This window comes from Taudactylus pleione, unplaced genomic scaffold, assembly GCF_031769625.1.
Source record: "Taudactylus pleione unplaced genomic scaffold, aTauple2 ptg000032l, whole genome shotgun sequence".
Lineage (NCBI taxonomy): Eukaryota > Metazoa > Chordata > Amphibia > Anura > Myobatrachidae > Taudactylus > Taudactylus pleione.
Genome location: NW_028284434.1, coordinates 8,431,876 through 8,576,054, shown reverse-complemented (window position 1 = coordinate 8,576,054; position 144,179 = coordinate 8,431,876). Strand labels below are relative to the sequence as shown.

At 44.4% G+C, this 144,179-nt stretch overlaps 4 protein-coding genes and 1 pseudogene across 9 annotated transcripts; 3 read left to right on the top strand and 2 right to left on the bottom strand.

The window, feature by feature from the left end:
* Positions 1-35,169: 35,169 nt before the first annotated feature.
* Positions 35,170-77,564, bottom strand: METTL9 (methyltransferase 9, His-X-His N1(pi)-histidine). Its single transcript, XM_088451851.1, has 5 exons — positions 77,151-77,564; positions 67,551-67,741; positions 58,299-58,508; positions 56,430-56,614; positions 35,170-35,848 (listed from the first exon to the last, which is right to left on the bottom strand). Exons 1-5 carry the CDS (start codon positions 77,307-77,309, stop codon positions 35,646-35,648), a joined length of 948 nt encoding a protein of 315 aa, XP_088307977.1. The 5' UTR covers positions 77,310-77,564; the 3' UTR covers positions 35,170-35,645.
* Positions 44,503-54,856, top strand: IGSF6 (immunoglobulin superfamily member 6). 2 transcript variants are annotated; one of them, XM_088451849.1, is made up of 6 exons: positions 44,503-44,574; positions 49,168-49,515; positions 50,107-50,210; positions 50,546-50,605; positions 51,257-51,337; positions 54,636-54,856. In XM_088451849.1, the coding sequence occupies exons 1-6, from the start codon at positions 44,514-44,516 to the stop codon at positions 54,675-54,677; spliced, it is 696 nt and encodes a 231-aa protein (XP_088307975.1). In that variant the 5' UTR covers positions 44,503-44,513; the 3' UTR covers positions 54,678-54,856. The 2 variants fall into 2 exon arrangements, with proteins under 2 accessions (XP_088307975.1, XP_088307976.1); XM_088451850.1 differs by lacking the exon at positions 51,257-51,337.
* Positions 77,565-84,610: 7,046 nt separating the features above from the next.
* Positions 84,611-116,780, bottom strand: LOC148538937 (solute carrier family 68 member 1-like). 4 transcript variants are annotated; one of them, XM_088451947.1, is made up of 7 exons: positions 116,535-116,780; positions 114,233-114,398; positions 111,391-112,119; positions 110,688-110,842; positions 92,021-92,104; positions 87,386-87,529; positions 84,611-86,140 (listed from the first exon to the last, which is right to left on the bottom strand). In XM_088451947.1, the coding sequence occupies exons 2-7, from the start codon at positions 114,383-114,385 to the stop codon at positions 86,011-86,013; spliced, it is 1,395 nt and encodes a 464-aa protein (XP_088308073.1). In that variant the 5' UTR covers positions 114,386-114,398; positions 116,535-116,780; the 3' UTR covers positions 84,611-86,010. The 4 variants fall into 4 exon arrangements, with proteins under 4 accessions (XP_088308073.1, XP_088308075.1, XP_088308072.1 ...); XM_088451949.1 differs by having other exon boundaries at positions 116,578-116,780; XM_088451946.1 differs by having other exon boundaries at positions 116,522-116,779.
* Positions 105,270-105,386, top strand: LOC148538938 (5S ribosomal RNA; annotated as a pseudogene).
* CDR2 (cerebellar degeneration related protein 2) lies at positions 116,761-141,282 on the top strand. 2 transcript variants are annotated; one of them, XM_088451950.1, is made up of 5 exons: positions 116,761-117,167; positions 130,418-130,530; positions 134,343-134,491; positions 135,875-136,039; positions 137,938-141,282. In XM_088451950.1, exons 1-5 carry the CDS (start codon positions 117,089-117,091, stop codon positions 138,791-138,793), a joined length of 1,362 nt encoding a protein of 453 aa, XP_088308076.1. In that variant the 5' UTR covers positions 116,761-117,088; the 3' UTR covers positions 138,794-141,282. The 2 variants fall into 2 exon arrangements, with proteins under 2 accessions (XP_088308076.1, XP_088308077.1); XM_088451951.1 differs by lacking the exon at positions 116,761-117,167 and adding an exon at positions 129,519-129,593.
* The last annotated feature ends 2,897 nt before the right edge of the window (positions 141,283-144,179 follow it).

The window sequence follows — 144,179 nt, the reverse complement described above, 5'->3', positions numbered from 1 at the left end:
TCTATTATATTACTATTTCTATTGTTGTCATGGTGTGGGCTGCGGAGGGGGGTTTCCAGGCAGACGGAAATCCCCCTGCATTTGCCTATGGCTGTAACATAACAAAATATGGAAAAATTGAGGCGCTGTGAATACTTTCCGGATGTAATGTACATTTCCATGACAATAGTCTTTACAACATCTATGAAAAAAAATATCATATTACACTTTTTTTTTTAATCGTTTTAATTTGCTACAGCAGATAGTGAAGACAGAGTGAGTGCCATTCAGAATAACTAATGAGTAATAAGTAATACAGAAATGTGAACTAACAAGCACATAATATATACCAGATAATTTAGTAAAAACACTTTAAATGACTATGGATGATACCAGGGCTGCCATCAGAAATTGTGGGGCCCAGGATTGACAAAATAGGCAGGGCCCCCAAATGGTCACTTTCTGTCAATCCCTGTGTAATGGGACTGCGTGCTTACTGTGACGATTCCCGATCGCAGTGGCAGGTTCGCACATGCGCATTGCAATGCATACACGTGCGCAGAATGCAAGCATCGGTCGGCTGCGTGCGAACGCAGCCTTGCGGACCAACCTGAATCAGGCCCAAAGCATTGTCCATACCATATGTATCAAATAACAGCTGGAAAATCTTTAGACTCCACTGAAAAATGTGCAGGGATCCATGTGATGAATAAGTAAATCAGCAAATAGATGTGATAGAGCAGATTCAGTCCTGATTGGAACATGAATGTTCAGCGCTATTTGAAGGTCTCCCACATATAGCTCCCATACAGTCTCTCACCCACAGTGAACGGCTCCCACAATTGACTACAATGGTGAGAACCACAAGGTTGCTAAAGGTTAGCTTTCGGCTCTCACCATTAAAGTCAATGGTGGAAGCCATTCATTGGCTGAGAGAGGCGGAGGCTCACTTCTCTCAGCCAATGAATACTCAGCCCCAGCATTTCTAATAGAAATGCAGTGGCTGTCCTGTGATTCAGGAAGTACTGTCCTTACAGGACAGTACAGATCGTGCTTCGGGCTCCTCGCTTTTTTTTTTTTCAGAAGACGTGGATGCCTACTTGGAGAAGAGCACCGGTCCAGGTATTGTAGGTGAGTATGTGTGAGTGTATGTGTGTAATAAACTTATACTGTCACAATGTGTGTGTGTCTTGTCTTTATTTTAACATTATTTTAACATTTCTTTACAGGTGAACTAGAGGTACCAGCGGGCCCCTAATGTTACACATGCTGGTACTTGTTGTTCTACAAGTACCAGCATGTGGGGAGGTTTGCTGGGACCCGTAGTTCTACTGTTAAAGACAATGTTTTCTCTTCTATTTTTACACACACTTTACACAATCAACCTGGCACCCACAGCCCACTGACCCTCTTTCCCAAAAAATCTTAACTGACCCTTGTCATGAAAGGTGTCCTAGTTTATTATGTAATGGACCTTTTGCGATCTGAGAGAGATTTCCAAGCTTTGTTTCTAAGTGGTGATTTTAGTAAAGCCTAAAACAGCTTTTCTCCCATGTTGGGGTAAATTTACTAAGATGGGAGTTCTATTTAAGAAGCGATGTTGCCCATAGCAACCAATCAGATTCTACTTCTCATTTAGCACCTTCTAGAAGATAATACCTGGAATCTGATTGTTTGCTATGGGCAACATCAATTCTTAATAGAACTCCCATCTTAGTAAATTTACCCCGTTAGGGGTATACTTATATATCTTTTGTTGAAAATGTAACGCTGTCTATGGATGGCTGTATGTGTATATTTTGCCGGCTGAACTGGTAAAGAACAGGGAAGAGACAGCTCTCTTCCTGCTTTTTCCCACAATGCAGCCATTTTTCCCTCATACCTGTTTTTATGTATGCACACTAGGCTTCAAATGTATGTTGCCATCTTTTGTATTTGTGATGGATGGCAAGAAGAGCCCACTGCAGGCTAGATGGCTCCTCGCTGGGAGTTGAACATTAAGTTCTCCTATCCTTAGAGAGAGAGACTTATGTATAGTTAGTGCCAGACAGGCCAGGATTTATTTTTATGTTTTTGTTTATCTTGTAGTTGTTAATTGGCTGCTGCAACAGAAGTGCTACCAGTAGACGGCACCCCTTTACCTGTCATATATATATCTATATACACAGACACACATATATATATAGATATAGATAGATAGATGAAGGGAGAGGAGTGCCTACTAGTGCCAAATGAGAACATAAGAGTAAACAGTGCTGGTCTTAAATTGTTGTTTCCAAGCCAGATCCTCGTAGTGGTCACACATGGACTTTACGGATGCAATGCATGAATAAAAAGACATAATATAAAACATAATGACTGTATACTGTTTAACCCCATATGGTTTATTGATAATTAGCTTAGGTATGATCGTGCAAACCTTTTTCAGGAACCACACTTGTGTCCCAAATACCAATTAGATACAGATAAATTCTTGTTTTCATAAGAAATGTATTATAAAAAATCCAAAAACAAGAAAATAGTAGGTAGCAAACGTACAAGAAAACAATTACAATGTGCTTATATGTCCATTGAGGAGTTCCAGTTAGGTAGGTTCTCCCAACACGTTTCATCTTGTTATTCAGACTTATTGCACTGCAAGGCTCCGTTTCTTTTCATTCTGTCCCGCCCCTACTCTGCATACACACACTGTGCCACACTGTGTGTACGCTGGTAAAGATGGCTCTGCCCCCTCTCTGTACCACCCACACCAGCTCATCTGCCCCTTCCCAAGCTCTGTCCCGCCCAGTGGCAAACGCAGGATTTCCAGAGGGTGGTTTCCAAATGCTTAATTTTAGAGCAAGTGTGGCCAGTCCATGAATAGGGCAGAATTAGTACTTAACCAGCTTTAATAAGCGTCATACAAAGTGTATTGTGTGTAATAATTCCAGCATATACAGGACCAGTGATCACAGTAAGCCCTTAGATGTTCTTAGATTAGGGATGTGCAGGCTCGTATAGGTTCGAGTTTGCACGTTGAGTTCGGATTTTTCCCTCCAAAAAAACGGAACTCAGAAAGAGGCAAAACGTCATCTTGCATAGACGAACATCATCATTCCTGGACAAAAGTCCAGGAATGATGATGTTCGCCCATGCAAGATGACGTTTTGCCTCTTTCTGAGTTCCGTTTTTTTGGAGAGAAAAATCCGAACTCAACGTGCAAACTCGAACCTATCCGAGCCTGCACATCCCTATCTTAGATGTGTCAATAAGCCATCCTGCCTGAGCTGAATGTATTTATTTTAGATGTGGGCACCATTCCAGACTATTGGAACAAGTCTGGGAGCCTGGAGCAGCAGCAGAAGAACCTAGCACTGCCCTGGACATATATGTACATATTGGGCTCTACAGCAATGCATCTCTGACTGACACATGTTAAAAGATCCACAGGTGGTGCTAATTATTTGATTTGTGATACTGAGAAGAACATGCAGCACTAATAACAATCTATTATATTACTATTTCTATTGTGGTCATGGTGTGGGCTGAGGAGGGGGGTTTCCAGGCAGACGGAAACCCCCCCTGCGTACGCCTATGGTCTTCCCTAACGCGGCTCCTTATTATTTTCTTTTTAAAAAAACCTGAGATTTTGAATTTACATGTAATTAAATATTAATTAGATGTAAATGATGACTGTTCAATTTGGTCATTATGCAGTCACCATGTCGACATGTTTAGAATGTCAATATTCAACCTGTCACCATTCAACAATATCAGTACTGACAGAATAAGAACATTGACAAAATGAATGTCGACATATGACTTTGGGGTTAGGCTGCAATTATTGTTTTGGTTTAGAATCCCATTTTCGACATTCTGACTGTCAACATTCACATTCTGGCAATGTAAACATTATGTTAGTGCCAACATTGTGAAGGACCACATTGTATACCACACCCATCAGTAATGGAGTGATGGTAATTACTCAGGAAACTGCATTGTGGATATTATTTGCAAAGGTTTGAACAAAACATTGAGAAGGATAAATTGCTTCTTGTATCTACTGACTATTCAAATTCACCTCCCCATGGTTTATCAGTGGTGGTGTGAAAATCACCCCTAGTTTTGTTTGTTTGCAACTAGACTCTCTTCCATTTATAATATTTTATCCAATTTTTGCTTATTTGCTTTGTGATGCTGCTGTTTATATGGAATGGAATTGAAATACCAACGACTGTTTAACCGCCGGTTCAAATCCCGACCGTGGAAGTCCCAGGAGGAGATCCCGACGAAGGAAAGTAAGTACAGTATCTTAACCCTCCCTTCTCCCCCCCTTAACAATAATCCTCCCTTGGTGGTGCCTAACCCTAAAATTCCCGGGGTGTTGCCTAACCTTGAGTCCCCCCAGGGGTTCCTAAACCTGACCCCCCCCCCCCTTCCCGTACCCTAAACCTAACCCTCCCGGGTGCATCCTGACCCTAACTTCCCCCCCTAACGTTAACCACCCCCTCCCCACCTCCTAATCCTAACCCTCTTGGGGTCCCCCCCAGGACGTGCCTAAACCTAACCGCTCCCCACCGGCCCTGCGGCTCATACTTGCCTGCCTCCGGTCTCTTACGATCGGGGTGCCGATTGTCGGGATTCCAACGCCGGTGTCCTGATACGTGAAGATATAGCGGTGTCTGCATTTTGCCTGGTGGCGGCATCTCATCCGCTGGGTTATCTACTGTACATCCCGTTTATATATTTTGTGGAAGTGTAATCTCCAGTGAACTCTGTTTCTGTCTCTGTAGTGAGACCACTGGGATTATTCGGAGATGTACGCTGATCACGTCGCTGCTGCATACATGGTAATACCATAGGAGGCGTCTGAAAAAGAAAGACGCCTCCTGCCAGCCTTGCAGATGATGGTCACAGCCATCGGCCATCTGAGTAGGCCTAAGCTTACGACCGCCGGATCTTCTCTGATGGGGCCAAGAAATTTGGAAGATGCAGACCCTGGCTTCATCACACCTACAAACGGAGCCATTGTCCGCCCCCGGAGGGGGCACTGTGTGCAATGGTGCAGAGTGGGTCCTGTGCATGCGCAGTCTTCCCAATATTGTAGTTGTAGGCAAACCATTTGGTTTGCATACAAGTATGAATCAGGCCCGATGTTCAGTTCTTAAACAGAATTGATCACTTGTTTACCATAAAAACTCCCCTTGCAGCAGCATACTGTAGTTTGGTTCAGTTTCCATTCACACTCAGTCATATAATCCCAGTGCACCATCTGCTGGCCAAGAGTGTTGTCAGCACCCTGTCTTTATCAATCCCTTTGGATTGTGAGGTTATATTTAGATACAGTACCTCACTCTGGGTTTAGTTACAATTAAAGAAAAGAAAAAAAGGTTTCATTACTTTTTTTTGTTGTTTTCCCAATCAAGCGAATTCAGTAATTAGAAAGGAGCATAAAGGGTTATGTGCTCTTCCCACAAAAGTTTCAACCATTTTAATAACTTCAGATCTTTCCATATGTGCTCTCGGCTTAAGCAGTTAATGGAGAAATGGTCCCTTACAATCTTGGTGTATGTATATACCGCACACCAAGTCAGTCACACATTCCACCCCCTCATTTTCACAGTCTCTCTTGGTGCCACTTTTATCCACTATGTGACCTGTCTCATGCCTCCTGCCTAATCCACACATTGTGCTCTCTACCACCATCTTTACAGAAACACCTTTCAGTATGGCAGCTGTTGTCACAAATGTCAGATCTGGGTCCTTGGGTTTGCATAGTAATGTCCTCATTAATCTATACTAAAATTATAAGCACCTTGTGTCTGTTTGTTCCAAGTTAGCGCAAAAACGACAGAACCAATATTGATGAAAACGACATCATTGTGTAGTGGAAACTCCTAGAAATAACCTGCACTTTGCTTCATCTCCATACATCAAGGTAAAACTGACAATAACAATAGAAAAATGTATTGACCTCATCATTGCAAGAGATAGGTGTGGCACCATGCACGTGGCTGTAAGGGGTGGGGGAAGAGGAGCATTGGGCCCGCATTCACTTGAATAATATAGGCTACATAGCAGTCTGTGCACAGGGCACACAGTGACATTGGTGTGAGTGGTGGGTGAATAGGATAGGCTACATAGTCTGTGCACAGGGCACACAGTGACATTGGTGTGAGTGGTGGGTAAATAGGATAGGCTACATAGCAGTCTGGGCACAGGGCACACAGGGACATTGGTGTGAGTGGTGGGTGAATAGGATAGGCTACATAGCAGTCTGGGCACAGGACACACAGTGACATTGGTGTGAGTGGTGGGTGAATAGAAGAGGTTACATAGCAGTCTGTGCACAGGGCACACAGTGACATTGGTGTGAGTGGTGGGTGAATAGGATAGGCTACATAGTCTGTGCACAGGGCACACAGTGACATTGGTGTGAGTGGTGGGTAAATAGGATAGGCTACATAGCAGTCTGGGCACAGGGCACACAGGGACATTGGTGTGAGTGGTGGGTGAATAGGATAGGCTACATAGCAGTCTGTGCACAGTGCACACAGTGACATTGGTGTGAGAGGTGGGTGAATAGGATAGGTTACATAGCAGTCTGTGCACAGGGCACACAGTGACAATGGTGTGAGAGGTGGGTGAATAGGAGAGGCTACATAGCTGTTTGTACACAGGGCACACAGTGACATTGCTGTGAGTGGTGGGTGCACAGGATAGGCTACATAGCAGTTTGTGCACAGGACACAGTGATATTGGTGTGAGTGGTGGGTAAATAGGATAGGCTACATAGCAGTCTGTGCACAGGGCACAGTGACATTGGTGTGAGTGGTGGGTGAACAGGATAGGCTACATAGCAGTCTGTGCACAGGGCACACAGTGACATTGGTGTGAGTGGTGGGTGAACAGGATAGGCTACATAGCAGTCTGTGCACAGGACACACAGTGACATTGCTGTGAGTGGTGGGTGAATAGGACAGGCTACAAAGCAGTATGTGCACAGAGCACACAGTGACATTGGTGTGAGTGGTGGGTGAATAGGATAGGCTACATAGCAGTCTGTGCACAGGGCACACAGTGACATTGGTGTGAGTGGTGAGTGAATAGGATAGGCTACATAGCAGTCTGTGCACAGGGCACACAGTGACATTGGTGTGAGTGGTGGGTGAAGGCGCTGCTGCCACCAGTCTGTATAAAGCTGCTGGTCACGTAAGACACTCCCACATCACGGCTCCTATGCAAAGCAATACAACTAGAACACTTCAAATAAAAAAATAATGTTGTCAGAAGCGATTTCATCGTGACTAAGCCGTGGGCAACAGCTAGTACAAAAATAATGACATAATGTATTTTTGTTTTATTTGCACTTAGTGCACTTAGCATCAGAAGAATAACAAAATACCCACAGTACCAACCACAGCACCGGACTTCACCTACACACTCCGGCAGCAGACTATACCAGACCCTACCATTGCAATTAATACCGATGAACAGGCTCCACATGGACTGCCAACATCACAGACTTCAGCATCAAGTCCATAAGTAACGGCAAAGCGTAACAATACAGTACCTACCACTCCAAAGCATACTTACCTACTTTTGAAAAAGCATTTCAGGGAGATTGTGAAAGCAGCACCTATGAGTGGTAAAGTGGGCGTGTACTGCTACATCTGAGAGGCGTGTCATAATACTGACTTACATCCACATGTAAATGAGCCCCAAAGCAGTCAGTAAGATCTTCCTGGTGATGAAAATACACTGATACTTTTCAGAAAATGCATTTAACCATAGGGATCATTGTGCCTTATAACCAATGCAGGGAAGTGATACTAATTATCCCATTTAAATGTATATATCTCTGATTTTTTATATATAACAGCTACATAATGGGGGTAAGGTGCAATCAGGGAGATTGGTAGACTCTTCAGGGAGACAGGGAGATTGCTGCTATTTCAGAGAGTCTCCCTGACAATCAGAGAGAGTTGGCAATTATGCTCCAAAGCCACACACAGTCAGCGTGTGAGGGTAACACCGGCAAATATGAGCTCTTTTGCAGGTAGTGGATTAGCTTTGTAAGCCATTGTGAGGGGCGGGTGCGGTGCAATGCCTGCTGCCGTGCAGGTGTACGTCTGTTACTTACCTTGCGTCGCACCCTCTCACCTTCAGGCCGTGTGTTGAGCAGACGGTCCTGGAACCTCCAAATAAAACACGGACACGATGACCTAGGGGGAAGGAGACGAGGTGAGTACCGTCCTTCCTCACGTCGACCGACGCGCCCTACCGAACCGGGGGATAAATTCAGGTTTTAAGTGAAGATCATCACTGGCACTTTTGGCCTCAGATCCCGAATTTTCACCTATCGGTACTCACGCACCAGGTGAAGATCCGTCCTTGCACCGGGTTGCAAGGTTCACCGTCCGCCCAGAAGGAAGGAGAGATAGATAGTGACAAACAAACAGGGAGAGACAGTACACACAGATATTCCTCACCGTGTCCACTCTTGCTCTTCGTCCGCTCACTCACCTACAGGTCCCTGTAAGGAGATACACAACACAGCTGTGCAGGGCCTAAACCTATGTCAAGCAACTACACATACTAAACGGCATCACCCTCAACCTACGGTGTGTGTAGTGCGACAGATATAACAACAACTAAACTTTTGCCCTGCACGGAACACCAATCACAGACCAAATATACAAGAGCAAAACACGGTACTGTCTCTTTAAATGTCTGCTACCTACCTAGAGCTGGCCAGCTCCTCTTCTCGGTGACTGGGGAAACCACTACCTCATGGGTGGAAGCCGTACAGCTCTCCACCACTGCTCACACCTCTAATCATCTATGCGGGGGCTACCTAATGGGCTCAGGGCCCTGGACCTAACGCCCAGGGTCTTACCAGCGGCTCAGGGCTTATGCCTGCCTACTGCAGGGTACTCAAGGGACTTGGGCCTACTGCCCAGAGTCCCGCTCTATTTTGCAGCTCAGGCCTAGTGGCCTGCCTATCGGTGGGCTCTGGTAGTGGCCTGGGCTTAATGTCCAGACCACTTTTATTGGGGCTCAGATATAGGGCCTAGTGCCCTCCTGTATGGGTACAGGCCTACGCCTGATTTATGGCCACGGGCCTGGTGCCCGCCTACTCGATCATTTAGTGGCCTGGGCCTAGTACCCAGGCAACTCACACCTTATTACGGGCCAATCCTTTTATGGGGCCTAATGCCCGCTACTGTCCCCCGGGCCTTGTGCCCGACTAATTGCCCACGGGCCTAGTGCCCGACAATGCTCCACGGGCATAGCACCCGACAATCCTGGCGGTCTAGGGAGGAGGGTATATGGTGGGCCTCACGGAGGGCCTACCTGCTACGTTGGAAGAGGCTGCGGGGGGGAACTTCGTGACGCTCTTTTACTTTCCTCCCCCGCAGTCCTCTCCGGTCCTCAGCCGCATTCTTCGGCCGCTGGCCCGTCCTGGCCAGCGGCGCCGCCTCTTCTTCCTTTCTTCCAGCCGGCGCCGCCTGTCTTCTTTCTTGACAGCGGCATCTTCTGGCCTCTTCCGCGGCCGCCGCCCCTGTTGCCGCGCCGATCTTCCGCTCTTCGGGAGGTCTTCTCTCCTCCCTCTCCGCCGCCGAACTGAACTTTCCCGCTCGGCGCCGTCTAATACAAGACGGCGTGAGTGGGCGGGGCTATGACGCGACGAGCCGCGATTGGCTCGTCGCGTCCGCCTCTGATTGGCTGCTGGCCCGCGAGCCAGGTTTGGCTCGTGGCCAGAGCCAAACGCCCGCCGCGCCCAACGCCTGACCGGCGCTGGGAGCAGGTACTCTCTCTCAGCACTGGCTACCCGCCGCTTCTTGGCTGCCGGGCGCCAAGCTCCGCTGAGCTTGCGCCCGGAGCCAAGCTTCTCCCGGCGCCAAAGTACCGCCGGCACTGGTGAAAGGGACCAGGCGGTCCCTTCACCAGGTGCCCACGGTATCTGTACCGACGCTAGGGACATTACTGTCCCAGCGCCGGCAACGGATGTGTCCCACAGAGGACACATCCCCTCTGCCTGCCCCTGCACCTCGGCTGATGCTGGGATCAAACACGTGATCCCAGCACAGCCTTCCACATTTCCCCCCCCTTTTTCCTTTGTAGTCCCTACAAAGTCTTCTTCCATCTCCATCGTCCGCGGGTCAGGGTATTCTATGGTCCCTCCAGCGAGGATCTGTTCAAGGGCCCAGCCGAGACCGACCATGACCCCACATTCCTTCTCCACTGGCTCCGGGCTCTCCATCTTCGTACCTCCTGACTTCACTCTGCGGATCCTCTGTGGGAGTGGCAACTCGGAAGTGCCACTCACGATGGGCCACCATGGGGAATTTTCTTCTAAGGGTGCCGCAGCCACCCACTCTTCTTCCAACTTGTCTGGGGCATCTTCACTGAATTCAGGGTGTGGCACTAACCACCACCCAATAGTCAATTCCTCCGGGGCATCCTCTTCCTCCCGGGTCTCCGCTGACATTTTCCATGAATCTGGACTCTTCTCCACAGACTCCTGCAGCAAGCGACACTTTCCTTCTTCAGCATACTCCATCTCTTCCGCTGACATCTCCGGGTATCCAGGTCTCGGACTCTCCCAGCATGGGGAGATCCTAGACTTCTTTGCCACTGGGTCTTCCCGCTCTTCCTTATAGCGCGGCATCTTCACCTCCCAGTCATCCACATCCGTCCTCTGCGGGCAAGGATTCTTCTTCACTGGGACCTCTTCGGGGCATAACAGTGCCACTGCATCTTCCCAGGGACACTCATGGGCCAAGTGTCCCTGCCGCCGACACTTCCAGCACGGGGGTGCTGTTGCCATCTTCATCACAAAGGGGTCTCTACCCTTCAGCTCCTGCTCAGGAACAATGGGCACCTGCGAACGTACTTCCAGCAGGCTCTTCTGCTCCACTTCCCTGGCTTCTGCTATCCACTTCTGGGCTCTGCCATCAAAGATCATCCGGTCTTCGTCCCACGGACAATCTCGAAGCTCATGCTCTGGATCTCCACAGCCTTCACACCGGAATTCTTCATCCTCCTGGTGCCACTCTTCATCACGTGGACAGCTATTATGCTCATGCCCGTAGGTTCCGCAGAGCATACACCAGAGTCTCTTCTTCACCGAGTTCTTCTGACCACATCTCTGGACCGCTTGCTGGGCCATCTGTGTGATCTCCAACGGGGACATTTCTTCCTCTTCTGTCGCCCTAAATTCACGCCAGGGACATTCGCTGGCATCATGTCCCAGCCGCTGACACGTCTTGCAGGGGGTCACAGCGGATTTCTTGCGCCCCTTCTCTCGGCGCTCTTCCTTGCCGCGCTGTACCGACCGCTGCACCATCTTCATGATGTCTTCTCCCGACACCGTAATCCAGTCTCTCTTGTCCTCATACGCCCGGGGATGGTTCCACTCCGGAGCTGTCCGTAGGGGGGTCCTCTTGCCAGTGGTCCACATCGTTTCCGTGATCCTGCCGACTACGCCAAATGTGAGGGGTGGGTGCGGTGCAATGCCTGCTGCCGTGCAGGTGTACGTCTGTTACTTACCTTGCGTCGCACCCTCTCACCTTCAAGCCGTGTGTTGAGCAGACGGTCCTGGAACCTCCAAATAAAACACGGACACGATGACCTAGGGGGAAGGAGACAAGGTGAGTACCGTCCTTCCTCACGTCGACCGACGCACCCTACCGAACCGGGGGATAAATTCAGGTTTTAAGTGAAGATCATCATTGGCACTTTTGGCCTCAGATCCCGAATTTTCACCTATCGGTACTCACGCACCAGGTGAAGATCCGTCCTTGCACCGGGTTGCAAGGTTCACCGTCCGCCCAGAAGGAAGGAGAGATAGATAGTGACAAACAGGGAGAGACAGTACACACAGATATTCCTCACCGTGTCCACTCTTGCTCTTCGTCCGCTCACTCGCCTACAGGTCCCTGTAAGGAGATACACAACACAGCCGTGCAGGGCCTAAACCTATGTCAAGCAACTACACATACTAAACGGCATCACCCTCAACCTACGGTGTGTGTAGTGCGACAGATATAACAACAACTAAACTTTTGCCCTGCACGGAACACCAATCACAGACCAAATATACAAGAGCAAAACACGGTACTGTCTCTTTAAATGTCTGCTACCTACCTAGAGCTGGCCAGCTCCTCTTCTCGGTGACTGGGGAAACCACTACCTCATGGGTGGAAGCCGTACAGCTCTCCACCACTGCTCACACCTCTAATCATCTATGCGGGGGCTACCTAATGGGCTCAGGGCCCTGGACCTAACGCCCAGGGTCTTACCAGCGGCTCAGGGCTTATGCCTGCCTACTGCAGGGTACTCAAGGGACTTGGGCCTACTGCCCAGAGTCCCGCTCTATTTTGCAGCTCAGGCCTAGTGGCCTGCCTAACGGTGGGCTCTGGTAGTGGCCTGGGCCTAATTGTCCAGACCACTTTTATTGGGGCTCAGATATAAGGCCTAGTGCCCTCCTGTATGGGTACAGGCCTACGCCTGATTTATGGCCACGGGCCTGGTGCCCGCCTACTCGATCATTTAGTGGCCTGGGCCTAGTACCCAGGCCACTCACACCTTATTACGGGCCAATCCTTTTATGGGGCCTAATGCCCGCTACTGTCCCCCGGGCCTTGTGCCCGACTAATTGCCCACGGGCCTAGTGCCCGACAATGCTCCACGGGCCTAGCGCCCGACAATCCTGGCGGTCTAGGGAGGGGGGTATATGGTGGGCCTCACGGAGGGCCTACCTGCTACGTTGGAAGAGGCTGCGGGGGGGAACTTCGTGACGCTCTTTTACTTTCCTCCCCCGCAGTCCTCTCCGGTCCTCAGCCGCATTCTTCGGCCACTGGCCCGTCCTGGCCAGCGGCGCCGCCTCTTCTTCCTTTCTTCCAGCCGGCGCCGCCTGTCTTCTTTCTTGACAGCGGCGTCTTCTGGCCTCTTCCGCGGCCGCCGCCCCTGTTGCCGCGCCGATCTTCCGCTCTTCGGGAGGTCTTCTCTCCTCCCTCTGCGCCGCCGAACTGAACTTTCCCGCTCGGCGCCGTCTAATACAAGACGGCGCGAGTGGGCGGGGCTATGATGCGGCGAGCCGCGATTGGCTCGTCGCGTCCGCCTCTGATTGGCTGCTGGCCCGCGAGCCAGGTTTGGCTCACGGCCAGAGCCAAACGCCCGCCGCGCCCAACGCCTGACCGGCGCTGGGAGCAGGTACTCTCTCCCAGCGCCGGCTACCCGCCGCTTCTTGGCTGCCGGGCGCCAAGCTCCGCTGAGCTTGCGCCTGGAGCCAAGCTTCTCCCGGCGCCAAAGTACCGCCGGCACTGGTGAAAGGGACCAGGCGGTCCCTTCACCAGGTGCCCGCGGTATCTGTACCGACGCTAGGGACATTACTGTCCCAGCGCCGGCAACGGATGTGTCCCACAGAGGACACATCCCCTCTGCCTGCCCCTGCACCTCGGCTGATGCTGGGATCAAACACGTGATCCCAGCACAGCCTTCCACACCATGGTTAAAGTTTTAAGTGTTTAACTTTAAATCAGTTTGTAGTGACTGTAACTGCCCTGTCCAAGACTGAGGATACAGTGTTGTTGTACAGAGAGTTGGACAGATCAGGGCAAGACAAGGAAGTAATATGAGAAAGGAGTGGTTCTAGTGATGTTTAAATTAGGGATGTGCGCGACCCCCGTGTTTTGGTTTTGGTCTTGTTTCTTTATCTCTTTCAAGGTTTTGGATCTGGATTTGGTTTTGCAAAACTGCCCTTGCGTGTTTTGGTTTTGGATCTGTATTTTTAGCATAAAATGATAAAAACAGCTAAAATCACATAATTTGGGCCTGTTTTTATTCCTACAGTATTATTAACCTTAATAAGAATAATTTTCAGGCATTTCCAGTCATTTTGAACCACCTCACAGCTTCTGGATGTTTCGTGTCACCTTTGCTGCGATAGCATTCACCTGGTTGGACTGCCTGAAATGCGGGGGTTGATACTCCTGAGCGCTTCCTGAATTTCTGGTTGATGACTTCCTCAAGCCAAGACTCCGTTGCTCTTCAGTTTGCTACTGACTGGGTAACTGGTATACCAACTTGGTTTTCTGAGCCTGCATAATGGGCTGAGAAAACCCATGGACGTTTTCTGTAAAGACTCTGTTTTATAAGGACCAGTAGTTCGACTTCGTGGTCCCCAGGCTGGATGATTGTCCTTGTATCTTTTCATTATACTTGCATTATTGGTTATTTTTGCTTGTTTATTTTATTAATCCTGTTTTGTTTATTTTTGCAGCGTGGATATATTTATTGGCCTCAAGGCTGGATGACCCTCCTTGACTAATTTATGTGCTCTTGCAACTTTAGGCTTTGAAATCTGCCTGAATGTTTTCATCTTATTTTATCCTGTAAATGTATCTTTTGTCCATTAGTACTTAATCACCCCCAGGGTTTGATCTTGCTCTTTTATTGCTTAGGTTTAGTATTTGGTTAGGTTATCTTGTTTATTATTTTTGGTAGTCTCCTGGTTGTCTTTTTGATCCTGGGCTGGATACACCATAGCCTAATGTTGCGTATCCACTACGTGACATTACTGAGCGACGATTGCATGATTACTACATCGTAATCGTGCAATCGCTCAGTAATCGGGCACAAATCGCGCTCCCGCTGGTCATTTCCGACAACAATCATCGCCCGAACATGCTGGTAAACCTGCCGATAACGGCAGATAGACCATGATTGATGTGACTACACTGAACGACTGGCACAGCACAGACTGTGAAATGACTGCACGATTACAATGTCGTAATCGTGCAATCGTTTCACAGTCTGTAAGTGGATACGCACCTTTAGGGTACATGCCCCCAAGTTATCTGTGTTGGGGGGGTGTTTATGGTAATAGAGTAGTTTGGGAAGGGTTTTTATTTTTAGGGGATCCATGTATACTGTAAGTTGGAGTATGGTCATACCGGGTGAGGGGTTAAGGGTAGGGGGGTTTGCTGGTCGATATCTTTTTGTATGTTTTGGAGATACAGGCCAGTGTATATTTTATTTTGTTAGTTATTCTATATTGATCGGATATTTGCTTATTACACACCAGCTCTCAACAGTCCGTTCACGTTGGAGCTGCTTGGCTTGATGTTAGTTCCTGGGGTAGTTGAATTTCTCTGATTATCTCTTTAATGATTGGTTTATCTCTATCACAATGTTGCCTGCTATTCTCCTGTTTTATGGTGTGCAGGCCTGGATGGCACCATCAGGTACCTACTACCAGGGCCGGCTCCAGGGGGAGCCACACCCTGTGCAGAACGGGACTTAGGCGCCCGTTACCTGGGTTTGGCGAAAATGGAGGTGTGACCTAATTACCATAGGCCACGCCCCGAAATGACATTATTTCGGGGCTTGCCCGTATGGCACACCTCCAATTAACGTCAGTAGGTGGGCTGCCCTCAGCCCTCTTTCTACATCCATTCCTCTTCTTCAAGGCCAGCACCACCGCACAGCTGCGGCGGCAGAGGTGCCCAACCTCCCGACTGCCCGCGGGACACACCGCCCCGCAGGTGGAACAGTGGGCAGTGACGAAAAACAGGACTGTCCCGCTGAAATTGGGAATGGTTGGGAGGGGTGCGCCATCTATAGGATGGCATCCCTGTTCGACCACACTGGTCAAACTTGCCTCGAGGCGGCCCTGCCTCCTACACTACTTTTGTATTGCCTGGGGTTTTCATATTTGATATCTGGCTGGTCTGCTCTGTTCTGACTGTTATCACTGAGTCGATTACTTTGTGTTTTATTCCCTGTCCTCCATGAACTCGCCTTAGGACCCCTGCGTTATGGTTTGACAGGTGTATCGGCCCAGTCAATGCCTTTATTCAACCTGCTACATTTATTATCCTTTTTTTTTTTGGTATTTACATGATTTGATTCTAAGTGTTCTGTGTTACTGACTCTGTTATTGTATATTGGTCATGTCCCCAGATATTTTGCTAACTATGGATGTAAATTTCAAAATAGATAAACACAATTGAGAAAAATAAATGTGGAAAGTATGTGATGATGTAGGTAATGTTGTATACATGTGTACACACTTGGCCGACCCGCTGATCTATCTAACTATTTGTAAGTGCATATACACTTACAAATCTTTTGGGCGATATATCTGCCAGCAGAGCTATTAGAATATGACTGCCCACTGGTGATGTCATACTGGTGACGTCATATTCAATTACTTCAGCTGCAGACATATTCAGCTGCAGACATATTGGACGGTCGGCGGGTCAGCCATACAGAGAGCCAGATGAAACGATATTCATACTAGATATATCACCATTCTGCTGTGCTCCAGGGCCTATCAGATGTGTCTGTGAGCAATGTCGTTCACAGACACATCTGGTGTGCACACCCGCCGATGTACTACAGATATATCGCCCGATATATATGTCAGTGTGTGCCCATCTTAAGATCATGAGTAGGCAAAATTAAAGGTGGGCCCGTCACAGTGGGTGGGAGATGTGTGGTCCACTGGGATAGACCAAGGGAAAAAGGAAAGAGGGAAGTTTTGAGGCAGTGGAAGTTATAGGGTTGTGAATAGGAACATTGAAATTATGTTATATAATAGTGCAGGAGTAGGCAACATTTTCTCCTCTGCTGCCATATTAAACATTATAAGCCAAAAAGGTTTCCAGATGCCACCACCATTATAACATTTACAAAAGTAATACATGAGCACTAAAAATGTTAATAGCATCCCTGTATCCCTCTCCTTCCTGTTTTGAAGCTAGTTTGTTCAGTTTAGGTTTATAATTTGTAGACTGTAGATCACAGATTCTCAAACTCGGTTCTCAGGGCCCCAAACAGTGCATGTTTTCTAGTTCTCCTCAGAGAATCACAAGTGAAATAGTTAGCTCCACCTGTGGATCTTTTGAAATGTGCCAGTGAGTAATGAATACACCTGTGCTCCTGCCAGGAGACCTGGAAAATGTGAGCTGTGTGGGGTCCTGAGGACTGAGTATGAGAACCTCTGCAGTAGATGAAGATATGTTTCAGAATTTTCTACTGTTATTTGACTGTGAGCAGAAGTTACGTAATACATGCCTACCCTCACGTAAGTCACGGGAGGCTCACGATTTTTCGGGAAACCCCCTACACCTCGAAAGGTTAGGCACTTCTCCCGCATTCTGCCCACTTCCTAGTGAAGTGGGCAGAATAAGGAGAATTTTCTTGCGGAATGGCGGGTTCGCAAGTAGGAAGCGTGACCTAAGGATGCAATTCTATGAGAATCGCGTCATTTGGCCCTGCCTCTTATTTAAATATGACGCTATCCATCTAGCCCTGCCCCCAACACCGCCCAGCTGCTTCTCCCGGGGAGGAAAAGGCAAATGTCAGCAAGTATGAGTTACTGTAGCTGGGTTCACTCACCAGAGGCCCAGGCTTCATTGGGTATGTAGGCCACACATGGGTTCTTCCATTTGGAGAGGAAATAGTGCCCTAAAAGTGTATTCTTCGTGAGGGAAGGAGGTGGAAGAGGAGGGTAGGAACACAGGTTTGCAGTCGGGAAGCCGGCTGACATAATCCCGACAGCCGGCTGTCATATCCCGGCAAGGGTCTAAAGACAGGCGTCGATATGCCGACACCTGTCATTAGACATATGCCTGATCGAAGGGATGCCGGGCGCCGAGTGCGGATAGCCGCAGGGGGGGGAGGTTTAGGGTTAGGCACCCCCCTGGGGTACTTAGGTTTAGGCAGCAGGGAAGGGGGGTTAGGTTTAGGCACTGGGGGGGAAGGTTAGGGTTAGGCACCCCTAAGGGAGGGTTAGGGATAGGGGGTAGAAATAGGTTAGTATATACTTACCTTTGACGATCGGGATTTCCTCCTCTGCCAGGATGCCCGCTGTTGGGATTCCAACCGCCGGCATGGGTCCGGCGGTAAATCATACCGATTCCCTAACACACCTTATAGGAGTCGGAACTGACTTTGAGGAGTACCACCTACCTAAACATTGTTGCGGACCTGATACAGCCTTTGACTGCAGTTTTATTCTCCAATGGAAGTTGCCTCATTCAGCAGGATAATGCGCACTGTCACAGTGCATGTATTGTTAAAGAAATGGTTTGAGGAACATGATAAAAAATTTAATGTGTTGTCCTGGTCTCCAAATTCACCAGAACCACAAAAGCTCCACCTCACAACGAACAGGAGTTAAAGGATCTGTTGGTAACGTCCAGGTGCCAGATACCATAGGATAGCTTCAGAGTCCATACCTCGGTGGGTCAATGCTGCTTTGCTGGCACATGGATGAGCAACATCATATTAGGCTAGTGGATAGAATGTTTTGACTCATTGTCTGTACAGGTACAAATAGTTGTTTTTTTAAGCTGTATGCTGCACAATCATACCCCGATCACTCCTCCACCCTTTAAGCCCAGCCTCACAGCTACAAAATTTTTGGACCAACTGTCAGGAGTCTCCCCTAACTTTCTATTTGTGGCCCACAGGCTTCTTCAATTTTGCCACTATAAATCCATTTAGTTGTTGCCTTTCCACCAATGTGTGCCTGTGTCTGTGCATTTTGAATAACTCCAACAGTCCTAATTTTCATGGGACAGTCCTAGATTTCAGTAGTACATATCAGAAATTGGTGTAACACAGCCAGCAGGGGATGCAGTTGATATGCAGGCGGACGGGATGCCAGCAGTCGAAATACTGGGGGGGTTAGGGTTAGGCACCCCTGGGGGGAGATTAGGCTTAGGCACCCCCCGGGAGGGTGAGGTTTACGGTACGGGAAGAGGGGGGGTTAGGGTTAGGCCCCACTAAGAGAGGGTTAGGGGGGGGAGAGGGGAAGGTTAGGCTACTTACCACATCTAATTGAGATCGTCACCATTCGGCCTTTCACTGTCGGTATTTGAACCAGCGGCTACTCAGCGGCTGGCATCTCATACCGATTTCGACAGCAGGAGTTTGTCTCCATTCCTCCAACTGGAAGAGTAAGGTACGTATTTGTATGAAATTCGAATAAATTCTCCAAGTATATAACACATCGTGCTGACTGTTATTTAAACTACATTCAAGTAATAAAAATGGTATGAATGTCCTGAAATAATTCTTGGGAGTGCAGCACAGTTCATTTTACCACTTGCGACTTGTCAGAGACGCACACTGAGCGGCTGCCAGGAGATAATCTTCTAGCAGCCGCCAATGGTAGAGGGATCTTCCGGCCCCTCTGCATCCTCCCCCAGTGTCTGAATCGGCAGCACAGCAGGACCCCTTACCCGGCAGCTTCCAGGGATATGTAAATAAAGCAGCCCTCAGCCTCCCAGTATATACCTGATGACTGCTGGGAGGAGCAGTGGCTGGAGAAATCGTCCATGGTCGTGATGGTCCGATCATCGATAGTCCGATTTATGTTATGTGTTTTTTTTACTAAAATTGTGTAGGATAAGTTATAAATAGATGTTCTTGACTTAATTTAATCATAAAGTAAACTCAGTTTCTGAGCAGTTTTTGGAAAATATTTGCCAGTTAAGTGGTTAAAGGCTTTACGAGTTCATCCACTTTTTACGAATAAATTGTAAATTTTGAGGAAGAAATTAAGTGAATTTAGGCACAAAATAATGAGCCCTTTATACATTTAGATTTTTTCATTATTTTATCAAAATCAAACAATATAAAAATAGTTTAAAGAGACCTGATCTAACCAAATTCCTCTATACTGACTTGCTGCAAATTATTGGAATAACTGAGGAACTTCCTGACTGTGCTATAGAAAGAACGCATAGATGAGGACCGCTCACCTTCAGCAAGGATCGCAACTCACTGCGATGATATGCTAATCAATTGTGATCGCTATGCCATCGCAGCACAACATAAGGACACCCACCTTACCATACACACATCCATAATGTTTATGGATGTGCAAGACTGTAAAACCATCGGTAACATTGAGTACCATCGGAGGCTCACGCACACTTGCACAAGGTCTGACCTTACTCAGGAATTGCTAACCTCAGTGCACACAGTGAAAGCCCAAGCTGCATGTGGCATCGCAATGGCTAATTTATGCACGCCCCTGCAACGGCGTTCAAGCGCACTGGCACATCTGAGTTTTGCCGACTACCCACATCCAAATGGTCACTTCCTGTCAATCACTCCGCGATGGGTCTTCGTAGTCACTGCAATCGCAGTCCCGATCGCAGTGGAGTCATTGCGCACTCTGATGCATGCGCAGAAAGCAACAATCGGCTGATTGCGTGCGTAATCACAGTTGCTATCCTTGCTGAATCAGGCCCTTTAAGCGGCCCCGCACTGTCATATTCTCTTGTCTCCATTCTACACAGCTTGCAAGATGGGACGCACAGAACTGCCGATGACTACTTTCTCCAGGATTATACGGCAGAGGTAACACGCGCCCGCAAGGAGACGACTACTGAGGAAATTCATTTTACTGTTCCCGGCTAGACTACAATCTTATCCCTGAAAAATTCTCAAAGATATTAACACTGTTGAAGATGCGGCTGATTTCTTGCATGAAGAGACGACGGGGAGCGCAGCTGCCTCCACCTAATGGTCGTTTACTGATCCTCAGATGCGAATGATTCTACTGTTCTATGTTGTAATTTGTTCTCCCATATATACTATGGTTTATTACATACATCCCTAATCAGTGAGTATGTCGGTAGAAATATTTTTTCTGCTAGTATTGTTTTTCTACTATCTGATGTTTTATTCTGCCTTTATAATATTTGACTCTTATTATATGAGTCAGAGTTTACCTACTTAGGGCCGTATTCAATTAGTTTCATACCCGCGGAAAAGTGTCACCTGCCCGACTTTTCACCGACATCGCATATTTCGGACGCGGAAACTTATTTTGTGCGTCCCCGCTATTCGCCGTATTCAATTCCAAACCACGCGAAAACGGCTAGCAGCGAATTCAGAACAGGCGGAAAGTGCTGTCAGAATTGGGAAACCAGCCTGAACCCCCAAAAAAGATGCACTAACATTGGGGATCAATGTAGATGTGTCTGAATAGCCCTAATAAAACTATTTGGGATACTTAAGTTGTTTCAATAGCTTCTTATTAGCGTCTTTGCACAAGTGGTGAAGAATGGCATTAAGCAGCATTTTTTGGTGAAAATAAGTAGTCCTGTAAAATTTGGGGTACTTGAAGATGGGTGCTAGTATATTTTAATGTTTCTAAAGTGAAGTTGTGAAAAGTGAAGTGAAAAACGCACCTGCAATCATAAAAACACCGGACCTATCCTTGCAGACCCCCAAGAAGTCTATTTCACTAGTTTTTATGCTTGTCCCCCCACTTTGTGCTCTTTTGCACCCAAAATGAAAGTACTTTTTTGGGTTGTTCTCAAATCTCCACCAGGATTTTTGGACACAGTTGTCCTTTGGGGGGCTGTCCCAAAGGTTCTGAGTGGTTTCTACACGTTTGTACCCAAAAATAAAAATGTTGCACTTCTTTTCTCCTGCTATTCTTAGGCAAAACTTTTTCGCCTATTACATTGCGTTGACTTTTCCGCGTAGGAGAAACCCCACCGGAATTGAATTTGGAGATAAGTTCCAACCATGCGAAAAGCCCGATCCGCTATACTTTTCCCCGGAAAATGGCTTTTCTCTTTTAATTGAATACGGCCCGTGGCCTAAGGACATTTTCTCTGCTATAATTAATTTTGCCTACAATCGTCTCATAGGGGATTTTAATCTTATTGCCTCGCAATTTATGGACCGACAATCCACCGCCTCTAACCCATATAGACAGTGTAGAATATGTATTGAATACATTTTGAAACATTTACATCTGGTTGACATTTGGCGTCTTCTTGACTCAATAGACAAACATTTTACATTCTTTTCAGCTTCACACTCCACATTCTCTAGGATAGATGACTTTTTACCCTATAATCTTTTAGCATCTAGAGTTCATTCCTCTGCCATTGAAACTCTAGGTCTCACAGAACACACCTTAATATGGATACAATTCCATTCTGTGGTCTCCACTGGCAATTGTAGATTATGGCGTTTCCCATCATTTTTCTCCAACAAATTCAAAGATATGTTACTGAACTGCTTGGAATGAATATGCCTATTCTAATTCATAACATCGTAATGATCCCTCTTTATACTAGTAGACTGCAAAAGCAGTGCTTAGGGCAGTGGTTCCCAAACTGTGCGCCGTGGCACCCTGGGGTGCCTCGGGACACTTGCAGGGGTGCCTCAGGTTGGTGTTCTAGCACCAAATCAAATTATTGATGGTCAATGTAATGTTAATATGTGGACAAACAGAAGCGCAAACCTGTCCCCATCACATAGCTGAGCCTAAAGATGACAGGAAAGCCCAAATTACTACATTTTTTTTCTGAATCTCTCAATTACAGACGTTTGGCTTAGGGGTGCTGTGAAAACATTGCTGATACTCTAGGGCACCATGATTCCAAAATGTTTGGAATCCACTGGCTCAGAGGGAAGATTCTGTCATTTGTTTCTAATCACAACACATACCAGATGATCCAATCAGTACAAGCTACTTTAACTCTGGCCTATCAAACTCTCTATAAGATAAGGTATGCGCTGGAATTTTTTCTTTTTTCCTGAAGTGTTGTTTAATGAAGTCAGGTGGTGGTTTAAATATTTCAGCTGCAACTTTTATAGATTTAGATTTTAAGTATAGCGCAGTCACAATTTTTTTATTTTTATTCTATCAAACTCTACTCCAAACACCCGCGACTAGGAACAAAACAACATTTGAAGAATGACAGAAAAAAGGTAGCAATCTCATCAACACGCGCTGGAGTACACATTACATTTCAGTAAGTAGCATTCAGGAAAGCCTTCCTCATAGGATAACACAGCGGTCTCCAAAACAAGCAAGAGAGGAGGTATATAGTGAAGCACAGTTTAATGTATAAACATCAGTAAAAGTGATGAACAAAACAATAATAAGGGTATCCTCAGGCGGCTAAAAGAAAACAATTACCAGATGGAGATAAGAACTGGCAACGGACAGTTCTTTAAAAGCAGCTGGTGTGAGCCCACCGTGTAGATCCCGGACGCTGCACGGATGTCTCTGCTGTGGATTCCTGGTAAAAGTCCTTCGGTGCCTCCTGGTAACCCCTGTACCAACGCGTTTTGACCTCCAAATCTGGGGTCTTTCTCAAGGTGTAGTTCAAAGTGCACTTATGGATATACGGTTATCAAAAGTGTACTGTTCCCAAAGTTGGCCTATCCCCTCTAGATGCTCCCACTCTTTTTATCTAAATCAGACAACAAAATGTACGTCAGCCTTTCAACGATTAATTTTGAACTGGAAAAAGGCCGGAATAGCATGAAGCAGATTACTTTACCCTAAAGACAAAGGAGGCTTGGAGCGTCCAGATATTCAAACTTATTCTTGAGCAGCATTCAGTGGTGTCTGAATTAATCTCCGACTGGTGTCTGAATCACTCATTTTACTAACCTCAGGCCTGAAGAGTCATTATTCGCTCCTTTCTCCCCTGCAGCTCTTTTGCACACACCTTGCTCCAAACTTCCTACAGAAATTACCCACAACACTTTATTTATGGAACCAAAAAGGGATTATGGCAGTTAGAAATGTATTTGACCCTGGAGGAATTCTTTACCCCTTCCAACAACTAAAGAAATTTACAATATTTCTAACTCCCAATTACTTTTCTTATACCTACACTTGCAACCATCCCCGGCTTCGCACAGGAGCAATTCATCTCGCCACAGCCCCCTGCATCTCATAACAAGCTATGCCAATGTTAACACAGCCCCTGCATCTCATAACAAGTTATGCCAATGTTAACACTGCCCCTGCATCTCATAACAAGCTATGCCAATGTTAACACTGCCCCTGCATCTCATAACAAGCTATGCCAATGTTAACACTGCCCCTGCATCTCATAACAAGCTATGCCAATGTTAACACAGCCCCTGCATCTCATAACAAGCTATGCCAATGTTAACACTGCCCCTGCATCTCATAACAAGCTATGCCAATGTTAACACAGCCCCTGCATCTCATAACAAGCTATGCCAATGTTAACACTGCCCCTGCATCTCATAACAAGCTATGCCAATGTTAACACTGCCCCTGCATCTCATAACAAGCTATGCCAATGTTAACACAGCCCCTGCATCTCATAACAAGCTATGCCAATGTTAACACAGCCCCTGCATCGCATAACAAGCTATGCCAATGTTAACACTGCCCCTGCATCTCATAACAAGCTATGCCAATGTTAACACAGCCCCTGCATCTCATAACAAGCTATGCCAATGTCAACACTGCCCCTGCATCTCATAACAAGCTATGCCAATGTTAACACAGCCCCTGCATCTCATAATAAGCTATGCCAATGTTAACACTGCCCCTGCATCTCATAACAAGCTATGCCAATGTTAACACAGCCCCCTGCATCTCATAACAAGCTATGCCAATGTTAACACAGCCCCTGCATCTCATAACAAGCTATGTCAATGTTAACACAGCCCCTGCATCTCATAACAAGCTATGCCAATGTTAACACAGCCCCTGCATCTCATAACAAGCTATGCCAATGTTAACACAGCCCCTGCATCTCATAACAAGCTATGCCAATGTTAACACTGCCCCTGCATCTCATAACAAGCTATGCCAATGTTAACACAGCCCCTGCATCTCATAACAAGCTATGCCAATGTTAACACTGCCCCTGCATCTCACCACAGCATACTATATTTTACCACAGCCCCTTGTATCTCACCACAGGCCCCTGCTTCTCACTCCTGCCACTGGTTCTTCCCACAGCCCTCTGCATCTCACCACAACAGCACTCCTGCCACCTGCATCTCACCAGTGTCACCACAACTTCCCCTGCTGCTGCTGCCCTGCAGCTGGCTTGGGCCCGGCCACTAGAATGTGCTGGGTAGGACAGGAGGATCATGGATGAGAGATTTGTATTGCAGATACCATAAGCATTATCAGCAGCATGTCCCCAGGGCTGGGGTACCTGTGCATATTTCCGCAGCCTCCATGCGCAACCCTCCCTGGCTGAAGAACATGGCAATGAGCAATGTCCTCTTTGCACAATTACCCTGTATTTCCTATTCTTCCTGTTGAGCTTCCTTGCCATGGAGCCCCTGTCTGAGAACAGCACTAACTTCCTGAGAGGGAACATCACGGTGGAGGGGGAGCACTTCACGGTGGAGGAGTGGTGGCCAGAGTCCGCCTGCAGGTTCAGCGTAGGGATGGACATTGAAATCCGATGGTTACTAACCATTGATGTTTTTGTCCTAATGGTAGTTTTACCATTTGATGGTGGTGGTCCCATGTATGTCACAATCAAATGATATCATTTGATTGTGTTCCGATGTTTTTTTTTAAATTCCCGATAGCTATGCCTCTCCTGGTTCCTTAATGGCTACTGTGTCTGCATCAGGGCATCTTCATGGGTTTGTTAGAGACAGTCTCTCACTCTGTTTGCCAGACGTGACCCTGCTCAGTCCCTGACTCCCTCCCCTCTCTAGGCTGCAGTTAAGTAACGGGGCACATTGCTAACTCTGATTGGGTCTCACTGTCTCAGAGAGCAGCCCTCACCTCTGCAGCAGTCAGTCACTCACACAACAGTTTTTTTATGTGACTTGCTTCAGTAAAATAGTCACTGCTTGGCTCCCTTTTGTCACACATGAATGGTTCACACACCTAAACCTTCCTCAACCAATGCTGTATAGGACATTTAACACCAAAAAAATCCGTATAGTGGTTTAAGAGATGACCCTGAACGAAAAGACAGACCCCCTAAAACAGGGACTTCTTTTTATAGAGAGATTTTATATATATATATATATATATATATATATATATAATCTATAGCAAGTTGCCCTCCGGCTTATATAGCTCATTGATAGATCTGTCCACTCCATCCCTTTTAAACTCACTTTTTATGTTAGTTTATACTTCGTTTTGGAGACTAAGATATTTATATAACGATTTGTTGCCCAACAATGTATTGGGCCTATGGAAACATATCTTTCAAGACTTTGACTTTTCTGGACTGCTTTATGAACGCGATTCCATCTGATATGAAATGGGTAAGCTAGGCTGGCTTCCCATCTGGTTTCCCTTTATCTTTTGACATGGTCAATAAAGGCAATAATTGCAATGTTATGGGACAGCCTTCACGAAATCTTAAATTCATGTGAAGTACTCAAAAGAAACCTCCACCCCAAGAGGATGAAGAGAAAAACAGTGCGTTATAATTGACAGACAGAAATAAAAGACAGTGTCAATACGGCAGCTAGCAGTCACATACAATGCATATATAATATATTTACAATCAACTCTAAATCAACTACACAAGCACAAAGGAATGGTAGGATAGAGCGCACTATATATCTTAACCAAGGGAGAGGTGTACAGAGAGACCAACCCAAACCCTCCTGAGACCAACAGCTACAGAGTGCACTTAGCATCTCATATACACGTGGAGGGTAGGCGGAGGAACCCAGATGCACGAAACCCTTCATAGGGATGTCAGGGGAGCGCCTACCTCCCATAAGCTGCGTTAACCAGCCGAGTACGCTGACCTTGTGGCAGCAGAAGCATCTGCTGCCGATCCCCCAGCATCAGACAATGCCCCCAGCTGGTGTAGTGAGGACACGGACAATCCTGGGCCATGACTGCTGTGGCTTCTGGTGCATCTCTGATACCAGAAACAAGGACAGCCACGCGCGATTCCCCATAAGCAAGGAATCGCCTTACCCGACATCTCCATGCATCCGGTTGCAGTCCAGGTCACAGCATTGCTGCTAGCAAACTCAGCCAAGACTCAACAAAATAACCAGCCCAGCTACTGGTGTTACAGCCCAACAAAGGTAGATGGAGTCGCAGTACATGCTTCTTAATTCAGACGCTTAGTACTGCCAACCCAAAACCTTACAAAATAAAATAAAACATAAAATAAAAGCTTAGGATTGCCTGAGCAGTCCCGTTACAAAGGTGTGTCTTGATCCTGCTGCACCAAACAAACAACTGAAGTGAAGTCCTATGGCTAGGGGCGGGGTGTATATGTAGGATGACCCGGGGCATCCTGGGAGCTGAAGCTTTAACTGTTTGGTGCCTGGTCTACCCAACCATAATATCGACATGATGACCCTGAAGAAGAAATAAATATTCCTTAGCAGGACATACATATCATAAGCCCAGGGAAGCCATATTATGCTGAACGAGCTGAGCAATTGCCCAAAAAGTCATGCATCTGCAAATTTCCTACATAATGTTTGACAATGTTCTAAAATAAAAATATTTTCATATAACATGGATAATTTTGTTAACCAGATTGTTGGATCTAGATTACCATTTCCTTGGGTAGCATTCCTCCTTGCAGATTTCACCTCGTGGTCACCAACATTCATTCCTTCTAATGTGTCACCCTTTCTTAAGGGGGGTATCCAGTAGGCTATTTTAGCAAGTGACTGCACGATAACATCGTTATCGTGCAATCGCTTGCAAATCGTGCATGAATCGGGCATGTTTTGGTCAGAAGCGACCAGGGATGCGTGTGCACGCCGGTCGCTTCAGACATCGCCCGTACATGCTGGTCAACCTGACGATCCCGTCAGGTTCAGCATGTGCGGGGATGATGGATGTGCCTAGACTGAACGAATGAACGTTCAGTATAGGCACATCACTAGATATACAAAAGAGAGCACGATTGCAATGTCGGAATCGTGATCTCGTATGTATATCTTTACAGTGCTGGTCACCCTAGCTAGGAAAAATATTTTACAGAGATGGCTCTCCAAAGCGACCCCGCCTTTGGAAATTATTAAATTAGAATTACTTAATGTACTCTATTATGATAGGTGTACAGCAAAGTACAACATTGAAAAAGGTAAGGCCAAATTTCTTAATAAATGGGAAACATATCTTGCTTATTTGCCCAGTGTTACTTCTGAACAGATTATGAAAGTGTTTGAAGATACCTCATGGTTTTTGTTGAGAAATGTTAGCTATATTTCATCAGTATTAGACCTCTCTGCAATCTTGAAGTATATTAAATTATACAACACTCTAAATGCGGCTACCAACCCCCCCCCTTCTCATCCCCAACACTTTCCTATTTTCTCTCAGGTTCCTTCTCAACTTTTTCTGAACAGAGCTTCTTATTTATAAATAAAATAGAATTCTTAAGAGATAACCGGAACACATGACTCATGAATGTTAATCTGAGTCTGCTGACTCAGTTGTTCTAACATTTACTACGATATACACTTGAATTATTTGCAACAGATTCTGTGTTCCAAAGGATGTTCTTTATCTATTTAACTCTTATTTATTCTGTCTCCTTATTAGCTATTGTATTCTACTTATTTTACTGTTTTGTTGCTAGAATTAATTATTTGGTTTGTGTAACCTTGAATTCAATAAAAAATAGTAAAAAATAAAAAATAAAAAATCTTAAACACTGCCCCCAAAGAAGTTACAAGGCAGCAAATTTTATTATTTCATAAGCGGATTGCTTGAGCGCTCAAGAAATAGATGTTTTCAATACTTTAAGTATGAAAACAGTAATATTTAGGGTGTGCCATGATCTAACCCTGCTGAAGTTTATTAATAAATCAAAATAAATCAGTACACGTGTTGGGAAGGCATCATTATGATAGCAGCACCCGACTGGATGTCTAACCTCTCTGAAGCTTATCTAAGCAGTCATGCCTGAATAATGGTAAAGGAGAAAGAATTCACAGCATTTGATTCGTGAGCAACAGATGGACGTGTGTATTTTAATACCTAGGAGGTGGCCAATCCCTTTAAATATAATTTAAAGACAATGTGCAATATATTACAGTGGGTTCTCCACTGCGTAATACCCTTTTCATAATCCAGTCCAGTACGTGCAGCAGCATGTAGGAGGGTTCATTCCATTGTCAATGACCTGGAGAAGGTTCTGAGAGATGGACTTATTCCAGCCATGGAGCACTCCAAAAGTGCTAAAGTATTTGCCCTTTAAAACAAGCACAGATACGAGGTAGCCCACTGACTCGGAGTGGATGAGGGAGCATGTTTAGTTTGTTATCACCAATCAGGAATATCTCAAGTCTCACTTAACCACAGAGTACTTCTTGTTTTTCTGCATGAAAAAAAGTCAATAAAAATTAGAGCTATGGTAAGAACTTACCCTTGTTATCGCTCTTTCTTCAAAGACCATAGGGTCCACAGGGTTGACCTTGGGGTATAGGTTGAGAACCAAAATCCAGGCACCACGCAGTTAAAGCTTCAAGCTCCCAGGATGCACTAGGTCCACTCTCCCTTTAACCCCGCCCCCAAGCCAGAGGCACCTTAGTTTGTAAGTAGCCAAAGGCCAGAGGAGGAAAAAAGAGAGAAGACTGGAACACTCAAGAACCATACTCAGAGAAGGAGACGGGAAACCGGTGACTAGTAACAGCCCATATGAAGCTAGGTGGACCCTATGATAACAAGGATAAGTTCTTACCATCTCTCTCATTTTCTTCTTCAGAGTCCATAGGGGGTCCACAGGGTTGACCTTGGGGATGTCCCAAAGCAGTCCTTATAAGGGTGGGGACGCTCCTGTGATGAGAGGAGAATCCGTTGCCCAAAGAAAGCATCCTGAGAGGCAAAAGAATTCAATGCATAGATCCTTAGAAAGGTGTGGACAGAAGACCACGTGGCCACCTCGCAAGGCAGAACAGCAGAGGCGCCACAGCGAGCTTCCCACGAGGGGCCCACAGCCCGAGTAGAAGAAGCATGAACAGAAACCGAAAGGCCTTCCTATGTGTAGGCCCCTGAGATAGACATATGAAGCCATGTAGCTAATGTCTGTGAGACTGCAAAGAAGGAGTCGGACTTCCTGAAGAAACTCGACCAGACTAAGAAAATCCATAGAGGCCGGACCACAGTCAATGAGGCCACCCTAGCCGAGTGGACTGGAGACTGAAATGTAGGTACAATAAGTTCCTGACTAATATAGACCTTAAAAAACACTGTAGGAAGAAACACAGGGCAAGTGCGACCCACAACCCTGTTTTATTTAAATATCCAGAAGAGGGAGCAACATGAGAACGCTCCCAATTCCGCCACTCTCCTGGCAGATGTAAACACCATAAGAAAGAGAGTCTAAGCTATAAACCACGTAAAGGCTATCAAAACTAGTGGTTCAAATGAAAGCCATAGGACGACACGAAGAGCCACAGCCTAATCCCAAGGAGCCCCTAGGGGGGATAAAGGGAGGTAGAATTCATAAAACACCTTGAAGGAGGGTATGTATACCCGAAAGTGGAGCAATTCCACATCCGAACCATACTGACAGTGCAGATACCCGCACTTTCAGGAAGGCCAGGTGGAGGGCGAGACCCAAGCCAGCTGGAAGGAATGCCAGAACTTCTGGAAATTCGAAACACCTGGAGGATCATAACTACAGGTACGATACCATAAGAATTATGTACGCCACATTCCATGGTAGAGCCCAGCAAAAGCTGGCATACATGCTGTAAACATCCCGATGAAGACAGAGCCAGAGAAGCCTTAGGACCACAGTAGGGATGCAGTCAAAGACAAACGATCCAAGTCCAAGGAAAGGCAAGGACCCGTAGACAACAGGTCCGGATATCAAAGCAACAGGAACGGAGTGTCGATGGGGAGACTCTGAAAATCCAAGTACCAGTGACATCTGGGGCAATCTGGAGCCACCAGCAGGAAAGTACCTCAATCTTGCTTGAAACTTCCGAGAAAGAAGGGAGACCGGAGGAAACAGGTATACAAAGTGGAAGTTCCCCTTTACTGACAACTCGTCACCGAAGGTAGCTTCAGTACCTCTAGTTCTGGATCCTAACACCGGCAGCATTTGATAGAGTCAGGAGGCCATGAGGACAACCTCTGGGAGGCTCCCGCTGGTCACTAGGAGTTGAAACCTCTCTTGGAGAAGAGACCAGTCCCCAGGATGCGTGTTGTGACGGCTGAGGAAGTCAGCTTCCTAATGGAGAACTCCTGGAATGAACACTGCAGAGAAGGACGGGAGGAGACCCTTGGACTATGTCAGAATGTGTGACATTCTCGCCATCGCTGCCATTATCGGACGTAACCTTTACAGGTGTACCGTGCAGTATGTGTTAGGCTAGACCAAGGGCCTAAGACAGCTTAACGTTTTAATAAATTCATTGGCAGGGCAGAATCGCCCGACTTCCAACTGCCCCGAAGGAGTGCGGACCGGTCACTGCACCCTAGAGACTGGCATCCGTTGTAAGGGTTACCCTAGACGAGATGGCCATAGCCACCAAGGTAGAAACAGACACATCTCCGGAGAGAGCATCATCAGCTGAACCATGATCCGATGGAGAAACCCGTTCCAACTGGAGAGGATTAGATTGTGCAAAGGCCTGGAATGGAACCGAGCATATTCCACCCTTTCGAAGGTAGACACCCTGGATTCTAGAACCCGCATTACAGAGAGTAATGACACTTGTCGATTGTGGAGACCTCCGCGCACTCTTAGATGAAGAGTGGAGATCTCGTCTGACATCAGAAGCATTCTCCAGTCAGAAGGATTCTACGATTTTGAGAGTCCAGCAGGGCTCCCAGATGAATCATACCCTGTGAGGGATAAAGGGAGGGCTTTTTCCCAATTGATTAACCATTTGTGCTTGTTAAGAAAAGCAATGGTTAACTTTGAAAATGGCTTCAAAGTACATTGGTGATCCTGCTAAGAGCAGGAGGCCGTCCAGATACTGGAGCAGTCGAATACGCTGAACAGGTGGGCTGTCATAAAATCCATAAACCTGGAAATCCCCTTGGGGCTGTGGACAATCTAAAGGGCAGAGCCCGAAAATTTTAAGTGTTGCTGTGGCATAGCAAACCTGAGCTAACACTGATGAGAGGGCTCTATAGGTACCCGTAGGTAGGCGTCAAATATTCAGCAATACTAGAAAGTCCCCAGGTTCCAAATCTTGAATGATGGAGCGTAGGGGTTTCCTCCTGAGCCCAGGCACCTTTAGAAACTGGTTCAGGGATTTGAGACAGAGGATAGGCCAATGAGGACCATTCGGCCACTGCACCAGAAAAAAAAAAAAAAAGTAGAACAACCTGTCCCTCGCCGAGATAGTGGGGCTGGCATAAATTGCTCTGCTTACCGCAAGGCCTGTATAGCTTTCTGGATTTGAAGGCCCTGTTCGGGTCTGAAGACGGGCCTATGTAACAAAACAGGTGAGGAGGCCGTCTGAGCCATGAGAGGACGTACCTGTGAGAGACTACAACTCCTACCCAAGCATCCGTGGTGACTTGACACCAGCACTGGGTGAACGAACAAAGACAGTATCTCACTTTGGAATCCCTCAGATGAAGACCTGTCCCGGTCAGGATGAAAGTTTACCCTTCAGTTTAGAAGCAGGGCGTCTGGATGCAGTGGCCTGCTCGGTACCGGGTATAATGGCCCCTGTGGAGGCCGACAGCCTAGGAAAAAAAACAGGCCTTTAGGCTGACCTTGAGGACAAAAAGAGTTAACAGATTTAGTCTGAGGCCTAGTATAGCTAAAGGCAGAAATCTAGCAGTTAGTGATACTGCCAATGTTGCTACGATCTTGTAAAGGTTATGACCAAACAAGATCTTCCCAATATATGGTATCTGCACCTCAGCTTTCCAAGAGCGCAGCCATAGGGTATGGTGGCGGATACAGTCGCAGCTGAAACCAGGAGAGTCAGGAGATTGGTATCCCAAGTAGTTACTCTCACATATGAAAACTGCATATTTCATGTGAGCGACAAAAAATAAATTTGATCCCAAGAAGTGTTGGAGGAAAAAAGCATTAGAAATGCATCAGCCCAGTATGCAAAGGCATTAGCCAACCATGCAATAGCCATGGTAGGACGGGCAACAGCCTCTAAAAAAAGAGTATATTGATTTCAGGGAAAGTTACCACCTACGGATCCGTAGAATCCATCCGGGCAGGAATGGGAAGCGTAGCAACGCTCGTAATCAGACGAGTAACATGAAAATCCACCCAAGGAGGTGATTCCCATTACTTGTGATGACCCTCAGGGAATGAGAAACATAAGGCCAAACGCTTTTGTAATACCTCTTATCTGGCGATAGCCAGACTCCCGCCATGAGAACCACCCGCTGGTCAGAGACGGGGAACACAGCCGAAGACACTCTAATGCCTAAACTGAGGGTTTTTGATTTAGGTGCAGGTTCGACATTCTCTACAACTAGAATGGACCTGACTGGCAGCACCAAAATAGGGATAATAACAATACATGATGTAGGCTGCCCCTTGAGTGAGAGGAAAGGAGCCCGATACACTATCCAGGTTACCATATGTTAGACGACAGAGGAAACTGGGAAGTAACCACAGGCCAATTTTTACGCCATTTCGTAGAAACGACATCCACCCAGAGCGGTAATCTTTGCAAGGGGAATGACAGACTGTTGTGGTAGCAGAGGGAATTTCATATACTGTGAAAAACCCCGATAGGGAGCAATAGTCTGTGTCACAGGAGTAAACCGTAATAAACTGCGAGATACCCCGAGACGAAAAGGCAGTATGTTGAAGTAACCCCAAGGGGGCCGCCTGGCGATCCGCAATGGAGGCCAGGAGCCTGAGAAACAAACCGCCCAAGGGGGTAGTGTAAGGGGCCCGGCACCAGATGGCGCTGCATACATAACCCTTTCTGAGTCAAATCCTCCGCACTAATACCTGCAGTCCATGACTTGCAGAATAGCATAAATAGGCGCAGTATCGTGCTCTATCTCCGGGTTAGAACCATCTGGCAAACCATCTTCACGGAAATATTAAGAAGCGCTATACTGGTCCTGACTGATGCCAAGATTAGCTGCAGGGACCCATTGTCAGCGTATGCAACACACAGATCCACCTAAAATATGGCAACGTGCAGCACGCAACAGTATGTGACAAACCTCACAAATATTGACCAGTATATATATATGTGAGGGCTCAGAACCACCCTAAGTACACAAGTATTAGGGAAGATGGGAAAGAAAAGGGATAGATATATACTGAGAGAAAAAGCAGACAGTCAGCACTAGCATAAGTCACAAACAATGCAGAAATATATATACATAAACATTACATATAATATACTGCAAATGACACTACATTCAACTGCCCAGATTTAGTGTCTGGGAAGGCTATAGCGCTGTGTACACTTACCCAAACGGTGAGGTACGCAGGGGGACTGGACCAACTGCTGTCCTTGGAGTTCCTTGCTGCACCATAGAAATAAAAGGGCTGCCTGGAGACCTCAGAGGAAGCGTGGCCCGCAGAAGAATACAGCTCAGGGACGCCAGACTATAGTAGTGAAAGGCGCGCTGAGCTGAGGGAAGGAGCCGCTACAACAGGGAAGGCTGCCTCCCCTGGCCGGCTATTAACCCCCGGGACGCCGTCTCCCTGCGCCGATCATTGAGTCCCTGGTGGTCTAGTGGACACGCGGGGTATGGGGGGGCCCGCCGCCACTGCCAGCGCCTCCGTTCTGTCCCCAGAAACATCGGACTGCATTTGAAATGCGCGGATCACCGCAAGCGGTGACCCGCGACCTTACCTGTTCCCCGTCGATCCGGCAGCAGTCCTAGGCGCCCGCAGAACCCGGCTAGTACCGACTCTGAGGTCCCGCGGAGATCCCCAGATCTGTACTGGCGTTTCAGCGCCGGAGCGGCAGCTTGGACGTCCTATGGATAGTCCGACGCTGCTGCTCCAAAGAGTCCAAAAGTAAATAAATAAAAAACCTTTAACTCATAAAATACAGCTTAGGGGCTGCTAATCAGTCCCCCTGCAATAACGGTGACCCGACTCCGGCCAGGCACCAACTTAAAACTAAGGTGCCTCTGGCTTGGGGGCGGAGTTATAGGGAGAGTGGATCCAGTGCATCCTGGGAGCTAAAAGCTTTAACTGCGTGGTACCCGGATTTTGGTTCCCAACCTATACCCCAAGGTCAACCCTGTGGACCCCCTATGGACTCTGAAGAAGAAATAAGCAATTCGTCAATGACGCATACACACCAATAGCATAGAGGTTGCATTCTTTCCATCACGGTAGCCCCAAACTGACAAGGTCATTGTTGATATTGTCTTTTATAGCTGGAGTCACTGCATTCGATATTCTTGCTCAGGTGCTTGTCTACTTACGGTTTAATGTCACAATTACATATTTATTTCAATTGACAGAATGTCAGACAGAATAGAGGACACATTGTATTATTTTGACCCTTTATTGACATGGTTAAAAAATTTGCTTTTTGGTGGCAAATAAAAACAGTTTGATGGAAGATTCTGACGTCTCCCAATGGTTTTGATGTTATACATTTTATTGCAAGAGTTGGTATTTTTTTATTAAACAAAGACAATTCTCGCACGGGACACTGTATAACAACGTTGTATTTATGCAGCAAACTGTAGTTCTGTCACATAAAAAATATGTCCACTTTTGCTGGAAAAAGGTAGCACAGTTGAGTTAATTAAAAAAGATTCCTATTGGAGATTCTGTATATATACAAACACGCACGCACACACACTCACATATATATATTTTTATATATATGTAATATAAACAAGATCCTGTAGGAAATACAATAAGATTTTGGCCTTGAAGGGTTATTTATTTACCTAGGGAAACTATTCTTCATATTTCTGGTCCAAGAGGAACGATGCTCATTTCATTTCCCATGCAAATTTGTTAAGACTACACCGGCCGCAGAACGAAGACAGCGTCATCCAAAACATAATAGTCATTGTACATGTCTCCTTCACATAAATAGGGGAGTCTGGTGAAGGCCTCCACAACAAACCCGGCGTCCTGGAAGACGGCAGCCAGGCTGTTCACCTGTTCCTCCCAAACGGTTCCGTTTACGTCCATAACTTCTGATGGCTTCTCCCACTTTCCTCCTGTAAGGGGGACAGGAAAGAAGAAAGTATGGTGAGAAGAATGAACACATGTTTTTGAAGGGCTGAAGATACAGTGAACACACTACTGAACGTTCATTAGGAAGCCCAGCTCAGAGGACATTGCACAGTTTTTATTACACTTATGCAAATATCTGTCAATGGAGCCAGTATCACAGTGTACTGCCTAAAGCATGAATGTTGATAATCCAGTCCATGTAAATGGGATCATTATCCGGCATGTTGGTAAATGCAGTCAGTAAACGACTATTGAGCTGGTCTCTGCTGTCATTTTCCAACCGCACTGACTCTGGTATTCGGTCCCATATAGCAACCTAAGTGTATGGTCAAATTGGAGAGTGATGCTGCCCAATTATCTGTGTAGCTACTGTAACAGATCGGTTGTATGCATAAACCTAGTTCATAATGCTATACTACTAGAGGGCTATTAAAAACTGTTTGGCAGCTAGACCACTCACAATGGGGAGTTTGCCTCAAAAATGTAATGAAAAGCTACATTTATATTTCATGAGACCCTTATACCTGTAATAAGAAAGGGGAAATAAAAAATGACCTCTTATTAAGAAATCTGAAACAATAATAATGTACGTCTACAACAGGCATGTCAAACATTTTATGCGGCCCGACTATGTGGGCCCAAATACAAATATCATGCGGTCAAATCCCCTGCCGGGATGGGAGCTCAGCTCCGTACGGGCAGTGTTTACTGCATTTAAAACTGGGAACGCTGGTCTCTGACGCTATCAGAGACTAAAGAAGCCTGTGATCGCTTCAGAGGCCAGCGTTCACAGTGATGCAGTTCGCGGGTGACGTTATGACATCACCCGCGATGAGAGGAGCCTGCACCTGCTAGATCTAGCTAGGTCCAGTCAGCGGTAGCGTCTACGCAGGAGCAGTGGCCAGCGTGAAGAGACGCAAGTACTGCAGTGTGGCCTTTTCTGCACTGGGAGGAGGCACAGCATTATGGGCATTACTTGGGGCACAAAATAAGGGGCACTGCATAATGGGCACTACTAGGGGCATTACTGGGGGCACTGCATAAGGGGCTCTATTACAGGGGGCATTGCATAAGGGGCTCTTATACAGGGAGCATTGCATAAGGGGCACAACTACAGTGGCATTGCATAAGGAGCTCTAATATAGGGGGCATTGCATAATGGGCTCTAATACAGGGGGCATTGCATAATGGGCACAACTACAGTGGCATTGCATAATGGGCTCTTATACAGGGAGCACTGCATAATGGGCACACCTACAGTGGCATTGCATAAGGAGCTCTAATACAGTGGCATTGCATAATGGGCTCTAATACAGGGGACTCTGCATTTGTTTTTATTACTAAGAAACCTTTCAAAATTGCATACAAGCCTTTTTTTTTTGTCCTTGCGGCCCACACACTGAGACCTCATACTCAGCCCGGTTGGTATTTTGAGTTTTACATGCCTGGTCTACAACAATGTTGATATGGAGAGAACATGAGAAAAACAAAATAAAAGAAACATGAGAAGTACAGATAGTAGTACTGCAGCTTATGTCTGTAACAGCAGCAAACATTCAATAAAGGGCCTGACGCAGAGATGGACAGTATTGCACGGCTGCACAAAAACGGCTGTGCAATACCGTCCTACAAAATATAAATGCAGCAGGTGGTGTCTGGAGGAAATAGATGCATCTGAGAGATGAGATTGTGCCTTGGATTACCATCTGTTCCGATGGTTGTGCCTTTTGGCCGGGCTGCATAAGCTGAAGATAACATCAGAATGGCCAGTGCCGGGGGTTATGAGCGGACGTTTCTGCCATTGCACACGCAGACACACGGCTGTACACCAGGGAGGGGGTTATGAGCGGACGATTCTGCCATTGCACACGCAGACACACGGCTGTACACCAGGGAGGGGGTTATGAGCGGACGTCTCTGCCATTGCACACGCAGACACACGGCTGTACACCAGGGAGGGGGTTATGAGCGGACGTCTCTGCCATTGCACACGCAGACACACGGCTGTACACCAGGGAGGGGGTTATGAGCGGACGTCTCTGCCATTGCACACGCAGACACACGGCTGTACACCAGGGAGGGGGTTATGAGCGGACGTCTCTGCCATTGCACACGCAGACACACGGCTGTACACCAGGGAGGGGGTTATGAGCGGACGTCTGTGCCATTGCACACGCAGACACACGGCTGTACACCAGGGAGGGGGTTATGAGCGGACGTCTGTGCCATTGCACACGCAGACACACGGCTGTACACCAGGGAGGGGGTTATGAGCGGACGTCTGTGCCATTGCACACGCAGACACACGGCTGTACACCAGGGAGGGGGTTATGAGCGGACGTCTGTGCCATTGCACACGCAGACACACGGCTGTACACCAGGGAGGGGGTTATGAGCGGACGTCTCTGCCATTGCACACGCAGACACACGGCTGTACACCAGGGAGGGGGTTATGAGCGGACGTCTGTGCCATTGCACACGCAGACACACGGCTGTACACCAGGGAGGGGGTTATGAGCGGACGTCTGTGCCATTGCACACGCAGACACACGGCTGTACACCAGGGAGGGGGTTATGAGCGGACGTCTGTGCCATTGCACACGCAGACACACGGCTGTACACCAGGGAGGGGGTTATGAGCGGACGTCTGTGCCATTGCACACGCAGACACACGGCTGTACACCAGGGAGGGGGTTATGAGCGGACGTCTGTGCCATTGCACACGCAGACACACGGCTGTACACCAGGGAGGGGGTTATGAGCGGACGTCTGTGCCATTGCACACGCAGACACACGGCTGTACACCAGGGAGGGGGTTATGAGCGGACGTCTGTGCCATTGCACACGCAGACACACGGCTGTACACCAGGGAGGGGGTTATGAGCGGACGTCTGTGCCATTGCACACGCAGACACACGGCTGTACACCAGGGAGGGGGTTATGAGCGGACGTCTCTGCCATTGCACACGCAGACACACGGCTGTACACCAGGGAGGGGGTTATGAGCGGACGTCTCTGCCATTGCACACGCAGACACACGGCTGTACACCAGGGAGGGGGTTATGAGCGGACGTCTCTGCCATTGCACACGCAGACACACGGCTGTACAACAGGGAGGGGGTTATGAGCGGACGTCTCTGCCATTGCACACGCAGACACACGGCTGTACACCAGGGAGGGGGTTATGAGCGGACGTCTCTGCCATTGCACACGCAGACACACGGCTGTACACCAGGGAGGGGGTTATGAGCGGACGTCTCTGCCATTGCACACGCAGACACACGGCTGTACACCAGGGAGGGGGTTATGAGCGGACGTCTCTGCCATTGCACACGCAGACACACGGCTGTACACCAGGGAGGGGGTTATGAGCGGACGTCTCTGCCATTGCACACGCAGACACACGGCTGTACACCAGGGAGGGGGTTATGAGCGGACGTCTCTGCCATTGCACACGCAGACACACGGCTGTACACCAGGGAGGGGGTTATGAGCGGACGTCTCTGCCATTGCACACGCAGACACACGGCTGTACACCAGGGAGGGGGTTATGAGCGGACGTCTCTGCCATTGCACACGCAGACACACGGCTGTACACCAGGGAGGGGGTCATGAGAGGACGTCTCTGCCATTGCACACGCAGACACACGGCTGTACACCAGGGAGGGGGTTATAGCGGACGTCTCTGCCATTGCACACGCAGACACACGGCTGTACACCAGGGAGGGGGTTATGAGAGGACGTCTGTGCCATTGCACACGCAGACACACGGCTGTACACCAGGGAGGGGGTTATGAGAGGACGTCTCTGCCATTGCACACGCAGACACACGGCTGTACACCAGGGAGGGGGTCATGAGAGGACGTCTCTGCCATTGCACAGGCAGACACACGGCTGTACACCAGGGAGGGGGTTATAGCGGACGTCTCTGCCATTGCACACGCAGACACACGGCTGTACACCAGGGAGGGGGTTATAGCGGACGTCTCTGCCATTGCACACGCAGACACACGGCTGTACACCAGGGAGGGGGTTATGAGAGGACGTCTGTGCCATTGCACACGCAGACACACGGCTGTACACCAGGGAGGGGGTTATGAGAGGACGTCTCTGCCATTGCACACGCAGACACACGGCTGTACACCAGGGAGGGGGTCATGAGAGGACGTCTCTGCCATTGCACAGGCAGACACACGGCTGTACACCAGGGAGGGGGTTATAGCGGACGTCTCTGCCATTGCACATGCAGACACACGGCTGTACACCAAGGGAGGGGGTTATAGCGGAATTTGCATAAAGTGACAAAAGCAATACAGACAAAAAGACATACACGGAGCCTGCAGCCTCCGATACACAATCAGGCCCATCACGTGGTTCCCCTGTATGTTACAATTGCACAAATTTTAAGCTGTGGTAAATTCTGCTATGCTGGTGACATTTTACATTTTCAGGGAACTTGCTTCATTTTGGAATGAGGAAGCAAATAAAGGGAAGTAGACAGACGCCTAACTCTTTATACAGGTAGTGGACAAAAGAAAAAAAACAGAAACATAAAAGTTACTTAATAGGGAGCTGTGCCACCAGCATTGAGTTTACCAATGTCTGGAATTGTGTAGGCGGAAGCAGCACTGCTCTTCCATAACCAAGTCACCTATCTGATGTATGGTTGATGGTGGTGGAAAAAGCCACCCGAGTGCTTCAGAATTCTTTAAATTGGTGCAACTCGGCCATAACGTGTTGACAGATGATTCAACTGACCAAACCACCTTCCATCAGTGCCTGGTAGCTCAATGCCTTTGCTCCTTAACACTACAATAATGCATTTACATGTTTTATGAGACCAGACTGAGGTCCTTCCCTGAGGAGTTTCCTTCAGGCAGTTTCTGATTACTTTAGCTGCTCATACCACAGACTGAAATTTGCAATTGATATCCAGTAAGAGGTTTGTGTCGCACTTTCAATTGACAAATGAGTGCACGGATATTACAATCCTGGAGTATGCACTTCCACCCACTATTATCCTGTGCTGAGGAGTTTTCATCTTGGAGCTGTATGCCGATATCACTTTATACACCGCTGCTCATGAAGAATGAACAAACAGAGCTGTCTTGGTCATTGCAGCCCCTGTCAAACACACTCCCTCTTTCACGTCACCCTTTAGCAGCCAAGCTAGGCACAAATAGTTTATGAAATATTTTTCAAAGCATAATCAGTGTAAGGGAGAACAGGGTGCTACAGAAAAATGTAAGATATAGATGCTCTTCCTTAGAGTTCAATGATACTGTGATAACAACATACTAAACAACCTGGGAAATCCAAAATAATGCGATATTTCCAACAGTCCTTCTTGCTCTCCAGCCTCGAAAGCGAGATCAGTAATTAGGATTTATAATCTGAACATTGCTTCAGAGCTGCTACAATGTGACAATAATAAGCAGATGCAATAGCTGAAGCATGAATGAATCAAGCACTGTGTTGGTAATGCACAGATTTCCAATGTTTTATCACTCCTATTCAATCAGAGCAGCACGGCAGGTAGTACAGGTGTGTCCGACGCGTTTCTGCAATGTCTTTTCAGTTTCATCAGAGCTCACTTGTACTAGCAAATCTCAATATCTTTATGATTCTACTGTTTTGTTTGAATAGAGTGATATGATCTGTGGACTGCTAATTACCAACATGGTAACAAAATTATTAATTGTAATAATTTCTAAGCAATATTCGGAGTTATAAGGTCTAATTACGGATATCATGCTAGCTAGAATTATAAGCAACCAGTGCAGCCCATACAACACCTGACTGGATATTATTTCCTTACTTTAGTGCATGAGCCACACCTGTGTAGAAGCCCTTGCTATCACGACCGAACTGGCCATCGGGCACTTCTGCCAAATGCCAGATAGGCCGATGGACTGGTCCGGACACCTGAAGGCCTGGCTGAGCAGCTTCGCTTACCAGTGCTCTGCCGGCATGTTGAGATGGGGGGAGTGCCCCTGTAATGTATAACCACCCCGCCTTCTATGTGCGCACCCACACAAACAAAGCCAATTCTTTCCCCAAGACCATCCCCGCTTGCTGTCTTTATAGAGAACTTTGTGTCCCTCACTTGGTGAACTGTATACATTGCAGATATTATTACACAATCATCTGCAAAATGGGGAATTGCCCCAACTGATTGCTGATGTAAGGGCCCCATAAGTTAGAGTTTGCTCTATCAGCATTTTGGGCTCTCTTACAAGCTGTTCAGTCATAGGACAGAAGCTAAAAGATGACCGATAGAGTAATTCATCCCAAAAAAAAATATCTATTAATGTTCATGTACAGTAGATGATTGTAGGAGTGAACACTACATTTTAACTCTATGCTTCATAGAGAATTACTTTTTTCATTAGGACGTCAAAAGAAATGTTATCAAAATTTCAATTAAAATGCTTATCAAAGCAATAGGTCTGAAATCTAGTGTTTTAGTACGCTAATGTTTTATGCTCAGATACAGGATCCTACCCCCCCTACTACTAACCTGTCAGAATAGATGAAATATTATTAGGTTTGGAATAGCACAGAAAGTGGAGACCTCAAAAATAAAATGAGGTTTCCCCCCCCTCCTACCACAAGCCCGCTATTCTCCACATGCCTGTTGGCGGTGGATGCGGGGTTAATGCGTAAATAATAGATAATATAGTTTGTTACAGGCAGACTACTAGTACCAGGAGCCAGCCCTGGCATGCCAGCACTTGGGGAAATATATTATATTTTTCTACTAGGCATTTACTTTGTGGCTATTAGTTCTTGATTAAAAAAAAACAAGAAAAAAAAACAAACACAAAACACACATTCTATAGGGTCGTATAGTTTATTAAGCTGCTATCCTGTCTGCTGCTGCTGTGATACTGTTTCTTTTTTTTTTGATTAAGTTGTTTTATTGAAGGAAAACCATACAAATATATATATATAAGTACAGAAAATTGTCAATATTTACAGTAGAAGACAATCGCAAAAAGTACAGTGAAGTAACATAACCAAGTTATCAACATTATGTACATTATAAATACCAACTAATACATACAGTACCAATTGAACAATTAAAGAATTGGCACATGAAATGTGTGACACGTTTCCTGTTCCAAATATATAGTACCAATGCGATGGGTACGGGATGCCAGCGCTCGGTATCCCAGCAGTCAAAATCCAGACGCCGGCATCCTGACAGGACTAGGATACAGACACTTGTTGGTAGGTATCCTAACCCTCTCTCCCCGATGCCTGAACCTAACCTCGCCCCTAGTGCCTAAACCTGACCTCCCCCTCCCGGCACCCTAAACCTAACCCTCCCTCCTAGTGTCTAACCCTCCAACCCCGCTACTTACCTTTGGGATGCCGGGATTCTGACAGGTATCAGGATTCCGGCGCCGCTATCCTGTGTCGGGATACCGAACGTAACCTGTACCAATTAGTCTATAAGACAATCGGGGTGGCGCCATCAAGTATTCCTAACTCATACCAGGTGGTTAAATGTAAGCCATCATGAATCCTTCTCTGCACAGAGAGAGAGACAAGGTTCCAATATAACTCTCCCAAGTTTTAAAAAAAATTAGCCCGCTCACTTTTTCTTTTCAAACATGGGGGTAGATTTATGAAGCAGTGAAAAGCGTGGAGAAGTGTGCCAGTGGAGAAGTTGCCTATAGCAACCAATCAGCTTCTTCCTATCATTTTATAGAATATACTTGATAAATTCCACATCGATAGCTGATTGGTTGCCATGGGAAACTTCTCCACTCTTTTCACTGTTTCGTACATCTACCCCATGAAGGATGGCTCTGACACACTATGGGGTATATTTACTAAAGTGCTGGTTTTAGAAGTGGAGATGTTGCCCATAGCAACCGATTGGCTTCTACTTAACTTTTATCTAGCACCTTCGAGAAGATAATAGCTAGAATCTGATTGGTGTCTATGGGCAACATTTCTTTCTAAAAACCCACATATGTTAGTAAATCTACCCTTATGTTACATAAATGTGTTATACTCTTTTAAACTGCCATGTGTTTGTGCTGCTGCGCTGTTGCTTAGGTTAGCCCGCCAGCTCACAGCACCTTTGGCCAATATTGGTGAAAACAATATTGTGAGCTGTGAGTGGTCAAAATTGACTGGAAATGATGAATGTTATTAATGTTAATATAATACTATATAACAAAAAGGGTTAAAATTACATGATTTTTTGCGATTTTTACAGTTTTTTTTTTTTTAAAGGAAATCCAAAACATTTGAGGGTGACTTTGTAAAAACAAAAAATAAATAAAAAACAGACGAAGATTTAGAACCAGGGTTCTGTGCATATCTCTAATTTCCATACCAGCTGGAGAGACACAGGTTGACTAAACCCATTATACAGTAAACATTGGATTTAAAAGGAAAGTAAAACATGCAGCAACGTGGAGAGGAACTGTAGATAATAAATACTTCTAAGGGTTCAGTGTCCACTTGTGACCTTCACAGCTACAGTTCAATGGTGGCTGTTAGGGCTACAAGGAAGTGGGATATCAAAACATAATAATGTCACCAGGAAGTGTCCTAATACCACGATAAGCTGCACCAAGTCTGTGAAACCAGCTGCTCTCAAGATTCAGTTCCCTATTAACTCAGCAAGACATGGAACCACCAGGCTTACGAGGATTTCTTCTCACTTCTATCCTCATACTTGCTAACTATGGTAAGTCATATACATTCTATAATTATTTCCAGAGCAGTATAGGCGACTTGCTGCCATTGCCAACTTATGACATTAGTGACAACTACAAGATGCCGACATTTTGAAGAAAGTCCTCTGTACAAAAATCAGCAACGTACATCACAGCTAATTTTTGCTTTACTTTCTCAATTGTACGATGTAGTATATTATTACGGGCAGCACAGATGGTATCATGGTTAGCTTTACTGCCTCACAGCACTGAGGTCGTGGGTTCGATTCCCACCACGGCCCTAACTGTGTGGAGTTTATATATTCTCCCTCTACTTGCATGGGTTTCCTCCATGTGCTTTGGCTTCCCCCCACACTCCAAAAATATACTGGTAGGTTAATTGGCTCCAAACAAAATTAACCCTCATGTGTACAGTGTGTGTGAGGCTTTGAGCATGTGATAGGGAATATAGATTGTAAGCTCCACTGGGGCAGGGACTGATGTGAATGTTATTCTCTGTAAAGCGATGCGGAATATGTGTGCGCTATATAAATAACTAGTAATAAATAAATTAATAAAATGATGCAAGTGAGGGTAGGTTAGATGCTGGATTAATAGTAGATTGAAATAAGGGTTGATGGAACTACTGTTTCATGTAATAAATATGGACGGGAACAGACATCTAGCCTAGGAAAGCAGAAAGCCAGTTGGCTTATCAGTGTACAATTGATGCTCTAATGGTGTAAAAGCTGCAGGACAGCCTCAGCACCTTTCTTTGCAGAATGTGGATTGGTTGGAGTTTAGCAAAGCAGAGTTATTTGCCAGCAGTCCGAGTGTACAGTATTATGCATTACTGTAACTATTCATGCACCTGCTGTAAAAAGATGCAGTGACCAGCAATGGAAAAGGTTACATTTATAGGAAGGTCAGCATGTCTAGTTTCAGGGAGATCAGTGGTTAGGTCTAGTGCTTACAAAAAGGACAGAAGTAAAACTGTGCACAGTGTGCAGTTACTTTAGGATCAGTAGGTAACTGATGTAGCGATACCGCTAGGCTGTTTTAGCGGGGTGCAGCACCCTGCCCGATTTTAAAAGGTGCCCTGCCCTTTAAGCGGCGCCCAATTAGAACAGGGTGTTCTGAGTCTTCCCTGCCTGCGGCCCAGTGTCCTGTGGGTGGGAAAAGTTGCGGTGACGATCACTGCATCTATGCACAGAGAGTAGAGCTTGGGGGGAAACTCAGCACCTCCATAAGTGTTAGGCACGCCCCCAAGTGTGACAAATTGGAGGCGTGACGCAAGGACAAGCCCCTTTTTCGCGCAGAGTCTCCCTGCTGACTCCCTCAGCGCCCTGCCCAAAGTCTAGCAGGAACACTAGGATGTAATTGATTCTATTAATATGGGTATCTGTGGTTGGGGGAACAGCTTTGGCATAGATGCAATAGGACGGTGTTGTCAGACTACTTCCTAGATCAGTGGTTCCCAAACGTGATTGAATCGCGGCGTCCTAAAGTATCAACATTTTATTCACAGCACCCTTAGGCTAAAAGTTTCTTATTGAGAAATTCAGCAAAGATGATCAAATGTAGTAAATTGTGCTTATATGTCAACCAGTTCTGTGGTGCTGGACAGGGTTGCGCTTCCTTTTGTCCACATACAGACGTGTCCTTGCTCATCTAGCCTCAAAACGCCATGCAGCGCGATATGTCTGACGTGACTAAGCCACCAGGTTCGGTGCAACTCTGCTAGTGTCAGGCGTCTTTTTTTTTTTTGTCAAAAATGCATCTAAAGTTGCAATGTGATGTGACTGGAACGCACCAGGAGACTGTGCCAATTACTTTGATATGCGACACTTGTATATCGGTGGACGGCTGAGTCTGTAAAAGGGACTTGGCCGCTGCATCGTAGTACTTTGTATGCCGATTCACAGACTCTGTCGAACACAGATATACAAGTGTTGCATATCAAATGAATCAGCACAGTCTCCTGGTGCGTCCTAGTTGCATCACATTGCGATTTAGGAAAAAAGAAAAAAAAAAAATGTTCAGCAAAAAAGACACCCGGCTCTAGAAGTCTCACAGGACCAGGCGCGCCGAGAGGGGCTGTTTGGCGCGACTGCAGCAAAGACAAGTGAGGAGACATCTGTATTTTTATGATAGACAGAACCAATGCTGGTGGCTGCCAACCCCATGTACCATAAATTTGATTTGGTTTTGGGCCACCAATCCATGGCACCTAGTTAGGGGACCACTGTCCTAGATAACCACATTGGTGGGGACTGTGGGCAATTAAAGGTTTTCATCATGTACCATTAGATAAACATAAAATACTCCCCACCTGTATCAGGTCTCATTTTATCTAGAGGTTTGCAGCCTCAGGCAGCAGTTAGTGGGTCTTAATTGAATTGTACCAGGCACTTACCCAGGGGACCTGCCACGCTCAACTCAACCGGTCACCAACTGAATTTGCCCCATTAACCCAGGGGGAAAAAAAATTATCAAGTGGAATGGTGTTCCTGTAACATATGGAAATATCCAGATGTGCAGCATTTTGTAATAGATCTATTTCTGCATCCAAATCAAATCACAAAAAGCAACACGTTACAATTATTTTTATGGTTTGTATAGCTGGGGTCTGAGCACCTTATTGTACTTCATCTCATCCTGGATAACCCCAGAATGATCACACCAGCAGGCAATGAGTGTGCTGATGTTGGGGGGGGGTCAGAAGGACTCATGTGATTGTGTAAGTGTAGACAGGACTACATGTGACTGGGTGATGAAGAGGGGAATGGAGCTATGAAGCCACAGGCAGAGATACATCATGAAAGGAGTAGGTCCCCAACATCACAGATGTGCGACGCTCTTTTAAAACCGATGCAGGAAGATTGTAGTTCAAATGAACTTTAGGGATGAGACAATATATAAGGGAAATACTAATGTCCTCTGTCTTATGCAGTTTTCAGACAGCAGCACATACAATGCAGTTCTGAACTCAAACCCACAGGATTTATCAACTTGGTGGTTTGAGTCTGAAAAGTGAAACCGCAATAAATGTGAGGCCAAACCGGATGTGAAACATCTGGTTTTACAAAGTACATTAATTATGGTGGCATTACAAATTTTTAACATAAACGAGGCATTTTCATTATTACTATAACTCCTATTACAAATAACAGGGGCACTAGGTTGACCATTATAAATAGGCCAACACTCGCTTATGGAACTCTGATGGCCTGTTAGTGGATGCCGGCATTATAGTGCCACTAGATTTTACCCTTCTTTGCCCAATAACCATGGGCCATTAGAAGCAGGACGGTTACTCAGCATTGGGATGGCTGGGACCCGGTCATTTCTCCTCCCCTGATGCGGATTAACCTGAGCTGGAAAGGACATGGAAGGGGATTTGTTATATGCATGTGGTTTGAGCCATCCAGCCTACACGTACATTTTTATCTTCTACAAGCAAGCTGCGTTTTGCCAAATGGCGACTTCATAAGTTGCAGCTTACTATCCCTTACTGTCAGAAGAAGAAAAACAGCATGGTGGTTTCAGATCGGGCGGTATTGAAAAATATATTTTCATGTACGTTTTAGACTTTAGTAAAGCTAATTTTCTCCAAAGTCGCACATGAATGGCAAACAAAAAAAACAAACACGTTGTTTGGTAAAACCTCCGCTTAGTACATTTCCAGGTGGTCTACATTTTGATTCACTGAATTCACAATATTTATTTTGCCATAATATGAGAAACCCAATTTAACAGAGACATTTGGAAAAAGTTCTTCTAGCGGATTTTAGGTTACTTGGGACCTAATATATAGTATGTGGTGGGCTGTATGGCCTGAAGCAATATTTGCTCACATAGGTGACCTGTTTTTTTTCTTGAGTACTTAGAGGCATATGGATCAAGCTATTTTTCCCATAAAATTATGGAGAAACTGCAGTTTCTCCATAATGTTACAGAAATCTCAGGCAAAGTGCTAATTAGCCCTCCAGATACCAGTCCCCATTATCATCAATGGGGACTACGATCTGACCCCCTATGTACTAAACTTAAAAAAAAAAAGAAAAAAAAAAAAAAAGTAAAGCTTCTCGGAGTTTAGCCCGGTAACTTACACCATCTTCAGATTGTGTAAACTACTGTTTGCCTATGGAGGCTTCAGGAGCAGGAAATAGATCTTTCAATCTCACTCTTGCAGCCCCCCGGTCGGCTCCAGAAGCTGACACTGTGTGCATGGCGCAATGTCGGCTTCCCCCAGAGAAGTCCTTTACTTCTGTGAAAGACTTCTACAATTTGCCAGGGATATAACTCGCATGGACAGTGATTACCGCAACCACTGTTCCTGCGAGATCCCCTTTGTACATAGCGGAGATATTTTCTATCCCAGGCGATATGGATAGATAATAGTCGCGGCTGGTCCGCGATCATTAGTACAGAGACCCCCTAAATGTTCTGTTTTATTACTGGTTATCAACAGATAGCGTACTTTCATATGTGATATAATCAATATTTCTCCTTGCTTTATGTGCCAGCTTTAATTATCAGAATATAGATAACAATAAGACTACAGTTGCTCCCTTTACAAGAGCTATATCGCTTAATAGTGCAATGTGTGTTTTGACCACTAGGTGTCAGAAGCTGCAAGGTGACTGTGCAACAGGATGCTTTTTATGAAGGATACGTGTCCCAGAAAACAGTGAATTTATCATGTCAGTACCAGGCTGAAAACTGTCCTAATGATGGGAAAATATATTGGTTCCGATATCTTGCTTCTGAACATAAAGAACTGTATCCAAAATCCAGCAACCGCCGCTTTAAAACTGTGCATAATGATGTTCCTCGGTATAATACTGTTCTGCACATTACCAACATATCAGTGCAGGACAGCGGAATATACATATGTGGTATAGCATTCCCAGAGTCTGATCATATCACATCAAAGACTACAGGACCAGGAACCATACTACAAGTGCGAGGTAACCTACCAAACATAGATATACAATGATCTACCAACTAGCAATGGCAGATCAGAACAGTCACAGTCTGAGAAAGTCATCCCAGTCACAGGGATTCCAGGAAATTACATTCTAGTTTGGCCAATGTGACAAGTATATGACACATCTGAAGGTGCAATGTTAAATGGAAGATGGAAAATGTGCTCTATTTGGCCAATTTTAAGCACCTGCTAATTCCAATTCAGAGACCAAAATAAATAAATGCACCCAAACCCAGAGGTGGAAAAGTAACAGCCCTCAGGAGACAGGAGAATGATAGAAGATGGCAGAAGACGTAGGGAAACTAGAAGACACAATGGCTGGTGTACAAACAGTGACGGGAGGATACCTACAAAAATGATGACCTAATGGAGCTATGTTGGACCAATAAAGTTAGGATACATGTTATAATATATAATACAGAAAATGATGAGGAAAGTTGGTAAAATTAGTTGTATAAGCTAGAAACGGCAGACGTAATGGAGGTAAACATTGGGGAACAAAGGAGAAAAGAGCTTGGAATGAATGAACAAGAACAAAGCTTAATAATCCCTCTCTCTCTTTTTGTTGCAGATGTACATGAAGTTACGGTTACACCGGCAAATGCTGCTTTAATAGTCATTTGTACATTGCTTTTTATATATAGCATCACAGTGTTTTCTTATTATGCATTCAGGGTGAGTCTATCCCTAATACTTGTTATTTAGGTTATGTAAACCTGTAAGGAACTGCATAATATGCCAGCACCACAGAAATAAAGCAAAGTAACCACCAACAATAAGAGTGCAGACCTTGTATAAAACCATAGCAACCAAACATTGTGTTTCATTGTCTAATCTGTAAGTGAGCGAATTCCAGCTTGGTTGGTATGATTTTATACAAGGTCAGAAAATAACTCCGTGTTTAATTACATTTATTTATTCAACAAGCTCGGAAGAAATTGTACACATCCTTTATGATGATAAATGGACAGCACAGTAATAAACACTAATCTGCATATGTTATTTTCTAGGCAAAGTGGAGGATCTGTCAATTCACAGAAAACAAACACGGATCCAGAGAGGCCACAGATGTAAGTGGGGGAGTGCTGTAATCTATTCCAGCCAGGGGTCAGAAATAATATAAAACACACTGTGGGCCCGATTCAGACCCGCTCGCTAGGCTGCGTTCGCAAGCAGCCTAACTATGTTTGCAATCTGCGCATGCATCGCAGTGCGCGTACTAGTCCATGCGATCGGGAAGCGTTCGCTCGCTGCGCATAGACAGCTCGCTAGAATGAGTGACAGGACGAGCCGTTTATGGGTGTGACAGGGGATGGTCGATGGAAATGGGGGAGTGGTGGTATGAACTCAGGCATGTCTGAGCGTCTTATCGCCGTTTTAGAGGCGTGCATAATTAAGACGCAGCGTCATAGTACCCGTCACATGGTTGTTTTACACACTGAAGCACTCGCGGTAGGGTATGGTCAACCACAAGTGCTGCGTTCGCTTCCGATGGTACTCAATGTTACCAATTGATGCATACACTTCCTGGAGATGACGTGGGAAAGTGGGCGTCTTAAGACAGAATGGTGGGTATCTGCATACACACCGCGATCGCACGCCAAGACATAGTGGGCGTGCTAATGCCTTGCCGTGCGATCGCGAGTTTGCATACTTTCGCTGCATGCGAACGCATTTAGCGAGCGGTTCTGAATCGAGCCCTGTGTTTCTTTCTCACACAGAAAAGCTACAGAGCAAGAAGCGTTTTTCAAGCAATAGCAAAAGAATATCACAACAGATACGAACGGAAAACAAACAAACAAGTAAGAAACAAAAATTATTGAAGCAATTTAATGTCTTAAGGTGACCATACACGGCACGATATACGTGACGATCCGACGGATCGGCACGATATAGGTGCTATATTGTGTCGTGTATGGGCACGATATTGTACCCGATATCGTGCTGCGCGCTCCCGCGGGGTCGTACATCGCATCCCCAGGTCTTCCTGCAAAACCATCTGACCTGGGATGCGATGTACGATCCCATTCAAATGGTGGAGGGGGTAGCCAGCATATCGTGCAGTCTGCGGGGACCGCACGAATGCCGGCAGTGACCGCACGATCTGTCTGCTGATCGTGCAGTCGCACTACACGGTGCATCGCACCGTGTATGGCCAGCATTACAAGTTACTTGGCTCATTTAATAACAAAGCAAACAGCCCACAGATACCCAGTACCAATCACAAATCAGCTTATATCAGACTAATAAAGATCAAACTAATGAAAGCAAAAACCTGATTGGTAGCAATAAATTACAGCATATAAAACTGTTATTAAATATGCTTTTTTATAAAAAAAAAAAAAATTAAGAACTTTGTTTACATAAGGTAATTGATGTTCTCAAGATTTTTTTTTTTTCTTTTTCGCGAGTACTTTTCATAACTAAATACAAATTATTTTTTTTAATTAATACACGTTCTTCATTCATTTAAACATCACAAAATGTATAAAAAAAAATAAAGAAACCCCATGGAAAGTCTCACAACCAGAGGTACAAGTAGGCTACAATGGATGACAGTATATGCTATATATTTAGGAAGAGAGTGCATCCAGTAAAAGGGCTATTCTTACTGTATGAATAAATAACATTTAAAAAAAAAAAAAAAAAAAAAGATATATATGTATATATATATTTATTTATTATGATTGCCAAATGGGCGACCAGTTTGCAAAAAAAGTGCTAGTGCGAATAATAAATAAGCTAATAAATCACATACAGCACAAATAAATATGTGATAAACAGTGATAAAAAGGAAAAGTGCAACAGTGAAATAAAATATATAATTTATTCTATAGAGGTAAAAGCAAATAAATGCAGAGAGGGTAATCATATAAGATAATACAATAATACATAGTTCAATACAGGGAAATGGATAAAATAAATAAACGGATAAAAAGAGGATGTCAGCTTATCTGAGTAAAAAAAAAAAAAAAAAAAAAGTCAAAGTCCATGGGGCAAGAGACTGCTACTAGCAACGCGTTTCGTCCAGGGACTTCTTCAAGGGGATACCAAATAGGAGGGGTATCTATTTATTTATACCCCTCCATGTGCTCATTAGGGGTTTTTGTCGCAATCACTTCCGGGTTACTGTGAAAATCAAGACTCATGTATTTGACCCAAAACAGAGTCAGGATAGAATTATAAATGGCTTAATGGTATATTGTATTAGGTTATATATTAACCAATATACTAGCCGTCATAAATACATAATTGTTTAGATAAGGCAAGGCCACTTCCGCCCTTTCTATTAGTTTTAACACTTCTGCCCACATACTGGATCCCACAATGTCATATCCGTGTGCGCACACTGAACTTTAAGGTGCGTCGTCCTGCATTTTTATTAGTTCCACTGCAAGTCACAATCCCAGGATAATTGGGAAGGAGCTGTATGGGTACAGTGGGGTTAAAGAACAACATAAGTAAGCTCTAAAAGTCCCCTTGTAAATACACAACATATACCAAAATGTGTGACCATGAGTTATTTCTCTGGCGCTAACTAGGGTATTTTGAATCCAGAATAACATTTTGAAATCTCTTTGTTGGGCAATCTCCCTTACTCAATAATGAGCTATTTTTAAATAAGAGAACGTCTATTCCATATATTGGTTTTACTAAAAATACATATAATACCACAGTGTCCTGGAGATGTATGAACTCCTAGAATCGACACACAATAAAATTTTACATCTCAATTCATCAACAGTAAAATGGCATAATATACAATCATAAAAACTAATATAGATGTATATATAAAAACTTTAGAAACAGGCAGTAAACAAAGCATAAAAAAGCCTGTCTGCTAAACGTGTTGCAACTACAAAATTGATAAGACTTTTTTTTTTTCTTTTTTATGCTTTAATTTTTACTGCCTGTTCCTATTTTTATAGATAAATCTACATATTAGTTTTTATGATTGTATATTATGCCATTTTATTTCTTGTTTTATGTGATATGTGAAGTAAAATAGAATTTACTGTATGTGCTGTATTATATGTATTTTTTTTTTAAAAATCACTTGATATGATCTATAAGGAATAGACATTCTCTTACTTCTAAATAAGCTTATTATAGAGCAAGCAGGATTGCCCAACAAATATATTATACCCTAGTTGGCACCAGGAGAAATAACTCATTGTTATAGAAATTTGGTGGGGTTGTTGGGAAGCCCCTATTTTTCTCTTTGAGTGCAAACGAAGGCAAATTCTTCCATTACATTGGCACCGGTCACTAACCTTTCTATGTTCCTTTCCAAAATGTGTGACGCATACTCAATAATCTACTGCAACAGGTATGCCATGTACCTGTACGTTTCTGCTGCAGGCCTTGGAGTACGGGGAATTAGTACACACTTGTACCAATGATTAAAAGCCTATGATAACCTTACCCCTAGCCTATCTTATCAGCTAATTGATTCAAATATTTTATTAATGGTTATCACTATACAAAAAAAACAAGAAGTGAGTCTCCAGGCCTGGGCAAGGGTTTTACCGAACAGAGCATTGGTTTTTAATGTTTACACACACACTTCAACCAGCAGTGTGTCTGTTGGGTAGCACGCTCTATGTGCTAACCAACAAGTGTGGTTGGAGGCATCTTCTTTTTGACAACCCACCAACCCTCCTTCTTTCCCGATAAGCACTGGAAGGGCGGATATCCATGAGCACGCCACAATGTACTAGTGTGAGAGAAGTGGCAGGGCACACTGGTGATACAAAATGAATACATTTAATTTATAAACATTTCAAACATAGCACTTAAATGTATAGATGTTTGCAATACAGTTGGAGAATATAAAAGGCATGTTTCCTTGGGACTTGGATGCCTGATGGACAAACCAATGGATCCATTCCCAATTCAATGGCCAAGCTCGGGTATCCTTAATATGATAAATTGTAAAAACAGTCCATCAGCCTTACAGAAATCCACATGTATATATTTTAAAGAAATCAATACTGTGAATCAGACAAAATATATGGTGGTATCACAGGAAAGTAACATGTCCTACATCAATACTGAATATATTGTGTTTAATCTACTTTTCTCATTACTTCTTGATAGAACCAGGTCATAGAGGATGACACGATCTACCAGAACACATAGTACTTTCCATGGAAATTGCATTCTAGTGCACAAGACAAGACAGGAACGGAATATGATATGCATTGGTCCTGGGCCATCATAACCATTTGGAGGACTGAGAATAGAATAATGCAATTACATATTTTTAAGACTGTAAGCAAATATCTAGTTATTAAATTATTTTTGGGATAATAAATACTTCTCTGAACAAAGCATTGTTTGGTCATCCTTTATAAGTCTTTGTTTGGAACATGCAACATTTAAAAAGTTCTGGTCACCAAGGGGCTGATTCTGAGTCGCTCACACAGTGGCTGTAGCTGTGGGCAGCCGCAGGAGTCTGATCTACTACCTTATGCTAATGTGAGACTCCATTCAGCCAATGCGGGAGTTTGTGCACGTGCAAGCGGAAACCAGTGCCGCCCATTGAACTTACCCCAGCCACTGCAGCCGCAGTGATCGCAAATACGCGCTACAGCGCCTATTTTACCCACTAATGAAGACCGGGGCCTCACTTTTTCAGAGTGGGCGAGTCCCCAGGGATGCGCTCCGCTGTGGCCAAGCTCCTGGTATACGTCGTCTCCGGCTGCAGGGACGACTATTAAAAGGAGCCATTGCGCACGGTTCCCCAGCTCACAGCTTGAGGAGAAGTGTGCCCGACCCCCCCGAAATGAAGACTGGTTGGTCCCGGCGGCCCCCTGGCCCGAAGACTGCGTCTGGTCCTGGAGGTCCATCTGGCCCGAATACTGCGCCCTGCCCCGAACACTCGGGTCCCCCGCCGGGTTGAAGGTAATTGTGAGGAGTGGTAGCGAGGCAGCAGGTAGTACCACCCGCACTTTGTAGCTGCCGCGGGAATTGCTGCAGGTCCCTGGAACAGTAGGAGCAATACCTGTTCCTACTGTTCCAGGGACCTGCTAGGAGCATGAACATCACGCTCAGATGGCTGGCATGTAGGGCAGCCTGGGGTGCTGGACTCGGGCGCACTTCTCATGTCCCCTCCCTAGCTGGATTCACCACTCCTGCCTCCTCCTCTGAAAAAGCAGAGAGCGACGGAGAGTAGCCGTTAGCCTGTTATTGAAGCAGGCAGCAGCGAGTAGTGGAGGGTGGTTGTTATTGATGCATGAGGTAGTGGAGGGTGGTTGTTATTGATGCATGAGGTAGTGGAGGGTGGTTGTTATTGATGCATGAGGTAGTGGAGGGTGGTTGTTATTGATGCATGAGGTAGTGGAGGGTGGTTGTTATTGATGCATGAGGTAGTGGAGGGTGGTTGTTATTGATGCATGAGGTAGTGGAGGGTGGTTGTTATTGATGCATGAGGTAGTGGAGGGTGGTTGTTATTGATGCATGAGGTAGTGGAGGGTGGTTGTTATTGATGCATGAGGTAGTGGAGGGTGGTTGTTATTGATGCATGAGGTAGTGGAGGGTGGTTGTTATTGATGCATGAGGTAGTGGAGGGTGGTTGTTATTGATGCATGAGGTAGTGGAGGGTGGTTGTTATTGATGCATGAGGTAGTGGAGGGTGGTTGTTATTGATGCATGAGGTAGTGGAGGGTGGTTGTTATTGATGCAGGGAGTTGTGGAGGGTGGTTGTTATTGATGTATGGAGTAGTGGGGGAATTGTTAGTACATTAGATGGAAGCTAATGCTATTGGAAATGGCCCTTACAAGAAGTCTTTTTCTTAGTTGTTCTAGGTACAGTACCTGCGGTTACTCATCAGAAATATATAAATCCTGGCTAATGTCAGTGAACATGTTGAGTGTCATTTTGTCACTTACCGTTTTCCACATAGGGATGAAATGGTAGGACCAGGGCTAACACAACCCGACCCCTGGTTGGCTCAAGGACGCTTCTCATTTCCTTCAGTAAAGTCACAGGCTGGTGGCAGCGGTCAAGGAGGTTTAAGCAGCTAATGACATCGTACTGGAAGCCGGTTCGTTGCCATTCATCAATATTAAGTACTCTAAACACAAGAAAGGCTGTTCATGTTTCAGTCATGTTAGGGTTAGCTTACCTTCTCCTTTCTCCATCTAAGATAATTAGGTTATGTCCTGGAGGCTATCCAGGTTCCTCAACAATAAAGGTTAATTATAGACAATATGTTACACTATGAATCTACAAATAAGCCAATACTTTATTTTACTTCCAATGAGTTCATATACAACAATGTATTAAACATAATATTCGGAGGACATACTAAAACTAAACTACAACTAAAGCAGATACGCATTCATGTTTCATTATTTTTATTCATATTTTCCAAATAGGAATAGAAAACAATGGGATTGGCAGGCAATTTTTTTACTTTCCGAAAAAAAAAAAGCATTTCAAACTTCTCCATAGTACTAAGAGTTAAAAGATTTGCATGCTCTAGACTAGGGTTTCCCAACCTCGGTTCTCAAGACACACTAGGTTTTAAGCTGGCCACACATCTAAAGATTTTCTGTCCAACCAGCCAACTAGTTGATTGGTTGGAATGAAAATCAGGTAACGTATGGGAGTAACTGATGATCAGCAATTTGCTCCTAAATGCCAGAAAACAGATGAAAATGGTCATCAGACAAGTTTGAACAAATTGTTTAGATCAAACATGTAACAAACTTGTCTGACGACCATTTTCATCTGTTTTCTGGCATTTAGGAGCAAATTGCTGATCATCAGTTACTCCCATACGTTACCAGAGTTTCATTCAAACCAATCAACTAGTTGGCTGGTTGGACAGATAATCTTTAGATGTGTGGCCAGCTTCAGTGTGTCTTGAGGACCGTGCTTGTTAACCTCTACTCTAGAAAGTGACAAACAAACAAACTGGTGGAGTCAGTGTAGCAAAAAGGGAAAGAGAATTGTATAGGAGATATCACAGTACTGTACACGAGTTAGAAAACCATTTTAGCAAATGCTTGTTTTCTGCCAGAAAGCGGCAGACAGATCAGAAACGACAAATGCAAACATTTTGTGTGACGTTTCCAGTGCAATTTGTTTAAAAGAAATACTGCTACCTGAAAACATCTGCTCTGCCCAACAGGCCCAACCTGACCTGAGTATATTATATACATGTGCAAGCAGCAGCCTGTGCACCACAAGCTGGCTCCTCAGTCTGTGTGTACATGCAGAGTGTGTGCAACTATTAACATATACATTTTATTTCATTGTTTAATTTCCTTCTGTGGTTTGCAGCCACTGACAGACTCTATACAGACATGTGTCCATTGCAGAAAGACTAGCAGTACTGTGTCATATCTCAGGGAACATATAGCAGTGATGGCAACAGGAGGCCCTAGAGCCACATCAGCCCCTCTGAGTCTCAGATTTGTTGGCTAGAGCTTGTTACATTTCTCCATAATTACCCCTGATATGTTATTACAGACAGGTGTTGCTTCTTTGTGTAAATGTGTTACTTTAACGGCTTGCAGAACTTAAGGTTAATGTGCTCTCCTTTTCAACGTGAGAGGGTCAACCACGCAAAGTTTGATGTGTACCAGGCTATCAATGGTATAGTAAAGCAGAATTACACAAAAAGAAGCCTAGGAAATAAAGCGGTGTGTTTTGTAAAAGCTGTATGAGAGCATGTGCAAGCCCATAAATGTCATGTAAAGGTGGAAAGCCCCTTTGTACATATGCAATAGGAAATGGTGGGTAATGCTTACCTGTACTTTTTCTTCTGAAGTTGCCATATCATAGTCTGTGACATCTCTGTGACATAGATCTCCTCAAAGTGCGGACTCATGACCTTTGTCACTTCCCCATCTCCTGCCCCCAAATCCAACAGTCTGTGGGATTTCCAGTCAGGGCCAATTTTGAGAAGCCTCTGGAACTGCTCCGGTGAATAGACAAACATTGACCCCCTACCAAGCAACCTGAGGGTGGAAGAGAGGAGTCACAGGTAAAAAATAAATAGGGTTATAGATTATATGTTAAATATCAGAATGAAACACCTATGAGAAAAAGGGACATTCACTTTTGTTCAACCCTATTTTAAACTACCCCCACTGGTGTAGCAAATAGGTGGGGTGTCCTCGTCAGACAAGAAAATCCCCTTTAAACAAATTATGTGCATAAATATCAGTTTACTTAGAACACCACAATTTGTTTCCGTATAGGTTTTTATTTTTACCCCAGTACAACATGTATCAAATTCATTATTTGAGAGGGGTTTTCTGCAAAAGGTTTTGTTTGGTAAAACAAATCCTTTACTCTACTATTTTGTAAGATAATTGGGCATGGAGATCACCGTTCTGATGAAGTTTATGGCCGATACTTCATTTTACATTGGCAAGGCAACTCTGTTGTATTGAGACATGCAATAAGGCAAAGAAATTTGCTTCCCAATTTATTACAGTTATAACAAAAACACTGTAAAAGTTGTCAAGGGGAGATATAGATGCCCCAGGTATTTAGCTTCTGTCTTCTTCATTGCCAGATGACCTATGAGAGGCTGATAAAGGGTGTGTCAGTCTCTGTATAAGTCTCTCACTGCCTGGGGAACAGACCAGAGGCCTATCATTACCGTATGTAAAGTGATGTGCTAAAGAATTCTGTTTTGTGAGAGGGACATTAGGTCCTCCACACAGAGGGAATTGTTTTGTTTAGTTAGAACAGGACAGACAAAGATTTACTTGTATGTTTTGTTTATTTTTGTGCTGCTACTAAAACTAGCTGTGGGTGCTTGTACTAATGTCCTGGACTGGTGTACTACTACTTTGTTGCTGCATGACAAGTGCAACTGTTTGCCCCAGGAGACTGCACCCTTACCCTGATCTTGCCACACAGTGCAAAATGGATACTTTTCTTGTTTCATTAAATCAAAATCATCCTCCTTCCCAATAAACAGTTAATACCAAAGCTGGCAGCTGCCCATGTAAGGGAAGTGACTTTCCACATTTAATTAAATTTGGCTAATTAATGTTCTATTCTGTGAATAGAAATAGAATTTCTTTACATCTTATAGAATGTTACAGACCCAGTTCAAACAAAAACAGAAAATGTATATTAGACTTCAAATAACTTTCTTAACCTGAACTACAGAGATAACAATGGGTTAATCCCTCATCTCCTGGCACAGGAGAGAAAATGGACAAGATTCCTCCTCTAGCTGCTCTCCAGTCTCTGCTAAATCAGGGACAGTATTATATTCTACCCATTGCCTTGCCTAGAGTCTAAAGGAAAAACAGTAAGGGGGGGGGGGGATGTATCAAATCTTCGAGAGCTAAATTTACCCATAGCACCCAATCATCTTCAAGCTAGCAGTCAATATAATGACAGAAGCGGATTGGTTACTATGGCCAATTTCTCCACTTATAAAAGTTTATTAACCAAATTTATTGGAGTTTGCACACAGAAAGAAACAAACTATAAGGCAAATTACAGAACAGAGCCAGACAAACACAGATAAGACAAGAATAGAGTCACGACAAATGCATTAATATCACAAAACTTTTGTAGAAACTAGATGACATGAACATAATATAGGATGTGGACAATACAAAATACCGAGCTCAACTACTTAATCAGGTAAAGAATGTGTGCAGGCAGTCCCCCATTACACAGGACCAACCCCTCCATCACCCCTCCTGCAACCATCCCGGGATAAGTACCATAAGGACAACAATTTATGGTATTTGTCCAGGGCCTACAATTTAGAAGTGTTAACATTACAGGACTTCTCTAAGGAAACATCAAATAAGCCCACAAGGGGGTCAAATGGAAGCAAAGCAGGACCAGGGCACATATGCAACCCCAAACCCTGAGCCAGAAAAGTTGAACATTCCTGGATTTCCTCAATAGGTGCCTGTAATCGGAAACAGAGTGGCCACATCGCAGGCAACAGGAATCTGTCCTAAGGCTCATACGAAGAAGGCTGACAGGGGTTTAATATTTTCTATGAATATCTGGGACCACCAATAATATGGGCCACTCTTATAAAGAGTTTTTGGCTTTCCATGGGGAACCTAGGGGAATTAACCCAAAAGTAAACAAATGGTAGGATATTCAACAGGATTGATTTACTATTACTTACACTCAGCAACTTTCTATTGGCAAACTGGTTGAAAGAAGAGTCAATATATTAATGTGTAACAAAGGGTACTCCTAGATACCATGATGCTCTCATGAGCTCATAGCCATAAAAGGTCTGGGATGTCATCACTGCTGTGGCAGAGCAAGCCTTAATGGAGCCCGCTTTTGATGCTGTGGGGATATACTGCATAGGGGCAAGAGGAGATTCTTTGGGAGATGGTGGACTTGGAAGGAGAATACATTCTGTAAAGCCACTGAATAGTATGAAGAGAGTCTCCTTTCTAAGGGAATGTGCTCCTTGTACATATATTCTTACCACATCCACCTTAGCCCATCCTTTTTCTTCAGCATTCTGCCCTGGGAGGAAATCCGCCATTTGCTCACAATACTATCTCATCAGTCTACAACACAAGGTGCGGCTTCAATTGTCTGAAGTTCGGTCACTCGCTCATGTGGCCAAAGTTTTGCCATGAGAAAAAAATATTTTAATATGACGATACCTTTTTGTTTACTCTTCCAATCTCCCATAGGCTTGAATGGAGACTGTGCTAGACTTCAGCATTAAAGGATATCCACGATATACCCTTCCAATCTACATTCACCTGTATGCCATCGTCAGCGTGGTCTGCCCATCTGAGGTGCGGAACATCAGCCAGCAGAAACCCGCTGACAACGCACGTGAACGCGCAATTGAGCATACACACTATGCGTGGTTGACGATATGTCGCTCCAATTTGTCTGAAAGCAAAACATCATCCAATTTATCATCACCTAATGTGTACCCAGCCTACACTTAGGGCCTGTGTTCCCAGCGGGGATCCTGCAAGTCTTCAAAGCACTTTCATTCATTCTGCTGCATTAAGCATCCATTCCTACAGCAAGAATTCTGCTAAACCATCTGCTCCTAATCAAGTCTTCATCAAGTACCTGCCTCGCTACCTAGTGTCACGGGTATCCAGACCTCCTGCTAGCATTTCATTGGTGTTTGGTTCTGGGTACCTGGGGCTATTGCCGAGTTGGGGGTTACAATTCCAGTTCAGTATACCTGTTCCAGGGCAGCACTTCTGTAATTGCAGAGTACAGTCCTGGGTTCCTCTTTTCTGATCTGCAGTTCAGAGCCTTGAGTTCCTCTCCCCAGTTCTAGCTTATTCCAGTTTGGAGGTTTTTTTTACTGATCATTCTTGGAGTTCCCAGTAGTGGGTTCCTGCTCCAAACTCCTGGGTTCAGGTCCTGGTACTGAGCTTTCAACGATCGGTTCCAGGGTGTAGCACTTGGATTCCAGGCCGCAAAATCCAGCCCAGTTCCTGGTCCAGGGGCCTTCCCTGTCACCACTCCGGTCCCGATTCACTAGAAGAGCATAGATTCCATCAAAGCCTCCAAATTCTATTTCAGTCCAGCTCCAACTAGCAAGAGTCCCGAGATGGATCGACAAAGTCCGATATCTGTGGCAGGGCACCCTGGGATATGTAGTTCCACAACAGCTTGAGTGCCACAGGTTGCCTACCCCAGGGTTATTGTTTGCAGAAAAACAGAATGGTCCCTGTACCTGCCTTCTTCATATGCTGGAGCATGTGGGGGGAAAAAAAAAAAAAAAAAATTCTCTTGACTAGGAAGCTCCTTTTATCTTCTAGTGGTTCAGGGCTGATCATCATCATTTAGTTTAATAATCTTACATTGACATGATCAATTAGTGTACATTCTCAGTGCAGATATATTGGGCTTCTCATCTTCCTCCTGTATGATTACAAACAACGATCTCATGAGGTTAATTGATTGCCTATGAGGTTAACTGATCAGAATAGCTTGTTACAGAATTAAGGCAAAGTGGCCAAATTTCTTCCCTTTTAAAGGCTGGTTACCTGAAGAGAAAAAAACCTCTCCTATCACTCCTCTATATCTTACCAACTTCCTGCCAATTCCTTGAAGAAGTCCTGAAAAATCCAACAGGAAGATGAATATATCCTCCTAATTTCATGCTATTACTGATGGGCTCAACCTCTGGTCGCTGAACGTAACCTGTGACTGGCCTTGACATGGTGACTTCCAATTTCCCCTGTCCTCCAGAAAACTGCTTACAGCAGCTCAAAGTCACAAGGACAACAGCCCACAGATAGCAGCACAGGATTTGTAGTACAACTGCACTATCATGGTGCAATGTGTCAGCCTATAACCAGATTCCCAAGCTGGGGAGAATGCATGTTACAATGTTTTTCATTATTGCACCTAGGTGGGGGAGAGGAGCCACCAGGCTATTCACCTACATTATAATAAGTCAGCTCTGATAATGCTGACATTTATTCCTGTTTGACAGGCAGGTTATTCTTTTCATTGCAATAGAACATCCGAATAAACAGGCCAATTATTTTAATATGCTCGTTGACAATATTAAGAGGATAAAAAAAAACAAAAAAATAAAACAAAACCTTCCTAGATGCGTATTGTCCAGCACTCCCATTATCCCGTATAGCCTTCGCCCCCCTCCCAGCCACTACTTCCCCTTGTATAATCAGGCAGCTAGAGGAGGGGGAATTATTCCCTGGGTATCACATACCATGATGCTGCCTGATGTCACTGGGGTGCTCTGCTCCCAGACAATCGCTGACATCATGAGGGAACTGATGAGAATGCATTACAGGGGAGGAGAGGTGTAGGGCAAATAATTATAGACAGAGGAATAGTTAAATGGTTAAATTACGCAGAAAAAAAAAAAGATAATTCAAATCCTTTATTAGCATTAGGTGATCAGGCTGCAGTCACATTTCTTAGACATGACAAATACAAACTTGTATCCCTATATTACCCATAATTAAACATTTACTTCTCTGCCCTGAGGGATTCATAAAAGCTGCTTTTTAATTCTTTGCTGTGAATAAGCATCGCGCATTGGATCAGCTATAAGGAACTGTCCCCAGATGAACAATAATTAGACAGCATAGCAGCAAACAAACCATTAATTTGTGTCTAGTCTGTCTGTGATGGGTCATTTTGCTTGTGCTCCAGGCTGCTTAGTTCTACTTGGGTGACTGGGTAATGTCTGTACAAACTAGTCAGATGATGTCCTCAAAAATATCATAGTTAAATATTGCAGAATTTAAAAAAAAAACACTTTAACTAGAAGATTCACAGATTAACAAAAATACCAGAAAACTAACAAATCCCCATATGGTAAAAGTTATACATGGATGGAATTTTTTAAGCAACACAATTTACCAATACACATTGTGTTTTTACAGGCAGTATATAAAATCATTTGTAACGTCTTGAGCATGATCTACACTGCCTCTGCCACTCCGCTCCCCAGTAGTAACTCTACAAGCTGGTACTTGGTTATCATGTTTGTAGGATATCCTTACACTGCCCCAGATATACCCCCTGGTAGTGATTGTAGGAGGAGGTTCTCAGTTATGTCTGTATGACATCCCTACACTGCTCCTGGTATTCCTCTCCCTGGTAGTGACAGTAGGAGGAGGTGCTCGGTTATCATGTCTGTATGACATCCCTACACCGCTCCTGGTATTCCTCTCCCTGGTAGTGACTGTAGGAGGAGGTGCTCGGTTATCATGTCTGTATGACATCCCTACACTGCTCCTGGTATTCCTCTCCCTGGTAGTGACTGAAGGAGGAGGTTCTCAGTTATCATGTCTGTATGACATCCCTACACTGCTCCTGGTATTCCTCTCCCTGGTAGTGACTGTAGGAGGAGGTTCTAAGTTATCATATCTGTATGACATCCCTACACTGCTCCTGGTATTCCTCTCCCTGGTAGTGACTGTAGGAGGAGGTTCTCAGTTATGTCTGTATGACATCCCTACACTGCTCCTGGTATTCCTCTCACTGGTAGTGACTGTAGGAGGAGGTTCTCAGTTATCATGTCTGTATGACATCCCTACACTGCTCCTGGTATTCCTCCCCCTGGTAGTGACTGTAGGAGGAGGTGCTCGGTTATCATGTCTGTATGACATCCATAAACTGCTCCTGGTATTCCTCCCCCTGGTAGTGACTGTAGGAGGAGGTGCTCGGTTATCATGTCTGTATGACATCCCTACACTGCTCCTGGTATTCCTCTCCCTGGTAGTGACAGTAGGAGGAGTTGCTCGGTTATCATGTCTGTATGACATCCATACACTGCTCCTGGTATTCCTCTCCCTGGTAGTGACAGTAGGAGGAAGTGCTCGGTTATCATGTCTGTATGAGATCCCTACACTGCTCCTGGTATTCCTCTCCCTGGTAGTGACAGAAGGAGGAGGTGCTCGGTTATCATGTCTGTATTTGATCCCTACACTGCTCCTGGTATTCCTCTCCCTGGTAGTGACAGTAGGAGGAAGTGCTCGGTTATCATGTCTGTATGACATCCCTACACTGCTCCTGGTATTCCTCTCCCTGGTAGTGACTGTAGGAGGAGGTGCTCGGTTATCATGTCTGTATGACATCCCTACACTGCTCCTGGTATTCCTCTCCCTGGTAGTGACTGTAGGAGGAGGTTCTCAGTTATCATGTCTGTATGACATCCCTACACTGCTCCTGGTATTCCTCTCCCTGGTAGTGACAGTAGGAGGAAGTGCTCGGTTATCATGTCTGTATGAGATCCCTACACTGCTCCTGGTATTCCTCTCCCTGGTAGTGACAGAAGGAGGAGGTGCTCGGTTATCATGTCTGTATTTGATCCCTACACTGCTCCTGGTATTCCTCTCCCTGGTAGTGACAGTAGGAGGAAGTGCTCGGTTATCATGTCTGTATGACATCCCTACACTGCTCCTGGTATTCCTCTCCCTCGTAGTGACAGTGGGAGGAGGTGCTCGGTTATCATGCCTGTACGACATCCCTACACTGCTCCTGGTATTCCTCCCCCTGGTAGTGACTGTAGGAGGAGGTGCTCGGTTATCATGTCTGTATGACATCCATACACTGCTCCTGGTATTCCTCCCCCTGGTAGTGACTGTAGGAGGAGGTGCTCGGTTATCATGTCTGTATGACATCCCTACACTGCTCCTGGTATTCCTCTCCCTGGTAGTGACAGTAGGAGGAGGTGCTCGGTTATGTCTGTATGAGATCCCTACACTGCACCTGGTATTCCTCTCCCTGGTAGTGACTGTAGGAGTAGGTGCTCGGTTATGTCTGTATGAGATCCCTACACTGCACCTGGTATTCCTCTCCCTGGTAGTGACTGTAGGAGTAGGTGCTCAGTTATGTCTGTATGAGATCCCTACACTGCTCCTGGTATTCCTCTCCCTGGTAGTGACAGTAGGAGGTGGTGCTCGGTTATGTCTGTATGAGATCCCTACACTGCTCCTGGTATTCCTCTCCCTGGTAGTGACAGTAGGAGGAGGTGCTCGGTTATCATGTCTGTATGACATCCATACACTGCTCCTGGTATTCCTCTCCCTGGTAGTGACTGTAGGAGGAGGTGCTCGGTTATCATGTCTGTATGACATCCCTACACTGTTCCTGGTATTCCTCTCCCTGGTAGTGACTGTAGGAGGAGGTGCTCGGTTATCATGTCTGTATGACATCCCTACACTGCTCCTGGTATTCCTCTCCCTGGTAGTGACTGTAAGAGGAGGTGCTCGGTTATGTCTGTATGAGATCCCTACACTGCTCCTGGTATTCCTCTCCCGGGTAGTGACTGTAACAGGAGGTGCTCGGTTATGTCTGTATGAGATCCCTACACTGCTCCTGGTATTCCTCTCCCTGGTAGTGACAGTAGGAGGAGGTGCTCGGTTATCATGTCTGTATGACATCCCTACACTGCTCCTGGTATTCTTCGCCTTGGTAGTGATTATTTTGGTAGCAGTGTTAAAGCAACTAGTACTGAAACATTACTTGTCATATATAACGCATAATCAGGTTACAGTGCTGAGGGTCACGTAAAAACCTGAGACATGGTATGCACCTTGAGTAGTGGGCAACACTGCATCAGTTGTGGGAAGATACCTGTAATACTTTAATTTGTATTCATGATTTGTGTATTATGAGTAATTGGACAATTGTTAAGATTCACGTCTTTCTCCTGAGCAGCTACAAAAGCACATCATTAATTTCCAGGTAAAAACAATAAATCGCTCAGGTTATATGCTGGACAGAAAATCTTGCCATACAAGCTACTTATTGCTTTTACATACAAAATTAATGAATTTAATCATCTTACAGATTTGTACAAGCCCCGCTGCAACTTTTAATAAATACATTGCTTTAGGTTTCTCTCTTAGGTGGTGTTCAGCCCTATATTTATATGACCAGGCTGTGATTTATTGTTGTTGCCTGGGTCGGTACAGACTAATCTAAGATGTGTTACCTCCCACAGTGTGGCAACAATCCTTTATGATAAGGTAGATACGTTGCTATAGCGTTCCCACTAGACTGCGGCAGGGCAAGGTTTTGAGGGTGCTAGCAGGAAGCCTCAGCGCGAGCCTTGTGACACCTCCAATTTGTCACACTTGGGGGGCATGCCCAGTACTTGCTGAGGTGCTGTTCTTCTCCCGAGCTCTCCCCTCATGGTGAATAGATGTCGTGCGTATGCGCACGGGGTGTCTATTCAGCCGTTGGTGATCGTTCACCGCAACTTTTCCCACCTGCGGGACACTGTGGCCAACAGGTGGGGGAAGGCTCAGGGCAGGTAGTTTTAGTGGGGCTCCGCTAAAAGTGCAGGGCGCGGCGCCCCGCTAAAACAGCCAGGCGGGAACACTATGCTATATCTTTCGGGCATGTACAGCACAAATAGTACCACCTTTTGCAATGAACACCGGACTTTATGTATGTAGACTTGATGTGAGACAATGTGAAAAGCTGTAGATCACATAAAACACATAAAGGTTATATGCAGTGGTAAATGGTTATTTCCCAGAATTATAGAATGGACTCTGTGAAAGGAGGACAGTACATCTCACCCGTTAATGGAGGTCCTGGACATAAACATACTGAAGACAGAGGACATGAACGAGTGGTAGAGCTGAATGGAGAGCCAGCCAGACTTCTCTATGCTCCGGTTCAGGAATGTCTGTGTTCCGTGATCTAGGTAACTCTGGACAAATATTGTCTGTAGGTCATCGCTTAATTTCTCTGTGTCGCATAAATACCACTGTAATGAAAGAGACAGGGAGGAGCATTAGCTGCTTTCTACAAATCTGAATAAAATGTCATTCATAAATTACAAAGTGTAATTATAAAATCTGAGCAACGTGTGCTATGAATTTGCCATTATATATTTGTAATTAGTAATTCAATAGTGCGCCATAAGTGACTCAGAGGTCATGGCAGCAATTCATAGGCATGAAAAGGCAATGACAACCTTTATTTTCTGGTTCCAATGCACAGTCCACTAGACAAATTCTTATCTTACGCTGAAGAGTCACAATAAAGTAACATGAAAATCAAATAGTCTTACAAAATAATCTATATTCTAATAAATTGTTACACTGAAATGAAAAAGTACATGACAGGTCAGTTTTAAATTGGTCATGGAATGCCTAAGGACAGCTTATACTTTCAGAATTGTATACAGATATATTACCGTTCTCTATAAAAGCTTCTCTGCACCCTCTGCAGGGCAGCAGTCCTCTGGGGCTGAATCGGATGTGAACACAATGTAATAGTTTTGTAGATTGAGCAATTGTTCACCATTGCACATGCGTGTAACCCGCACTGCACACTGATTGAATTGCGATTACGTACACACAGAGAATTCACTCTCAAAGTGAGTGACAGGTGCTCAGCGTTTGGGGGGAGGTAACGCAGGCGTGTCGGACCATTTAAACACGGTTTTCTGGGCGTCCATAATTTAGCCACTGCGCCCAAGCTTGCAGCAAAAGAGCCCTTTGCATGTCTGGAGACCCACTTTGTCTGTGACAGCTTAGACTTACTCAGAATGCTGATGGCCGCCTGATTTGCGTCCAATGTTACCAGTTTTGTGCGTGAGCGGCGGATGGGGGATGTTTTAAGTGAGGGTCTCTAAGCTCTGGTCAGCGAGCGAGTCATTCGCATATTTTAGCAACTGCGATTCTTGAGAGATTGCAGCTGCAATGGACTTTGCCTCCACATCTGAATCAGGCCTCTGTTCCTTTAATAGCCCAGGCTGAAAACTGGATTACAGATAAGGCAGAGCATCCGGAACAATGCTCAGTGTAGAAGAGGCAATTTATACCCCTTTTACACCAGTCCTGGGTCGGACCCAGGATTTGGAAAGCGTTTCCAACCCGAATCAGACCCCTTTTACACTGCGGCACCAACCTGGGTTATCCCCGGCTCGTCGCCGTTCACACTGGACCCGGGTCTGCAGTGACCCGGGTCTTCCGGCGTTGCAGTGGACGCTTGGAGATGATGCAATCACTAAGTGCCACTGAAGCCGGCCAATCAGGCATCGTGACCAGGATCGCAATGTTTACAATGCAGGATGACACGGGAACGACCCGTGCCCAACCCTGCGAGCTAGCCGTGTTGGATCCCTGGGGTCACTGGACCCGGGTTGATCAGTTTACACTGGCAAAAATCCCAGGTTGATGCACGTTCGCGTGCAAAAACCCGGGATTTTCATGTCAGTGTAAAAGGGGTTTTAAGAAGATATTTCACCTTGGTGATACATTTAGGATTATGTCCAGTGCAAAATTCATTACATATTTGCCATCCCTGGAGGCATAGACCCTGCTGACAAATATTACACATCATTGCTGTTTAAGTGGAGATCACTACATTTCACCTTTGTCTATGGGCCTGATTCACAGTTGTAAATAAAGTAGGAAAGTGCAAGTAATTCTTCATCTTTATGAAACCATGCTGCACTGCAGGTGGGGCAGATTTAAAATCTGCAGAGACATTTAGATTTGGGAAGGGTGTGTCCAAACTGAAATCTAAATTGCAGTGTACATCCACTACCCCACCCAGGGAACACAGTACGATTACGACATCGTAATCGTACTGTCGTTCCCCATCCCCTGCAGTGCCTACACTGAACGATCAGTCATTCAGTGTAGGCACCCTCCATCATCCCCGAACATTGTCAATCTGTCGTTATCGACTGATTGACCAGCATGTTTGGGCGATGAATGATGTTGGAAATGACCAGTGGGAGCGTGCATCGCTGGTTGTTTCCGACATTTGCATACTGGTTTGTGCCCGATCAGTGTTCGCAAATACGTGCCATAGCGCCTATTTTACCCGGGATTGAGCACTGGGGACTCACTTTTGAAAAGTAGCCGGGTCCCCGGGGACGTGCTGTGGCAAATACATGACAGCTGGCTGCAGCACAGCGGGTCCCCCCTGCAGAGAAAGACACAACGCTGTCTGTTATAGCGGCCAATGAGAGTCAGACAGACTCTCATTGGCTGCTGCTGTGGAAAGCCGTGCTGGGATCAAGTGTCTGATCCCAGCATCGGCACAGCTGCAGGAGCAGGCAGAGGAGATGTGCCCCCTGCGGAACACATCCGTGCCCGGCGCTGGGACAGTGTTTGTTCCCAGCGCCGGGTAAGCAGCCACGCGGGTACCTGGTGTAGGGACCGCCTGGTCCCTTCCACCAGCGTTGGCAGTAAAGTGGCGGCGGGAGAAGCTTGGCTCCGGGGCGCAATCTAAGCGGAGCTCACCGCCCGGAAGCCAAGAAGCAGCGGCGGTTGTTTGACACTGGCCGTGAGCCAAACACGGCTTGCGGTCCAGCAGCCAATAGGAAGCAGACCCGCCCACTCGTGGCGTCTTATATTAGAGCGGGAAACTACAGTCCAGCGGCGGCGGGGGAGGAGTGAAGACCTCCATAAAAGAAGAGCGTCACGGCAACAGTTCCGGCGGCCGCGCAAGAGGCCAGAAGACAACGTGATCAAGGAGGAAGAAAGGAAAGAGGCGGCGCCCCAGGCAAGGACGGGCCAGCAGCAGAAGAATGAAGCTGAGGACCGGAGAGGACTGCGGGGGGGGGGGGGGGGAGCTTCGTTAGCCCTTTTTCTTTCCACCCCCGCAGTCCTCTCCGGTCCTCAGCTTCATCCTTCTGCCGCTGGCCTGTACCAGTAGGCGGCCTTGGGCCACCAGTATTTAATCCCTCCCTAAACCACCAGGGTTGTCGGGCACTAGATAAATTCAGACAATAGGCCTGTGGGTATATAGGCTGGCACAAGGCCGGGCTACATAGGGGGCATTAGGCCAAATGAAGGTATCTGCCCCCCAAATAGGTGAGAGAGACCTGGGCATTAGGCCCAGGTCACTGAAGGGCATATAGGTGGGCCACTACATTAGGGGGGGATTACTACTGGGGGCAATGCATAGGGGGGGGTTACCACTAGGGGCAATGCATAGGGGGGGGGGGATTACTACTGAGGGCAATGCATAGGGGTCAACTACTGGGGCACTGCGTAGGGGGGGGGGATTACTACTGGGGGCAATACATAGAGGGACTACTAGGGGCAATGCATAGGGGATCAACTACTGGGGCACTGCCTGGGGGGATTACTACTAGGGGCAATGCATAGGGGACTACTAGGGGCAATGCATAGGGGGTCAACTATTGGGAGCAATGCATAGGGGGGAGGGGACTACTACTGAGGGCATTTAAGGGGCATGTGGGGAGGTCTGATGCGGTTGGCGGTATCAGATGGGCATGCCAAGGGGATGTGTGGTGGCATGTGGGGAGGTCTGGGGGACATATGGGGACCTCTAAAGCATAATTTCAGATGGGACCCAGAATGGACAATAGGACCCCACTTTTTAAAAATGGAGGGTCCCTGGGACCCACATATTTTGTCACTCAGCGCGATCACTGCCGATTAATGAGCAATTGAACGATAACGATGTAGTTAACGTTCAATTGGGTAGTGGATACCCGCCTTAAGAATAAAGCTGTCCAGCATTTGTGGGTTACATGCAAAAGCAGACGGTATTTACCCCACACGCAAAAATAAAGTATGTATTTGCGCCCCTTGTATTGCAACATAGTTTGTCCAGGTACAAAGTTACTTGCTCCATCTTACTCTATTCCCAAATCTGAATCAGGCCATACATTTCCTACCTGCCCCCATTTACGTTGTTGCTCTTGTGGCCGGCGGGTCTCCCTGCTGCACATACGGTGATCCTGCCCAATAATTCAAGCATACATGATCTCATCAAAGCCACAATAGGCATTCAACTCCTGGAGTCTCCCTTCTATTGCTTAGGCCCTTGACCTATTCCTCATGGTACTCTGCCCCACAGAAACACATTAAACATATTTGAAACGAAGCCAAATGGAAAATGACGACCTCTCTCTCTATAACTATCACTATTAACAGAATCTGGACAGTATTCTAAATGGAACATATCACTGCCATCTTACAGAATACCCCAGACCACTTTATAACAGTTTGGACCTCACATTTTGATACCGAGCCCCCTCTGACCAATATCTGACCTCTTCTCTGAAAGTCTATGCCCTGTTGAGCTATTTAAGATTGTCGTTCTTTTGACGGCTAAGTAATTTTGCCCATGCTACAATGTTGTCTCTCCTCTTGTTATCCTTATCCTTGTCATATACCCCTCTCGCTTTCTCTTTTTACCTCTCCCTCCTTCATTTTGATATGTTTACTCTTTTGTCCTAATATACATCATTCGTACTATTTTGCTATAAAAATGTTCAATAAAATGTATTTAGCATTTGTAATGTTTGGGCCTCTATGGATGATATTAAGCAGCAATCCACTTCCTGTGTCCGCCTTTTTTAGAATTTTTCCAGGTCCGTCACTTTATGTCTCTTCCCCAGACAGACGTCCTGCCCCCACCCCTTTTGAAGTGCTCTGCCTTATCTGCGACCCACTCCGGGGACAGTGGCAGGTGGGGAGTTTGACTGGGGCGGTACACCTGTCAAACCGTAACGCAGGTGTCCTAAGGCGAGCTCAGGGAGGACAGAAACCTCCCGTGGAGCAGAAGGGTAGGATCTCTTCTATCCATATTTTGCTGATTGATGTTACCTCTGTTACCCAGGGCCGTCATGGGCGGGAGTGGGAAAGGGATCTGGGACCACCTCCGTATGACTGCTGCTGGGAGGAGGTGAGGGAGGGGATAGCTACGAGTTCCATCTCTACACAAATTAAGGAAACTGCATATAAACTTTACTATCGGAGGTATTACACACCGGTCAAACTTTCTAAAATGTTCCCTACCTCCGCTCCGAGCTGTTGGCGGTACTGTGGCCACAGAGGAACACTCCTCCACATTTGGTGGGCATGCCCTATTTTCCCATTTTGGAAGGAGGTTCTCTCACTTGTCAATTCCCTCTCTGGCCTCTCGCTCTCCTTGGATCCATGGGTGTTTCTCGCGACCATTTCCAGATATAGATTTTGTGCTGAATAAATTGTTCTCCCATATTTTAGCCGCAGCTAAATCTTTAATAGCTAGACATTGGAAATCCCTTGACCCTCCCATAGTCTCTGCTCTTAGGAATTAAATTTGGTATATCGCTAGCATGGAAAAGATTACCTATTACCTACATGATTGCCCTTACAAATTTGAACTAGTCTGGAGCCACTGGCTCTTGAGAGAGGGCAATAGCATCAAACCAGAGGAGGGAGATGAGTTATCTTTGTGTTTCCAGACTGTCTGCTTTGCCTTCCTCGGGTCCTCCTCATCAGTCTATCTACCTTGTGGTTTGGTAAGCCTTACTCCTTCACTTATGTGTATTTTGGTGATGGGTTTTGTTTAATATATGTACCTGTGTTTTGTTTGTTTATTGGGAAAAAGTTTTATCATCATTATCCAAGATTTATAGGGAACCACAAGGGGTCTGCAATGCCGTACAAAGTGCATACGTAAGTACAAAACAAGGATTGCAGCACATAAGGTGCATACAAAAGCATAGTAGTACAAAAAAAGGAAGACGATGCTTAAGTAAGAAAAAGGAGAATACATGAGAGAAGAGAGCCCTGCTCATGAGAGCTTATAAGAGGGGTTGAGCCAGCGTGTAAGGACAAAAGGTGTGGCTTAGGAGGAGAGTTGGTAGGCTGTGATGGGTTTTGGTAGCCCGCTTGAAGTTTTGGAGAGAGGTGGAGAGTAGGATAGGGGGAGGAGTGTGTTCCAGTGGTGGGGAGAAGCACAGCAGAAGTTCTGGAGGCAGGAGCTGGAAAAGGGATCAGTAGGGAGGAGAAGCAACAGTTAATAGCCGAGCGAAGAGAGTGGTGGACAGGAGTGTGGAGGGGGAAGAGGTTAGAGATGTAGGGGGGAGAGGATTGGCTGAAGGCTTTATAAGAGAGTGTGAGGCGTTTGAAATGTACATGTAAGGGAAGGGGAACCAGAGGAGATAGAAACAGTGCGGTATGCAATCGGGAAGCCGACTGCCTAAATACCGGCAGCCGGCTTCCCGACTGTCATATCCCGGCAAGGGTGAAATGCCGGGCGTCTAGATGTAGGGGTTGTGGGGGGGAGGGTTAGGTTTAGGGCTCCCGGGGGGGGACTTAGGGTCAGGCACCCCCCCCGGGAGGGTTAGGGTTTGGCTAGGGAGGGTTAGGCACCCCGGGGGGGGATTTAGGGTTAGGCACCCCCCAGGGGACTTAGGTCTAGGCTGCGGGGAAGGGGGTGGTTAGGGTTAGGCACTTGGCGGGGAGGTTAGGGTTAGGCACCCCTAAGGAGGGTTAGGGTGGTTAGGTTAGACAATACTTACCTATCCATGATCGGGATTTCCAGCGCTGTCGGGCTTCCGCTGCCGGGATCTCTGCTGATGTCGGGCTGCCGCTGCCGGGAATGGAACCATGCGGCCGGCGGTATTTCATACCAATTCCAACAGTGCAGTTAGCCAAGCAGCAGCGTTGAGGACTGGAGCGAAGGGAGTAGGAAAAGCCAGATAGGAAGAGTTGAAATGGAAAAGTTGAGATGACCAGTCAGTGAATTAGGATCTTAGTGACATACAGTATATGCACCTCATGCTCACCAAGCGCATGCTGTATTCTCCTACAAGCGAGCATGGAAAGTGCAGAATTACTGAACACTTATAAGTGGGAACAAGACCTTATGGTTCAGAATTGATCAAACATTATCCATAGGACCTTGTAATGCGAAAGCAGTTCTGAACTATTTAAAGAGGCATCATCTTGAAAAGAATATGCTATTCTGATAATACTAGACACTAGTGATACAATAGGCTGCAATAAAGCCATTAGACATTTTTAATGGCCTTGTATAAGCTATAACAAAATACTATAATTTAATAATGCAATATTTTCAACATCCATTTTGCATAAGTAACAATGGGTGAAACAAGTAGCATGGAACGACACATTCAAGACCTTCATTGCTGCACAGATCGGCCAAACTACATTTCAAGGGGTGCGGACCAGTGGGACCCGCAGCTGCCAGGAAGATGATAGTCGTACAGTATGTATGAACGACCATCTACGGATATATCTGCAGATCACTCGATCTGCAGATATATCTGTCAGGTGTGTGTCCACCTTTAGAATATCGATTCCCAAACTGGATGCCGTGGCAGCCTGAGGTGCCTGAAGGCACTTGTAGGAGTGCCACGGGTTGGTGGTCCAGGACCGAATCAAATTATTTATGGTTAATTTTATAGACTAAACCAGTGCTAGTCACGGCCAATCATAAAATATGTGGAGAAACAGAAGTGCAACCCTGACCAGCACCACATAACTGACCCTGAGGATGATATACTGTATAAGCACAATTTAAAATTTAAAAATGTTTTCTGAATAAGAAATTTTTGGCCTAGGGGTGCCGTGAATAAAATGCTGATACTCTAGGCGCCGTGACTCAAGAAAGTTTGGGAACCACTGGGCTAGATATAGAATTAGACTAAAAGCATAGCGTTGACATTTTAACAATGTCGACATTACAGCATGTCAACATCATGAATATGTTGACCTGTTCAATGTAAACATTGTAAACGCTGCCAAAAAGTACCACATCAGAGACTGCTGTGTCATACATCTAACTTCTTCGAAGAGGCAGATAACAATTCTCATTCATATACATTATATATGGCTTATAGCAACCGAATATTGTAGACAGGACAGCAGACTGTAATTAATAAAAAACAGAAGCTACAAAAACTGATATTGAAATGTATTTTAACACTAATGTTACAGTGCCTGTGCTCACGTTGGCACAGAACAAAAACCCCTGTAGTCATAGCAGCCAGTATTTATCAGACTGATGTGTCACAATTATAAGTGAAGCACATGATATTTACCTCTACTGATTAAAAAACAATTACTTGATAGTATATTTTTATTAAAAAGACGTATTGAAAAAAATAATTACAAAGAAAAAAAAAAATGTAATGAAGCACAAGAACGACTGGACAAATTTAAGAAAATTGAGCAATGCAGACGTTTCACACTCATTGAAACAATGAATTATAATAAGAGGAGGCCTGGAAGAGAGGGAGAAGAGCATAGGGGATTAGACAGCGCTTGTGCCCCTTGTGGCCTGCTGGTGAGCAGTGCACGCCAGTAATGAATAGACAGACACTGCTCTGCCAGACAATGAGCAGGAGGAAGTGGTTTGGCCGCACAAAATCCAGATGAACAATAGCAATTTAACATCATTGATTGGCCTATGGTAGTTACACCATCTGCATTGCATTCCATCACATTCCTTCTCATTCTATTCTGTGACTGATGATATATCAAACCAATTTATACCGCTGCATAATGGACATGAGAAAGGCCTGATAGGGTAAGGTGCACAGATCTACATTAGTAACTAGGTTAGAGGCCTTGCTATACACAATTTAGTTTAACACACAAAAGGCACCTGCCACTGAATTACAATAAAGGTCTTTTTGCATTTCAGAGACCTACAAAAAAAATTCATATTAATTCCCCGTATGTAATGAGTGGCAGGGACACACAGGGACAGAGCAACCAGCATGCGAAGAGTAATAATAAGACAGGAAACAGTCAGCAATAAGTAGAGCTGTCTCCAACTCACGTGTGTTAGGGCCATCTGTATAAACATACACAGAACACGTTTATGGCCACAATATTCAGCAGTGACATCAATCAGGTCATGTCATATACATGTAAGGATTGCAATCCAATATTCAGGGGTGACATGAATCAGGACAGGTCATATACATGTAAGGATTGCGATCAGAGGGTTTAGGAAATAGGTAAAGCAGATCAGTTCCCTGGCAGTTTTATGAGGAAGAGGAATCAGGAATGATACATTGATATACCAGTCAGGCAGTAAAAAGACTAGTGTGAAGGCCATTGGCATAAGAGACAGTTACAGATTATAAGAGGAGGAGGATAGCCACTTATTACAAATGGGGATACTTCATACAATGAGAGAACAAAGAGCCCATTGGCCAGTGCCAGTAAGTATAAAGAAAAGAGGGACCAGTAACTATATGGGGTCACAGAGGAGAGTGTACAGGGGGGCTGGGAGTGGGAAAGTGACCAGAACATCCGGGCATTCATGGGGGCTCCTGGATACAGGGGCCCCAGACTATAAAATGGAGGTACCTGCCTACATGTGAGCCTGGGCACTGCATTGTCGTCTCCCCACCATCCCAGGATGGTATTACACACCTGGTGGCTGCCTTCCCAGTATGGGGCCTGGTTGTGGCTCAGCATGTTCATGTACAGGGATCTGCTCAGGTGACTCCTCATGTACCGGCCACTCCACATCTTCTTCACCACGGCCAGGCTGACCACGTAGGTGAGGACCCAGCACACGAACAGTTTCATCTGAGCAGCACCCGCTGATCTCCGCCGGCTCCGAGCCTGTCCATGGCACACATCAGCCCGGGGAGGAGAGCGCCGGGTGGGGGGGAAAGCGACCGTGATGGGAAGGAGGAGTGAATAGGAGGACTAGGGGGACGGAACCGTTATTCAGCGTCTGTGTTTCCGCACGGGCACTATTCTGCACCTGTTCTTAACGCACAGTGACAGAGAGGTCGCTCTATGCGGCGAGAAGCGTGTATTGGACTGAAGCTATTAAGCGTCGTCCTCTCCTCTCTATGGTTTGCCCACTTCCGGTGGACTCGCTGCTGGTTGGCAGCTTGTTGCCAGCCAGAGTATTTGGTGCCTACGTCATGTAACATCATCAGGGAGGTGTTAGACAGCACATGAGGTGGCCAGTGACATATATATACCTTCATAATTGTTCACTAAAACATAAGTAGTAGTGCTGTAGCACACGCCAGTCACTGTTGTGATATGGGCAACATTATGCCCCTCTCCCCATGTAATAGTGCAGGGATAGGCAACGCCAGATGCAGTTTAATTACGCCTCCCAGCATGCACTGCCACAGTTTTGCTTTTAGAGCTTGCTAAAACTGTAAAGCAGGGCATGCTGGAAGGTGTGGTTCCACCTCTGTAGTTACATAGTGAGTAATGACTCCCTACTAGTATCAGAAGTCAGTAACCCCAACAGTGCATACAGCTGTGCCGAAATGCACGACCTGAAGTCATGCGTCCGTCCCGACATACTTTTTAACAAAAATATGCGCCTGAGTCGCATCGCTAATGTGATCAAACTTACAGTGCACAGGTACCCTGGACACTGGCGCCAGCATTGCGTGCAGCTGCTGTGTGCGGCTCAGATGCTAACATGTAAAAAGGCAAAAGACAGAGGTCCAATAGGAATGAGCCGCGCCATCCTTCACGCCATACATCGTTGTTCTTAATCTGTGACTATGGGCCGTATTCAATTGCCGGCGAAAAGCCGAGATCGCCGAAAAGTCCTCGCTGGTGACGTCATTTCGCCCGGCGAGAACTTTTCCCCGTATGCAATTGCAAAGAGTTTCCGCCGGTGCGTAAAGTCTGCGCCTTGTAATCAGCGGACAAGATTCGCCTCTGAGATAAGTGCAGAATTGGGGGTCTGGGGTGCAAAGTTGCGGAAACACACCTGCAGCCTTGGGACAGTACCCCAAAGGTAAACTGAGTACAAAAAGTGTAAAAACTGCTTTAGATCCCCCAAAAAAGTACTTTCGTTTTGGGGGCAAAAAAAAACAAAGTTGGTGGACAATCTTAAAAACTAGTGAAATAGAATCCAGGGGACCCCCAAATATGCCCCAGGTGTTTTTTTGATTGCAGGTGTTTGCTGAAGGTGCGGTTTTTAAAAATGCACTTTAGCGATTTTTAACCATGCTTCGACCATTTTCTTGTACCCCAAATTTGCTGAGACTACTTATTTAAAAAAAAAAAAAAAACTGCTAAATGCTATTCTTCACCACTTATGCAAAGACGCTAAATAGTACCAATTGAGAGCATTTAAGCACCCCAAGTACCTCCAGCAGGGCTATTTGGGGGTACCCATAGTGATCCCCTATGTCAGTGCATCTTTTGGGGGGTGTCAGGCTGATTTCCCCAAATCTGACAGCACTTTTCGACGATTTGAGTTTTGCTGGAACACGTTCTCGCGTCCTTTGCAATTAAATAGGGCGAAAAAGCGGAGACTAGTGCAATACTTTTCCGAAGGCAAAACTAGCAATGATGGCGAAAACTACGGCATGCGGAGAGTCCGGGACTTTTCGCCGGCAATTGAATACGGCCTATGTCCTAACTAATTAGCACCACAAAAATACTGTACTGTGACTTTGTATGCGGCTATGATGTGAATAAGACTACATTTAGGAACAAGTACGAAAGCCTGGGAATTGCTACCTGATACAGTGTCTAAGTTACGCCATGCATCTTGCGTCACATGGCGCCAAAAGGATGGTCTATGAGGGCACATATGTAATGTCTGTGCATTATTCCATTATATAAAGTGGTCATTTTATAACAAATTTATTTTTTTATATTTTAACTACCATTGTGTTATATTTTGGTATAAATCGTTTTACCTTTTATTATGTATTTTCTGTTTTCTTTATGAGAGAATGTGAAGCACTCAGTCTGCCACGCTGTAGGGATGGCCATCGGTAATCAATGATTCATAACAATCAATGTTTACCATCCAATGGCGATGAGTTTGGTATTCGATTACAGGATTGTGATGGTTTTAACCATTCCACGCTTCTTTACGAGGATGTGTTCTCTAATACACTGGTTCTCGAACTCGGTCCTCAGGACCCCACACAGGTCATGTTTTCCAGATCACCTAGCAGATGCACAGGTGTAGTCATTCCTCACTGACACATTTTAAAAGATCCACAGGTGGAGCTAATTATTTCACTTGCGATTCTGTGGAGACCTGGAAAACATGCACTGGACTGAGGGCCTGATTCAGAGCCGGCAGCTCTGACAGAGTGCTTGCTCTGAATCAGGGTGTTTTTTTTTTTGTTTTTTTGGAGCGGCCAGGATGATGGTCGCGATGGTCAAGACCATCGCGACCATCGGGCTTGCGACTATACCCTTGTGGTAGGGTCTCGTGGCCGCAAAGCCCCAAAGAGCTTCCGGCTCTAATAAATCCCGTACGCAGCGGTTGTGAAAAAATATGCAATTGCCGCAGCCGCCGGGATTTCTATTGAGACATCCACTAGTGGCATCTAAATGCCGCCGCTGTCGTACAAAGACAGACCATCGGTCACAAATTCGGACTTCTGAGAAACCCTATGGTCGCTTACAATGTCTGTCACCAATAAGATGCCGGAGCCTTAAGCGCTGCATATGAATTTGCCGTCACTGACTGCGACGCCCCCAAAACAGTGGCAACATGAATGCGCTTTAGTCACCATTCTCCAGTTACTCCCAGACTAGCACTGTCTATCAGCCACTCTGCGTCCTACTCCACAGTACGACCGCTGTTACTACTCTGACACATGTGCAGACAGAAAACATCGGCCGCTTGCAACCAGAATCAACACTGCGTCCACCTCTGAATCAGGCCCTCTGTGTCACATTGACTAGAATATAAATGCAATGCGACTCTGGAGCAACCAATGTACATCTTAAAATGGCTGCGTTTTGCACCTCTGTAACTCTATGGTTTGCTTTCTTCGCACAACTCTATGGTAAGCTTTCATTACATCCTAAAATCTTTATTTATTAGACCTCAGAAATCAGGATGGTATCTTTGAAAATATTTACTTACGAGTTTGACTCCTATACATACGTTGGTATGGAACTTGCTGGAAAACCCCCAATTTGAACATTCGCATCATACTACATTTAACCCATTGAGTGAAAACTACATATAATACATTCTTGAAATGAAGCATTTGTTTAATGTAATGTTGTTTCCATTACTTTTATTTACAAAAAATGTACTTAATTAAAGCCCACCAGCGCCAGGATTCTTCATGCACTTGAAGCACTGGTTACAAGCCTCTTACTGCCTGGCAGTCAGCGAATAAGCCATGACATCAGCCAAGTTGCAAAATATTTGAAAACTGTATAATTGTGGAGCTACAGGGGTGACTGTGGTGCTGATTCAGAGGTGGGCACTAATGCAGCCCTGCGTCTTTATGGTAATGGCGCTGCTGATGGGATTCATACATACGCACATCGGCTGCAGCACTAATCCGCCACCCTGCGTAAAAAGTTGCTACATCGGTCACACCATCGGATATTAGAACACCCCTTTGGTTGCTCAGAATCTGCACTGCAACATGGCTGTTGGTGCCGGTGTAACCGTGAAAAAAATATGCAGCAGCTGGCCGTGGCACATCAGCGTCCAACTAGTCACCGGTGGTACCTTACAGGAACGTCCACCGAAATTGCCTCTCTCTGCAGCAAAATTCGTTCTCATTTCCCGGTGGTGACCAGTGAGGCTCGGATGCAAGCGCAGTACACATCAGACAACTGTGCGGACATCGGCACTGCGCCCACCTCTGAATCACGCCATGTGTAACGTAACAGTACCAAGAAGAAAAAAATCTTTACGTTTAAAAACCAACATTTTCTATCAGTTATATTTTGTGTGTAAAGCTGTTAATGTGCAGGTGGGTGTTTTTACATAACAGCGTACATAGGAGCTGATTCAATTAGGGTAAATATGCCATTGTGACAGCATTGAAATGTCATATCCCAAATTGTGCATTTTAGTATGCAGTCCCATAGGGACCACCATACAGTATGTATGGGTTTTGTACACACGGCACATCACCAATACATTGTGCTGGAATTAGCGATGTTACAGGGCTGCTAATTAAATTGATGCCAAAGACCTATGGAAAGAGCTGGCAATATTATCTTTCCTCTCTATTTCCTCACTCTCTTCTGTCGTCTTTCTCATCTATCCTGGACTGGACAAGTCAAGGTGTCAGTTTTGCAGGATGTGGTTGTGAATTGCTATGTCAGACTGGGCTCTAAGGGCTCGAGTCAGAGAGGGACGCAATGGCGATGATGATGCAGTTGAGCTATTATCGGTGGTCTGCGCATGCGTCAAGTTTAATTACAGATGTCGCTCGCAGTGATATTTTATTCGCAAAGTGATTGACATGTAGGGACCGTCTGTGGGCAGCAGCGGGGAGGTGGTGACTCAAACGCAGGCATGCTGTGACCATTTTCTGGGTGTGTCTCAGCCTGTGACTGCGATACCATATGCTGTAAAAATAGCTCCGGAGTCTCAGTTCCCGAAGCCATTCTGCGTTACTCAGACTATCATCTTATCTGCATCTGATGCTGCGTCTTTGTATGCAGTCACTTGGATTTGAATTTCAATATAAATCCCAGCGGCTGCAATATTTGCATATTTTTGCACAGCCGCTGTGTACAAATTAGGGTACATCTCTGATTCAGGCCCTAAGTCGAGTTTATGCAACTAATGCACACAACACATAGGGGCTAAATCAGCAGTGCGTGCAAGTGCAGACAGGAATACACATGGGGATAGACAGGGGTACATGTAAAATTGGACATCAAAGGACAAAAACAAAGAGGAAAGATCTTTCTGCAACTTTGTACCATTATCTAAGAACACCTTGATTCCTTGTTTTTCATCAGCACTTTTACATCACCTATACAGTTGTTTAGTGTCAAATTTTTTGGGGGGGCTTCAGTCAATAGTTCTACATTAAAAAGGTCAACAATATCTAGATAAACAATAGATGTTACACAGCAATAAGTTGACAGGGACAAAAGGTTGACAGGTACAATAGGTCAACACATGATTTTTGATTGTTTTTTAGGGTTAGGCACTTACCGGAGGCAGAGGTGTAGCGAGGGTGGTCCCGGGGGAGCACATGCTCCAGGCGCCTGCTCTAGCCAGGGCGCAGGAGGTGAAATCAGACATCCGACAGGGAGCGGATCACCTGCAGAGCCTGTCCTGAAGCACATAGAGAGATCACTGATTCCAGACAGCGATCATGGGGAGGGCGGCTCCGCACAAACCACGCCCCCAGTATGGAGGCACTGATCTCTTTAATCTCTAACGTGTTTCAGACTCAGCAGGTGATCAACCCCTGATTGGATGTGCCCTGTGAAAGTGAGGAGGGGACAAAGTAAAAGAGTGAAGGGAGAGCGCTGTGTATGTTTTTAAAAGGAGGGGTGGGAAGATCTGTGGACCTCATTCAGAGTCGGTCGTTGCGGCCGCACGGTCGTATGGGAAAAGGGGCCGGATATGCAAATGATGCACTCACATGTTGCGTCCCTAAGTTCGGATCGTTAGCTGCCCGACCAAGGGGAGGAAGCGGCCGGAAGATAAAAAATAAGCCCATTTCTCGTACGCATTACACGTAATCTCCGGCCATATAAGGATTCATCGAGACCATCGGAACTGGTCGTAGAGCTTAAGGTTGACCATACCCTCTCTTAAGCTCTACGATCATGTCAGTGTAAAAACCACCCATGTCACGTGTGCCAGGACACTACTTTGTTAATTATGCACTCCCATAAACCGTATGCACTCCCATAAAACGCCGTTCGCATAATTAGGCACGCCTGCGTTCAGATCTCCACTCCCCCGTTTTCAAGCACCTTCCCCTGTTACCACCCACAAACGCCTCAATCTGTCACTCAAACTACCAACCTGGCTGTGTTCAAGGAGAGAGAAATTTCTGATCGTAGCGGCTAGTTTGCGCACGCGCATTGCGCACTTTACGCATGCGCGGTTTAGCGAACACCGGTGGCGTACGACCGTACGGCCGCAACGACCGACTCTGAATGAGGTCCTGTGTGTGGGAGGGGATCTGACTGTCTGTGAAGTATCCAAAGTTTTTTGGGAGTCTCACACATTTGACCACCTGGCTCCAAGTCCCACAATTTTATCCCCCCAATCCCATAGAAGACCAGGAGACAGGGGATCAATGCTTCCACTTACTGCCGCTTTCACTATGCCAGTCATTCACCAATCAGAGTCTAAGGAGGTTTAATTGATAATCCCCCCGATCACAGTACTGAGAGCCATTACCTCACTATACCGGTTAGTGAGCAATTCCCCAATGCAGACTCAAATGATGCTAGACTGGAAATATAACTTATCGGGTCTGAATATTTGGAGTGTGCATTGTGCTACACTCAAAGATGGGGGATTGCATTATAAATCCATGGTCGTACCAGCATGTGCTGATCTTGTCACCATCTGTCCATTAGTGTGTGACGGCTAATGAGAACATGGCTACATGTAACAGGGATGGTGTAATCATTTTAGGAGGGGAACCAAGGCAAGTAGGAAGCCATATACAGAAGAAGGATTCCCAAATCACACACAGAGTAGTGATGTGAGCAGTTGCTTAACTAGAAATTCATTGCCCGTGCTTCTTAATATTGGTCCTGGACCTTCCCTCACACCTAGGTCCCTCAAAGTTTGCAGCAAGGTGCGCCCTACTCTCACTTACCTTACATGGCCCGCTCAGTTACCCGATCCCATATCAGCTGGTACTCTAGTAATGCTCACGGATGTGAGACTCCTACCAAAGCAAAGCAATGGTGATGAAATGCGGCCATACTTCCACATTCTCTGGCTTACATGCAGGAAAGCTCTCACTGCAGATCAATTTACCCATAGCATTACCTTTCAGTAAGACATGTACAAATCATGTTATTAGTGAAATAACCAAGAGCCAAAATTCCATGTTGGCCTTTACGAGTAGGGTATGAGGCCATTACGAGTTGGACAGATTACTATACTGTTGTGGAAATGAAAGCTACATTAGACAATGAATAAAAGGAGGTTTCTTTATTAAAAGGCAAGCTGAAGATGAGAAACAAAAGACCTGAGCCATGCCTCTCTCCCTCCATATCACCAAAGCCATAAAGAAAATTCAGGCCAATCACATACATATGTCTTCTTCACATTCCCCACAGATAACACACATCTGGGTTCTTAAACTTATATAAATTCCTTTTTTTACATAATCGTCATAACTTTAATAGAGAAAAAAAAATCTGTGTAACATGTATCCCATAAGATTGTATTAACCCCTCACAATAAATATGTAGAAAGCATGAAAGCCATCCCAATTACCAGGAAGAAAAACTAGTGTTTTAGAACACTCTCTTACTTCAGGCGGATATGTTGTGTATTGTGGTTTAAATGAAGAAAGTGCCCATTAATAAATCTGCCTATGAATATGAACAATTAAATATATTTCCATACTAAATGGTAAGTAAAATCTTTCAAACGAGCTCTTAAAGACCCACTACTTCATTAAAGCCTTCCAGCTCTCATCCTAACTTGCTGCTACATCTTCCTTCCTCCCCGCCTACCCCATTCTGTGTCACTCCTGTTTGTCTTCCCCTCCCTTAAGGAATGTAAGCTCTTCCGAGCAGGGCCCTCTACCCTCTTGTGCTTCTCCCTACTGTAATTTAATTTATCTCTTACTCCCCACTAGGGCAACTAACATTTGGCTGCTTATGCGGGCGTTAAGGTCGCTAATATAGCAATGTTTATCCATGTCCTTTATTGTATTATATTGTATTGTAAGTCAATGGTTACTTTTTTGTCTATGTACTTTGTAAGGCGCTGCGGAACACTTGTGGCACCATATAAATAAATGATAATAATAATAATAATAATAATAATAATAATAATAATGTAAGCAAAGATCAGTCTACCAAGTTCCCAAGATGCCGTGCCCACACCCCTTCAGCGGGTGGCACGCAGCGAGGACCCAGCATTTCCAACAGGAGCCAATAGATTACTTGAAGACCCTGAAATAAATGCACTGCATTGTTGTCATTGGGATAATGCACAAATGGCTTACAGCACAGCAATGGCGTGGTGGCTTTCTATCTGCACTGATGTAATGCCATGGCAGACAATAACAACTAATGGCTGGAATTAGCAGCTTTCAAGCAAACCTCTAAGCAGAAGCCAAGTACAGGGAGCTTCCTACTCAGAAGTATGTCCTTCATTGTTGCCAGGTACTTACAACCATTAATGGCTGACATTTTTAGATGTCCACAAGTAAAACATCAGCTTGGTCTGAAAACGCTCTATAACAAAATGTCCATAGCAGTAAGCTGCTTACCATACAGCTTGTAGAATAAAGTAGAAGGCACCCATGATATCACAGCTGTGATGTGCTTAGTAGTGTAAACGGTAATTGCATTCAGCCAATCAGTGTGTACTGGTTACATGGCTGCTCCGGATAGAATATGGCGTCCATAATATAATCTGTATTATGGCTATACAGAGAGGAACCATACAAGTCAAATAGAACATAGCGTCATGGAGGCCTAAAAATAAGCTGGATACAAAAAAAAAAAAAAAGATCATTACATTGATGCTTACAGACAGAATACATTTCACCCAATCCTTTAACACCCATATGATTCCACTTTATGAATGCAATGCAACTTCATTATAACAACAAGTAACATCCATATGTACATAGATTATTACCATCAGGTCACTTATCTTTCAGACAGATAATAGGATAATTAAAACTATATTTGGTTGTGTAACAATTTACAAATGCTTTTATATATCTCTTTACATATGCTTTTATTGGCATCATGAAATGTATTTTATATAGTCAACATGCCCGTAAGCATTTTTATACCAGTAATTACACCATTTTGCCAGATGGTGGCACCATATGGTCATTATGTGTGGACCATTAACAGTAACTTGTCCAAAACAACCCCCAAAACATTACCTGGTCTCCCAATATGGCTATAAAGAGACATTTAACGTGTCTATATTTATAGTCAAAACCAATTATCCATGTAGTTAGTTGCAATTACAGTGATTATTACAAATGAACACATGCATTTCCATGCCAAGTAGTGTGCTCCGTATAATGATCTATAAATACATTTCTAAATAATATTGGATTGTACCAGTGTTTCTCAAACAGTGTATGTTTTCCAGATCATCTAGCTGGAGCACAGGTGTGTTAACCACTCAACTTACTAATTATTATTTTTTTTTTTACAAAAACTGCTCAGAAATGTTATTTTCTTTGAAATGTAATTTTAAAAATATACTTAAATATTTTATTTATTATAAAGAAAAAACAGTTCAATTGGAAATATGTTTCTCTTTTTTATAGCAATCATCAACGCAAACTTGAGCACAGTAGTGTTTGCAGACAGGCTGGTAATGCCCCAAAAGTAACATACATTTAGGCTTGGTGTGGCCTTCACTAGGTCATATATATATATATATATATATATATATATATATATATATATATATATATATATATATATATATATATATATATATTTTCAGTAGATGTAGATCTGTTTTATATGCACCTCCTAGCAGTTTCCCCTTACAGCTACACCGTAGCGATTGCTGTAGATACTTACATTCCCATAAATGAATAGCTGCATCTATAATACTTTCTGGAATGGTGATACATTACAAGACAAAATTACCCGCTCAGCAGGATTAGAAGCCAGGATTTCTCTAAAGAACTTGACACAAATCAGGACACGTATCCATAACCCTAGCTTTCGGGATATAGTGCCACTTTTGGACTCACCTGGCATCTGCCACATCAGCCTTGTTGGTTAATTGCTCATATCCATACTGATTAAGTATAGTGACAACAAACATAGGTGCCAGGGACTGAGCAGGCTTTGTGAAGAGTGCATTTGTTCCAAAGACCATGGAGGACAGTGGGGACCTAAACAATGTAAAAAGATAGCAGCTTTAAAGCAACATTATTTAGAATCCATACTTATTACCTTAAAACTATTAAACTGACTTACCAAAAGTGCAAATCTTCTAGTTTTATGAGTATACTTCTTGTGTATCTGAGGGCTATATCCCTGTGAGGATGCAAAGATTGCACCAACCGATAGGAGATGGGTTAGGGGCATGAGTGTGACTATTTATGCAAAAGCAAAGCTATTTTTTTTATCTTTAGGAGGGGGCTGGGGACAAGTTGACTTAATATAAAGGTGGTGGAGAAACTGCATCTATAAGGGGAGAGTTTCCTGCTTGCAGAAGGTTGCACAGATTTTTTGTGGCATCAAAGGGTCTTGATTTTTATTACGTCAAAGCGTTCACTCTATCAGCACTTATGCTGGCGAGTCCATTATATAGTAATTCAGCTGTAATGACATAAAGCATTTCTCAGTCCTGTTATACAAAACGTTCTCATAAACAAGTGATACTTCCCCTTTCACGCAATATTACACAGAACAGACTTGATCTGGAGATGGAACCAGATAAGCTAAACAGCAAATGGGACTTTGTACCAGTGAAAGCAAACCTGTCACTTTAAACTGCATTGTACAAGGTACTGTAAGAGCAAATACCTAATTGAGAAGCTGGAGAGTGAAGAGGAAGATCAGTACTCCTGTAATGGCTGCTCGTTTGCTATTTATTTGCACCACCTCACTGCTAAGGGCGAATCAGACTCACCCTGCAGATATACCATACTTGCCTACTATTGCAAAAAGCATTTCAGGGAGATTGTGAAAGCAGCACCTATGAGAGCGTCGTGGTAAAGTGGGCGTGTACTGCTACATGTGAGAGGCGTGTCATATTACTGACTTACAGCCAAATGTAAACGAGCCCCCAATGCAGGGAAATTACACTAATGATCCCATTTGAATGTATATATCTCTCTTTTTTATTTAACAGTTTCATAATGGGGGAAATGTGCAATCAGGGAGATTCCTAGACTTTTCAGGGAGATAGGGAGACTGCTACTATTTCAGGTAGTCTCCTTGACAATGAGGGAGAGTTGGCAAGTATGGATATACCCCATGACTCTGAAGAGCAAGCCCCACTTATTCTCAGCAGTGCACAGGGTTTAGGCAGAAAGGATACTCACTAATCTTTAACAAGGGACCAGTGAGTATTTACTCTGCAAAAGAGGGGAGGGGGATGCAAAGCATCCGATGCACCCCCAGCACTAGGGTTGGGAGCTCATGGTTGGGGGCAGGTTTTAATAGAATCTTAATCTACCGCCTAATGGCTAACACAGATGTAGGACATTTTTCAAACAAGGGTTCTTATTTCCCAGATATTATGTTTTTGGTTAACACATACCTATCCACTCTCCCAGTATTTCCCAGGAGGCTCTCCAACGTTTCTGAGAGAGTGGGTAGGTATGTGTTGTCCTCATGTATGCCTGGAAGAGCGGGTCACCCTCTCACATCCCGCCCACTTCCAAGTGGAATGGACTGGGGGTGGATGGTTCATGAGAGGTCATCATAATCAGTGTGAAATCGCACATGCCCTACAGCAGATGCCAACTACATGCCTACTAACAGGCATATATGTGTCCAATTGCTGGTCTGCATGAGCTGTATCTGCGTGACCATCTGTCAGTCGAAAGGTTTAGTATGAGTGAGGTGTGTGTTGCATTGCAATCATGCATATGTTTGTCTGCTGTCTAAGTATATACAGAGCAATATCACACAACATACACAATACATACTGGGGTAGTACACACAGGGCTGCCATCAGGGGGGGACTGCCGGCACTGGAGTCCCGGGCCCGAACACTTGCAGAACGGGAAGGGGCCCGCTCCCACTCCTACCCCCAATGCACAGCCCACATTAGTCCACCCCTTCTCATGGGCCGATTCCCCTTCCCTTCCCATGGGCCGATTCCCCGCCCTCATCAGCCTCGGAATACAATGCGGCAAGCCCCGCCCCAATTATACGAGGTGCCCGTCATTAGCAACCTCCTGTTGTTTTGCATTTAAATGCAAGTCATAAGTATGTACAGTATGTGTTAGTACGTATGTATGGTAGTGTGTATATATGTGCATGTATGTATATATGTACATGTATGTGTTAGTGTGTATGTTTATGTATGTTAGTTTAGTGTATATATGTGCATGTATGTATATATGTGTTAGTGTGTATATATGTGTATGTTTGTTAGTGTGTATATATGTGTGTGTATGTTAGTGTGCATATATGTGCATGTATGTATATATGCATGTTAGTGTGTATATTAGTGTATGTATGTTAGCGTGTATGTATGTATATATGTGTATGTATGTCTGTTAGTGTGTATATATGTGCATGTATGTATGTTAGTGTGTGTATATTTGCATGTATGTATATATATGTTAGTGTGTATGTATGTGTGAGTGTGTATATATGTGCATGTATGTGTTAGTGTGTATATACTGTATGTGTTAGTGTGTGTATACTGTATATATGTTAATGTATATATATATGTTATATATAATATATACATGTTTGCTATAAACTGTATATATTATATACTGTACTGTATATGTGTGTTTATGCTGCGTTTGCCCCTGCTCTTGTTCAATAATTTTTTTTTTCCCTTTTAAATAGGCGCATGTGACTTCATGATGTCACGCCACGCCGCTGGAAGGAAGAGGTCAGAGGAGCAGTGTCAGCCAGACATGGAGGAGAAGAAGCCAGAAGGAAGGAGCATTCTTGAAAATTAAATAAAAACTTGTATTAAAAATGTTAGGACTTTGTCAAAAATGGTCTAATATGTGGGCTGCTATTTGTGTGTGATGCAGTATTTTGCCTAATCACTTCAGACTTCATGTGTGATGTTCTAGAGTAGACCAATGTATGTGGAAAAGCTGAGCTTGAAGCAAGCATGTCTTAGCTAAGATATATGGGTGCATGTCATTTCACTCATCTTACATTTTGACATTGTAGTACAGGAGTATTTACAAAGATAATATGGGACTGATTCTTAGTGGTATATAACGCCGGCAGATGACCGCTGCAAATGGAATATGAATGACATGCAAACAGAATTCTAAACTGAGTCTATGCAAGACATTTTGCATACGTACCTATACAATCACACCGGCCCACTCTGCCATACATGAGAGCTGCATTCATCATTATCATTGGTATTTACATGTACCCCATGCTAGGTGCATGCCAGAAACTTAAATGTACCCCATGCTAGGTGCATGCTAGAAACGTATATGTATCCCATGCTAGGTGCATGCCTAAAATTTATATGAAATTCATTCTAGGTGCATGCCGGACACTTATTTGTAACTCATGCTAGGTGCATGCCAGAAACTTATATGTACCCCATGCTAGGTGCATGCCAGAAATTTATATGTACCCCATGCTAGTTGCATGCCAGAAATTTATATGTACCCCATGCTAGTTGCATGCCAGAAATTTATATGTACCCCATGCTAGTTGCATGCCAGAAATTTATATGTAACTTATTCTAGGTGCATGCCGGACACTTATATGTAACTCATGCTAGATGCATGCCAGAAACTTATATGTAACTCATGCTAGGTGCATGCCAGAAACTTATATGTACCTCCATGCTAGGTGCATGCCAGAAATTTATATGTAACTCATTCTAGGTGCATGCCAGAAATTTATATGTAACTTATTCTAGGTGCATGCCGGACACTTATATGTAACTCATGCTAGATGCATGCCAGAAACTTATATGTAACTCATGCTAGGTGCATGCCAGAAACTTATATGTACCTCCATGCTAGGTGCATGCCAGAAATTTATATGTAACTTATTCTAGGTGCATGCCGGACACTTATATGTAACTCATGCTAGATGCATGCCAGAAACTTATATGTAACTCATGCTAGGTGCATGCCAGAAACTTATATGTACCCCATGCTAGTTGCATGCCAGAAATTTATATGTACCCCATGCTAGTTGCATGCCAGAAATTTATATGTAACTTATTCTAGGTGCATGCCGGACACTTATATGTAACTCATGCTAGATGCATGCCAGAAACTTATATGTAACTCATGCTAGGTGCATGCCAGAAACTTATATGTACCTCCATGCTAGGTGCATGCCAGAAATTTATATGTAACTCATTCTAGGTGCATGCCGGACACTTATATGTAACTCATCAGTCTGAATTTGGCATCCAGAATACATACGCAGGACTCAATATAGGCAGTCACTATGGCTGACATGCCCACAACACACCCACCAAACATCCTCTTGAGTGCGTTCGCATTGTGGCCTCCCAGTTACAAGCCAGAAACGCAAAGCGAATGTTATGGAGACATAGCTGTATATAGTAAGCACTGCATATGGCAAGTATATATGCTCTGGACATGGCAGTATGTGTGTTATTGGACTTTCTTTGAAAATAAAGCATTGTTTAAGTGCTGCTTTTTAATAAGATACTTTAGAAGCCGTACACCACTTACTTGCGCTTGTAATTTGCAAAATCAGCATCCACAATATCAGCCAATGGCAGGTTAAATACGCTAAATGACGCATACACTAAAACCCTGGGAACAAAAGAAAAGAGGATTTAGAGGAGGCAGGTCTATTCCATCTCTAACTGATTAACAAAACTAATATCTAATATAAATAATTATGTTATGTAACAAATATATTGTTTGTGATGGATCAGCTCAGTTTGACTGCACAAAATATTTTCAAATACTATCAAATGATACATTAACAGTCATGTGGGGTACACACTTGGATGACGCACCCACCGACTGACCGATATTGGTAAGCATACACACTTACCAATCGGCCACATGATAAGTCTGGCCAGAACTCATTTCAATATGCCCGCCCAGTTTTGATGTAGTTTGGAATGATTCTTGCGGCCAACATAACGTGTGGTTGTTTGGTCGGGGCTGATTCAGAGATGCATGTAAATCCTGTCGCAACTGCGATTTTGCAAACAGCATTACTGCAAAAATATGCTAATGCTTTAGCTGATGTCTCACATCCGTCGCTTGGATACAAAGGACGTAACATCGAGAGCATGGGACGCACATCAGACATCTGAGCAACCCTATGGTGTCTCAGAATATACGTCTCACCTAAAATGCCGTGGGTGTCTCTAGCTGCATATGCCTGTGTTTTTCTAGTTACCTCCCCCAAAGAGTGACTACCTGTCACTCACTTTAAGAAAAAAATCCTTGGTGTGACCACCGTCTCAAACCCATCGCCGCGCATGTCCAGTTGTCAAACATCGCTCCACTGCGTCCGGCATGGACACGTGCACCTCTGAATCAGGCCCTATACGGTGTGAACGATATATCTGTATGATATTTGGCAACCATATATTGTGTGCGCACACGTGAAGATGGATTGAACGATATATCATTCATCGGCTGTACGAACAATCTGTACACCGCATTACTGTGGTAAAATGATAAATAAAGTATTCAACCTTTAATTTTAATCTACTTTCTGTAGTTTAGTATATTACTGCTCAAATACAGCAATTGTTTTGTGATAATACATTGAGACTTGTGATGATTTTGTTGAATTATTAGAAAAATGTGTATAACAACAAAGTATTAAAAGCTTAACAGCACGCGCAAGATAAACAAAAATGCTAAAATGATACACTGTACATTAACCCTCTACAACTGGCTGATTCAAAAATAATAAATATAGAAATAAAAAAAAATCTGTATCCTGTCTTGTTTAACAAATATTGTGGGAGTTCTGCTTGATAGCCGTCCTTAATTGTCAGCTAAAATATAGGTGCGAGTGGGAGAACCAATAGAAAGTGCACGTTGGAGGCATAAGTAAATAAAGATTCAGAGGGCAGATCCTGGGTCTCCATTAAGAGGGAGGAGAAACTTGGTTACACTTTGTTTGATTGGGAATGCAGCTTAAAATATTGGTTCAATCAACAAGATGGCTGCCTCTCCTGTGCATGCAAAGCCAATTTTAAACAGAAGTATAGTGAGAATGCAGCCTAGGCATTCCGTAAGAACGAGCAATAACACTGATTAGTGAGCTGCGGCGTTTCCTGAAGCAGAAACTTAGGGACAGTTATGGTTCAAAGTGGAATTTTAGATGTTTTAATAAAATAAAACAATATACTTCCGCTATCTCCCCCCTCATAGCAGTCTCTCACTCATGCACTACAGGGGGTATATTTATAGAAGTGGAGACGTTGCCCATAGCAACTGATCAGATTCTAGCTATTATCTTCTAGAAGGCCCTAGATAAATAACAAGTAGAATCTGGTTGGTTGCTATGGGCAACATCTCCACTTCTATAAATCCACATTTTAGTAAATATACTCCCAAGAGATTGGATGATGTAATTACTGTACACTTCCTCCTATACTCAGTGTACAGTATGAGGACGACGGGAGAGACAATGCTGTCTCTGTGCTACTTGCACTGTTTGTATTAAAATGAAATGTTCCTTGGGACTGGAATTAGCTGCTCCGTGGTTAAGCGCTGGAGAATTGTGAATTACACACCCTGGGCATGAAATACTCTGTGCCTATAATAGGTTTAGCCAACAAAACGGCTGCCTCCACTGTGTGCAGGTGACAAGTACACCTCAGAGGCTTCCCATCGACCCCCATCCATCCAGGTTTTACATACATCTCTGTGCTGGACACACACACTGTACATACTGCTGGACATACACAGGGCGGGATGCAGGACGTAACACATTTTTACTGCGATGCATCCTGCCACTCACTGCAAGCATCACAGCGTTTGTTAACATCATATGTTGCAAAAAAAATCACAAAGGGCAGCTCTTCTGGTGACAGCTGTCCTTTGCGACAGATGGGCTTCCGGTTTTATGACCCAGAAGTCTTTCTACGCATGCGTCGAGTGACGCACAAGCCTCGGGGGTGCTGGGCGGGATCCAAATGGATCCCTCTCAGGAGGAATTGTGACTAGGGCACGCCGTCTTTAGTGTATTGCATTCCGGAGCTAGGTGCATATGCGGTAAGCGGGATGTGGTAATATTGCCAGCAGACGGGATGCCGGTTGTCGATATACCAACGCCGATATCCCAATTGAGATCAGGATACTAGCGTCGGCATCCCAGACCGCTGGAATGCCGAACCTACAAGGCCGGGTGGGGGGGCGTTAGGTTTAGGCACCCCAGGGGGCTTAGGCTTGTCACCGGGGAAGGGGGGTAGGGGGAGGGGGGCTAAGTTTAGGCACTCCAGGGGGGAACTTAAGGTTAGGGGTGGGACAGGGGAGGGATATTGTACTTACGTAGGGCTTTTCACTCTCTGGCTTCCGCGATAAGCAGCCAAACCTCTGAAAACTTAATTTTCAAAGGTTTGACTGCAAAAACTGCATTGATGCATCCCGCCCACTGTCAGATAAAATGTCTGTTTGTTATCAGATATTGGGGCCATACATTGTGAGATACACTGTATGGACAAAAGTATTCGGACGGCTAACCATTATACCATCAGGGACTGTAATGACATTGTATTTAAAAACATATACTATATGGAGTTGGTCCCCCTTTTGCAGCTATAACAGCTTCCACTCTTCTTGGATGGCTTTCCACAAGATTTTGCAGGGTTTATGTGGGAATTTGTGCCCATTCATTCTGAAGAGCATTTATGGGGTCAGATACTGATGTTAGATGAGAAGGTCTAGCTCGCAATCTCCGTTCCAGATCATCTATGGAATCAGCAGAGCGTTGGCGACTTTTACGCACCATGCGCCTTAGCAGTCGTTGACCCCGCTCTGTGATTTTACGTGGTCTTCCACTTTGAGGCTGAGTTGCTGTTGTTCCTAAATGCTTCCACTTTCTAATAATAACACTTGACCGTGGAATATCCAGCATGGATGAAATTTCACGAACAGTCTTATTGCAAAGGTGGCATCCTATCACAGTACCACGTTTGAAGTCACTGAGCTCTTGGGTCAGAACGACCCATTTTGTATCACAAATGTTTGTAAATGGAGACTGCATGGCTAGGTGCTTCATTTTATACACCTGTGGCAACGGGTCTTACTGAAACACCTCAATTCAATAATTATCAGGTGTGGCCAAATACTTTTGTCCATATACTGTATGTCACAATGTATGGTCACACGATATCTGGGTTCTTCCCCTGGGGAGGAGACTTTTCCCATTTCCTCCCCTGTGAAGGAACAGGGGAGATGTTGGGTGGTCGGTCATGGCAGTTCATACACTGCCAGATGCGGCTGACCAAAGATCAGATCAGTCGGTAATGTTATGTATAAAAGGGAAAAGGGGAACAAGGGGGAAACAATTGCACAGGAGTATGTGTAACATAAGCAAATGTCAAAATAAGGATAGAAAGAAATCAGGGGGTGCTCCCTAGAGTATATAATAATGTTGAGGACAAACGTATAGATAAAGACTCTTTGAACGAGGCACACCCCAGATTATAGAAAAAGAAAAGATAGAAAAAGAAGGAGAAAGAGTTTGGTAATTACTGTTTTAAAACATACCTTTATTTAAAAATAATTTTTATGTCTGACATGGACCAACAAACGTCAACCAATATATCAAAGACGAATAGTATCAAGATAGCATTAATGAGCAGATATATATTAAATATAATATATCTGACATAACTTCTCTAAACCAACCATCAAAATCTGAACTATATTCGATCCACTGTTGAAAAGCAGCTCGTAATATGGAAACAGTATTTATCTTTAGGACATATTTGTAATTTTCCAATATGACACAGAATAATCAACATAATAAAATACAAAGTAACTGATAATTCAGAGAAATGTCTCTATAGTGTGCCTGCAGTTGTATTTTTAAAGGAACACCATATGAAAATATATAGTCCCACAACAAAAAATAGCAATGTAAATGTACAAAAAATACTTGAATATCAACAGTAATAGATGGTATGGCATACATAGTAAACAAGGAAAATGATTACAATTTTAAATGAGTGATCATGAAGAGTTAATAGTCATGTGTGAAAACAAGGCGAAAATAAGACACAACATATATGATATTACAATGTGACATAATACACATAAATGTTAAAAAGCTGTTCACCATACCCCAAAATAATCAATTTATCTCAATGGATATAGTAGTAAATAGAGGCGTCCCTCTATTTCATATTTGAGAGTATAGAGTAAATGTTGTCTAGATAGATATGAAAAACAGAGTGTGTGCACTTATAGGTCAGATTCTGCTGTTCCACGTCTAATACAAATAGAGGATGAGGAATGAGTTTCACTGTCTCATGGCACAGTGGAAACAGTGCAGTCTGCTTATGTTGTTAGTGCCAAAGAGATTATGAAATCCCTGTTGCCCTAGGCAGCGCAGGGACTCACAAATTACCGGCAACTAATGAGAGAGCAGGGAAAGGCTAATAGCAAAAGTACCTGTCAGGAATACTCTCCAAGTGGGTGAATGGTGTGGAGGTCCACAGTGCGCACTGGGATCCCCACATCTGACGAGCCAATGCGCGTTTCGCCGGAGACAGGCTTTATCAAGGAAGCTGCCTGTATACGTAATAGAACTAGTTATATAGTTCCGGCCGCTCCGTGATTGGTAGTCATGTGATAGACACTAGTTGCTGGCCAATAACAGTTACTCTACACTGGGGGGGCGGGATCAAACATCATCCCTGTGTTAGTCAATGAATCAGTAATAACCGGAAGTTTAATTTGAGGAAATAACATAGTAGCTGCGCATAGATACACTGTGTCCAATGTCTAGTAAAGGTGGATAAAGTTCAAACCAAACGATCATCCATATAGTTAGATGACTATATCGCACTATCACTGCACATTAATGCCGTAGTTAGAAGAATTAGCATGAATGAATTCACAGAGCAGCTGCACCTCGATGCAGCAAATTGAAAAGCTAACAGGAACAGTTCATTCATCATAACAGCATATATGACAATGCCCTTATTGTTTTTAATTAGTCCCTATGTGATGGGGTATAAGAAGGGTGATACCCCACTAGAGGAGCACCCTTTGATGAAGTCTAGAGAAAACGAAATGCATTAGGGAGCTCTATTCTCTTGCCATTTGAACTCAATTCTCCTGAATGAAAGCTAAGCCTTTTTTTTAACCTTTTTTACATATTTATTCCTGGGCGCTTAAAACTTTTCTAATTTTTACCATCTTACATATAGCACATTATAACTACCCATGGACTATTAATTTGATGCTGTTTATCATTTTTATTTCCATTAATATGTGCTTTTTATGAAATTCATGATCTATTGTATCCTATATATTGCTATTTTGTATTAAATTGTGTACCCCCCTATTTTATTCACACATTGTTGTTTGCACTTTCTTCTTGGCACTAGCACTTTATATGTATTCCTATCTGTATTATATTAGAACACGCAGGTCGCTATACTGATTCATTTTGCACATTTAATTTTAAGTATCTTACCCGTACTTTCATTTGGTATTTAGCTGACGCCTTGTTAATTAGGCTTTGTGGTTTTATTATTTGTTTGATCTTGGGTTAATTCCCCAAGGCATTATAATAGGCATTATTAGGCACATTTTAAGCATCTTAATTGGTGCTATTCCATACACTCCCCCTTTTTTCACAATTCCACTGGTTTTCCTTAGTTCTAGCTGCCTTTTGATAGAGCCATTTTTTTATTTTTAGTGCATGTTTAGAATTGGTGATCGTTTAACCAAAAGGAGCGATCTCTGTCAAAAAGTGTTTAATGAGAATAATGATTCGCTACACTTGATCGTTCCCTTAGAAAATACTGATAATATGTTCTGGAGTATGGAGAAACTAATAACCAAAGAGGTTAAAGCCTGGTGGGATATTAAAGGCTTAGAACATTATATTTCGGTCAATAGAATCCCAAGGGGTCTAAGACTTACAAAAAATCCCACATTTGGACTGGATAAATCTGAGTTCATGAAAGAGTGGGATAGCATTCTACATAACTGCTCTATTGATCTTATGAAATTGATTATTAAGGAGAAAAAGCAGATATTGTCCACAGTTGAAAGTGAGATATATGGATGTATGGAAAAACAGATGGAAATTTTCAAAGAAAGAGGAATACAAGGACAATGAAAAAGTTCTTATACGTAAGGTTGAGAAAATTGAGGAGACAGTGATGAAAGGCAAAGAGAACAAGTTCATTAGGGACCAGAAGGATTATGAATCTGACAAAATTCTAAATTGGAGCAGATTCAGTAAACCAACTAGGACATATACACACACAATAAGATGTGGGAGGGCCAAAATTGGAGGAGAGTCCCCATAAAAAGGAAACCTAGTTTTAAAAGGGAAGACGATGAGATATATTCTCCAAAATATTGACCTACCTTTAGAAATAGGTTTTCAGCACTCCAGCACCTTGACTCCACTAGTGACAATGATTTTTTATCACCTGGTCAAGACCCTATGCATAATCCAAAAAAGCAATGTTCAAGGAGACTACAAAGAGACGACGAGGAATACGGGGCAGTGGGAGGACGAAGTTACAAAAGAAGAAACCTCCAGTAGACTCCATAAAGAAAGGAATTATAAATTTATCTAAACATGTGTTGAGTGAACCAGAGATATCTTTACTAAGTAAGGGGCTTAATTTTGCACCCATCAGTCAAATGAACAAATTTTAAGTTTTTATTGATCTTAATAAATTTGTTAGGAACCTAACCCTCAAAAGACATTTTATAAGAAAAGACGATGCAGTAATGAAGAATTATAATGATGATCCATCTACATCAGGCCTAAAAGGGAAGTCGATATTCTATCCTTTAGAATCTAAACGTAATCATATAAGTGTCTTTTATGAGATGGTGAAGCAAGATCTATGTGATGGACATATGGACACCCTTAAAAAATGTAACTTGAACAATAAGGAAAAAGAAGCAGTTAAGAAATTACAGAAGAATACAGAAATTTATATAAAACAAGCTGATAAAGGGGGGAGGCTGGTTTTAATGGACAGATCATATTACGTACAGGAAGCTGGGAGACTCCTGAGTGATGATAGTTCATACAAATTATTGGAGAAGAATCCTACCGAAGATTTTCTGGAGGAATTAAGGGAACTACCAGTTTATGGTCTACGCAGCGGAATACTAAATAAAGAGGAATTCCAGTATTTGATGAAAGCCAGCCCCACCACCCCCATATTTTACTTTTTACCATAAATTCATAAATCCATGACATCTCCCCCGGGACCACCCATTGCGGGGATAGAATCATTGACATCACACCTCTCCGTGTATGTAGACATCTTTTTACAGAAATATGTTGTAAGTCTCAAATCCTATTTACAAGATACTACAAGTGTTTTACAGAAATTAGAAGAAATCAAATGGAAACATTCTTATAGTTGGGCCACGATCGACGTGCAATCACTGTATACCTGCATTGAGCACATTAATGGGGTTGAGGCACTGAAGACATTTTTGGAAAAAGATGAATCCATTAGTATGGCTCATAAAGATTTTATATGTAAATTAATGTTTTTTATATTGGAACACAACTTTTTTAAATTCTTAAGACAAATTTTACCAACAAATTTGTGGGACTGCAATGGGTACGACATTTGCACCCAGCTTTGCAAATCTCTTTATGGGTTGTTGGGAACAAGAATATATTTATTAAAACAACCCATTCAGATACAATATCATACTATATAAAAGATATATTGATGACATTTCAATTATATGGGATGGAACGGAGGTTGTTTTTAAACAGTCTTTACTCCACATTGCAGAAAATAATATGAATTTAAAGTTTACCTCAAATTTTAAACCAAATAATATTGAGTTTTTAGATTTGGTTTTAATGAGTCAAGATTACAGAATTTTTACAAAATTTTTTATTAAAAGTAGATACTAATAGTTATCTCCATTTTAAAAGCTGTCACCTTAAAAAGTGGAAAAGGAGTATTCATTCCCAATTTTATAGAATTAAGAGGAACTGCAGTAATATGGAAGTATGTGAACAACAAATTCAAATGTATACAGACAGGTTCCAGGAGAAAGGATACCCAGACAATCTTCTTTTGGAAGCAGCCAATAGAACTAAAACATTGGATCGTGCTGAACTACTGAAGTATAAGTCTAAAGAAGATGATATAAGGGCAATAGTACCCTTTGTTACTACATATAATGGTCATGAAAACCAAATAAGGTCAGCCCTTCAAAAGCACTGGAATATCCTTCTCATGGATCCTGTACTGAAAGAACTGTTACCTATACAACCTAAAATCGTCTATTAGAAGTCTAAGAATTTGAAATATCTGCTAGCCCCCAGTATGCTTAAAAATGTGAATATACAAAAAAGTGACCTGCTACCTAAGTGTACGGGTAGTTACAAATGTGGACACTGTAATATCTGCAAGTTTTTGCACCCAAAAAGAAAGATTTTCACCAACTTTAATAAATGAAAGGAATTCAAAAAACAAGAGATATGGTAAGAACTTATTTTTGTTATCTCTGTTTCTACGAAGTCCATAGGGTCCACAGGGTTGACCTTGGGGTATAGCTGGATCTGGATCCACGGGCACCACACAGTTAAAGCTTTGCTGCTCCCAGGATGCACTTGGGTCCATCCTCCTCTATACCCCGCCCCCCAGCCACAGGCACCTCAGTTGGTAAGCAGCCAAGGCCGGAGGGGGAGACTAAACAGAGAGAAGGAAGACTGGAACACACAAGAAACCATACTCACAGAAATGGGAGACGGAAAACCGGAGACCAGCCACACAGCCCATTTGAAGCCAGGTGCGTCAGGGCGGGCGCCCTGTGGACCCTATGGACTTCGTAGAAACAGAGATAACAAAGGTAAGTTCTTACCATATCTCTTGTTTTCTACTTCAGGGTCCATAGGGGGTCCACAGGGTTGACCTTGGGGATGTCCCAAAGCAGTTCAACTAAGGGCGGGGACGCTCCTGTGCTGAAAGGAGTACCCGGTGCCCAAAGGATGCATCCTGAGAGGCGAAGGTGTCAAACGCATAGAACCTCAAAAACGTTTGAATTGAAGACCAAGTGGCCGCCTTACACAGCTGAACAGCGGAGGCGCCACGTCTAGCAGCCCAAGAGGGACCCACAGAACGAGTGGAATGAGCCTTAACAGAGGCTGGCACAGGTAAACCCTCCTGTGCATAAGCCTCACAAATAACGGAACGAAGCCAACGGGCTAACGTTTGCTTGTTGGCAGGCCAACCCCTCTTGTGAAAACCCGAAGAGGACAAACAATGGATCCGACTTCCTAACCGAAGCAGTCCGGTCCACATAGATTCTAAGTGCCCGGACTACATCTAAGGAAGCCTCACCAGCTGAAAGATCAGGTGACTGAAAAGCTGGCACAACAAGTTCCTGATTAATGTGGAACTTTGAGACCACTTTGGGCAAAAACTCAGGACGAGTGTGGAGCACCGCTCTGTCCTGGTGAAAAATCAGAAAAGGAGGGTGACAGGAAAGCGCCCCCAATTCTGACACCCTCCTGGCAGAAGCAATTGCCAGGAGAAAAACGGTCTTAAACGTCAGCCACTTGAGCTCCACCGACTCAAGCGGCTCAAAAGGAGAACCCTGCAAGACTCGTAGTACCACCGCCAAGTCCCAAGGAGCCACCGGAGGCACGAAGGGAGGCTGGATCCTGAGAACACCTTGGAAAAAGGTGTGAACATCTGGCAGTGTAGCAATCCGTCGCTGAAACCACACGGACAAAGCAGACACATGAACCTTCAGAGAGGCAAGGCGTAAGCCGAGGTCCAAACCTGATTGAAGGAACTCCAAGATTCTGGAAACCATGAACACCTGAGGATCATAGCTTCTGGATTCACACCACCGAAAGTAAGTGTGCCACACCCTATGGTAAATCCGTGCGGAAGCAGGCTTGCGTACCCTAAGCATGGTACCAATGACCGAACTGGAGTAACCCCGAGACCTTAAGACGGCTGTCTCAAGAGCCACGCCGTCAAAGATAGCCGGCCCAGATCCGGGTAAAGGCAGGGCCCTTGAGACAATAGGTCCTGATGCTGAGGAAGAAGGTACGGAGCGTCGATGGAGAGGCACCTCAGATCGGAGTACCAAGGACGTCTGGGCCACGCCGGAGCTACCAGCACGAGCGTGCCGCCGTCCTGCTTGAATTTCCGCAGAACCCGAGGAAGCAGGGATATCGGAGGAAACAGATACGCCAGGTGAAACGTCCATTTCACCGACAGCGCGTCTACCAGACAGGCGCCTGCGTCTCTTGTCCTTGACCCGTAAACGGGCAACTTGTGATTGTGATGGGAGGCCATCAAGTCCAGCTCCGGCAGCCCCCACCTGTCCACGAGTAGCTGAAACACCTCTGGGTGAAGCGAACATTCCCCGGGATGCACGTCGTGACGGCTGAGGAAGTCCGCCTCCCAATTGAGGACTCCGGGAATGAAGACTGCCGAGATCGCTGGAATGTGACACTCCACCCAAGCAAGAATGTGAGACACCTCCGACATCGCTGCCCGACTGCGAGTTCCTCCTTGGTGGTTGATGTACGCCACCGTGGGGGCATTGTCGGACTGCACCTGAACCGCCCTTCCGTGAAGAGCGGGGCCGGACGACTGCAGGGCCCTGTATACTGCCCGCAGTTCCAGGATGTTGATGGGGAGAAGTGCTTCTTCCGCGGACCAACGACCCTGAAGCGATAATGAGCCGGTCACTGCCCCCCAACCCCGGAGACTGGCATCCGTCGTGAGCAGGACCCAGTCCAGGATCCAAAAGGGGCGCCCCTCGACCAGATGCGCTGTCTGAAGCCACCAAGCCAAAGACTGCCGAACCTCCGGGGACAACACCAGCATCTGAGAGCGGATCCGGTGAGGTAACCCGTTCCATTCCAATAGAATCAGCCCCTGCAGGGGCCGGGAATGGAACTGGGCAAATTCCACCATGTCGAATGTCGACACCATGGACCCCAGAACTCTCATAGCCGAATGGACCGACAGGCAGCAACTGCTCAGGCAACTGTGTATCCGCAGCTGCAGGGAGGAGACCTTCTCCGGAGTCAGGAAAATCCGTTGCTGATGAGAATCCAGCAGGGCTCCCAAATGAACCATCCGCTGTGATGGAATCAGGGAGGACTTTTTCCAATTTATCAGCCACCCGTGCGCTTGCAGGCAAGCGATCGTCAGGGGAGCTCGCCAGCAACAGGAGGTCATCCAGATACGGCAGCAGCCGTACATTCTGGTTCCAAAGATGTGCGGCCATGACCGCCATAATCTTCGTGAACACCCTCGGTGCCGTGGAGAGGCCAAAGGGTAGCGCCCGGAACTGAAAATGATGTTGAAGGATAGCGAACCTCAGATACCGCTGGTGCTATCGGAACATGGAGGTAGGCGTCCTGGATATCCAGGGACACCATGTAATCCCCCAGTTCCATCGCCAGAATGATGGAACGTAACGTTTCCATCCTGAACTTGGGAACTCTGAGGAATTTGTTCAGAGACTCCAAGTTGAGGATAGGGCGATGAGAACCATTGGGTTTCTGCACCAGAAACAGAGAAGAATAGTACCCCGTCCCTCGTTGTAATTGAGGAACGGGAACAATGACCCCTGCTTTCAGCAAGGACTCTATAGCTTCCTGAATCTGTAAAGTCTTGGTCGTATCCTGAGAAGGACTCGTGCAGAAAAACTGGTGGGGCGGTCTGTGCCGAAAAGACAGGGCGTACCCCTGGGAGACCACTTCTCGAACCCAGGCATCCGTGAGGGAGGCCCGTCCCATCAGGCAGAAGGTTTATCCTCCTGCTTGGAAGTAGGGCGCCTGGCACTCCAGGCCTGCTTCTTGGGCTTAGAAGCGGCCTTGGTCGCCGATTGCCTCGGGAAGGACTGACCTTTGGCCTTGCCCTGAACCCGAAAGGACCGAAAGGCAGAGCTCCGTACTTTGGTAGGTGCAGAAGCTGAAGTGAGGAAGGCTGATTTAGACTTAGCCAGAGTATCCACAATTTTGTCCAAGTCTGGACCAAAAAGCAACTCCCCATTAAAAGGTAAGGCCTCCAGTCCCTTTTTGGAGTCTGCGTCAGCTCTCCAAGACCTCAGCCACATGGACCGACGCGCCGACACAGCTGTAGCCGACACCCGAGAGGTCAGCAGGCTTGCATCTAACAATGCTTCCCCAATGTAGGAAGCCGTATCCCTCATTTGTCCTATCAACGCTCTCTGGATCTCCGGAGCATCTTCCGGAAAGGTATCCTCCAAAGCGTTGGCCCAGCTCTCGATGGCCTTAGCCAACCAAGAAATGGCCATGGACGGACGGGCAACCGCCCCCGAGAGAGAATAGATAGACTTTAAACAAGTCTCCACTTTCCTGTCCGTGGGATCTTTCAGGGACGAGATCGACGGCAAAGGCAGCGTAGCGCTTTTAATTAAGCAGGTAACGTGGGAATCCACGGCAGGCGGAGTTTCCCACTTCCTGCAATGAGCCTCAGGAAAAGGATAGTTTGAAGCCAACCGTTTCTGCGGTTGGAACCTCTTGCTGGGCAACTGCCAGGCCCCTGCCATATGATCCGTTAACTGGTCAGACAGGGGAAAAACCGTCGAAGCTACCTTGGCCTTCTTAAAATTAGGGTACTTCGACCTGGAGCCGGCGCATCCTCCTCTATATGAAGGATGGCCCGCACCGCCCTAACCAATGCCGGTACATTAATGGAGGACTTAGCCTCCACCTCCTGGACCCCAGCATCCGAGTCAGAGTCTTCATGGATCTCCCAGTCATCCGTTATTTATCTATGGTCACACCCCTATGATTGCCCAATCTCGTCTGATCTTGGCAGCTAATCATAGGTGGGCTTGGACAGTAGCAGAATGGGAGACCACCTGGCAATACCCAGTATGGTAGATATTGATGTGGGATATTTAGTTTTGGTGGATCTGAGAAGACTCCTTTAACACCGGTGGACCAAAGGAGGAAAGACTTCCATTACTACATTATAACTTTTTATCTGGACATTCAGAATTGGTGGAGATTTATGACCTTGTGACTTTGCTATTCCTTGCCAGAACGATCATTGGCTCTATACATATCTTTTTATATAAAAAAAAATTTTTCCCCAATTCCATTTATTTTTATATATATACTCATTTTTATACTGGACATAATGTAATTTGTAGTCCCATGAAAGATATTATGAGTTTTTAACATTTATGTGTATTATGTCACATTGTTGTCATATATGTTGTGTCTTATTTTCGCCTTGTTTTCACACGAGGATTAACTGTTCATGATCACTCAATTAAAATTGTAATCATTTTCCTTGTTTACTATGTATGCCATACCATCTGTTACTGTTGATATTCAAGTATTTTTTGTACATTTACATTGCTATTTTTTGTTGTGGGACTATATATTTTCATATGGTGTTCCTTTAAAAATACAACTGCAGGCACACTATAGAGACATTTCTCTGAATTATCAGTTACTTTGTATTTTATTATGTTGATTATTCTGTGTCATATTGGAAAATTACAAATATGTCCTAAAGATAAATACTGTTTCCATATTACGAGCTGCTTTTCAACAGTGGATTGAATATAGTTCAGATTTTGATGGTTGGTTTAGAGAAGTTATGTCAGATATATTATATTTAATATATATATCTGCTCATTAATGCTGTCTTGATACTATTCATCTTTGATATATTGGTTTACGTTTGTTGGTCCATGTCAGACATAAAAAATATTTTTAAATAAAATTAAATAAAGGTATGTTTTAAAACAGTAATTACCAAACTCTTTCTCCTTCTTTTTCTCTCTTTTCTTTTTCTATAATCTGGGGTGTGCCTCGTTCAAAGAGTCTTTATCTATACGTTTGTCCTCAACAGTCGGTTATGTTGTAAGATTTCTCAAGCCTGACTGTCCTACCATTGCTGAGCGGTCACTGTTATACATACACATAATATATTACTAATATATATATATATATATATATAGTGACACAGTTAGGTTAGGGGGTCCCTCTCCTGGGTAGAGGAACACACACACACACACACACACACACACACACACACACACACACACACACACACACACACACGATGCAAGTACAAGCTGGTCGGCGCCAGTCTTTATTGTACAATGACAGAAATATAAAGAAAACATAAATATAAATCCTAGCCCTGTCGGGGCACTGACTTCACAGGTAGTTCCCTCACTACCAGAACCTGGCAGGGCCTAATGCCCTCGCCAGCAACAAAGCACAGCACAGTACTCACAGATAGGTTTTCCAAGTGTCTCTGAGCAAACTCCCTGTCTGCTCTCCCAGGTGACACAATCAGCCCTCAACACACTAAGCTTATATTGGCCACTCTCAGGTGGAAAACTAACAAGCCTGTTACCAGGCTGCGAGAACCAAAACCTGGAGTGGCCGTGGGTGGAGCCCTCCCTCTCCTCTCACCCACAACCCCCAAGTCCCAAACCGGCTTTTCAAAAAGCCGAAACTCAAGCCTGCTACACTGCAGACTTTCTCCTGGGGGTTTAAAACACAAAAGACAGGAATCTGGGACAAATGTACCTGCCACAGACCACTTTACCAGTATTCCTATCACAATATATATATAAAATGTATGCCCGAGCTTACCTATCCCTTTACATTGGCTACCTCTGTACTGGTAATCTATGTGTACTGCTGCTTGAAAATTAAAGTGTAGAGTATTAAAGAAAATAAAAAAAAAAAAATCTGTAGAGTCAATCTACCGACTAGTTGGTATACACTTAGTGCTTTGGTTATATTACATTGATGGCCAGTAGGGGTCCCAGTTTCCAGGAACGATGCCACTTGAATGATGTGGTGGGGAATTAATGCTTCCTATACCTTAAGCAGAATTGTCTGTGAAAATTTTATTGGGTATGGGGTGCGTGGCCCAATTCTGCTCATAGTATTGGTGGAGAGGATGCTGAAGCTTGTGAGTGGGTTGGGGCGTCCGGCAAGACAGACACTTAGGGTTCAATTCTAACAGCCGCGAGTTCCCTCGCAATGCGAGTGAGTGTAGCTATATGCCGCAAGAAGAACAGTGCACAAGTGCTGAATGGATCTCCTCTGACTCCCCAAATTCCCCAGCAGTGATACAGTGGTCTGTAACCGCCAACATCACTGTGGGAATTGCACCCTAGAATACTGTGCGAACGGCATTCTGGAGGGCATGCGCCGAGGATCAAAGTGTGAGGAGAGGAACTTAGGGCCCAATTCAGACTGGCTCTCTAGGCTGCGTTCGCTCGTAGCCTGCTGATGTTTGCAATGTGCGCATGCGAATAAGACGCAGTGCGCGAACTAGTCCATGCAATCAGGAAGCGTTCGCACCCTGTATATAGACCCCCACTAGAATGAGTGACAGGATGAGCCGTTTGTGGGTGGTGTCGGGGTGGTCGATGGAAACGGGGGTGTGGTGGTGCGAATGCAGCATATCTGTCCTTCTTAACGCCATTTCAGGGGCGTACATAATTAGGAAGCAGCGTCATAATACACGTCACATGGTTGAATTACACACTGAAGCACTCGCAGTACTTGTGGTAGGGTATGGTCAGCCACAAGTGCTGCGTATGGGTCCGATGTTACCGATTGTTGAATACACTTCCTGGAGATGAGGTGTATTACTTAGGGAAAGTGGGCGTCTTAAGACAGGCTTTTGAGCGTCTCAATACACACCGCAATCGCACGCCAAGACATAGTGGGCGTGCTAATGTCTTGCCGTGCGATCACAGGATTTGCATACTTTGGAAGCTGACGGCTGCGTGCGAACGCATCTAGCGAGCGGATCTCGGGCCCTCAATTCCATTTTGTTGATCTCTGCAATTGCAGAGATCAGCTGCATATCAGCTGATTATCTGGCCCCCTCTTACATACGCTCTAGATGTGGGGGAGGGGGTAATAACTATGGGGGTGGAGGGTAACTCCCAGAGGGAATCTAGTATCAGTGGGGGAGGGGTAAAATAAAGCAATATAATGCTGGAGGGAGTAGGACATAATGAAAAAAGAATTACACTGGTCACAAAGTAGGAGGAAAAGGGGGGTGGAAAAAAACAGGGGCTTTTGACAGGAAGGGGAGTAGTTGATTTATAAAGCAGGGATTTTTTTTACTACCAAGGGTGTGTGGGGAAGGGGATGCTGTTATTAGGTTTTATGACCACTGGGGGGGGACTATTCAGTGGTGTCCCTCCCCGCGGTGTCACCCGATGCGGGGAGGGATGCTGTGCCTGGGGCGTGACCACGTGGAAGGGGGTGTGACCACATGGAAGGGGCATGGCCAACCACCGCGGTCCGATTCACATCACCGTGCTGCTTATCACTGGTAGACAGGGGGGGGTGCCAAAGGTGCGGACTGTGCAGTGCTGCTCTTAATTTTACAGTGCAGCACCCGGCTCCTGTCACTGAGGGGGAGTCTGCACCTTGGTGTCACCCCTGGGCGGGTGACACCTGGGTGTGGCCCGTACCCCCCTTGTGACGCCACTGGGTCTATTGCCAATGGGGGGTTGGAAGTTATTTTATAATGGGGGCCTATGGACACGGAGTGGTGCGAGACACCCCCTAGGCATATTTGTTTTCAATAAAATATTTAAAAATATTTTATTAAACTATATTCAATTTAAATAAAAAAACCTGACAATTAGTGACCAGTTTTGCGGGGGGAAAAAACAGTCAGTTAAGTCGTTAAAGAAGAATCAGAAAATAATGAATTTTCAAGGTTCAGACACTGTTCCATATACAGTATATATGTTGTTGCCAAGATGTTTTTGCTTTGAATGACAAGAGCAGAACGCTCATCAGCAGAAATGTAATATTATACTGTAGAGCCAGTCAAACAAGCTGGAGAAAATGACAGAAGTGTGCTATACAAATATTTACCAATGCTTCATTTCCAAACAGCTGCGTGAGCGCTGAACACATTGATATCTCTCACTACAGAGATACTCATCTGCCTAATACTGTGCATCACGTCACCTCCGGTTTAACCTTATCTTAGCTGCTGTCCATAGAAAGCATGTATTATAACTACAAACACACCACTGTGCAAATAACTTAATTTATTGTTACCAATGGGAAGTGGCACACTGATGTTTTCTGTGCTCAGCGTATAGATGTGTCCACATACATATAGCCTCCCTATGCGTTAAACAGCCCTTCTAATAGCGCCATGTTGTGGCGTGACTCGGTAGCAAATAGCGTCTTTCGTGCAACTTTTTACCTTCAAATGTTATTCACACGGTGAAGCGAATAGCTAGCACAAGCAGCTTCTGCTGATTAAAATGATATGCTACATGCCTATGTTCTCTGGGCCTGATTCAGAGCCGGACGCTATTTGCGAACGCTCGTTCAGAAAAAGGGGCTGGCTATTTAAATTAAGCGCTCGCTCTTTGCGGTCTGTTGACGCCTCTATGTCTGAACGAGCGAACGAAACATGCGCTCACTATTTTGGAAAAAACGCCCCCTGGCCGCTCGCATCATACGTCATCTCCGCTATTTATTTGATTAATCGAGTACATCGAAAGGCGTATGAACTGCTCGCTATTCTTGTGGTAGCATTTTCCTACCGCAATCATGCGAGCAGTTCAGGCTAAAATACAACCAAGTGACGTGGTCAATGACGCTGCTTTGTTAATTATGCACACCCTTAAAACGCTCGTTTTGACCGTTTGGCACGCCTGCGTTCGGATCTCCACTCCCCGTTTTCAAGCACCTTCCCCTGTTACCACCCACAAACGCCTCATTCTGTCACTCACATTAGCAGGCATTCGCTATTTTACGAGCACACGATTTTAGACTGCACTGACTGGTTCGCGCATGCGTACTAAAACCCATACGCATGCGCAGATGTGCGAACATCGCTCGGAGCGAACGAGCGGCCGCTTACGAGCGGCTCTGAATCAGACCCTCAGTTCATAGGCTGCATTCATATAATTATTCATTCTTTTTTACTTCACTGATGTCAGTGAATTAATGATTATTCGCAGAAATATTGGTTGAGCCAACAAAATGGCAGGATACAGTAGCAATGCAGATGTTGGCTGAACACAGCTATATTATGGATTAACACAAACTGAAGCTTCTTATTTATTAACTAAAAATGTGCCTGAGGAAAAGAGGGAAAAAAATAGAAATGTGTTTAAACATGACAGTGACAGGCACCAGGAGCAGGAGATGTTTACTTACATGTTAGTGATGAGGAACACAGCCAGCACGTAGTAATGCTGGGGTCCTATTAACATCATCAAAACTGCGGAAACTGCTTCTATGTAGAATGCATACAAGATTACCTTGTAGTACCCGATTCTCAGCAATAAAGAGTGACATATCAACACAAGAAGCTGAAAATACAAAGGAAAGGAATGTAATAGATGTGATATATAGTGAATTCAACTCAATGTTGAGCAATGTGCACAAATGGCCCAATATCAAACAATTCCCAGAAATGTCAGGTCGGCTTTCTACTCCTGGGTAATATCTATGGAGTTTTGTATTGCTATGTTTATGTCGCTCTGTGCTTATGTCTCATATATATTATCCATATTATACTTATATTATTGTTTTATTATGTGATAATTTTGCTCTCTCAGTCAATAAAAACTATCAAAAAGAAATGTCAGGTCCTAACTAAGCGCGTGGGGACGTGGCCACACATTGCAAATATCAGCTCACCCTGTAGATGCTGAAGGGGGCATAACCACACCATCTTGGGGGTGTTGCTGCAAGTATTTGGCTGGCATGGTCCCTTGAACTTTGTAACTGCCCTCCCCCCACTCCCATGGTGCCCCTGCTTTCAAGTACTTTACTGACAGCAGCTGGGAGTTGAAGCTTGACAGGAGTTTGAACATGACAGTTTCCGAAGTTTAATATTGAATGTACTAGAGTTTACCTGAGGTAAAATAAAGCCTGCTCCATACATGATGCTTCTTACAAAGGAAGGGAGTGCATCTTTGGGGATGAGGTTATCAGCGAAAATCATCATGAAGTTGCTGCAGAAGGTGGCATGAAAGACTTGGAAGAAGTTCATAGACACAAAAAAAAGGAAGTTCCTCTGAGTAAGGATCTGTTTGGTAAGCGTCAGCACAGAGGCCCAAGAGAGCGCTGTCTCTGGCCGGCTGCTGTGCTCCACAGACTTTTCCTGGGTCTCGTACTGACTGACGCTAAACACTCCGGTATAACACATGCACGCCGTGGCCAGGACCGCCACAAACACAGTGAATGTCTGAAAGCTGGGAAAGTTTTCCATGTTGTCAGACACAAGTCCACAGAATAGGATGCTTGATGAGCCCAGCAATGAAGCTACTTGATTATACTTAATGAGCTGAAGGCGGCTTTCATGCTTGGTTGAAATCTCGGCAAACAGGGCACATTGGGCAAGCAGAACAAAAGTAAGCATGCCATCAAAGATACATAGTGCCACCATGAGATGGATGCCACTAAGCCATTCGCCCTCTGAGTAATCCTTCCAGGGAAACCACGGAAGCAAGAAGGCCAGGGCATAAAATGGGGCTCCGTACAATATGGAATGGCGACGGATGGAGCAGAGCTCCACCTTGGAGTTATCTTGTAAGTAACCAAATAAGGGGTCATTGAGGGCATTCCAGATCATGAACACAACCTAAAAAAAGCAAAAAGTGTTGGTACTTTGTGAAGTAACAAAGACATTATAAATATTTTAGATTGTCTATTTAAATTGCTCAGTGAACTTTATGTACAAATACCATATTCTTCCCAGTGTCAGATATGCTAGTCTGCAAATATTACAAAACAAATAAATATAAAAATCTTATGACTTGCACTGCGATTCCCAGATTCAGCATTTTCCCTGATTGCTGTAACTCTGTACTGGGGGGGAGCAGGTGCTTAATGTTGTATTTTACTCACTTATCGGACTTAAGCTGGCCACACATCTAAAGATTATCTGTCCAACCAGCCAACTAGTTGATTGGTTGGAATGAAAATCTGGTAACGTATGGGAGTAACTGGCATTTAGGAGCAATTTGCTCCTAAATGCCAGAAAACAGATGATAATGGTCATTGAGACAGGTTTGTTAAATGTTTGATCTAAACAATTTGTTCAAACAACAGTTTTTGTCCATTTTCTGGCGTTTGGGAGCAAATTGCTGATTGTCATTTGCTTTCATACCTTACCACTGGTTGGACAGATAATCTTTAGATGTGTGGCCAGCTTTAGGGTGTGATTCAGAGATAGCCGCAATCAGCGTGACTGTGGATCATGCACAGTGGGAAAAAAAAAAAAAAGATCTCCCGCGTCTAACATCAACATTGCATCCATCCCTGAATCAGGCCCTTAATAGCATCTTAAACTAAAATTTCTATTTTTTGCCTTTAAAATGAATTTTTCATCTCATATACATTAATGCATTGCACCCATATATTTATTTGAAGGGATTGTATAAAACAAAATAAATCAGGTATATTAATGTTCGGGCTGAGTGATGGTACTGCAACATGCCTTTCCAATAACATGTGCTGTGTGTTGTAATCAGCAAGGATATGGGGGGGGGAGGGGAGAAGAGATGCATAAGAATGTAGTCATTTCACCCGTATATTACAATAAGCCATTTAAAGCTTTTCATTATAAAACATATCAAACTTCTTATATCTTTATTTTTAGACCCTGTGGGCAGATGCTGATTCACACACAAAGTGGCTGTATTTGCAGGCAGCCACCGGAGCCTTAATTACTACTTTGCGCTAATGCAAGTATCCGTCCTGCTAATGTGGGGGCTCGTGCGTGTTCCAGTGGAAACCCGTGCCGCCCATTTATTTTATACCAGCTGCTGCAACAGTCATCATTGGTATCGGCACTTGCATCAGCCCCATGTTAGGTGCAAGAAAGATATCAGAGACAGGCTTCCCTTCCCCGTACACACCACTCAGAATAGCACGAAGCTTTGATACACACCCACGACACTCCCAGCAAGTCAGTCCGGTTACATGTGATCACATTGTCACTACCCAGCTCACACCCTGTGACGGACAGTCTGATCCAGGCATGTTCCGTAAAACTCAGAATAGGACGGACATATGCAAAATGTGTAAATTCACATCTGTGCTCGCGCTATATGCAAACACTCGCCATTTGCGCCCGTGCAGAGAGATCCGTACCTCTCAGATCAGACTCTGCTTCTCTGGCAAAGCTACTTCCCAATTCAGCTATCTGCGGCTCACTCATTTTATTTTCCATCTAACTATATTATAGCTGAAGAGAACCTGTCACTTCTCTATGTTGAATATAATGCATTGGCCATTATTATACAATACATATTTTGTCCCTATTCTTTTCTGCCACAGCTCTGTATAAATTACGCCCCAGCTCTCAAAGCATGTTGGGATACCGACCAAAGTGAATGACTACAATGTGTCATCAAGGTGGCGCCAGCCCTCAATGGATCTAGAGGGAATACAAGTAGGGACCAAATGGTGCATTACATACTGTCCTTTATGGGGAAGGTGTGTAACATGTAATGTGTTGGTGGCAATGCAGGAGATAATAAGACTTGTCCCATAATACGCTTTTGTACAAAGGCAGCATGCCGCGCTCCCTGCATTGGGTGACACAAAGAGCATAAAGAAACATATGCAGCCAGGCTGAGAAAGGAATTTAATTATTAAATATTACAGGATGGTGTAAGAAACCCAATGACATTCCTGTGATGGTGGAATCCCCCTTTCAATGCTTCAGAAATACTAATATTGTATAATACCTGTGCTTGATTAAAGGAGCTCTCTGAGATTTTATATCGGTTAAGAAATAGCTTGACGTAATAAAAGTTAAATATGCTGTTCATCATTCCCGCGCCTAATGTGGTCATGGAGTAGGCCAGGGCAGGCATCTGGATTCCAAAGGATAACATCATGCTGGGAGTTCACCTAAGGGAACATAAACAGACACAGTAACATTATGAAGTCTGTGTTACCACCAGGAAAATCTATTTAAAAAAATAAATAAATAAATCACACAGAACATGATGTAGGAACAGTGATTTAATTGCAGCTTGTTTTAAACCATTTTAAATAGTAAAAATGTATCTTGTATTAGTAACACATGATTTTACCTACTAACATGCACCCACTAAACCAAAAAGGGTTCTTATTAGATCTGAAACCATACAAGTCAGTAAAGGGTATAACGATGACTCGATAACCAATAGAAATACACACAAACACATCAGCTATATGTTATTGCCCAATGTTAAATCAGATATAGACAGTGCTGGGAGTGCAGAAACAACAGCATTACAAGGGTAGCTTGCAGTGAAAATGTGTTGCACAATTTCTGTAATACAGCTAGTGTTCTGTAATGACCCATTAAAACAGGAGTAGGAAACTCTTGGCACCAGTGCCTAAAAGGTGGCACTCACGGTTGTTTACAGTAAAACCCACCAGGACAGGCCCTCTCCAAATAGGTGCACTCTTTCCCTCCTTCTCCACCTCTTTAACTAACGTAGGAGACTTTTCTGGGTGAACTAGACCCCTTCCAAAATTAAGAACCCAATTGTGGCCTGCATACGGAGCGAAGCCTGGGCCTATTGTAAGTGAGCCCTGCCAGATAGTCCTGCTCACAGTCGAACAACAGTTTCAAATCCTGAAGCGTGTTTCTGTCACCAGACTACAAATGATCAACCTAACCTAAGCAAACCAACTTCAACATGGACGCCACTAACATTTTGAGTAATTTATTAGTTTTCCAAATGTTGTAATGGCGGTGGAAGACCAGAATTTTTCTTCAGCTTGTAATGCTGAACGTCAGCCACACAAAGACAAAAATGTGGCCTTACTCTGCGTTAAAACATTTAGCAATCAATTCTCACTTACAACAATACATCTTATAAATCAAATTTTAAATGACACTTTCAGCTGACAAAATTAGTGAGAAACGCGTCAGTTCTAGTTGTACAAAAATCAGTGCATTAGTATATAGGAAACTGCAGAGATTTAAGTTTGCAGCTATTTTGACTCACAATTTGTGAATTTATGTTTTTAGACTTCCAGCAGGGAAACAACAATACACACTGCCCAGTTGTCATCCCAGTGCTTCCCATTAATCATTCTACCATTGTATAGAGCAGGTTACTAAGTGTTGGAGAGTACAGGGAGTGCCAGACTGGCGCTTGTAATAGTAGTGCATTGCCAACTGCAAAGCCATCAGCCATAATGGGGCTCAATCACTTTCATGTCCGCACACTGCAGTGTCTCCATAATCATTCCTCTATGACGGGAGAGGAGTGTTCCCCATTCACTTCAGGGCATCAGCACAGCACCAATGGAACTGTATTCATGCTGGATCTTTTTCAAATCATATTATCAAGTGCAAGGCCGTAACTAGGGTAGTGCCGTGCAGCCTGTGCCATGGCACAGGGCATCACAGGGCAGGGGCGCTGTTTGGACCTGTCAGTTTTCCTGTTTATTATCTTTCTCACTTGTAGCTTCCTGATCTTTTATCTCCAGCATCTCCTGGCCTCTCCTCTCTCTTCCCTGGCCTTTTCCCATGAGGCCATGGCCCTTTTTCGGGTGCACCATCTTATGTCCCCATTTAAAAAATGGGGGGGGGGAGGGGGCACCAATGCTCTCTATGGCACAGGGCACCAAAAAGTCTAGTTACGGCTCTGATCAAGTGTATGTGGTGTAAAAGTGGCACATGAGAAATAAACTCTTGCATCATATCATAAACATGCTGAGGTTAATTTTTTTTATAACCCTGTACCAATCTGTGATACTGGTTTTGTCACAGATCTGCAATTTACTACACCCTGCTCTAATTGTTTTATTATATAAATGAGAGACACCCCGCCTTTAGGTCAACTGGCACCTTGGGATTACATGTGCCAGTATGCCCTGGCAAAGGCCAGAAGGACACGGGAGAACTTATGGTAGCACAACAACCAGGAAGCCATGATATTGTCTGATCTACTACAGTACATATACACAGCATTACATACACAGCATACGACATGAGCTGTTTAACAGGTGTAGTTTCCATATCCAGCAATTACCAAAGACTTTCACCAAAAACAATGTAAAACATGAGCCCGGGCTGCCCAGATACTACCAGGCGGTGACAGGGAGAGGTGGACACGGGAAGTGAGGACCCAGCAGCACACAATAGGCGGGCAGCAGCTCCCACTAGTCTAGCGTTGCCCCTCGCAACACGAACGCCTCGGGATTCTCTCAGCTTCCAGCAGCATTAGCATAACACGGAAGTCTGATTCCAGTCTTGTGGGCGTGGCTCACCATCTTCATCCAATAGGAAATAAACGGATTTCCATTCTAGGCAGAAGATTGGTCAATCAGTGCAGGCGGCCTATTCGGCTCAATCAGCTATTGGTCAGTTTGTACCGCGCCCTTCTTGTCTGTGAATGGTGACGTCACGCTCTCGGGCTGCCACGTTGCGGAGCGGTTCGAAGAAGCTCGGCTGTTTCCGGAAAGGGGTTCGGAGATGGGGGCGGGAGGGGCTGGCTGCTGCTGTGAGGAGCCGGTAGCCGCCTCTTGAGCTGTCAGCATCAGCCGCCGCCTGCAGCAGCCAGCAGCGGTCCTGGGAGGAGAACGGAGAAGCAGCGATCATGTTGACCGACAGCAACGTGGAGGAGTTTGAGATCAAGGAGGATGAGCCGTGGTATGACCACCAGGACCTGCAGCAAGGTGAGCCAGCATCACAGGGCATGTGTCCCTATATGCAGCCCTCTCACTCACTCTGCTGGCTGGGGTTCACCTCTTACCACTTAAATTGTGGGAGCGCCTAATATCGCTCAATGGGCAGACACTTTAGTAACTAGGGGGATGCCCATGCCATGGTGGGATGTCTGCCTATGCCATGCAATGTTAGGTGCCATTACTATTTTATAGTTTTAATTTAATTTATTAATTTATATTACAAAGTGTCATTATTATGGGTATAGAGATGAATCTATAGGGGAACCTGAAGCAGGTGTGATTGTGATCTTCTGTTTCTACTCTATACAATAAACTTATTATTATCTGTGCTGTGCACTGAGAGGAGCCCAGTGCAGATGCTGATCAGTGTATACAGTGTACGTAGCTGCTTTCTGCAGGGTAAGTAACGGATGTGGTGGGTTTGATGCAATCCCTTTAACATGTCATCCTCCTTCATCTGACAGCCACATGCACAATAACTGGGTTACATACATCTAGCAGATGTCACATTTTGTATTTAAAATGAATGCTATAGCTACTATATGTCCTTTTTTACTTTTTGATAATAAAATAATGCTCATTTCTTTTGTTTCATAGCAGATTATCTGAGCACCCACAATTTATCAAACAGGGAAGTTGGGAAAGCACCTGCAAAGCTTAATTGAATATGAAGCAAAGTGCAAGTTCCCCTTTAATAGTTCCTACCTTTTCAAACATATTAGATGAAACACAAATACACGGGGATGGCTGGGGAGTGCGCTATAGGAGACTTCCGTGTTTCCTTGTTTTCATCAAATTTGATCATTTTACTATGTCACAGATGGGGAAAATGGCATCAAGGCATTTCAGTTGGAGCAAAGTATTGTTCAGTATAGAAATGGTGTTTCCCGTTCTCTATATAAAAATTGAATTTCCTATGTGCCGACACTGTGTGTAGTTAAATTTGATAGTATAATGTGAAATGCTATCTTTTCACAGTCCTTTGATTCTATGAATGAGATTGTTTGTTCATGAGAGAAGCAGTTGGCAGTCATAGTAACAAGAAAGAATACCGCAGATATCTGGGGTCCGGAGGTGCACCTGCAATAGAAGTACTCTTTGTACTGGAAATAATAAATTATGCAATAGAAGTTGTAATTTGCTTTATCTGCTTTTGAACTCAAGAACAAACTGCTTCCACGCTGTTCATTTGGCAAGTTAGGCATGGCAATGAGCTAAATCAAATAATTATTTAAAAGTAAATATTTTGTATTGCAAACCATCTTCTCAATAGACAGTCTATAGTTGCCATATTTGCACATGAAAATGCCTTATTTAGATCACATAAATTTTCCCTACACGAATAATGTTATATTGCCGCAAACGGTGATTCATTTATTTTTTTTCCCTCGTTATAATCTAGGATTTCTATACAAACGCGCGCCTCTCCTGAAATATAACTTGTTTTCACTGGGGAGCAGTTCCAAAAACTTTTGTATAAGAAAATAGGGGTGAAAGCCTAGAGCAGTTAGATGTTTGCTTTTACCGTATATACTCGAGTATAAGTCGACCCGAATATAAGCCGAGGTACCTACTTTTACCCAAAAAAACTGGGAAAACTTACTGACTCGAGTATAAGCCTAGTGTGGGAAATGGCAACAGCTGGTTGTGCCCCCAGTAGTAATTCCCCCTGGTTGTGCCCCCAGTAGTAATCCCCCCCCTGGTAGTGCCCCCAGTGGTAATCCCCCCTTTCAGTGCCTCCAGTAGTAATCCCCCCCTGGTAGTGCCCCCTGTAGTAATCCCCCCTTTTAGTGCCCCCTGTAGTAATCCCCCCTTTTAGTGGCCCCTGTAGTAATCCCCCCTGGTAGTGCCCCCTGTAGTAATCCCCCCCTGGTAGTTCCCCCCTTTTAGTGCCCCCTGTAGTAATCGCCCCCTGGTAGTGCCCCCTGCAGTCATCGCCCCCTGGTAGTGCCCCCTGTAGTCCCCCCCCCCCCCTAGTAGAGAGAGACGTGATAACAATAAAAAAAAAAATAAACACCTGAAACTCCCGCTCCTGGTCCCGCCACTGTCTGCTCCTGGTCCCGCCGCTGTCCGCTCCTCCGGCCGCTTTGCATGGGAGAGACGTCGTCATGACGACGTGTCTCCCATCACCCACTGCGGGAGCCGGAAGATGGCTCCCGCAGTGGGAGCAGCAGCAGCTGCTGAGAGTCTGACAGACTCTCAGCGGCTGCTGATTACAGCAAACACATAGCTGCCGGCTCCGGCGGCTATGTGTTTGGCAGTGTGTAGCGCTGACCGAACTCCGTCCGGTCAGCGCTACACTTGACTCGAGTATAAGCCGAGGGGGACTTTTTCAACACATTTTTTGTGCTGAAAAACTCGGCTTATACTCAAGTATATACGGTAGTTTAGTTTTGTAAAATACACTTACATTCTACAGCAGGGGTGAGGAACCTTTTTTCTGCCGAGGGCCAGTTTGACATATATAAGATTATTTGTGGGCCTGATGCAGGCCACGCCCCCTTCGTGTGACGTCACACAGGGGTGGGGCCACAATCGCCAGTGATTACAGCAATGCCCGGAGCATCCTCAGGATGCTCCTGGGAGCTTTAAGGGCAGCCGTGTGACCATATGAAGCTTCCTAAGGACACTCCAGACGACACTGCTGCATAGATTCTGGCTGCAGGGTGTCATTATAGACCCCCTGCTAGCCAGATGAGTCTAGCAAAAAAAAAAACCTCAAAGGGCCAGACCAAATGATTCCGGGGGCCGTATACGGCACCCGGGCAGGAGGTACCCCACCCCTGTTCTACAGGGTATAGCACCTTTTTGCTGTATGCTATGTTTTCAGTGTTTCCGCTACATTATCTGACTGTCAGTAAAAATGAAGTCATATTTTACTAGCACATGAAAGTTAGGACCTCTTCATGCTGCAGGCTATATCGTGACCAATTTGGAATGCAGGCTATCATTATTTACACTTTTACTGGTTAATTATCTTTTTAAATTTTTTTTTAGAAATTCACTGCATATTTTGTCCTTTTTGTTAGGACAGGTTTTAATAACATGAGCATTTTTATTACTATTATTAAAATATGTCCCCACTACTAAACTGTTGCATATCTCTACGTAATGTCCTTTCTCTTAAAATGTATTATTAACCAAACAACCTGCAATTCCAGATTCTGAGTTAATGAATCTTGACTAGAAGCTTTCATTATAAGGCTTTTCACACATGGGTGTTACCTTTTTTAAGCGTGTTACACGCATTCCTAAGCCTAATAAATGCATGTTGTTGCTGATGATTCTAACAGTAATGCAATCGCATGGACCTGTGCAGACACTTTCAGACAGGCCTTAGACAGGGTCCATTTATAAGTAACCTGCAGCATTCAGAATCGGTAACACTTGGTAAATTGCCATATCATTCTGCGAGAATGCTCCTTACCTGCAGGGGATCTGAGACATATTAATTAACACACATTTTATGCTCTGTTAAAGCGGGAACAAAGTACGAGCTTTTATCTATGCTTTTAACTAACATTGTTTTTCAACACCTGTTTTATACTACCAGCCCGAAGCCATGACTGATTTTCTTATATTCAGTGTGACCTCATAGCGGCCTTCAGTATTAAATAGGAGGCAGGTTGGCATATTGTTTCTGGTTGGTTTTAGAAATATGGGGTACTTGTCAAATGTCTTTGCACAGACCAATATTATTATATGAATACATATCATTCTAAAGAAGTAAAATGTTGTTGAGTTGTTAATATTGCACTTCTTGGGATAATCGATTTTAATCTATTTCAAATCAATCTGTTTTTGGGCTAGATCACCTATTTACCAATAGACAATTTTTGATTATTTTATTTTTTTGAGTCTTAGTAAATGTGTGATTTAGCCCCAGAAGCACAATATCAATTTAGATCGATTAGAAATCGATTGAATCTACCTTTAGTAAATTTGCCCCATTGGATTAGTATCAATGAATTGATCAGTTTGTATGTTGTAAATTTTATTGATGATTTTTATATAGCTCATTCTTGTGATTACACAACTAGTAGTAATATATAGATTTCTATTGCTGGATACTGTGGTTTGTGACATAAAATTCAACTTGACTTTATACATTTTCTGGAGCCAGGAATGTTTCTCGGTGATAAAGCCAATATTGTTGGAGGTATCGGCAATTCACATGCCACAAATCCAACTTTATTATCTGTCTTACATTGATGCTTACCATGATATATTGTAATGACCATTTATTCCTGGGTATATTTATCTTAGATTATATATCTCAAACAATATCAGAGGGCGCTAATATTTAGATTCCAAATATCCTCCGTAGATGTTACAGGTTGAGTCTCCGATATCCAAAATCCTTGGGACCAGGGGTATTTTGGATAAAGGAATATTCCGTATTCTGGAATATTTGCATATCATAATGAAATATCTTGGGAATGGGACCCAAATATAAACACAGAATGCATTTATGTATTTTATACACTAATTTTATACAATATTTTCAATAATTTTGTGGCTCAAATGAAGTTTGTACATGCATAAAATTCAGTTATGTTTCATATACGTCTTATACACAGAGCCTGAAAGTAATTTTATACAATATTTTTAATAATTTGTGCCTTAGACAAAGTTTGTATATATTGAACCATCAAAGGTTTCATTATCTCAGTCAAGCCAAAAAGATTATGTATTTCGAAATATTCCGTATTTCGGAATATTTGGATATGGGAGACTCAACCTGTACTTAAATAGTGATCCTTGGTTGCTTGAATCCCCACGACAATCTTTCTAAAATGCTTGGTGTTCCAAATTTTACCTGTAAGGTATACCCTTTCACCAGAATTCACCCAACAGAGAATTGCAATAGGCTGTATCAGTATAAGAACAATGTTTTTATTACGTATAAAAACAGATATTGCATATTAAGAACATGCTTACAATTGTACAGAATGACAAAGTATCCCCAAATGACAGAGAAGGAGATGGATATTTCCCGCCACCACCCTTATGAGTATGAACTCAAGATGGCAGGTCTTTTCCACTGTACATGAGGACACTGCGCCAAACACAACCCTTCGCGTTTTGTCCAATAGGACGTCTTCAGGGGCAAATACTTTGTAGCAGTGAGTAAAAACACATTCACAATAAGGAATATTCTAAAATCTCGTGTCAAGATCAAATTGGTGCTGCTGGATAAGCAATTAAAAGAGACCATATTCAATTAGAAGCGAAAAGTCGGAGGTCGGACTTTTCGCTATCATCGCAGGTTTTTCTGGGGATAAAGTATCCCCGTATTCAATTAGGATTCGTCAAAAACGGGACCCGGCGGAAAGATAAGTATCAAAGTCCTGTCACTTTTTGGGGAAATCAGCCTGTCACCCCCCCAAAAGATGTACTATCATGGGGGATCACTATGGGTCTCCCCGTAAAAACCCTGCTAAAGGTATTTAGAGTTTTTAAACTGTGTCGGCAGGTGCTTTAATGCGTCTTTCACAAAGTTGTGAAGAATAGTATTTAGCCAAAAAAAAAAAAAAATAACTAGTCCCATCAAATTTGGGGTACATGAAAATGGGTGCAAGCAAGTGAACTTTTAAAATTCTTCAAAAATCCACCCTCCGCAACCAACCGCATTCTAAAAAACACCTGCCGCATAATTGGGGACCCCCCCTGAGTCTATTTCGCTAGTTTTTAAGTTTGTCCCCCAACTTTTTTTTTGCCCCCAAAATTAAACCACTTTTTTGGGGTGTTCTATTGAACTTTTTTTTTTTTTTTTACACAGATTACTTTTAGGGGACATTCCAAGGGTTGCAGGGTATTTTTTTTAAGTCTGCACACCAAAACCCCAATTCTGCACTTTTTTTCGCCACCTATTCTTTGGTGAAAAGTTATTCCCGTTTTTTGACAGACTTTTCGCACCTGCGAAAAGTCTTTGAAATTGAATATGTTGAAATTGACTTCATCGGCGATAAATTATCGCTGACGACGGACTTTTCGCTTCTAATTGAATAAGGTCCCAAGTATGTCCAGGTGAGGATTACCCAAGAATTAACTCTCAAACTGCCTAAAAACAAAGGAACTGATGTGTGTGTTATGAAAAAATAAGCTGATCCTCCAAAAATGAGTGAAAATATATATATATATTTATATATTTAACTTTTCTCTATTAGGACTCGTGGCGCTTAACAGGTACCATGATAATACAGCAGTTTAGATTTTCATAAAATATAGAACATACAGAGGTGTATTTACTAAAGTGAGAGTTTTCATAAATGGTGATGTCGATAGCAACCAGTCAGATTCTACTTAACGTTTAACTAGCACCTTCTACAAGATAATAGCTAGAATCTGGTTGCTATGGGCAACATCTCCACTTCTAAAAACCTGCACTTTAGTAAATCTATCCCCATGAATATAATGCAAATGAGACAGGCATTTTGAGTTCCAAGGATTATTCATTTTGCCCATTAAGGATCCAGGTGAAACAGCCAATGGAGGGGATAAAAATGCTAGGTGAGATAAACAATCCTTGAAAACTATAATTGTAAGTGCTTTTATTTTAGTAGTTACACATTTGTATTTTTCTTTTGCAATTTTCTTTCTGCTTTGCACGTTTTTATGGAAGTGAAATCTTACACGAAGTGAAGTGTTTTGTTCCTTTCTGTTCTTGCACTACCAAATATCCTCCTCATGGGGTGACTCCTTAGCGAATAACTATGGGCAATCTTTGAAAAAATGTTTGCATGCAGGAACCCTCTTGGGGTAGACCCTGTACTGGGCTAGCACCAGTCACATAAAGAGTTAGTTGTGGGCGTGCTCGAACCCTGTACAATGGCTGGTCAATCTGGTTAAATGGTTATTTCAGTCTGTGGGTTTGCCACGCACATTCGAAATCCAATCCTATTGGGTTTGATTGCATATGGTGGAAAAGCTCATGTTGACTACTATTATTTCATATGGGGGGGTCGTCATTGTACCCAGAAGTGCAGGACCTTATGTCGACTTTGTGTTACATTTGTGCGTCATGGCATCTACACAACAAGGTTTAGAACCTTTTTATCAGTTGTTGGACCACAAAACCTCATTCTCTCCTACATCCATTGTAGATATCTTGTATTTCTAGTTATTTCTTTGTTCGCACTGAATTTAGCTAGCCTTTGTCTTTGTTTACCGTATATATAGCCGGCAATACAAGAATTCACTTGAATAATAATACTTTACATACTGCACTTTGAATGAGCTCTTTGTGTCACTGTGCAGCTGTGTTATCCTCAGTCTCCTCAGTCATGGATGTCACTTTAATACTCACTGCTCTGTGGAAAGCCTCTGTTGGTGCAGGAGTGGCCATCTAGGAATGTGAGCTGCATTCTTTTAAATAATCTTTTACAATTCATATATGTATATAAGACTCCCTGGCTCAAGCTTGTTTAATGTACAAGTAACAAGGGCATTAAAAAGAAATGGTACAAATACACGTAAGTTAAGAGATTCACCCTACTGGCATCCAAACAATCTATAGAATTAGATCATGCTTAAATGTATCACTCTTCCTTTGCAGTGGATCCATCACCTTATAGTTACATCACTATAAATAAATCAAAATGTAATTGTCTAGTGAACAGCTGTCTGGTTTTATTTCTTTATTTGCCATTTGAGCAAACTGTGGTCACATGCACAGATACACCAATCTCTGCTGTGGAACGCTGCAGCTCCTTCAGGGTTACCTTTGGTCTCTGTGCTGCCTCTCTGATTAATGCCCTCCTTGCCCGGTCTGTGAGTTTTGGTGGGCGGCCCTTTCTAGGCAGGTTTGTTATGGTACCATGTTTTTTCCATTTGATGATGGATTTGATGGTGCTCCGGGGGATCATCAAAGATTTGGATATTTTTTTTATAACCCAACCCAGAATTGTACTTCTCAACAACTTTGCCCCTGACTTGTTTGGAGAGCTCCTTGGTCTTCATGGTGTGATGCCTCTTGCTTAGTGATGTTGCAGCCTCTGGGGCCTTTCAGAAAAAGTGTGTTTATACTGACAGATCATGTGACACTAATTATGTGACTTCTGAAGGTAATTGGTTGCACCAGCACTTTTGAGGGGCTTCATAGCAAAGGGGGTGATTATGCGTGCCAATTTTCAGAATTTTATTTATAAAGATTATCTTTTATATATATTTTTCTCATTTCACTTCACCAAATTAGACTATTTTGTGCAGATCCATCACATAAAATTCAGATAAAAAATGACATGTTGTAATGTAACAAAAACGGTAAAAAGCCAAGAGGGGTGAATACTTTTGCAAGGCACTGTATACCCATCCAAAGGCATACACTTTTTCATTTGGTGCCAGCAGGGCCGGTTGCACCTTTTAGACAGGGAGACTGCAGTTAGCAGCCCCGAGCTTTACTTTTATTATTTATTTTCATCAGCGCAAGCAGCAAGGTGCCTGCTCTATTGCTCCAACTACCCCCGTCAGTGCCGCAATACCGGTGAGCAGTCCGGTGATTACGGCGGGCGCCAGCGTAGCTAGGCTAGCCTCTCCACTGAAACCCAAGGCTGCAGCCGGACAAACGGGGAAGACAGGTAAGTTGATTGTGTGTTTGTGCAGTCCTTGCCTCCGGTTGTGGAGACCAGCCGGATGGCGCTGTAGTAGGGCATCTGGTTCGTCCGCACCCCTACTAGACCACCGGGGCAGTTCAGTCTGGCGTCGAGGGCCATTGAACAGGCCAGAGCACCCGGCGGTTGATACAGCAGTGGGGAGGTAGGCAGGCTCTTCTCCGGCAGCCCCAGCCCAGAGCGCGATCCCTCACAAGAGTTTCCTGCCTCCAAGCTGGTCCTCCTCACCCTCCTCCCTATATGAGATGCTCAGCAGCCGTTGCTCATGGCTTTGATGTAGCTAAAGGTTTTAGGAGATTTGGGTTCAGTCTCTCTGTATACCTCTCCCCGGAGCCAGGTAAAACAGCGCTGATACTGATAACTCCAGCCTGGCCCAGGCACCATTGCTTCACCAACCTACGGAGTCTCTCCATAGACGCTCCTTTTTCACTTCCTTTATGTCCGGATGTATTAGCACAGGGTCCTTCCCTGCACCCGGACCTACCTTGTCTGTCTTTGAAGGCGTGGCTCTTGAGTCATCCCGTCATCCCTCTTAAGAGCCAAAGGTTTCACTAGCTACCATAATGCTTATTTTATGAATAGACTGATCACTTTGGGCTACAGAATGCTATTTTGAATAGTTCCTAGTGCCCCAGTTTTCATCAATATGTCCCAGCATGTTATGGCTTCTACGCACTACCATTAAGCAGTTGATACCGGGAATAACCTCAGGGTAATTCCTTGTTGCTGAACTGCTTGCCGCCACATTTTTGGATAAAGCAAGTGTCCATCTGGTTAGTGCTGTTTTCTGAACCACACCACCACCTTGTAGTGTAATGAATGTTTCCCCGCTCTCACCATTTTATGTGACCCCACAACTTCTAATCTACAAGTTTTGTTCTAAAAACTTTTTATTTATTTATTTTGGTTACTGTAGTGGCACATTCGCAAGCAAAATTGTGTGTTTACACTGCACTTCAGGTGTCTCTCTGCTCGCTTGCTGTGTTTGATGGGCTCCAGCTGCATGTTGAAAGTCGGTATTCCCTGACACAGTTGCGATTAATGCATGCTAAAACTGGCAGTGCATGCCGGGATCAACCAATCAGCTTCTAACTGTCATTTTTCAAACACAGCCTGTAAAGTGACAGTTAGAAGCTGATTGATTGGTACTTTGGGCCTGAGTCAGAGCTGCTCGCAAAAAGCGAGCGCTCGCTCTGAATCAGGGTGGCCGCTTTTTTTTTTTTTTTTAAACCGGCCTCCTGGCCGCTCGCATAGCTGTGGGTGACCACCTGAATCTAGTAGCGATGACTGCTGCACAGAAGCGTCACTTGGGTTGGTGTCACCTGGTGCTGTAATGCACGGTGACACACCACCACCACCACAGTCCCAAAACAAAAAAAAAATTAGGGACCAAGGTGCAGGGCTGCCATCAGAAATTGTGGGGCTTGGGACTGACAATATAGGCAGGGCCCCCCACTCACCATGTTCCTGCAACTCCAGCTCCACAGCATCTCCCCAGCCAGCACCCCTTCTGTCTCTCTAAGCAGCGCTCACATCCAGCCCCATGCAGCCCACAGACTCTCTTACCTTCTCCTATGTCTTCTGGCTGCTCCTCTTCACGCTATGGATGGATCCTCTCAGTGGGGCAGCGTGTGTGATCTCATGACTTCTTGTGCACCTAAACCCAATGAAACAAGAAAACTTTATTGTACCTAACACACACACCCTCTGTCAATTAGCCCCCATTCCCCTCTGTAAGTGAGCCCTCCTTCCCCAGTCCCCACACTTTCCCCTCTGTCAGTGACCCCTACACACATACACATTCCCCTCTGTAAGTGACCCCTACACACATACACATTCCTCTCTGTCAGTGACCCCCCCCCCACACATACACATTCCCCTCTGTCAGTGACCCCCCCCCACACATACACATTCCCCTCTGTCAGTGACCCCCCCCCACACATACACATTCCCCTCTGTCAGTGACCCCCCCACACACATACACATTCCCCTCTGTCAGTGACCCCCCCCCCACACATACACATTCCCCTCTGTCAGTGACCCCCCCCACACATACACATTCCCCTCTGTCAGTGACCCCCCCCACACATACACATTCCCCTCTGTCAGTGACCCCCCCCCCAACACATACACATTCCCCTCTGTTGTTTTGTGCCTCCCCCCTTTATCTCTGCCTGAGTGCTCTGTGGGGCCCTTACTGAAGCCTGTTGTGAGGGTAAAGACTGAGTCAGAGCAGTGGAGGGAAGAACGGAGCTGAGCTCAGGCATGTACTGCTTTTGGCTGCTCTGAGCTCATGGTAAGGTGGCTGGTCCAGGGGAAGGGACAACCACCAGGAAGTATAGCTGCTGCCCGGCGCTGTGGATCCTCAGATGGTATGCACAGGGATCCCGGCCGCCGCTGGCCCATTACTCCGCGCCCCCCCCTCTCTGTCTCTCTATGCGGGCCCAGTAACGGGGAGAAGAATGGCGGATGCGGGCAGCTGCAGGAGTGTGGTGGCAGCAGCCCATTGCGGGGGGATGCGGGGAGGGGGAAAGTTAGGCAGGAGGTGTGTGGCTTTTGGTGTCATCCCCTTGAAGGGTGTCGCCCAGTGCGGCCCACACCCCCTTTGTGACGCCACTGCTGCTGCATAGAGTACAATGATAGCCCTATATAAATTGCTCTGGTATAAACCATAATCTTTATCTAGTATAAAACCTACACAATATAGTTTGTTTTTCTAGACTATTTAATTGTATCCTCACTAGTGATCCAAGGTTATTCTTACAGCTTTTGTCTAGCTTCTATAATTCACCCTATAGTATATATTCTATGATCTATCTAGAACACTTCTAAAGCCTGCTATCTGATTGGTTAGAGATTCTCATTGCACCATGTTGATAAATCCACGTTATCATCAATTCACCCCATTCTGAATTTGCTACATTACAAATGTTACTGGTTGTTACATTATGCGCCATTTGTCTCAAATAATGGATGAATACTTTGGATTGTTCACTTATTGAAGAAATAACTTTTTTCCTCTGCTGTATTGGGCTTGCACAACATGATTTATACCCATGACCTGTTCTGTTTGGGTTACTCCAGGGAACAGTTGGAAAACAAACTCCTAGGCCGGTAGTAGGAAATCTCTGGAACTACAAGTCTCAGCATGCTCTGTCAGCACTAAGCAGAAGTCTGAAACCTTTCCGCCATCACATCAGCTGTACTGAAAGTTCTACAAGAGGCTGACAGGACATGCTGGGACTTGTAGCTCCACATCAGCTGGTGAGCCATGGATTGCCAAAGGCTACGATAGACAGGTTACTGTGCTAAGTAAAAGTGAGCATATGGTAGCTGTCTACTTACATTATAGAATGGCAGCTTTCACATTGCTCAGTGATCCTTCTTAGCGTCAATTTGCTTCTTTTTTTTTTTCAATGTTACAATTATTTATTTAAAATTGACACTGAATAGGGAAGAATACGGTAACAATACCATGCTGGTTATTTACAAGGTCTGGTATTTTATCATAAATGTATAAACTTGTGTATTTCTGTCTGACACACAAATTGTGGTATCCAATAAGCCCCGAATATTGTTGGGGCGCTAATTGACCCCCGCGATACGATAAGATTATCCCCGATTTTCGACAATGTTTTTTTTTATTTTTCAACCTATCCTATTATTTCAGTTGAGCTTATCGCGGCACTTATGTGTTTTTGCCTTTTTTCAGGTGAAAAAACGGCAATTATCGTGGATTCCTTTTCGGGACACATCAGATCTCGAAAAAACAGTCTGAGCTAATTGGATAGCCCCGGGTGAGGTAATTAGCCGTGGCTAAATGGATACCCCCCCACAGTGTAAAAACCCGGGTTTTTGCACTTGAACGCGCAGCGACCTGGGTTTTTGCTATATGCAAATGCAAACGACCTGGTCAAAGTCCCTCTCTCTACCAGGGTTGGGGACTGAGGGGGTCATTCAGACCCGGTCGTTAGCGCCGATGCGCTCGGACCGGGTCGATGGCCCCCCACAGAGCATGCGCACGACGGCGCCGGCGCCGTCGTGTGCATGCGTGAGACCCGCTATGACCGACAGCGCCGGTCATAGCGGGTCTCGATCCAAAGGGGGCGAGCTGTCAATGTTGATTGACAGCTCGCCCGTTTGGAAGGCGGGCCAGGGGGGTGGCAGCCCAAACGGAGGCGTTCCCATGTGAACGCCTACCATTTGGTGGAGGCCCCACTGACTTCACTAGTGATGTCAGTGGAGAGCTTCCGGCTCTGACAAAGCCAGAAGCTCTCCGGGGCTTACGACAAGGGAGACCCTACCCTAGGGTCTCGTCATAAGCCCCGATGGTCGCGATGGTCTCTGACCATCGCGACCATCACCCAAGCGGTCGTTAGAGCTGTGGGTGTTAACCCACAGCCTAACGACCGCAACAGAGGCGGGCGGTCAGGATGCAAGTGGCCGCCCAGTTTCTGAGCGACCGCTTGCATCCTCTGACCGCCTCTGAATGAGGGCCTGAGACCTGTGAAATTCATGCCGTGATTACTGGAGAATTGGTGCGTTTTTCTTGCAATTCATAGTGATGAAATTATATAACTTTTTTTTTTTTATCTCTGGTAAAATATGTGTTCTTTACATCTCTAGATCTGCAGCTTGCTGCTGAGCTGGGAAAGACTTTGCTGGACCGCAACACTGAGCTGGAGGAGTCCTTACAGCAGATGTACAGCACCAACCAGGAGCAGATCCAGGAAATAGAAGTATGAAGGGTTTCCTGTCTCTAGCTATTCATCATTGTACAATCTTCCTTTTATGTAGCCATAGAGATCATCTTCGGCCCACGTTTAGTATTCTGGGATGAAGACAGAACAGGCAGCTGGTGACTAATCAGACACTTGCAGCATGAGGGGCCAGTTTACATATATTTAAATTGTAGGCAAACTATCTATAGTTATCACACTTTAGATGCCAGTAGTATGCACGAGCATGCTGCTAGTTGTGGTACAGGCGTTGCAGACCAAGCTGCTGATTGCTGAAGCTTATAATGACATGGCCACTGTAGTGTTATATCTTCCAGGGAGCAGATCACTCAGTGGATCCTAGAAGATCGTTTGTCACGGTCAGTGTTGTGCTATAAAAAAAATGTCTATGGCCTGCACAGCATTTTTATTGTTTACTCCCCTAAATATTAGGGGTGAGCGGATTCGGTTCTACTCTGTTCCGTTCGGATTTAAAAACCGAATCTTATTGGGTATCAGCTGTCACGAGTTTTGGATAGCCAATATAGTAAATATATACAATACAGTATCCAAAATAAATAATACTATACGCAAAACGTGATTGGAAGCATGTGATTCCTGTTGACCAATAAGGACAAAATTGCTGTTCAAGGGTTCTTATAGATGTCTGTTGTATGGTCTCCTTACTGACTACAGAAGAAATGTTACACGCCTGGTGTGTATCCCGAAAAAGAATCCACGATAATTGCCGTTTTTTAACCTGAAAAAAGGCGAAAACACATAGGTCCGCAAGCTTATCGCAGCACCTATATGTTTTTGGAGAACTATCCTATTATTTCCACTGAAATAATAAGATAGGTTGAAAAAAAAAAAAAACTTTGGCGAAAATCGGGGATAATCCTATTTCGCAGATCGCGGGGATTAATATAATATATATATATATATATATATATATATATATTAATTAAGCAAATAGACAAGGAGCTCACCATGGTGAATTAAGTAAATCATAACAGTTTTATTACAAATTGTTCAGAACACACACAATGTAGCAGAATAATAACAGCATCAAACAAGGCATCGGCAGACACCGCCACATAGAAGTGTGCACCTTCAGGGCGCATCACAGCAGGACTCGCGGACTGGACCTCCTTAGCGCCGGCTGAGATACCAAAGGATGTTAGCTCCAGGCAACCCCAAACACGTTTCGTCACACAGATGGTTTTAGTCGGTGACACGCCCACTGACGAAGTCCATTTGTGTCCAACTGTTATTTTTTACATACTTCACCATGGTGCGCTCCTTGTCTTTTTGCTTCTAGAAATTATTGCCCATGAGGGGGGGCCAAAGAAGTGAGCTGCACCTACTAATGTGGAACTTTCTCAGAAGCCGGATTATATGAGACTGTGATTGAGTTTACATCTGCGCAACAGACTCTGGGCCTGATACAGACCCGGTTGCGAGCGCTGTTCGCTCGCAACTGGGTCGATGGTGGGCCAGTGCGCATGCGCACGACGGAGCCGGCTCCGTCGTGCTCATGCGAGAGACCCGGATAGCGACGGGCACTCCGTCGCTCCGAGTCTCGCAACAAAGGGGGCGAGCTGTCGATGTTGAGTGACAGCTCGCCCCCTTTGGCGGGCGGGCCGAGGGAGTGGCTGCCCAAACGGAGGTGTTCCCATGTGAACGCCTCCGTTTGGGGCCGGCCCCACTGACATCACGAGTGATGTCAGTGGGAGAGATTTCGGCTCTGTTACAGCCGAAATCTCTCTGGGGCTTGCGGCCACAAGACCCTACCACGAGAGTCTCGTCGCAAGCGCGATGGTCTTCACCATCGCGACCATCTTCCTGGCCGCTCGCTATAGCTGTGGGTGGTCACCCACAGCTATGCCGTTCTAATAAAAAAAAAAAAAAAAAGACCGGCCCTGATTCAGAGCGAGCGCTCTGTCAGAGCGTCTGGCTCTGAACCAGGGCCACTGTTTCTCGTGTGTGTATATGTATATGTATGTAGAAACTTTTTTTCATATACATATAGACTGTTCATCCTTTGTGGAGATGTGAAAGTTATTGCTGGATACTGTAAATTATCTGCAGTATACTGATTCTTATAATAATAATAATCATCCCTGAATGTGTATCTTAGAATCCTCTGTATTATTCCTCCTTTGAATCTGTATTTTTACATGACACGATATGGGAATAGTCTAAGAATAGGGCACTGCCAATCCCATGTCTTCCCAGCCTGCCCCATAAGGAGGTGTTAATCCGAAATACTGTAGGTCAAATTCAACCACTTCAGGTTAATCCATACTTTACAGCAAATCCTGCTCGTATCATGTCAGTCATCAGCCATAGATTACAAGACGGCTTGTCTGGGTTAGTGCTGTTCATGTGATTACGTCACGTGCTTGTGGGTACACAGTATCATGAATGATGTCAGACAGTTAAACTCTGTGACGCTTATTATTTGAGGTGGGCCTAAGTACGCAAACTAAAACCTCCTGGACAGCCAGGTCTAGGCCATGGGAGGGGAACATTGCTGGCTGAGCATCATGGGAGATGAAGCAGCAGATGCTGCACATTGCCTGTCTCAGACTAGGCAGACATCCTGTGCAAAATAAACTCCATGTAAAAGCTTTTGTTCTCAAGATCCTATGTCTGGTTTATGAACTCACTATAATTCCTTTTACACAGACGAGAAGTTTCATTCATTTCTTATGAAGTACAAGTGCTGTTCAGTACACATTTCCTTTCCTGGCCAATAAAATATATATAAAAAAATGTACTGTGTAACAATGCCACAGTGTATGTCCATTTACTCAGCACCAGAAAATATTAGTACTCTGCCCCTCATAACTGTCCATGCATCATTGCCTTCCACAGACCACATCATTATTCCCTCCATTATGCTTAAACCAATCCCTATTTTCTACCTAACAACTTAAACCAGAGGTTCCCAAACTCTGTCCTCTAGGCAACCTAACGGTCCAAGTTTTAAGGATAGCCATGATTGAGCACAGATGAATAAATCAAAAGACCGAGGTACTTATTAAGTCACCTGTGCCCAAGCATGGTAATCCTTTAAAACTTGAACCGTTAGGGTACCTTGAGGACCAAGTTTGGGAACCTCTGACTCATACAATAACCTAGGTGTGACCAGTTGTCATTCTTTTAAAAAAACATTTGTCTTGTTATATTCTCAGCAATTGTAGTGAGGAATTGATTTGCAACCAAACAGCTACCTCATCAGTGCTTTAGCACTACCAACCTTAACAGCTGTACTAAACCTATGAGGTCTAGACCTTTCACTGCACCTCCGGCTTTGGGAATGAGAACAAATGATGTAACGACCTGATTGAAGGCTGTGGGTTGGATGTAAATGTAGCACAATCGTTAGAAACTGGGTTTGGAATGGTTTATCAATATTGTAAAGAGACTGGAAACCAAATCTGTGAAAAAACATTGATGTAGTTGAAATTCAGATTTATTTTTTTATTTTCTAATTTAGCTTTGGCTTAGATTTAGCTTATTACCATCATTGCATTCTCCCATCCGTTTGCTTGGTGGTGGCTTAAACCCATCAGCAGGAAGCCTCTTGGCCAGACTCTGCATGTTATTTTGGAGATGGGCTCTTTTGAGAGCCGTTACCCCATCACTGCTACTATACTATGGAGATCTTCATGTTAGCCCTTCTATATACATAACTAATTCTGAGTCATAAGGGTGTGGGACTTCGTGCCACTCTGTGCCATGTCACTGAATTAGTTCATTGGAAAACATTTATTTTTCAAGTGTATAAAGAAGTTTATTTTGTTCCATTTTGTTTTATATTGCAGTACCTCACAAAGCAGCTGGATCTCCTGAGGAGAATGAACGAGCAGCATGCCAAGGTTTATGAGCAGCTGGATGTCACAGCCAGAGACCTGGAGGAGGCCAATCAGAAAATGGTGCTGGAGAGCCGGGCATCACAACAAAGGATCGTCAGGTAGGGAGACTCGCTAGAAGCCCTTTACAGTATATTTCTTGTCTTAGCGCATGCGGCCCCCACAGTATAATTTACTTTCACGTACAATTCAAAGGATCAAAGGACATTCTTTTTTTTTTTTAAATAATTTTGTGGCGTTTTTATGTTGCATTAGTCCTATAGTACATAATATGGGCAGGTATAGCGGTTGTTTTGGGGCTTAATGCTACAATACTTTCAATCAACTCCAATGACACACAGTGCCTCACACCCCGGGAAAGTCACTCGTTCCTAGTGACATCAGAGGCTGCTGTTTCGTGAATTGCTGCTTCAGTCATCTGTAGGCAACAGGTACATTCACTACAATGTGCAATTCAGGAAATGTTTGTGTACCTGATGTCACCAAATATGCCATAGTAAGACGTTCTGCATTAGTTACATGAGGCATATTAATTTCCATTGTATTACTTGAGAGAGGTAAATTACCATTTTCTTATTCCAGTACTTGTGTATTTCATGCTAGTTTGGAGTTTCTTTATTATTTTCTAGACTATTATTTTCTATTTTTGTAGTCAGTACATTTTATTTAACTATATTTTATAGCCATTTCAGCAGCCATTCCATTTCCACTACTGTGAATGTGTGTTTAAATACAATTTTATCTTTGTGCAGCTTTTGCAATTTTAAATTGATTGACCCAATCAGATAGACATATCATTAATGTTAAAATTGGAGAGACATTGCCATTTATCTTTAAAAGTCTGTTGCATACACCAGTCTAGGGGTATATTTACTAAACTTCTACCTCTCATTTGTTGTTTTGCCTGCAGAAATTAAAATTGCGATAATATTGTATACAAAGCCAGACCTGTTTTGGCATTTTATATTTCATTTTGCAGGCAAAACTGCCAACAATCGTCGATTTTGAAAAGTAGAAGTTTAGTAAATCTACCCCTTAGTCTTTATTTTCAAAGTATGCCACTGTGATGCTCCAGTTCTGTGATTAAAGCTGGGTACACACGTAAAAATTTTCTGTCCAACCATCCAACTAATTGATTGGCTGGAATGAAAATCTGGTAAGGTACCGTATGAAAGCAGCTGACAATCAGCAATTTGCTCCCAAACGCCGGAAAATGGACAAACTGTTGTGTGAACAAATTGTTTAGTTCAAACATTTAACAAACTTGTCTGAACGACCATTTTCATCTGTTTTCTGACATTTGGGAGCAAATTGCTGATCATCAGTTACTCCCATACGTTACCAGATTTTCATTCCAACCAATCAACTAGTTGGATGGTTGGACAGAAAATATTCACGTGTGTATGCAGCATTAGGCTTATTTGTGAGAGACATTGAGGCAAGTCCACATCTTGGGAAGTAATCAACTCACTTTCTCTCTTCAGTTTGACAGAGACTATTGAAGGGTTACAGGGTCACATTGAGGACCTTCAGAGACAGATGGAAGACCTGAAGAAGCCAGGACGTGCTTGTCGCAGTCGCGAGAGATTTGAACAAACTAGGTCAACACACAGCTTCTCGTGTCTGAAGGAACTGTATGACCTCCGCAAGTGAGTCTTGCATAATATTCTATTTCTTCAGTAACTTACAATTGCTTTTAATGTTCAAGAACGATCTCTCGTAACTAAAATGATACTTTAACTCTTTGAAACTAGCAGAACCTTGGTAGCCTGTCTTTAGGCCTACTCACCATTTGTAATATACACCTGGCCAATGATCAATGTTTTAAGGAATCTATATTTGAACCTCTATATACCCCTGCCTGTACCTTCTAAAATCCTTCCTATAAACCTCTAAGGATGACGCTAATTTGCGTACGCAGTCATACAATAAATAGAGACTCCAGACTCAGAACATGTGGTTCCGAAGCACAAAGTATTATTCAAGTAAAAGTACAGTCAGTTACACGCTATGATCTGTGTACAATTTAGCACAAAGGAATTATACAGACCCAAGTACAGTATACATACGCAGCGCCTCTGGTCCAGATGTTAGGTATCAGCAAGAAACCCCTCGTCAGTCAGCATTCAGCAAGAAGACTAAGACCCAGTGTTTGAGCACACATGTTTATACCCCCCCAGAATAGACAGGACAATAGAGAAGTTTGTTGCTGATATCATTGGTTCCCAAAGGAGAAGCATCTGTTACAGTGCATTTAACAGGCTGGTTCAAATAGACTCGCCCAGCCTCTAACAACTGGGGGTCTTTTCCCTCCCGCCCCCATGCTGCATCCTAACAGTTGTTCATAAAATATACATTTTGTTGCTTGTAGTCTCTGCGGTCCATAAGTTGAGAATGCATGATGCGATCGCCACACCGATAGTACCGGAATTCTGTTGAAAGAGTACGCATCAGACGAAACCAAACACTGCTTTCTTAGCATGTATAAAACCTTAGTTATCAAATATCTTTACTTCACAGCATTTATACTAACTGAATCAACTTAAATCTTATACTTTAAAGCTTATTAAACCTTATGTGTGAATATGTAATGTGTGAGTATGCGGGGTTTGATATAAGGACGCTAGTTAACTTGGGGAAGATGCGTGCGCATAAAGCTAATAAAACAGCGGTTTCATACAAAGTCCTATGCATTCGCTAGTATGCGACTAGTTAACAGCGCAATTGTGCGTATTAATGTGTGTATGAGGAATGATGCACTTAAATCTCGCTAAGTGAACATCTCTTTATTCTCCCAGTCTCTGTGTGAATGCAAATAGCCCAGCTACAAGAGACAGACCTAAGATAACACTCTAGTCTTTGAAGTCATTTCATTGCAGGAAGCTTGCTAATGTAAGGTGTGTATTCGAGCCAGGCCACCTGTAGTGAGAACGGACACTATCCAGGAAGCTTATCTACACAAGCTATTTGTCATGTGGCCAATCTGCTCTATTCATCTAATGCAATCCAATTTTGACATACTGTAAAGCCATTTCTGAAATATATCCTTTATAATACGTAAAGTCATGAAATAGGCTTTTGGTGAATAGCCATAACTTATGGCGATGGTCACAGATGCATTCGCATGATGTTAATAGTATTATGGCCACATGTACTAAAGTGTGAGTTTATCTAAAATGGCGCTTAGGCGGCCATTTCGCAAAATGGCGTCGCTGCGATTCAATTTTAAACTGATCTTGTCTCAGCCAATAATCCAGTTTCGACAGTTTAATTGCCCTTACAGAGGAGAAAGGTGTAGTTTATATTTCAAGCAATAGTGACGCATCGGCCCTTTTTTGTGACGAGAACTCTACTTAGGATGCTGTTCCTCTGGCACAGCCCTAGTTACGGCACTGACTAGACATGGGTAGTGATGAATATCCTGTTAAGTCTGTCCAGGTCTTCAAGTAGTGGTAGTTTGGAAGTCAAAGGTGACTTATTTTTACATGAGAACAGGTAAAGATCTTGCTGTTTTCCAAGTGTACTAAGCATTTTCCCTTCTTTGTAGGTATTTTGTTTATGATCATGTCTTTGCGGAGAAGATCGCATCTCTACATGTGCAACCTGGTCCCCTCGAGGAGGAAAACGAGAACCTCAAGAAGACCTTGGCTGTTTTGGATACACAGTTCAGCCTTGAACGCAAGAAAAGAGAGAACTTGGAAGAAGAATACAATCAAGTACTGAGAGAGAATGCAGAACTGGAGCAGATCCTCAGCGACAGAGACTCCTGCCATGCCCGCGCTGAAGAGCTGGAAGCCGAGGTGGCCGAAATGCGCCAGATATGTCGGACAGACAGTGTATTTGCAAGCAGTGTCGAAAAGCTGATACCGGAGTCCATATTAATCTCCTTCAAAGAGATTGCAGATAAGGATTTTGAACAGGAGACATGTGTACAGGTCACAGAAGTTGACAAAAAGCCTTTAAAAAGAAGCAGCAGTGAGATGATTCTGCCCACTGTTACTGCAGAAGCTATTCGTAATGGACATGAGGAGACCTGTATCAGGAGGACCGAGGCTGTGAAGCAAAGGGGAATTTCGCTGCTTAACGAGGTTGACTCTCAATACAGTGCTCTGAAGGTCAAATATGAGGAACTTCTTCAGCGGTGCCAGCTGGAAGATGACTTCTCAAGTCACAAAGTTTTCCAGTCCTCAAAGCCAACCAGAGGCCCGTCCAATATCGCCTCTGTAGACAACTTGCCACCAGATGTACTAGGTTCTGCAAAGCACAACGCCGGTTCTCCTGTCACTCAGCCAGAGTATAAAGTTCTCTTTCAGGAAATATTTAGCTGTATCAACAAAACCAAACAAGAGATTAGCGAGCACAGAACAAAATACAAATTAGATTCTAACTCCCTGAGTAGCTAGAACCTCCAGCATTCCTGAACTTTATATTAGATTTATTTCTTATCAAATGTACCCACTACTTAACAAAAAAAAACAACTATTTGTTCATATGTTTATTTTCACCTAAATTATTATTTTTTTAATACTTGACCCCAAAGACTACTTATGGCATTCTCTTGGCTTCCTCACTAACCAATTACATGTTAGACAACTGGTGATGGATTGTATTAAGCTCAATTCATCTGTTTTAATATACATTATTTGGTTTTCTCGTATATGCTTTAACTATATCTGCCTAGGGACTTAGTAGGTGAGTAGTTATCTACTTTGATAAGACCTGGCTTAAACCATGTTTGTTTATGATTGGGAAGAAGCCATATAACAAACACTGTTTTGGTGTGACAAAAGGTATTTATTAAATGAATTGTGCTTGTGTCTTCTACTATGTACTGTATGGATAGCACAATATATAAACCTTGGAATATATTATGCATGACCGCAGTTTGGGGACCGATTTATTATTATTTTTGTAGATTATACAGCTGCATAAGGTTATAGAACTAATATATTATACTCTTGCCGTCCTTTTACAAAGAAAGTAAAGGAGGGATAGGGGCAATTATCATGTAGTCCCATTCAGAGATAGATTTAAGATAATACTGTGAAGTAGTGATAGAGAAGGCTTATATATTGCACTTATTATAAGATGCAAAACGTCTGTCGTATTATTTACTTATTTTACAGAATCCCTATAGTGGTTATATACTACTTTACCATTCCCTGTGTGCAGCACTCGCACACGGGAGACTCTGCCTATAAACATTCCGCAGATATAGCTTTTGTGCTAACTTGTCCCTTAAGATGGGTACACACCTGATAGATATATCTGCTGATCGAGTGATCTGTAGATACATCTGCAGATGATGGTCGTTCATACACAGTGAACGGCCATCATCTGCTTGTGCCCTCTGGTCCCGGTGGCAAGGGGGCAGGACCCGGTGGGTGGGTCGGAGGTGTCTCCCACCCCCCTCCTCGCGGCTGTCGCCTTGTGTGACATATTGCGGGTACACACTGGCCGATGTGCAGCAGTTATATTGTCCGATCAATTGATCGGCCAATGTATCTGTCAGTGTGTGCCCAGGATAAGACTTCTTTCATCTGGATTCTGTAATGAGAATAAACAAACAAAACCGGGAGTTTTGCAGTCTTTGCTCTATTTTGTAATTCTAATTTATTTTAACCTACTAAAAATAACTGTTTAATGGACCAACTTGTTCAGTGTGGATAAAATCTTCATTACTGATCTGTAATATGGCTTCAGGAATGTTGTCTAGAAGACCAAGTCATTCTATGTGTAGGGCAAGAATATTAGTAAGACTAGAGGTATTTTGTCTTTTTCACTTTTTTTATTTAGTATCGATAGAAAAGAATGTGCAAGATGTTTGGCAATTAGGATTATTTGATGAGAATTATGATATGTGCACAGACAACCGTTAAGCTCTGGAGTGCGGGTGTAATTTTTGCTAACGGGTTAGAAAATGAAAGCTAACATTTGATTGGTACCTTTAGGTTAAAGCACCTGTGTACACACTGCTGCCTATAATTATGTTGCTTGTCTTGGGCCTAACAAAGCATCATGGGGAATGAGCCATCTGCTTTTGTTTTCATACCATCCATAAAAGAGTCTGTTAAATGTTAGTATATTCTTATGTGATGTGCTAAGATAAAAGATTTGAGGTTGGTGGCAGTAAGTAATAAGAAACTATCAGTATGTCAGCTCAGCTACTTGAATCTTAGGGCTTGTGCACACATATGTGAAAAACAAACGTGTTGTCCATCACATCCATTGTGCTTTTACCAGTACGAGCTATTGTACTGGTAGAGAATGTTAATACATGAGAAATGGGTCATGCCATGGTCTACAGTTTTAAACGCAGTGTTTATTTTTAAACACAATAGTGGCAACGAACCCATAAGAAAACCATTCATAGTAATATTAATGCAGTTTGCAAGCCGAGAGCTAGTGGCTGAAAAGCAGAGGGGGGTGTAAGTATGAATATGTCACAGGCCCATACAACCATAACAGCCTAAATAATGGCACTAGATCAGAGGTTCCCAAACTCTGTCCTCAAGGCACCCTAACTGTCCAGGTTTTAAGGATTACCATATTTGGGCACAGGTGACTTAATTTAGTACCAAGGTCAATTTGATTTAACCACCTGTGCTCAAACATGGATATCTGTAAAACCTGAACTGTTAGGGTACCTTGAAGACCGTGTTTTGGAACCTCTGCACTAGATGTTTGCAGTAATGTGTGGTAACAATGGCCTGCCTTAGAAAGAATATGTATGTGTTTGTCAAGGTCTTTCCTAGTTGGAGAAGAAAAGTGCATTATGCTGAATAATGTGAGGTGTTTCCTGCATATATGTATCATTTGGTGCTAACATTGGATTTTTTTTTTAATCCTATACCTTGCTGATCGGCAAAATAAAGACATCTCTTCTTGCATCGATGACGTGTCTGTGATTTATAGCGTGACCAATGTTCAACAGTCTGCATACAATTAGGGTAGCATAGTCAATGCTCCATAGGGTGGGAGGCTCAGTGACAGTCCGGTCTACCACTCCCTTACTGGACCACTTAGGTTATATAGAATAACAAACACTGGGCGGCCATCTTAGCTCAGGTGGTTTAGCAGCATGAGAGTGGGGCTCCTCTATCTATACCTCACAATTTATCGTTTGGATATAGATAGTTTGCTCCTTTTACCACACCAGGTTGGGTGTAGTGTATTTTGTGTGGCAGACTTATTTACTATTTATACAGTGCCTTACGGAATTTGTGTACATGGTACCTCTAGAAGGGAGCTGCTGTTTGTTGTAATTTCTGTATTATGCTAACTATACTACATATATGTATACATATATACTACATATGTTGTAAAATTTATCCACTAGGAGACACTGGAGCTAAGACAGTGGTGTATGGATGGTGGCACTTTAAATTAATTCAGAAGTGTGACTGGCTCCTCTCCCTCTATTTAGAAATGTGCCTGAGGGAACCTGATGCACAATATAATTTATTTTCTTTTTTTTTTAACAAAAGATTCTTAGAGGATATTCACAAGCAGACTGCAAGCTGCTGCAGTCTGTCTGCAACATGGGAGCCGCTCGGTAGGGACCTGCCACGGCTTACTGTGGCCGGTGTTCAGGTCTCTATAGCCATACAGTCATCGGACTTTGGGGACCAGCAACAGCTTACTGTGGCTTGTGCCCGGGTCCCCACAGGCTCATATTTAATCGTGTTGACTGACAGTATTGAGTATGACCCACCACCCTTGTGAGTGGGTTTGTGACAATAATTGTTCAGCACAGTGTTTAGCAAGCATATCTAATAGGTATAGCCTGCAGTATTAATTCAACGCAGTCATTTGTGATTCCAGGCTAGAGGGGGCAAAGCTTAGCGGTGGGGCAACCAATCCCGCACCGCCGCTTTCTGGCTACAGATGGGCGGTACTAGGCAGTTAGTACCTGACTCCCCATTGGCCCGACTCACTGGCTACGGGAACTCATGTCTACTCTGATGTTGGTGCGATTCCTCACATGGAGCAGCGCCAACTTCCCTCTGCACTGCACACCGCTCTGCTCTTGCTGAGTTTCGGGACAAGCTTGCAGCTGGCAGCTACATAACCTACCAAGCGTCTCCAGTGTGCTCAAGCAAAAAAAGCAGTGCGTTGCTGTGGGGGTCTGGCGGGGACTGTGCGGCATATTTTATATAGAAAATTCTATGTATATTACATTATGTCCTGTGCTCCTACCCCTCTATATATGTGCTGTATTCTAACTTGTGCTATATTGTAGTATATCTAAATAACACTTGAGTAATAACTGCAGCTGGGTGTGTGTGTTTTCACTCACCTGTGTCTGTGTGTCTAGCATAGCAAGTGGTGAGTGTCCTTAATGACACAATGGCAGGCAGGGGTGCTGCCTTGGACTAGAGTCATTTGTTTGTGCAAGAAGAAATGTTCACAAGCTCGCACAGATGGCAATACACTTTGACTCCTGTGAGTCTGAGAATTGTGCCCCTACTGGGGCTGGGGCTCACCATCTCTAATCCACTACTCCACCTTGGATATCTGCATTACCAGGTATGATGTCTGAATTGACTACTGAGTTGGCTGCCTCCCCTCGGGAAAGGGTGGCCGCAGGGGGGGGGGGGGGGGGTGGAAAGAGGATCCAGTTCTGGTACTTTGCCTACAGCTAACCAGCCTGGGCTCGAGGGTTAGCCCGCTCAGTTAAAGGGTTAGTTCAGATTATGAGGGATTCAGAGGGTTCCACAGGGTGCCAATCAAAAAAAAAAAGGAGACTCCTGCTGGCGGTACTCCGGTCGGATGAGGAATAAAATGCGTATTGCTCCCCCACGAGGAAGGGGGTGAGTTATTGGAGGACTGAGTTAGACAACTTCTCACAGGAGATGGATGCAGGCACCCAAGGGATTGAAGCCTTCATCCTGGCAGTTTGCAGGCTCAGATTCGAAAATCATAAGAACTTGGCAGAGTTACAATATTCCTCATTATTTAGTAAGAACCAGAGGCTAGCTGTTACTTTCTCCACCTCTCTCCAGTTGGACTAGCAGCTGACTGCAGCTTGGAAACATCCGAATAAAGTTTCAGATGTCCAAGTGTTTTCTTTCCCTTTTTTAGCTGCAGGAAAAAACAGAGTCAAATGGGAGACTTCTTCACAAGTGGATTAATCAGTCTCTCTGCTGTCAAAGAAGACTATGCTGCCTGTTTCAGGGGCCACAACCTTAAAAGTTCAGGAAGGAAGTTGGAAACTACCCTCAAATCGACTTACACTGCAGCGGGAGTTTTAATCAGTCCGGCCTTAGTTCTCGAGTAAATAAAGCTGTTGAAAAATGGGCTAAAAAATTGAAACATTTTCTCCACTTTGCCATCAGGGAGTCTCATTTTTAGTCTAATTTTTAGCTTCGGACTGTCGCTGGCTCCCATGGTCTTTACCAAAATGATGGCGATTTCGATTGCTCATCTCCGGTCCCTGGGAGTGACCAATTGTACCTTACCTGGACGACCTTCTCATCAAGGAACCGTTAATGGACAAACTTTTGGATCATGTGTCCTTAACATTCTCTTCCAACGTGGCTGGATTTCCAACTTATAGAAATCCAACCTGGTGCGGTCGCAACATCTGCAATTTCTGGGAATGATTCTGGATACTTCCCTTCAGCGAGTGTTCCTTCCAGCGGACAAGGCAAAGGCGATTCAGAACCTGGTCAGCTTGGTTCTCAAGCCAAGGAAGGTGTCTGTTCACCTTTTGTATTCACCTCCTAGGGAAGATGGTGGCCTTTTTCGATCCCATCCTGTTCAGCTGCTTCCGTTCCAGTTGGACCT

Excerpts from the sequence above, each read along its gene's own strand:
- IGSF6 (XM_088451849.1), top strand. The coding sequence starts at position 44,514 with ATGGAACCACCAGGCTTACGAGGATTTCTTCTCACTTCTATCCTCATA. Across the intron at positions 44,575-49,167 it reads CCTCATACTTGCTAACTATG|GTGTCAGAAGCTGCAAGGTG; the intron begins GTAAGTCATATA and ends TTTGACCACTAG. Across the intron at positions 49,516-50,106 it reads AACCATACTACAAGTGCGAG|ATGTACATGAAGTTACGGTT; the intron begins GTAACCTACCAA and ends TTTTTGTTGCAG.
- METTL9 (XM_088451851.1), bottom strand. The coding sequence starts at position 77,309 with ATGAAACTGTTCGTGTGCTGGGTCCTCACCTACGTGGTCAGCCTGGCC. Across the intron at positions 58,509-67,550 it reads TCCAGGACCTCCATTAACGG|GTTGCTTGGTAGGGGGTCAA; the intron begins GTGAGATGTACT and ends TTCCACCCTCAG. Across the intron at positions 35,849-56,429 it reads TCATCCCTATGTGGAAAACG|GAGGAAAGTGGGAGAAGCCA; the intron begins GTAAGTGACAAA and ends TCCCCCTTACAG.
- LOC148538937 (XM_088451947.1), bottom strand. The coding sequence starts at position 114,385 with ATGATGTTATCCTTTGGAATCCAGATGCCTGCCCTGGCCTACTCCATG. Across the intron at positions 92,105-110,687 it reads GTGTTCCTCATCACTAACAT|GGTTTTAGTGTATGCGTCAT; the intron begins GTAAGTAAACAT and ends TTTTGTTCCCAG. Across the intron at positions 86,141-87,385 it reads GCTGATGTGGCAGATGCCAG|CTTATTTTTAGGCCTCCATG; the intron begins GTGAGTCCAAAA and ends TTTTGTATCCAG.
- CDR2 (XM_088451950.1), top strand. The coding sequence starts at position 117,089 with ATGTTGACCGACAGCAACGTGGAGGAGTTTGAGATCAAGGAGGATGAG. Across the intron at positions 117,168-130,417 it reads CCACCAGGACCTGCAGCAAG|ATCTGCAGCTTGCTGCTGAG; the intron begins GTGAGCCAGCAT and ends TTACATCTCTAG. Across the intron at positions 136,040-137,937 it reads GAACTGTATGACCTCCGCAA|GTATTTTGTTTATGATCATG; the intron begins GTGAGTCTTGCA and ends CCTTCTTTGTAG.